General features: G+C 44.1%; 2 protein-coding genes and 1 long non-coding RNA gene across 12 annotated transcripts; 2 read left to right on the top strand and 1 right to left on the bottom strand.

Annotated features, from left to right (window-relative positions):
• Positions 1 to 9,782: 9,782 nt before the first annotated feature.
• LOC115551472 (receptor-type tyrosine-protein phosphatase eta) lies at positions 9,783 to 44,496 on the top strand. 8 transcript variants are annotated; one of them, XM_030367240.1, is made up of 33 exons: positions 9,783 to 10,038; positions 20,375 to 20,420; positions 20,899 to 21,159; positions 21,342 to 21,605; positions 23,355 to 23,630; positions 23,830 to 24,093; positions 25,849 to 26,124; positions 26,324 to 26,587; positions 27,488 to 27,751; positions 30,124 to 30,399; positions 31,177 to 31,440; positions 32,557 to 32,817; positions 33,210 to 33,464; positions 34,071 to 34,325; positions 34,522 to 34,782; positions 35,512 to 35,787; positions 35,904 to 36,167; positions 36,259 to 36,513; positions 36,956 to 37,246; positions 37,488 to 37,637; positions 38,256 to 38,475; positions 38,689 to 38,813; positions 38,923 to 39,010; positions 39,101 to 39,145; positions 39,238 to 39,249; positions 39,394 to 39,481; positions 40,128 to 40,218; positions 40,549 to 40,622; positions 40,850 to 40,984; positions 41,269 to 41,385; positions 41,692 to 41,852; positions 42,692 to 42,827; positions 42,920 to 44,496. In XM_030367240.1, the coding sequence occupies exons 1-33, from the start codon at positions 9,973 to 9,975 to the stop codon at positions 43,073 to 43,075; spliced, it is 6,237 nt and encodes a 2,078-aa protein (XP_030223100.1). In that variant the 5' UTR covers positions 9,783 to 9,972; the 3' UTR covers positions 43,076 to 44,496. The 8 variants fall into 8 exon arrangements, with proteins under 8 accessions (XP_030223100.1, XP_030223101.1, XP_030223102.1 ...); XM_030367241.1 differs by having other exon boundaries at positions 39,241 to 39,249; XM_030367242.1 differs by lacking the exon at positions 34,071 to 34,325.
• A 223-nt stretch (positions 44,497 to 44,719) lies between these two features.
• Positions 44,720 to 46,142, bottom strand: LOC115551475 (uncharacterized). Its single transcript, XR_003978040.1, has 2 exons — positions 45,901 to 46,142; positions 44,720 to 45,557 (listed from the first exon to the last, which is right to left on the bottom strand). It is a non-coding gene; the product is annotated as an uncharacterized LOC115551475 (long non-coding RNA).
• osbpl5 (oxysterol binding protein-like 5) lies at positions 45,478 to 94,525 on the top strand. Of its 3 annotated transcripts, none has more exons than XM_030367248.1 (23): positions 45,478 to 45,643; positions 56,383 to 56,444; positions 75,903 to 76,058; positions 76,483 to 76,556; positions 77,184 to 77,264; positions 77,519 to 77,620; positions 78,451 to 78,654; positions 79,084 to 79,168; positions 79,591 to 79,753; positions 82,815 to 83,028; positions 83,843 to 84,027; positions 84,302 to 84,383; positions 85,084 to 85,182; positions 85,391 to 85,487; positions 86,000 to 86,098; positions 86,256 to 86,353; positions 87,304 to 87,393; positions 88,342 to 88,478; positions 89,624 to 89,803; positions 90,257 to 90,389; positions 90,580 to 90,679; positions 91,115 to 91,223; positions 92,232 to 94,525. In XM_030367248.1, the coding sequence occupies exons 3-23, from the start codon at positions 75,923 to 75,925 to the stop codon at positions 92,365 to 92,367; spliced, it is 2,604 nt and encodes an 867-aa protein (XP_030223108.1). In that variant the 5' UTR covers positions 45,478 to 45,643; positions 56,383 to 56,444; positions 75,903 to 75,922; the 3' UTR covers positions 92,368 to 94,525. The 3 variants fall into 3 exon arrangements, with proteins under 3 accessions (XP_030223108.1, XP_030223109.1, XP_030223110.1); XM_030367249.1 differs by lacking the exon at positions 45,478 to 45,643 and adding an exon at positions 46,244 to 46,482 and having other exon boundaries at positions 92,232 to 92,367; XM_030367250.1 differs by lacking the exon at positions 45,478 to 45,643 and adding an exon at positions 56,158 to 56,176 and having other exon boundaries at positions 92,232 to 92,367.
• The last annotated feature ends 15,475 nt before the right edge of the window (positions 94,526 to 110,000 follow it).

A 110,000-nucleotide genomic window follows, 5' to 3' on the forward strand; every position in this document is an offset into this window, starting at 1 on the left:
AAGGAGAGAGAGAAAGAGAAGAGAGAGAGAGAGAGAGAGAGAGAGAGAGAGAGAGAGAGAGAGAGAGAGAGACAGAGAGAGAGAGAGAGAGAGAGAGAGAGAGAGAGAGAGAGAGAGAGAGAGAGAGAGACAGAGAGAGAGAGAGAGAGAGGGAGGGAGGATGAGGGAAGGTGCGAGAGAGGGAATCTGTCTGTGTGCTGTGTGTTTGAATTCGCGTGTGTGTGCGTTTGTGTACATGTGTGTGTGTGTGCGTCTGTGTGTGTGTGTGTCACAACATGGAGTACAGAGAAAAACAGAGCAGAGGGAAACAGATATGAGGCGAAAAAAGAGGAAAAAGGTAAGGATTGGATCATAACAGATGACCCCCCCCCCAGCACCAACACACACAGAGGGCCCCCTCTAAAGCTCTGCCTCACCCATCTATACCTTTCTCCCTCTCTCTCTCTCTCTCTCTCGCTCTCTCCCCTCCCTCTCACTCCCTCTCTCTCTCTCTCGCTCTCTCTACCTCTCTCTCTCTCTCTCTCTCTCTCTCTCTCCCTCCCTCTCTCTCTCTCTCTCTCTCTCTCTCTGTCTCTCTCCCTCTCTCTCTCTCTCTCTCTCTCTCTCTCTCTCTCTCTCTCTCTCTCTCTCTCTCTCTCTCTCTCTCTCTCTCTCTCTCTCTCTCTCTCCCTCTCCATCCCCTTGCTCCTTTTACATACGTCCATCTTTTATCCTACCCTAGTCGCCACCTCTACCCCCTGTCACTCCACCAAACCTCTTCGCTGCATTGTCCCCTCCCCCCCTTTCTCTCCGTCTCAATCTCTCTAGCTCACCCCCTCCCGCTCTATCAACCTAGCTCACCCCCTCCCACTTCACCATATGGCCTCCTCTTCCTGTCAGCTGTAGGAAGTGACCAGCGTCTCCTCAAACACTGAGCGACACAAACATCACAGGACATGGCGCCGAGAGAGAGAGCAACGTATATCTCTCTCTCTCTCTCTCTCTCTCTGTCTCTCTCTCTCTCTCTCTCTCTCTCTCTCTCTCTCTCTCTCTCTCTCTCTCTCTCTATATATATATATATATATATATATATATATATATATATATATCCCTCCCACACACCCTTCTCTGTCTGCCATTCAATCAGCCGAATTAACCCTCTTTCCCTTACATGCTATCCCGGCTGAATCCCAACCGTTCCAACGACACTCAGTGTAATGCTAACACGGCCGCGTTCCAACAGTTAGGGATGACACTCAGCCAATCAACCGCATCCCTGGGCTGACCTCATTTGTAAGGTTGTTTACAGTCGGCTTGAACAGAGAAGCACACAGTTGATAATACCAGAGAAAGGTTGTATCCAGTGGCCTTGGGTGATGGAGTGCGCCCGTGTTTGCCCCGTTACATCAACACCGGAGTAGGGTTTATGCTCCACTCGCAACGTTCACTTGAGGAAAGCTGCGAATTTAAGAACTGAATTCGCAGATTGCTCCAATGCGGAAGAATAGAGAACATATGTACTTAAATATATAGGCCTATGTGACTTTAAAAAGAAGCATAATTAATCAAATGATATCGTTCAAATATCGATGGAAAATTATGAAAAAATATCGATGTGAGTGAGAATGACTCACTTAAAGTGAATGAGTCATTACATTCAATTCACCAGTCAACAATTGTTTTATTACAAAAAAGCCGCGATGAGAGAATAACACAGTGCCCTCTATTGGTCATAAATATGCACTACATAGTTCATTCTTAAAAAACAAGGTCACATGTATCTATTGTATTAAAACTTTTCATTTAATTTTTATTTCTTTATTATAGAAATGTATATATATATATATATACACATGTGCGTGTGAGTGTGTGTGTGTTTGTGTGTGTGTATGTGTGTGTGTGTGTGTGTACGTGTGTGTGTGTGTGTGTGTGTGTGTGTGTGTGTGTGTGTGTGTGTGTGTGTGTGTGTGTGTGTGTGTGTGTGTGTGTCTACGTGTTCGTGTTTGGTTTGTGTGTCTGTGTGTTTCTGAATTATAGTGACCCATTTTTTTAAAAGATGTTAATAGCGACATAGCCTACGCTAATAGCAACCGAAAAAGCAACAGAAATTCAATGCAATTCCCAGCCCCCCTGCTGGAAGAGAAGGGTAGATGCAGGTGACGCGCGCAGCATCTGCAATGAAACGCGTTACAACCTCATGATGATGATAGACAGGGTTGGCATTGGTCAGGTGGTGTAGACGGACAATTTCAATCCGTCTGTTCTTCCAAGAACCAGCCGGTGTTCCCATGGGTAATCAGACAAAACTATCAGAAATAAATACACACATTTCTAAATATATATATATATACATATTAGTGGTGGGAATAGATTAATTTTTTTTATCTAGATTAATTCCAAAATTAATCTACATTAATCTAGATTAAAATGGCAAACGGCAAAAAATCTGTTCGTTTACCTTGAAAGCGGTCAATTATACTGGTCAATGGTGATTAATCAAATATAATTCACCGCCGGAAGTTGAGAGGTGCCCATGCAAGTGAACGGAGCATAAACAAAAATAATTGACAGCTGAACGTTGGGAAGGCCCATGCAAGTGAATGGAGCAGTCTACAGCATTGAGCAGAGCCGTGTAATAATCCATAATAACGTAAGGTTTAGAAGTTAAATATTTGAAAGTTGTAGAATAAATTAATATAATTTATATTGGAGTTAATTTGCTAGAAATGTACTTACAATTTTTAGTCAGTTAATCATTTACATATTTATGTTACACAATTATTACATATTTATATGTTTACATATTTAACACAGTCAGGATACTCTGTTGAATCTGCCTCTCTGATTCCCTCACGTGTACCTCAGTCTAAATTCTAGCTTCTGATTGGTTAGTTCAGTCACTTGATGGGTCCGAACAAGGAAGTGTTTGAAAATAGATTAACGGCGATATTTTTTTTATCGCGCGATAAAAGTTTCGCGTTAACGCAGCCGTTAACGCCGATAACGGGGGGGGGGGGCACAGTGAGGACAGGGCTCGTCTCATACCTCAGACGATGATTCAATCGATGATGATTCCATGTTGTGTGCCTATCCGTCACTGAGGGGGATAGGGTTCCACAGTCCGTGAACATACGTCTGGACGGTCATTAGGGCTTCGAGATCATATACTGTATCAATAGCGGAGAGACATTTTGAATAAACATAGAAGGACCCAGCAGAAACAGACCAGGTAACACTACTGGAAGCAGATGGCTATAGCCACACCCACTGCACATGATGAGGAGGAAACACCATTCCTTCTAGCTCTTCTCTTTCCTTGGCTTCCCTTTCATGCCATTGTTTCTCTTTCTTTTCCTCTAGTCTGGTCAATTTTTAAAATCATTTTCTTACCTTTTCTGGCTTTTTGGCTCTATTTCTCCCTCATCCACTCATCATTGAGACTTTCTTCTCCATATCTTCATTCCTTCCTCTCACTTTCTTCGGTTATTAACTTGGCCAGCTTCTCCTCTTCGCTCCTTTCTTTTCGCTCTGCTTTGCCTCTTCCATCTCACCCTTTTTCTACCTCCAATCTCCCTTGGCCCATCTTCACTTGACTATTTTGCCCCCTGTTCAATTCTCTTATTGTCTCTCTTTTCCTCCATCTTGGCCCAACGGTCCTGTTCTTCCCGTTCCTTCTCTTCCTTCAGCTTGTTTAGCTCAAGGTTCCTTCCTTTCTTGCCCCATTTCCTTCCCTTCTTTTGCTCCCATGTCCTCGTGCTGTTTCTCTTGATTCAGGAGCGGAGCCTGCTCTTTTTGTTCGCTCCTCTTCCTTCTGTCTTTCTTTTTACCTCTTCATTGCTCGCTCCACCATCTTCATCACGTCCAACTTCTCCATCCCAGCTGCTTCCTCTTTTGCTTTATTTTCCTCTTCTATCCTGGCCTTCTCTTTCACTCTTTTCTCCTCCATCTCTTCTTCCAGGTTCTTCAGTAGGACCATTGCCTTCTGCTCCTCTCTGCCTTAATCCACTTCCATATCTTCCATAGTTTCTATACCGTGTTATATCAGCTCTGCACTCTTTAGGATGGCAGGCTTTATTTCCTTCTCAATTCTTCTCCTTTAAATTGTAAATCTGTCACGCACCTCTTTCCCAAGAGCTTTCATTATATTATTCTCTACGTTAAGGTCCAGCTTAACAATGAGGGCTTCTTCACTTGGAGGAGAACAGGCGAAGAAGCCCTGGGCCTGAGATTCTTTTCTTCAGTCTCGGGTGGAATAAGGAAGTCATGGAGCTCCTCAAGCTTCTTCTAGCCCGACTCGCCCTGAAGCTGCTTGATGTTCTCCTTTCACTCCCTCTGAAGAGCTTCAACATCCTCTTCAAGGGAGGCCGTCTTCCATTCCTCACATCCCAGCTGTGTACCCAGGAGTCCTTCCAGCTGTTCCATCCTTCCTCTTACCACCGTCTCCTATCATCTCACTCCAGATTTATTTGGCAGGGTTTTTATGCCTGTCAAAATGGCGGATGGAAATGTTCTGTCTGAACAACAGAACAAATCGACTTATTTTATGCATTATGTTGCAAAAACACAATGTGTCGTGCAAAGAATCATGGATTTATGGATGCATTGCGTGTGAAAAGTTTGGTATGCAAAATCATCAAATGCAAAGCACCCCGTTGAGTACCGGAACATGACTGCCTCTAACTCGCCACCTGCCATCTAGACTGACCGCAGAGAGGGCGCCAGTCTATTGGATAGGTGTTCCACCTCATAATCAATGACAAATGCATTGTTTATATTATTATAATTAACCCATACAATTGATCTGCCTCTTCTTTTGGATTATAACTGTAGGATATAAGTCAGTTATTGCGTCAAGGGAGGACTGTGAATTCACAATACTGCCAGGCAACACATTCAGCAGAGTGAATAACACGATCCTGCAGGAACACAGTGTTCCACTATACACATTTTGAAGGGCCGTCCACATTTAATACAAAAAGAGCAGTGTGTGTGGATGGACGCGCCCCTGTAGCACATTATGTCATCAGAGTTCACAGGTTACCCCAGCCGTCTCCACACACAGTCAGGGAGAGGTCTTCTGGATGGCCACATCGAACACCAGGCCGTGTATCATTTTCAACAAACCTTTACAATAAACCGGTCTTTCAACATCATCAACCTGCCTCCTTTATCTGCAGAAGCCTGATAGAAGTCACCTAGGTGGAGTGTAGCAGCCACCTAGCTGGCGTGGAGCATAGACATTGTTACTAGGCTCCTCTGGACAAAAGGACACAGGGTGGTGATGTTGAAAGACCGGTTTATTGGAAAGGTTCAATGGAAATGATAACTTGTGCTTTCTCTCCATTGACATTTCAAACATTTCAGACATTGACGCCTGGCCATTTGGCTGATCACGAGAGGCAGACATTGACGCCTGGCCATTTGGCTGATCACGAGAGGCAGAAAGCAGGAAGAGAACCAGCTCATCAAGAGGTTAATAAAGCGATGTTAAAAGCAGAAGCATTAAAAGCAGTGGCCGGTTTCGACCCCTCAACAGGTATTTCATTAATCTCAACTTCTCTTGTTGGTTCGTCAATAGAATGTTTGTTCAGAGGAGGAAATACGTTTTTTAAATTGCTGATGCTGTTGACGTCCAACTTCCCCAAACATCACATGAGATATTCCATCACGCTGTATATTCCTAGCCGCAGATGCGCATTATGAAAATCATTCTGAAATAGCAAACAGGTAGACAGCGATAAGAAATGAAAAAGCATCTATCTTCCCACACAGGTCTGCTAGAGGCCTTACCGTTTTCCAATGAATCCATCACTTAAAAAGGGTTATTGCAGCTATCTGATCACAAAGATGAGTTTATGGTCTCTGATTCCCAATCGTTCTTGTTAAAAAGTCTTCAATCTGAACCTAAAATTCTTCTTCCGCCAATGCAAAAATATATCTTTTGCTTTGCTCAAGGCAAACATCCCGCACATAATAGCTGTTCAATTTCAATATTAAAAAACATAAATAAGCTGTAATTATGTAGTAGGAACAGATATATTCATATTTATGGGATCATTGTTATTGTTGTTGTAATTCTTCTTCTTTTTCTTCTTCTTCCTCTTCTTCTTCTTCTTCTTCTTCTTCTTCTTCTGAAACCATTTATTAAAGAGTTCACAAAAACTAACAATCACGTTTCTATTGTTCTTTAACCAGGTCGCCCCTGCCCCTTGGTAAGGTGATCTGGTTTTCTTGTTACACTGCTGAATAGATAGTGACAAAAGCACTTGCACACACGCATGGATGCATGCAGGCACGCAAGTGTTCAGCCCTTCCTGTCTCTGAATTGTTACATCTGATGAAAATCATTTGAAAGCAAGGCTAGGCTCTCAGGGCGTTTCTTCAGCTTTCACACACACACACACACACACACACACACACACACACACACACACACACACACACACACACACACACACACACATACACACGCGCGCGCTGACACATGCATTCACACACACACACACACACACACACACACACACACACACACACACACACACACACACACACACGCGCGCGCACGCACGCGCACGCACAAGGACAGATACATATTCAAATTTAGTGCATTAGGCAGACTCTTTTATCTAAAGCGATTAGAAGCAAATATATTTACCAGAAGAAACACACACACACACACACACACACACACACACACACACACACACACACACACACACACACACACACACACACACACACACTGACACACACGCACACACACATATTCAAATTGAGTGCATTAAGCAGATGCCATTATCTAAAGAGACTTAAAGCAAGTACATTTACCAGAAGAAAAACACCATTTGCTGAACATTTGTCATCGGCGGACTGCGGCCGACAATAAAGCTGATTTAAAAGATTTGAAAGCATCTCACTTCTTCCATCGTTTTCCTATCTTGGAACACAAACGGGAGGCCTGAAGGTATACGGCGAGAGCGGCCGTTTGAAGTGACTGTGAGAGGCCTCAGAGGAACCACAGGAACCCACAGCTAGCCTGCAGTCCAGCGGCCAACCCTGGGGGAATTACATAACATTTCCATGGAACGGGGGGGTCGTGGTGACCAGGGAGAGGCTCCTCACAGGCCTCCCTATCCACATCAGTGTCTGGCAGCGAGCCTGCAGGCCGACTCCTCCTTACATTTGTTGTCATGTGTTAGTCATGTGTCTGCTCGCTATAGGCTACGTTGCTTCTCGTCCTCCAAATGCAATGAGAAGCTGACCGCCGTGTATCGATTCACCTATTAGTTAGCTTACAGCCATTTGGCACTGAAATAAACAACTCCACAGGCCAGATAGACAAACGGCACCACGCGGAGCCTTGAGATACATGCGTAACCGGGTTTCAACGCAGGATTCAAGGTGAACAAAATACACCTGTGAGGTGACTACACGCGTGCACCTAGTCCCCTACTCATCCTAGACATCACTCATACACAGTAGCCGCGTTTACATGGACACATCTATGCCGCATAGATTTCTATGCGGCATAGAAAATGGTCATGTATACGCCTCATTCGGAATACAATTATCTGTTCGGCATAGATTCTATGCCGAATAGAATAGGTGGTGTAGTCCGTTTTAAATCGCCATGTATACACTTATTCCGCATAGATTTGGGTTTAACTTAGAGCAGCCGCAGTAGTTCACTGAGCTCCGTCGGTACTTTTAAGCACACCGAACTTCACCGCTGTCAAGGAAAGTGGATTTATTGCCTGATTCACGTCTTTGTTATCACTCCGTAAAAGTAGTCCGGTAAGCGTGCACGGTTGCTAAGCGACGGGACATGGGTGTTTATTAATGAGGTGTCCGCGCGCGTCCGAGATAACTGTAAATTAGTAGGCTACTACTAGTACTTTTGCAGGCTGAACGTTAAAATAATTCTTAACTTAGAGAGATGGCAGCTGCAGTAGTGCGCAATTGGACCTTCGAGAATTCCTGGTCACTAAATTCCCGTAAGACCACTCTCTCCCACCAGTCTTGGCTGCGGACTCGCATCCAAATTCCTCTTGTTTGCGGCGGAGCATAGGGTAAATATAAAGTTCTGACGAGAAATTGACGTTGCTGCGCTGTCCTCCTCCTTCTTAATTGAAGGAGCAGGCAGAAAAAAGCTCTCTCCTGCTGTGCTTTCATTAAAATCAAATTTAAAATCCCCGATAGTGATAAGACATCCATTATGTCGCCGCCGGTCCAGAGACGTGTCAGGTGTGCGCGAGAGACATAACGGACACTTTTGTTACTGCCATGTATACAGTACATTCGGAACACATTTTAGGAACAGATCTATGCCGCATAGAAATCTATGCGGCATAGATCTGCCATGTAAACGCGGCTAGTGAGTGAAGTCAGTATGACGTGAGGACACAGGTCAGGGGTATGCCAGTCGACCTGGGATGCCCAGGGTTTGGGATTGCATCGTCAAACTGGATCCGCACCACAATCGGTACCGAACACAGCATTGAACACAACAACATTAAGGTGCAATTTGAACCACTTTCTCTTAGAAGATAAATGAATGAAGCAAACATTCATAATTCGGAACAAGCTATCCGTTTTTGGAGACATCCAGGTTGTTATGGGCATTCCCAGAACCATGTTTTGTCAGTTAAGGGAGTTGGCGGGGGTCGGACTCTTAGCTTAAACAGAAAACCCTGGACCGTGTATATACAAACAGATTTTCAACTTTCTTATGGTCTCCGGAAAAGCTGTTGGCGGCTTTCTGGAGAACAGCTCTTCCAAACTACTTCACACTGGACACTGCGTTTCCTAGGGGCCTCAGCCATTCGCCCTCATGAGGTCAATCAGATCTACGGTTGACTCAAAAGGACTGGATAAACGGTTTACTCAATAGCGAACGCAAGATAATCAACTGGAACATACATCGGTGATGCTTTAATTGATTGAATACAGCAAACCAAAATGGAAGACTTAAAACAACTTTACCACAATGGGGCATCTCCCGTCTTCCTTCATCTGTTCTTGTGGTCGACAGAGAGCAAGCTGTGGCCAGCATGCCATTCGGTGGTGGTAACAGTAAACAGGTGCCCCCTCTCAATGCACAGTGTATACCTCTCAAACCCACGCTACTATCTCCAAGGCTCACACTCATCACTGCACCCCCTTCCAGCCCTAGCAACACACCAACCAAGTGAGGAAAAGGAAAAATATATATACATATCAAAGGACTGGGAGACATACACAGAGTCCCCTTCCAGATTGAATTGTTGTTCCAACTTATCCATGAGCCTAATTGACACCGATGATAGTAATAATTATATTAATAAAAGTCATCCTCATTATTGTTACATTAACAATGACAACAATGAGGATGCATTGTTATTGCTTATAATGATAATACAATTGTATTAGCAATAATAATGAATTATTATTTATCATAATGAATACTACTCTAACGCCATGCCTAGTAATGTTCCCTATAATGCTTATTATTATTTTTTACTCCATATTTCAAGTTAAGGATTGCATTCTGAAACACTAGACCAGGGCAGTCGCTTCAGAGAAGATTCCCTTGTCCTCTTGGTGAAAACCTGCATTCCTATACGGCCTATCTATCCAAGTTATGCGAGAATGCGGGAAGGCTTGTCCATTTCAATCATTCTAGAAAAAGAAGTGGCGCCACATAGCTGATAAGGATATTCAAATAGGGTCGAGATTATGATGAGAAAAGCCATATACTGACCTAACGCCATTCGGCGCACGAAGGCACGCAGAGAGGAAACCAAAGTGACGTGGTTGACTTACTGCTCCTCCTCCCTCGGTGTAGGGACAAGAACATGAAAGTTTCCCCGATGTACAAAGTTGGAGCGTTCCGACGGAGGTCGTCAAAGTTAGGCTGAAAACATCCCAGACACCCTTTTTTTTTTAGATAGTGAACAAAGTTTGGAAATCAGAGCACTGAAGAGGTTTGGAAAACCGGGGTTTGATTTCTGCGTTATGGAGCGATTCTGGCCGCACGCTGCTGTACTGCGGATCATTCTCCTCTTGTATGCGGTTCCACAGGTAAGACTTTTCTCCCGCTTTTATGAACTAAGGTTACATAGGCAGCCTATCCATTCAGCAACAGGGTGTTTGGGGTAGACCTAACACAAAGGAATGATTGTTTAGTTACCGTTCAGGGGGGTCAACAGGTCGGTGTGGGACTCGCAGGTGCGCACCTGTTGCACGTCTCCATGCGTCGTCACGCCGGGGTGTGATGATAACGGGAGTAGAGGGGACAGATTGAACCTGTTAAAATAATGAATTGTGTTATGTAGGCAGATGGACGACGTCATTATACACGTTTTGTGGCATGATAATGGCCCATTGAGGATTGTAATCGAATTCAGTTTCGTCCCAGTGCGTAATGGCTAAGCTGACCTTCTGTTGGTGTTAGACAGTGGAAGCCTTTTTTGTTGGATGAAACCGTTTGGTTCAAATGACGGGCCGGCAACATGTTCAACAAATTTGCATGGAAATCGAATAATTTGGTCTTCTGATGGCGTCATGAAAAATGTAGAATGTATAAGGACTGACTTCTTCGCTGAGACCGCCTCATTTGATAACGAGTCACTCATCACAGATGTAGTTTTTTTTTTTAAAGGTTAGTGGCTATTCGTACGGCGACCGTAAGAATAGCAATTGGCTATTCGTACGGCGCGCCGTAAAAATACTGCATTAGTCTATTTTCACGGCAGGTTATGGTTAGGGTTAGGGTAAGGGTTATGGTTAGGGTTAGGGTTAGGGTTATTACTATAATTAATTACTATAATTACGGTCGGCCCGGTTAGGGTTAGGGTTAAGGTTAGCGCCGAGCAGACTGATAGGTCAAGTGCGGTCACGTGACAGGCTCGGTCGCCGTACGAATAGCCACTGCCTTTTTTAAATGGCTTGTATAAATATTATTTAGAATTCTAGTCAAGTGTATACAAGTAACATTTATGGGATTCATAATGGGACTGTCTTACCAACCATTGTGAACCGAATGTACAGCAAATAAAAGTGACCTTTTTTACATGCCGTGAAACGGCCAAGATAACAAAGCAAACCGGCCATTGGAGGGTCACCTGCCCATTTATACCATGGTATAACTGGTCTTTAATGAATAAAGGACAGACAGAGAGACAGAGAGAGAGAGGGAGGGAGAGAGAGAGAGAGAGAGAGAGAGAGAGAGAGAGAGAGAGAGAGAGAGAGAGAGAGAGAGAGAGAGAGAGAGAGAGAGAGAGAGAGAGAGAGAGAGAGAGAGAGAGAGAGAGAGAGAGAGAGAGAGAGAGAGAGAGAGAGACAGAAAGAGAGGGCGAGACAGAGACAGAGAGACAGACACAGACACAGAGACAGAGAGAGACAGACAGACACAGAGACAGAGAGAGACAGACAGAGACAGAGACAGACAGAGACAGAGAGAGACAGACAGACAGACAGAGACAGAGACAGAGAATGGTATGTTAGGATAGACAAAGGGGTCACCATGAATGGAGTTGGGAGCAGCAGCCCTGTCCTACACTGGGCCGTCAACACAGGCAGGGGGCCCCTTCCGGGCAGTGCAGGGACACCATTGGACCATGTAGTGCAGGACGTTGACCATTGCATCCTACACGGCAAGAGACTCTGATTATCAATGATAAGATCAGGGCATCTGTGAGGTCATTTGCATAGTTTTAGATACATTTTCCGTTGGGTGACCACAGCCCTCTGCTCATACCCTAAAACAAATTGGTTTTTACTATGAGAGGGCATCAAGGGGACAGGAAAATACAGCAACTCAATACCTTCTCACCGATAACATGGAAGTGTAGAGGAAGAGGAACTGGAACTGGAACTTGTTAAACATTTGTGATCAAATTACACAATGAAAAAGAAAACTGGTTCCAGTTGACTAATTATGGTTGACTATGTGTTATTTATATACTAACAATGCTCACAATCATTCAAAAATCATTAGAAATTGTGTTGATATTGAATAAGTTATATTGGTATATTGGAAGAAACACAATTTCTCAATAAGTGTCTCTTTAGAAACAGAATAATGTAATGAAACAAGCCCTTGCGAGGGTATTTTGTGAGTCTGTGGTTGTTGTTTGAGTGCATGGGTTAAATGCAATGTCAACAAGGATCCATGCCGTCCCCATGAAGGGAACAGCTGATTTTGGTGATAGCCAAATCTAAATCTACCGATGATGCGTGGTGACTTCCTGGGGTGTGGCTGTTCTCCTCAATGCCCCCTTGGAGCTCAGGGGAAGAAGAGGAACAAGCCTGCATGTGTGTGTGTCGGAGTTTTTGTGCGTGACTTATCTGTGTGTGTGTGTGTGTGTGTGTGTGTGTGTGTGTGTGTGTGTGTGTGTGTGTCTGTGTGTGTGTGTGTGAGTGTGTGTGTGTGTGTGTGTGTGTGTGTGTGTGTGTGTGTGTGTCTGTGTGTGTGTGTGTGTGAGTGTGTGTGTGTGTGTGTGTGTGTGTGTGTGTGTGTGTGTGTGAGTGTGTGTGTGTGTGTGTGTGTGTGTGTGTGTGTGTGTGTGTGTGTGTGAGAGAGAGAGACTGAACCCTGCTGTCTAATGTTATTCTTTGATGGTTGACCTATGGAACAGTCCAGAGACAGGAAGCTTTGAACAACACGGTGGAGAGCAGGACTGGGTCTTTGATTGACAGCTGTGGGTGTGTTTTTATTTACTGAATTTTCCCTCCATGGGAAGGCAAAAATATAAGTGAATGTGATTGGATTGATGCATGTACACTAGTTTCTGTCTCACACTCATACATGTCATCACCTCCTGTTAAGCTCAGTGCTTGGGACCCAAGTACAGATACAGCTTGAATTACAGAAGTAGCACTTCTCCAAAAGGTTCTATTACCAAGCATCAACGACCACATTTAGTAATATAGTAAGCCCTTTTTCCCCTTCACTTATCATTTGAGATATGGAGCTCAACAACCATGAAAATGACAACAAACATTATCTGTTTAATTCTTTCTGTTAGAAGAGAAAGACAGTACAAGAACAAATAGAAAGCCCTCAACAAAAGGAGCGAAAATATTACACATAACTTTTAGGGGTGAACATAATAAACTGAAACGCACAGTATTGTTTCGATACCTTGCCAAAATAGTTGCTTGAAGAATGAATTTTTATGAGCATTTCGATTAGCCATTTATTATTCTAACTTTAAACGTACAGATAGCTGGAGCCTTCATATGGAAACATGAACAAAACACTAGTTCCTGCTTTGCTTTGAAGATTTGCAGTGCAGTCCAAATAACCTGAATGATTTCATCTGATGCTTCGCCCTAGCAGTGAGTACGGCATCCAACCACGTCTCCATGACGGTACGCAACTTTGTGTGGTGTTATGTGGGTATTTCGCCCAGGTTAATCCCGGTACGAATGCCATTGGTCTGTGTCCATACATCATTGAACGTTCGGGCCCGCAGTGTGTACTGCCCGGTGCACCGTAGACCCTGTGTCAAGTAGGGTTCACTGCCGATAAACATAGCGCATCACCTCCAAAAAAAAAAAAATAATAATAATATTAAAACATGAAAATAAACCTAAGATAAGAATATGATTATGAGTCAATGATATTTAAATTATACAATCCAGATAAAACGAAATGCAACTGAGGATTTCAAAAGCGGTTTAACAGAAAGACGTGCGTCGGTCTGAAGTTAAAATACTTAACTTCAGTGTCCTGGTCTTAGCAGTGGAACATGCACTGCGGAGACCAGGACACTGACTGGACTCATGTTCATGTTCCACAACAAAGAGAACCTCAGTTCCAGTAGCCATGTAAATCAGGGGCTGGATCCAACTTCCTCCTCAAAGCCCTTATTGTCGTCAGGGGCTGTCATTTCATTATCCAGTAAGCCGGCCAGTAGCGATGAACCTGGCTATAGCCGAAGTGATGAATGTGAAAAATAAAGCATGGATGCCCCCCCCCCCCCAGTTAAGCAATTGCTTAACTAAATCTCAACCCTGGGTACATAATGTTAGTTCATACAGGCCAAAAAAAAAACATTGATTGGAGCAGTTTTAAATCCATTAAACGTCAGTTGGCACAACTCAAATAAACCAGTAATAACCAGAATTCCACCAGAGACGGTGCTGTTGCTGATGTTTGGTTTTCATGTTGGATTCACTGTCCCTCGTTTATAACCCAAGAGCTCGTGGAGCGTGAATTGCTCTTTGTTTTTTGTACCGTGACCCAAAAAATGAATATAATCAGGTAGTTTTAACGGAGCAGATCTCACAGAATGCAAGTATTTTGCTTGGATGACACTCGTAAAGACTTGAAAGGGTAAATCCACCATCCCTGTAGAGTAGATTATGCTATCACAGAGCCATGTTAGGCGGATTTCTTATACAGCATTACTCCTGCACAACATTGGTGGTTCATTTACTGTGTCCGTTCTTGGCTACTGTAGAAACATGGCTTGGCAGACCTGTGTGTTTCGGGGCAGTGGCTTTGGAGGGAGGGAGGCCTGAAGCCATGAGGTCACAGAGGTCCGCACCTAGAAAGAAAAAGAAAACAAGAAGAAAGAAACAAAATACGACTCCATACAAAATCCATGAATTCAATTCAATTGTATTTGTGTAGCCCTTAATCACCATTACAGTCTCAAAGAGCTTAACAGGCCAAATATTTAACCGCTGTTTCGATTGGGAACTTCCCAGTGATGAGTTAAAGGGGTAGTTCAGAATTTTGGACAAAGGGCCTGATTCCCTTTAGCCTTGGTGTTCTTTATCATCGGAGATCGTTTTCAACACATTTCATTCAGTCCTTCTAGTTGCAGAGTTCGCTCGTGCTAGGCTAGCGCAAGGCAACGGGCAATACTAGCCTGCTAATAAAACAGTCTTACCCACAGTACACCCGAGGTAAATCAATTGTAACGCCTGACTATAGATGTAAATGTCTTTGTGGATAGAATAATGTTAAAAATAAAACCAACCCTGCTGTCAAACCAACCTTGCCAGCAGCTTCCCCAGACCCAGCTCAATCTATGATTGAGCTGGGTCTGGCAAAAGCCAGGCTGGAGTTGATGCTTGATTCAGTTGAGGCGTGTTACTTTGTGTCCGCCGTGTCGGGCGTAGCAGACTGCAGTGTTGTGAACAGCACATGGCCTGGCTGGTTCAAGTATTTTTGGATTCTCCGTGCTTTCCTCAGGCAGCATGTGTGTTGTGCAATGATTAACACCATATTTGTCAAAGCCAAAATCAACGGCTTCCCTGATCCATCCACACCAATTGAATTCACACACAGTTGCAGTTTGAAAATTGCAATATTGTAATGTTTTCAATATTACCACAATGCAATACTTTAAAAGCTCATAATTTCACTTAGTAAGAAAAGGTTGATGATTGAATAAGGGAACAGTGGGACATTCCAGGCAGTAGAACAATGTAGAAAGCCAGAGTATCCTGGCCAGGAAATACTCTCAAATAATATTACACTACCTTATAGCTGTCACAGGAAATGGGGAATGATTAATTAGTCAATGTCGTGTTAGTTTGACCTCGATGAAATCAACTTAGCCTGATGAGTTCGACATTGTTTTTTATGGTGGACCCACGTCTACCGACAAAGTACATACATTTATTGTAGAGTTCTATTCTGGTGTTTGGTGGAGGGGTTTCTGTCAGTATGTTGTGGAGTTTTGTTAATGAGAATCTTCCCTGGTTCATGCTGGCCCTAAGCCAGTTTGTGTTTGTTCACAAGTGAAAGGCCCTAATTGATGTGATGATAAATTAGGTCTCTCCTGTCAAATTAGGTTGTCAGGAGAAAAAGTGGTGATTCAGTCAGGACATGGGACATGCCTTTGAGTGTCTTTATCTCTTGTCCTATATTTGTTGATCATACTTGCCCTTTAACTTTTGAACGTGTTTTGTTCGGTTTGACACTAGTGGATAGTGGGGATCCCTGGCTGAGAGGCTGAGGGCAGGAACACACACGCACGCACGCACGCACACACACACACACACACACAAACACACACACACACACACACACACACACACACACACACACACACACACACACACACACACACACACACACACACACACACACACACACACACACACACACACACACACACACACACACCAACCCAGACCGACCTCAGTGTCAATCAATTCCCCTGGTGCTATTTGAAGAAAGAGTTTAGGTCAGATGGGCTGGCCCCTTGGAAAAACGACTTCTAAGGTGATGTCTTAATTGTTTTTGGATCCGACTGTTATTATGGAGGAAGGAACGGGTGTGTTATCAGTGGGTCTGCAGGGAGGGCTGACTGTTAGTACTGAGCTACTAAAGAACACCCCCTCACCCCCACCCTCTCTCTTAAGACTTCATGTTATGTTTACTTAGTGGGAACCACAGCTATTTCCTCTCTGGCTGATGCAGACTCCAACTGGGGCCATGGAGGTCCCTGGATGACCAGGCTAGGGTCTGTAGGGGTCCCTGGCTGAGACTGGGGTCTGTAGGGGTCCCTGGCTGAGACTGGGGTCTGTCGGGGTCCCTGGCTGACCAGGCTAGGAAAAAAAGTTACAACACCGATGTTTAGTCATGCTGTTCAAAGATGAGACTTAAATTGATGAGACAATTTTAAAAAGCATAAATAATCTGTCGCGTCCAGATAGCTAGGTCACTGGGCTATTTGCTTTCTGTTTGCCGCTTCCGTTCACTTGTAGAGTTACAGTAGCCTAGCTCCTGTCCATGGGAGGGGGGTGCATTTAATTACTTTCCAAAGATTTCCAACGTGTTCCAAATAATGACTAATTCAAAAGGAGTTCCAGTAAACCAAGCACATCATTTTCAGCACTATTTTCGGTGCTGTGTTTATTAGGCAACGTGTGTAATTATCCTATCAGCTGCTTTTGCCACTCCACAGATATCCCCCTTCCCTGAAACCAACCATATTTGATTATGTGCCGCAACATATACATCAGGTAAACACAGATGTATTTGTACAGCCCTTTGTAGCAATGATAAAGGGCTGTTTGTGATATCAGGGCTATCTGTAAAAAGTAAATATTCAGTGGTCTGTTAAAGAATGAACACCATCCTTCAGTCCAGTACTCTTTGTCAGAACATCATAAACCATTAATATTGCATACATATTTATAGTCTAATTTTAAACTATGTTTACCAACAACGTTCTGAACTTTTCTCATAAAGCCGGCCATGCGACAACACACAGAAACTCAACATAGTGTTGCTTTACCACACTGTGTTGTATTATGTTTAATGGTGGCGGCTATTTTAAGCGAGTATGTATTCCCAAGATGGGTTAGTTCGCTGGAACTCAGTGTAATGGTTGCCTCTTGTTTTGTTTACCTAATCTGCAGAAAATGATTCATAGTAAGGACTCAGGACAGGGGCTAAGTAAATGAACAGGGTATTTAGCAGTTGCACGACTTCCTTATTAGTTTGGAACGACAAACATTTTGAACCTGTGAATGTAAGATTGTTAGATAAGTTACCCTTATGAATACAAATGTCTGCACTGGTATATTAGGAATGATTGTAGTGTTTCTTGTATTGTCTGAAATTGTTATTCTATTTCATATGTGTGGGCTATTCAAATGGATCTTGTTTCTGCTGTTACTCAATTGTCAATTCAATCTGTCAATATCCTTTCCAGGAGCAATATATAGTTCATTTATGCTTGCTGAACAATGTCTCCCAGTCATTTTTATGATAACACAATAGCGTGAAAAAAACCCTATTGCTCCACCCAAGATAGCTGGCACCCAAAGCTATGTGGAAATAAAAACCAGTAGCAGAAGTACAGTAGCAGGCTCCATATTATGCATGCAAAGCATCGCTACCAAAATAGCCTCTCTGGTTGTGCTTCCTCTTTTTTTTTAATCTTGATTGACTCCATGGTATTCAGTTCATGTTGTTGCAATTATGTTTATAAGATACAAAAAACGATACAACTTACTAATATGACTATGTGGGTTCCTATTTCTAATTATCCAACTAGACTATATTTAATTGTCTACGTATCTACGTAGTACTTACACAAATGTTGTTACACAATGAGTCTTACTGATTACAACAACTTTTACTGGACTGTATTCTTTTATTTGAGCAGCAATATGTTTTTTTTATATAATGTGCGTTCTCTGATAAGTAATTGTTCACCATTCTACCTTTTTTTTTTTTCGTTTAAAACAAAACCCATTTACATTTTACAGGTGTTCCACATCTGCTCACGCTACAGTTTTCCGAATGTAGATTTGGGTTTACTTAAGCATTCCCCAGCCTTTCAAATGTCACTCTCATATGCTCGCCATTGGCTTGTTTCAAAATAATTGCAGGCCTGATTAGTTAATTCCTTCTTGGATTGTTAATTAGCAAACACTGGCAATGGCAACTAAAGACCAAACTGAGTAGAGCATAATTTGGCCATAGTTAGCTTCACTGCCCTATACAATCTTAAAACCGAGTTCATTTAAATATAGGCAAAAAATGCTGGTATTCCCCACAGCCTTTTTAGAATGTGAATATATATAAATGAGAGATCATACTTATGGATAACTTTAAACAATTCTGTGCAAAAAGACAGACTCTCGGCACCATAAGAAGTGGGTGGATGTCGAAGCAAATGAAAGAAGTGCAGGAGCTTGTTATGAATACAGAAGGAAAGGTGGAGTGTCACAGACTCACATTCTACTTTAAAGGGTCCTGACTGTTTGTTTTTATTGGGATTTGTAGTCGGAATTAAGTGAGAGGAAGGAACATCATTACCTAACCTAACCTTTGACATTTTACTGACTTTTAGCAACGCAAAGAAAGTTAATAAATGAACATTCCTTTTGGTCACTGCTGGAGATAAAAGGCAGGTCTATCCCTTGTTAATATTTAGCTGTCTAGTAAACAATTTGAAAGGCTGTGTGTCAGCCCAAGTCTACAGTGTGGGTAACGGATGAGTCACAGATAATCATTTCATTGAACTGGGACTTTTTGTGCATCAGTGAAACCAGGAAACGCATTACTTTATGGAAGTGTACATACACATTGGGTAGGCCATTTATTTTTTAGGAAATTTTGGGCCTATTTGTGGAAATTATCTTTCCATCCCGACATGAACAAGTAAATCGAATGCTCCGAAGATAAAACAATGTCGTAGGCCTGCAGTAAGGCTGTTCAATCATATCATTTGCTACCTGCCTGCACTCTGCCTGTACACTCATAGCTCATGACCTGAGGGATACCCAAGGCTAAGCAGACCTATTGTTAAAGTTAGCAAAGCTACCCAAAATATAGCCATGATGAAAAAGAGCTTTACTCAAAAAACTGCCACTACTAACTACTGCTACACAAATTTGCAGAAATAGCTTGCCGAAATGCTGCTGTGTTTCCTTTTGTGTTGTCGTTCTTGTGATGTGTTGGCCTGTGGTTGAAGCAACCTGCTGTGAGTCGTTGGCAGACAGACACCTCCACCATTGACACCTTCAGCGAGTGGTGTCACTCAGAAGATCAGAGGGTATCAATGATGCTAAAGAACTCATCATCCACCCATTTTTATTAAAAAACAAAACTAAGGAATTTCAGAGTTTTACAAGTGAGACAACAGAAATTAGGACAATTTGCAGTTGCACCTCACCATGTGTCTGAGGTTGGAAAGCGTGGGTCATGAAACAGGGGAAGTTACTACAAACACCCACTGTTCACTTCCTCGTTCCTGGTACTGTCAGGCTGTAGCGGAGGACAGCTTGTCACAATATGTAAAATGATCTCACTCTATCGCTCGATCATCAAGGGACACTGTTGAGTTGAAACACACCATTTTCTTCTTGTGTTGCCACTTGCTCACTGTTTAAGAGAGTGGGAGTAGCCGACTGAAAGAAAGAAAGAAATAAAGAGAAAGTGAAAGAGAGAGGGAGAGAGGGAGAGAGAGAGAGAGAGAGAGAGAGAGAGAGAGAGAGAGAGAGAGAGAGAGAGAGAGAGAGAGAGAGAGAGAGAGAGAGAGAGAGAGAGAGAGAGATGTTTATAGGACTATGGTATGGTGAGGAGAAGCAGGGAATATTCTGAGACAACAGTGTACAGTATTTAAGCCTGAATATATCATAAAGCCATAGTTGCTGAATTGGGGCACATATAATGACAACAGTGAGCTATTAGTTGTTTGCTCTATCTAGCTGAGTAGACTGCATCTGACTATGACAAAAACATTTGATTTAGTATTCTAAGGTGTTAATTATATCAATTCAACCATGTTTTTTGTTGCTGTTTGATTTTATCTCGGCTTCTATATTCTGTATGCATTTATCTCAAAACAGAAATTAGGATACATCTTAACCTAACGCTGCCCTCTACTGGTACAAGCCCGATCATCCACATTTTCCATTCTTTCTGTTTCCCTAGAACGCCCAAGCAGACGTTGCTAATGGCACATGTAACATCGCAAACGGTGAGGCATCCCACGAGACCGTCCCTGATCACAACTTCAAATTCTGTTGAGAATAATTGAACAAACTTGAAAATCAGGATGGATTCAAGAGGCTTAGATTGTACAACTAGTCCGCTTATTTCACTTGCATTATTTAGGCTATTATAAATATATACAAATAAAGTTGCCTTGCATTGCCTATTAATGTCATATAGGTCGATGGCGGAGTAATATCAAAGTGAAGAGGCATTAATCTTTTGTGCACTGTGCAGTCTTGCTCATTTGATATTACATGACATCCTCACATTACATGACGATGTTGCCATTGCAGTTGTACTACTTGTTAGCAGATATCCTAGAGCTGATCATATATCGATGACAGGATGCAAACATGCTTTTGCAAATAAATTGGATTGCATTCGTCTCATTATTATTGCTCAACGATGCCGGATAAACTTTAAAGCACACTCGTACCAATGTTCATTGTTTTCCTTTGCAGTGCCTGGAGTCCTAAACATTACCTTTGCTAATGTGAACACCACTGCTGTCCATTTGAGCTGGCTCCTTCCGGATTTCCTACCACCGTATTCTAAATACGAGATTCGAACTACAAACATGTCAGGAGCAACAATAGCTGAACAAACACTGGACAACAGTAATATGGCAGTTGTAACTGGTCTACAAACAGGAACTAGATATAATTTCAATGTCACATTGGAAGCAGATTGTGACTATAATGGGGAACAATTCGGTTACACAAGTGAGTGTATGAATGATATCTGCTGAGGAAACTCCTGCATGAACTTCCTAGCATAATCCCAGTAAATGAATCACAATACTTTTTTTTGCATTCATCTTAATATATTTAAGTAAACCATGTAAAACGACAACTCATTTTAAATCAAATGTAGCTCTGATCTAGTTTGATGGATTCCTTTGCAGTGCCTGAAGCAGTCACCAACCTTACTGCTGCTGATGTGACCACCACTGCTGTCAGTTTGACCTGGCTCAGGCCGGGTGACCATAAACCAGAATACTCCTATCAGGTCACTGTTCTTGAAAACGTCACCCAAAAACAACAACTGAACACCACCCCCGAGAACTACACCGTCACCAGTCTGACTTCTGGAGTAAACTACACCTTTCAGGTGTCAACGGTTGTACAAGGAGTCAAATCCACAGAGGAGACCACCAGTAGTTACACAGGTATGTCCCTGAAGCTTCTTTTAACTTCCTGATGTAGATTCTGTCCCAGATTCTGTCATTGTCACGGCATGTGAAAGAAGGTGAACCCAAATGCAGAGATCAGACTGAGGGGTGGGTGTGAAAGGAAGCTTTACCACATGAAATCACACTGACACAAAAACCCTACAACAAATAAGGAACCATAAAACGGGCAGGAACTGCTTGACCTAAATACATGGAACACAGGTGAACAGATATACCAATTAACGCAGGTGATGACCATCACACTAACGACAAGTAAAGCCAAAAAATATTCAGACTTATAAAACCATGCAAACGCACACCTCTAAGCAATCTTTGCCTAATAAATCACAGACTGCCTACAAGTGTGCGCAGCTGAATCAGCTTAACGTTCCGCCCTGTACACGCCCCTTTTAACCATTAATGGTCAATGTAAACGACCTAATGATTGCGATCTGCATATAAAAACAGACTCAGATGGAAGTATTATGTCTTGTCGGAAAGAATGGCAAAAGGACTGAGAAAAGCAAAAAAGCGAAATTTCACGGAGGTTGAAGTGGAGACACTTGTGGGTGAGGATGAGGCCCGAAAAGTAGTTTTGTTCGGCCGACACGGGAATGGGATCACTAACAACAAAAAGCAGAGTGAGTGGCAACATGTTGCTGCAGCAGTGAACTCTGTCAGTAGCACGGAGCGCACAGTCCCAGAATTAAAAAAGAAGTGATCTGACATAAAGGTACATATTTTTATGTACCATAAATCGCTATGGTCCCTGAAGACCATCTCCCTCCGAATCCTGCCATTTGCATGGTCCTCCAGCAGTGCCAGCATTGCCATGGTGCAGCATTACGCACGGGGCTCACCGCTGTATTTATAGGGTTACGGTAATAAGACTGACCGAGAACACCTTGGATAATCAGTTTGTAATCACCCACGTAAAATGTTCTTGAACATAACCCCTTTTTAATGCCTGATTTGTCATGAAAAGCATCAAGAGGAACGGACAAAAATATAACGATTGTGATGAGGTGTGTGGCTTGGTTTTCCACACTTGGGATTTAATTTACATTTGATTATGTGTTCACAGTGTCACAAAAAATATTATGTTATTGACACATGTTGGACAGATGCTTCATTCCATGCAGTCGCGCCGTCAGTTGACAGTATGGAGTGACGGGATTAAATATAGAGAATTTTGATTTTGAATTTTCATTTCGATTCTAAGGAGATGTTTCTGGAGTTATAACTGAGAAATAACGCAGTTGACTTAAATTATTTTGATTACATAGATTTAACGCATGATACGGGTTGAAATTAAATTTATGAAGGCCGATGATAAAACATAATCGTTCTTCTCACTCTACATTTCTTCTGTCTGACTTCAGTTCACCACCACACACACCGTCTGTTTCACCAATTCTCCTTTTCCCCCAAACCATGCGTACGCATGGGTCAGAGTTTGCTTAGGGCTGCGCACATTCTCCCGTCAAGTTAGTTTTTTATAGATCACAACCTTGGCGTGGAAGGTCACGTACGCCACTTTCAGCCCCGTTTTGGTGCGTACGCAACGGTTATAAATGAGACCCCAGATCCTTACAGTCATTGTGTCTGATACCTCTACGTAGCATATTCCCAGTCATATTTGCCTTGTCACTTATTTTTGCATTCATCTTATTGTATTTTAGTAAATAATATCCATTTTTTTAAATATAATGTAGCTCTAATCTGATTTCATGGTTTCTCTTCCAGTGCCTGGAGCAGTCACCAACCTCACCTTTGCTAATGTGAACACCACCTCTGTCCGTTTGAGCTGGTTCAATCCGGAGGACCAACAACCGTATTATGAATACAAGATTCAAACTACAAACTACACAATGTCAGGAGCAACCCTAGTTGAACCACCACAGTTAAACATAAATACGTCAATTGTAACTGGTCTACAACCAGGAACGGGGTATTGCTTCAATGTCACAGTGGTGGTGCCAGGGCGTGAATCTGCTGTGGAACACAAACTCGGTTACACAAGTGAGTACTTCTGAATGCTATCTGCTGAGGAAACCCTAAATCTGCATCCCCTCACCTTCCTAGCATACAGTATATCCAGTCATATTGACTATTTTACCTTTTTTGCATTCATCTTACTATATTTAAGTAAACCATGTAAAACGACAACTCATTTTAAATCAAATGTAGCTCTGATCTAGTTTGATGGATTCCTTTGCAGTGCCTAAAGCAGTCACCAACCTTACTGCTGCTGATGTGAACACCACTGCTGTCAGTTTGACCTGGCTCAGGCAGGGTGACAATAAACCCGAATACTTCTATCAAGTCACTGTTCTTGAAAACGTCACTCAAAAACAACAACTGAACACCAACACCGAGAACTACACCATCACCAGTCTGATTCCTGGAGTAAAATACACCTTTCAGGTGTCAACGGTTGTACAAGGAGTCCACTCCACAGAGGAGACCACCAGTAGTTACACAGGTATGTCCCTGAAGCTTCTTTTAACTTCCTGATGTAGATTCTGTCCCAGATTCTGTCATTGTCACGGCATGTGAAAGAAGGTGAACCCAAATGCAGAGATCAGACTGAGGGGTGGGTGTGAAAGGAAGCTTTACCACATGAAATCACACTGACACAAAAACCCTACAACAAATAAGGAACCATAAAACGGGCAGGAACTGCTTGACCTAAATACATGGAACACAGGTGAACAGATATACCAATTAACGCAGGTGATGACCATCACACTAACGACAAGTAAAGCCAAAAAATATTCAGACTTATAAAACCATGCAAACGCACGCCTCTAAGCAATCTTTGCCTAATAAATCACAGACTGCCTACAAGTGTGCGCAGCTGAATCAGCTTAACGTTCCGCCCTGTACACGCCCCTTTTAACCATTAATGGTCAATGTAAACGACCTAATGAATGCGATCTGCATATAAAAACAGACTCAGATGGAAGTATTATGTCTTGTCGGAAAGAATGGCAAAAGGACTGAGAAAAGCAAAAAAGCGAAATTTCACGGAGGTTGAAGTGGAGACACTTGTGGGTGAGGATGAGGCCCGAAAAGTAGTTTTGTTCGGCCGACACGGGAATGGGATCACTAACAACAAAAAGCAGAGTGAGTAGCAACATGTTGCTGCAGCAGTGAACTCTGTCAGTGGCACGGAGCGCACAGTCCCAGAATTAAAAAATAATTGGTCTGACATAAAGGTACATATTTTTATGTACCAATAAATCGCTATGGTCCCTGAAGACCATCTCCCTCCGAATCCTGCTATTTGCATGGTCTTCCAGCAGTGCCAGCATTGCCATGGTGCAGCATTACGCACGGGGCTCACCGCTGTATTTATAGGGTTACGGTAATAAGACTGACGAGAACACCTTGGATAATCAGTTTGTAATCACCCACGTAAAATGTTCTTGAACATAACCCCTTTTTAATGCCTGATTTTTCATGAAAAGCATCAAGAGGAACGGACAAAAATATAACGATTGTGATGAGGAGTAGCCTATGTGGCTTGGTTTTCTACACTTGGGATTTAATTGACATTTGATTATGTGTTTACAGTGTCACAAAAAATATTATGTTATTGACACATGTTGGACATATGCTTCATTCCATGCAGTCGCGCCGTCAGTTGACAGTATGGAGTGACGGGATTAAATATAGAGAATTTTGATTTTGAATTTTCATTTCAATTCTAAGGAGATGTTTCTGGAGTTATAACTGAGAAATAACGCAGTTGACTTAAATTATTTTGATTACATAGATTTAACGCATGATACGGGTTGAAATTAGATTTATGAAGGCTGATGATAAAACATAATCGTTCTTCTCACTCTACATTTCTTCTGTCTGACTTCAGTTCACCACACACACACCGTCTGTTTCGCCAATTCTCCTTTTCCCCCAAACCTTGCGTACGCATGGGTCAGAGTTTGCTTAGGGCTGCGCACATTCTCCCGTCAAGTTAGTTTTTTATAGATCACAACCTTGGCGTGGAAGGTCACGTACGCCACTTTCAGCCCCGTTTTGGTGCGTACGCAACGGTTATAAATGAGACCCAAGATCCTTACAGTCATTGTGTCTGATACCTCTACGTAGCATATTCCAAGTCATATTTGCCTTGTCACTTATTTTTGCATTCATCTTATTGTATTTTAGTAAATAATATCCATTTTTTTAAATATAATGTAGCTCTAATCTGATTTCATGGTTCCTCCTCCAGTGCCTGGAGCAGTCACCAACCTCACCTTTGCTAATGTGAACACCACTGCTGTCCGTTTGAGCTGGTTCAATCCGGAGGACCAACAACCGTATTATGAATACAAGATTCAAACTACAAACTACACAATGTCAGGAGCAACCCTAGTTGAACCACCACAGTTAAACATAAATACGTCAATTGTAACTGGTCTACTACCAGGAACGGGGTATTGCTTCAATGTCACAGTGGTGGTGCCAGGGCGTGAATCTGCTGTGGAACACAAACTCGGTTACACAAGTGAGTATTTCTGAATGCTATCTGCTGAGGAAACCCTAAATCTGCATCCCCTCACCTTCCTAGCATACAGTATATCCAGTCATATTGACTATTTTACCTTTTTTGCATTCATCTTAATATATTTAAGTAAACCATGTAAAACGACAACTCATTTTAAATCAAATGTAGCTCTGATCTAGTTTGATGGATTCCTTTGCAGTGCCTAAAGCAGTCACCAGCCTTACTGCTGCTGATGTGACCACCACTGCTGTCAGTTTGACCTGGCTCAGGCAGGGTGACTATAAGACAGGCTACTCCTATCAAGTCACTGTTCTTAAAAACGACACCCAAATACAACAATTGAACACCACCACCGAGAACTACACCGTAACCAGTCTGATTCCTGGAGTAGACTACACCTTTCAGGTGTCAACGGTTGTACAAGGAGTCCACTCCACAGAGGAGACCACCAGTAGTTACACAGGTATGTCCCTGAAGCTTCCTTTATCTTCATCATGTAGACTAGTGCAGTTTCCCCTAGCACTGTACTGTTAAGGTGACCGCCTTAACAACAATAGGGCCCCGCCTTGACTACCAATGTATAACAAAATATTTACATTAGGAAAAAAAAAAAATATATATATATATTGATGGATAATATTTACACAGGTATGTCGGGACTTGGGTAGAGGTGTTGCTGTGTTGTCTCTACAACAGATATAATGCAGCGATATCAACATGAGTCGTTCTTACTGGAGATACGGTGAAATCCGCGAGTTGCTGACAATCATGGGAGAGATGGTGATGCAGTTGCATTAAACGAAGACGTTGAGAGATGGTGTTATCTACGAGAAAGCCGCAGAGGAACTTTCCTTAGGAGGCTTTTGTCAGGACAAAAAACAAGTGGTCAGCAAAATAAAGAATATGTTGGCGTTTTTGCACTTGTAAATAGTTAATCGCGGATAGAGCCTACATTCTGATGTATGCGAGTGTCTTTAATCATGAAAAAATGGGGGAGTATGCAAACTATTCTAAAGAGGTCTACTCTCTGTGCATAGCCCCGCCTTCTCAAGTGAACCAAGAAAGCCGGCACCGTGAAGAAGGGGGATTTTACCCCCTCTGTTTTATACAGGCAAGACAGTGAAATTGCCGGGTGTGCCAAGCCGCAACCGAACCGGCTTGGCCATGTAAAAATGCCAGCGTGTCAGCATAATAATTGCTGAGGACCCCCAACATCATAGTTACCTCACCTTAGCATATTCCCAGTCATATTTACTGTGTCCTTTATTTTTGCATTCATCTCAATGTAATTTAGTAAACAATGTGAAACAACTAATTTCAAATCAAATTTAGCTTTACTCTTGTTTGATGGATTCCTTTGCAGTGCCTAAAGCAGTCACCGACCTTAAGGTAGCTGATGTGACCACCACTGCTGTCAGTTTGACCTGGCTCAGGCAGGGTGACTATAAGACAGGCTACTCCTATCAAGTCACTGTTCTTAAAAACGACACCCAAATACAACAATTGAACACCACCACCGAGAACTACACCGTAACCAGTCTGATTCCTGGAGTCAAATACACCTTTCAGGTGTCAACGGTTGTACAAGGAGTCAAGTCCACAGAGGAGACCACCAGTAGTTACACAGGTATGTCACTGAAGCTTCCTTTATCTTCATCATGTAGACTAGTGCAGTTTCCCCTGCACTAACTACACCTTTCAGGTGTCAAGGGTTGTACAAAGAGTCAAATCCACAGAGGAGACCACCAGTAGTTACACAGGTATGTCCCTAAAGGTTATTTTATCTATCTCATGTAGACCATGTCCCACATTCTGTCATTGTCACTGCATGTGCAGGGAGGTGATCCCAAAAGCAGTGGGAAACTCCTGGTTCAAGAAGAAGCACAGACACCTGGTAACATATCGATCTGGAGCCGCCGAGACACAGATCGACTATGTCCTGTACCGGCGCGCCTCAAGGAAGCAGGTGTCTAACGTGAAGGTCATCCTAGGAGAGGGATGTGCATCGCAGCATAGACTGGACAGAATTCTTCGAGGCCTTCATAGCTAGAACACGAGACGTTGAGGCACGGCCAAAGTCAGTGGCTGCGCTCTGGTCCTCACTGAAGGGCAATCTGATGCAGTCAACAGAGCGTGTGGTGTGTGGCGTCTCTTCGAAGCACCAGTGGAGGAAGCAGATGCGGTGGTGGATCGACCTCGTGGAGAGAGTAGTCTATGAAAAGTGCAGATGCTTCAAGACATGGAAAGCTGGAGGGATGCCGGGAATCCTGCATTGCAGCCAAGAGTATCTCTAACAATGCAGTCTACAGCGCCATAAGTGATGCCCAGAAGGGTGCCCTTGAGAACATTGACACCAAGTCAGCAGACATCTTCCGCCTAGCCAACCAAACACGGCGGGACAACTGAGAAGTCTCGGGGGAGAAGCCAGTGAAGAACGATGCCGGCAAATAGTCGATCGATGAGGAGACCAAGAAAGTGGCATGGAAGGAGCACGATGAGCACCTGCTCAACGCCGAATTCTCGTGGAGCCCAGAAGACCTAACAGAGGAGACACCAGACGAGGGCCCGAGTGAGCCGATCACTCCAGAGATGATCACTAAGTCAATCTCAATGAAGAGCCTCAGCAGAGCAGCTGGACCGTCCGGTGTCATCGCCGAAATGCTGAAGCCGGCAGGGGAAGCAGGCGCAGCACATGTTCGCGACCTGATCGAGGCTATCATCTCTGAAGGCAAGATCCCCTCTGACTGGCAAGAGAGTTACATCATGAGTCTATTCAAGGGCAAAGGCGATGCTTTCAACAGAGGCAACTACAGGGGGTTGAAGCTTATTGAGCAAGTATTCAAGGTGTTGTACTCAAGCGTGTAGTAGAGGGACTGATTAGGAAGCGAGTGGGGATCAACGAGATGCAATTTGGCTTCATGCCGGGTCGTGGGACCACTGACGCGATCTTCACTGTCCGCCAGCTACAGGAGAACCACCTGCGGTCCAACAAGCACCTCTACATCATCTGATGGGCATTGCGCAAGCTGGGGATCGACAAGTGGCTGTTGCGAGTGGTACAGTCAATGTACTCCGGCGTTAGGAGCAGAGTGCGAGTTGAGGAGGTTACAGTGATGGGTTTGGAGTGGGAGTAGGGGTGCACCAGGGTTCTGTCCTAAGCCCCCTGCTCTTCATCATTGGGCTGAGGTGCTATCTCTGGAGTTTCTCACTGGCTGTCCATGGGAGCTGCTGTACGCGGACGACATGGTGGCCATCGCTGACTCTCTGGAGGAGCTGCTGGTGAAGGGCCAGAAGTGGCAGTTGGGGATTGAGAAAAAGGGCCTGCGAGTCAACATGGGAAAAACTAAGATCATGGTTTCAGGAGCGAAAATGAACCTGCTGAAGCAGTCTTGGACGCACCCGTGTGCTGTCTGTTTTAAGGAACAGGCAGCAAAACAATCTTCTTTGGTGCCTGTTCGTCCTGGGTCCACAAAAAATGCAGTGGCAGCTAGGGACCCCTTGACCCCAACCCAGACTACGAGCGTGCTCGATGTCTGGGCACAGCGAGGCCGATTGAGGGAAGTCCAATGGAAGTGGTGAGGATTGGCAAGGACAGGCTGGAAGTCGTTTATCTCGGTGGGGGGGGGGGGGGGGGCTGTAGTGTGCGTGGGGCAGGTTCAGCCATCTCCTAGACTGGGTAGCTCCGCACATTCTACCGGCGATTTAAGTTCGCCCTGCAGAAGGGTGCTGCAGAAGAGCAATACATTTCAGTTGAACTAGGCTCGTTGATCACGCCTTTTGTGCTGAAGTAAATGAAGGCAGCTTCCCCAGACCAAACTCAATCTACGATTCAGCTTGGTCTGACTAGCAAACTCCTTCTGCTGCTCTCCAATTGACATCTACCGCTTGCATCCCGGTGCTGTCCCTTATTTTTGCATTCATCTTAATGTATTTGAATAAACAAAAAAAAAATGTTTTAGCAAATGTAGCTCTAATCTTATTTCATGGTTTCTCTTCCAGTGCCTGGGGCAGTCACCGACCTAACCGTTGCTATTGTGAACACCACTGCTGTCAATTTGATCTGGCAAAATCCGGATGACCAACAACCGTATTATGGATACAAGATTCAAACTACAAACTACACAATGTCAGGAGCAACCCTAGTTGAACCACCACAGTTAAACATAAATACGTCAATTGTAACTGGTCTACAACCAGGAACTGGGTATTGCTTCAATGTCACAGTGGTGGTGCCAGGGCGTGAATCTGCTGTGGAACACAAACTCGGTTACACAAGTGAGTATTTCTGAATGCTATCTGCTGAGGAAACCCTAAATCTGCATCCCCTCACCTTCCTAGCATAGCTTCAGTCATACAGCGGTAGGCAAAAGTTCAGGCACCCAGTCCTAAAGCTCACTGAAAAAAGGAATAAAAAATCATCTTTTGGAAATTGATCTTAATGCCTTAATTAAACAAATTAGGTAGAGTCCAACCTATAAGGACACCAATTTTCTTTGTGAATGAATAATGCATTGTTAATAAATAGATGTTCTCCATTAAAATACAGAGTGCATAAGTATAGACACCCTATGCTAAATTCCCATAAAGGCAGGCAGATTATTTATTTAAAAGCCAGTTATTTCATTGATCCAGGATACTATGCATCCTGATGAAGTCACCTAGGCCTTTAGAATTAAAATAGCCCCACATCACCACATACCCTTCACCATACCTAGAGATTGGCATTGCTATTTTCAGTTAGCCTATTCCTTGTTTTGATTTTCATTTGATTTTCAATCATTAGGCTAACTAACAGCTATTAGGCTGGAAAGAACCATAAAGAACTGAAAATTGGTTGGATTTTTCCTAATTTGTTTAAGTAAGGCATTAAGATCAATTTCCAAAAGAGGAATTCTTATTCCTCTTTTTAGTCAATTTTAGCATGGATTCCTACCACTGTATTCACCGTTTGACCTTTTTTGCATTCAACTAAATGTAATTTAGTAAACAATGTGAAACAAATCATTTTAAATCCAATGTAGCTCTGATCTAGTTTGATGGATTCCTTTGCAGTGCCTAAAGCAGTCACCAACCTTACTGCTGCTGATGTGAACACCACTGCTGTCCGTTTGACCTGGCGCAGGCAGGATGACCATAAACCCGACTATTCCTATCGGGTCACTGTTCTTGAAAAAGACAACAAAATACAACAATTGAACACCACCACCGAGAGCTACACCGTCACCGGTCTGACTCCTGGAGTAATCTACACCTCTCAGGTGGCGACGGATGTACAAGGAGTCAAATCCACGGAGGAGAGCATCACCTTTTACACAAGTATGCCTCTGAAGCTTCCTTTATCTTTATCATGTAAAGGATGTCCCAGATTCTGTCATTTTCGATTGCTCGCACATGGAGGTGAACCGAATGCAGAGATCAGACTCGGGATAGGTGCAAAACAAAGCTTTATCACATGGAATCATGCAGACAGAAAAATAAAAATAAATAGAAAGAGGGGCAGGAACTAAAAGAGTGTAATGCATTGAACACAGGAGGACATAATCACTGACACAGGTGAAAACCATTTACCTTAAGACAAAAAAATGTGAGGTTGGTTCAGGATCGTTATCCAAAGCGACTTGTGATCAAACTAGCAACTTCCCGGTTACACGTCAACCCGCTTTACCTCCTGATCTAAGTCGAACCCTGTTTCAATACCTAAAGCAGTAACCAACCTTACGTTTACTTATGTGAACACAACTGCTGTCCGTTTGACCTGGCTCAGGCAGGATGACCATAAGTCAGACTACTCCTATCAAGTCACTGTCCTCAGAGATGGGGATTTTGATCTCCAACGAACAATCTTCCCCGAGAACTACACAGTCACTAGTCTTACTCCTGGAGTAAACTACACCATTCAGGTGTTAATGGTTGTACAAAAAGTCGCATCCATACAGCAACCACCTTTAGTCACACAAGTATGTCCCTGAAGCTTGCTTTTTCTTTATTATGTGGATAATGCACCACATTAGGTCTCTTGCAAGATATTTAGCTAATGGCCAACCAACTATGGGCATCTGCATAGACCTTACCAAATGCCATTAGACAGATGAGCCTCTTCTCCAACCTCTTATTGAACAAGTTTCATGCCATCTGCATAGTGTGTGCATCAACTTGCTCTCCTGGAACAATTGTCATGGTGTTTGTTTTGGAGGTAGCAGGTGTGATTATTATTGTCTTGTTTACCATCATTCTAGAACGTTTTTACATGTTTTTGTATTTTCATTTTTTTGTTATCTGCGTTTTTATGATAATAATATGATGGTCTACACAGCCATGCTTTGTCTGCTCATGTAACTACATATATATTTATGTTGATACAGTTGTTTGTTATTTTGCTTACATTCACCCTCTTAATTTGCTATATTTATTGTTCTTACTTCATTATAACAGATCCGGGTACAGTGTCTTATATTGTAGCCGTGGGAACTACTACAAATATGTCCGTAACCTGGAAAGCTGCAAGTGGCCAGGTGGATTATTACTCTGTGCAGCTGACCGGAGATGGCCAAATGGACCAACTCCAGTCCCATCTAAGCAACACAACGCTTCAAGTCTTGTTTGAGAAGCTGAATCCAGGGACACTGTACCATATCCGTGTATGCGCAATAAGCGGACCGGGCTCTGAGTGCTCTGCCACTGACAATGCAACTTGTGAGTTCATTTTTTCCATATTTGATATTAGCTATTAAGTCTCAGTTCTGCTACCACAATTGAAGGACCTAAAGTTTGGGCAATATTTTCATATGCTTAAGGTTTCATGTCTGAACTGACTTTATACGTGTGTATCTATTATGTGTTCCCTTTTAGCTTCCTATTGTAATCCTGTGAACTCTTAAGTCAATAAACTGGGAGTCTAAATAGGTGTATTCGAGTAAACGTACAATCAACATGATTAATTTGTTTTCCCTTCGCATTTTGTCATACCTGGATTTATTTTCAATGAACCCCCTCGTGTGAGGTTCCGTTCGGAGGTTGTCCCGCAACGCATTTCTGAAAACATGGATTATATTTTTGTTTTCTTCTTTATATCTCGTTTTGTACAGTTCCAAACCCTCCTGGTCCTTTGACAGTAGAGTCCCAGACTACTGACTCCATCAACGTGAGTTGGTCTTCACCTACAGACGAGAAGCCTGGTCAATACAACTTCTCGGTGTCCTATCTGAACCGAACCAAGTCCACGGAAAACAGCTGGTTTCTTCTGGAGGACCTCAAGTCAGGGACACTGTATAACATCACTGTGGTTACAGTTGGCCCACTAGGCTTACAGAGCGAAATGGTGTCGACATCAAATTCTACCAGTAAGTGAACCTGCAAACAAGTCGTTGCAGAGTCAGAGAGTGAGATTTAAAGAGTAGGCCTACAATTGATCATTACTTTAACTTTTAATCAAATGATACAGATGAATGAAAGACAACTCCATCAATATGGAGCTCCAATCACGCGCAATATTGCATGCGTATGTATTATTCAGAGCAGATAAATAAATGTATCGTGCACACGTGTAACAATATTTCTTTAACTTATGTTGACTATTAAAGGGGACTTATTATACCACCAGGTGTGAGTGTGATTAGCCTTACAAGCCGTTTCGAAAATCTGCCTAATATGACATCACTAGTGGGTGTGTCCACCTAGATCTGTGCTGGATAGATGAGCAATGTTTACTTCAGTCCACTGGGTAGGCTGGTAGATAGATCTATCCAGCACAGATCTAGGTGGACACGCCCACTAGTGATGTCATATTTGGCAGATTTTCGAAACGGCTTGTAAGGCTAATCACCCTCACACCTGGTGGTATAATAAGTCCCCTTTAAGGAACACCATCCATTGTCATCCAAACAAATCATATGATATAATCAGGCTATATATACTTTACATTCTTTAACATTTTTAAATGTTTGCAGGACCGTATCCTGTAAGTAATTTAACACAGACTGGAATTGCTCCCAGTTCTTTGGTCTTGACGTGGTCTCAGCACGAAAACCAATCTGGCTACTTCTACTTGGTGCACGTCTCCAACTCTTCTGATGACAAAGCTTCCGAAAGCCCGCACAATATCTCCGGTCTTGTTTCCGGGGGCAACTATACTTGCACTGTTACCACGCAAACAGGGGACGGTACCCAGACTCTTTACCCCGGAACAACGCCCTGCTATACACGTATGTTCCTCCATGTCTAAATCGATACTGTATAGTTCGTAATGCAAAGCTTTTTTTTTTTTTCTGTGTCATATGTAATTTTCAGGACATTTGTGTACACTGATAATATGTCACGTTTATGTAAAAAAGGATAGATGGGGAATTCAAATGGGACGTCATTAGCGCACCTTCAAACATTGTGTCCTTGTGTCTGCAGAGCCCCATGCTGTGGGCGCCATAAATGCTAACACCCAGAACACAACCGCCATTGGCCTGAGCTGGGGGAAGCCACGGCAGTATCGGGACACCTACAAATACAGGATCGAAGCGAGTGGCTGCGCCTCCCGTAATGTTACGGTTGTAGACGAACAGGCAGAGAATGCAGAGCTTTCGCCAGGAACCCAATGCCGGTTTTGCGTTCTGACCATCTCTGAGGCAGGCATCGAAGGGGAAGCCAGGTGCACTCATCAATACACCAGTAGGTGCCGTCCCGCCCCTTTTTCCATCGCCAACTGTACCTATTCCCATTCGGTTCTTTTTTTTACGAAAATATATACATATTGCAGACACATTTTCAAGGAAACCAAATTTTATTTGGGTTTATTATATCGTTATGTTGTGATATTATATTGTTTATTATATATTCATATTGGTTTGTTTGACAGGGATGGAAACACATAACAACATTTCAGTAAATGTGTCAAAGTTAGCCAGGAGGGCTAGTTTATGTCCCATGATACGTCTCATGCCTAACGTGGCTGTTTACCAAATGAGATGGGACCCTATTTTGTTAGCCTTTACTCCTCATTAACAAAACGGCAATATGGATTTGTAGATGATCAATAAGTACTATTGGATACATTCGCCTACCAGCCTGTCCACTGGACAAGTGGTTATGCTGATCCCTCCAACATTTGGGCAGACACTCCCACTAGGGATATCCCAGAGGTTCGGTTTTGACATGGCTTGCATTTGCTAATCAACATCACACCTGATCCCCTTAAAGGTGCACCTAATAATCACCTCCAAATGTGTATTATTCTTTGTTAATGATAAGTTCATCATTAATTAAGGCTTATAAAGGAATGTGTTGTTAGTGATTAGTTAACTACCTTGAGGCTTATAAATGGCATATGACTGAACGTTTTTATCCAGTTTTACCCAATCTGGGTGTGATCTCTCTCTGTGCTGCCTCCGCCTCACACAGAACCAGAGCAGGTCCTCCCCACCGTGTCCAACCGTGTCCTCAACCAGGGCCTCAACGACACCATCCTGGTGTCGTGGGCAGCTCCTGCAGGGAATGTGGAGAACTATTATGTCTACCTGAACAGCAGTGACCAAACCGAAAGTAGGAGGCTGTCCCCCTCAGATCCCCTATCCTACCTGTTTGACAACCTCTGTCCCGGGAGAGAGTATTCGGCCATGGTGATTACCAGCAGTGGCCCGTTCAACACCACCTCCAGGGTGTTCACCAATGCCACTTGTAAGTGAGAATACTTGATGGCTTTGCAGATGCATGCATGTGTTGTTTGTGTCTTCATTTATTCAATGTCATGATTACTTTAAATCAGCTTCGATGCAACTTATTTTTTTATCCAGTTCCGAACCCACCAGAAAAGATTGAATCCTTGACAAAAAGCACCAGCTCCATTGTGATCCGATGGCAGCACGCCCAGTTCAAAGCAGACTCTTGGCTCTATGTGGTGACTTATGTCCAATCCAACCAAGCCAAATCGAATTTCACCAATAGCCCCAATTATACATTTTCACACTTGAACTCCGGAACACCCTACAACTTTTCCGTAGCTACAGAGGGGCCATTGCGCCTTCAAAGCTGCAGTATTTCGATCTCCAGTACCACAAGTAAGGATTTCAATCCATGCACGCAATGACATGATATCAAGCACACTCAAAATTGGCAAGTGATATGGCTGTTTTTTTCTGAATTGATTAGAACCAGAGAAAGTCCAATCCCTCAACGCCAGCACAGAAGAAGAGGCAACCCAGCTTACATGGGCCAGGCCTGTCGGTTACAAAGCAAGCTATAGCTACTTGGTAGCATGGTCTGGTGAACCAATGGAAAAAGAAACACAGCAGGAGAAACTAGACGTGTATCAGCTGGATCCTGGCAGCCCCTACAATTACAGTGTGACCACAGTGACTTCGGATGGCACTCGATCTGATGCCGTGGATCTTTCCAAATGCACAAGTATGTCGATTAAAGTCTGTATTTTGTGTTTGTTTCAAGCATAAGTGATACTTATCATTTCATTATTCTGAAACCTAAACTTATTTATACAATATGCAGTTAATGTCAGTCACAGTCAGAACACTCAAACCAAGCAATATTTCACCCATTCAGCCTCTTTTGCCCTTTTCAAAAAGATAATGATTGTTTCATACTCAAAAAACAGGGTAATTGAATACTGTCTGTCAGTTTATGCATATATTAAATAGTGGGTAAGTAAATGATAATACACCAAATAAACTAAGTGGGTGAGTCATGGTTTTACGGTAAATTTAGCATAATATTCAGTGTTAATGATGCCGTCCTTAGAGTTGCTTGTGTCGCGCTGAGCTTTCCTCTTTAGGATCCACAGGAAACGACACACAAGTACTCATTCATCTCCATCTCTGTTCTGGTGTTGTAGAGGCCAGCTCCGTGCAAAACCTCAAATGTTCAAGTCCGAATGAAAAAATTGCAAAAATCGTCTTGGTTTGGAGCCGACCAAACGGCAGTAGCTCTGACTTTAGAATAGGCCATCGGCAAAACGACAATAAGCCAATTACCATCACAACGAACCCTGAAAGTTGCAGCCCTGACTGTGAATACACGATCAGCAACTTGACGCACTACACAGAATACCAGGTGACCATGCAGACGCAGAGCTGTGGAAGCCCCAGCGAACTCGAATCTCGAAGCTGCACCACTGGCATCACAGGTAGGATCTGCACCTTTAGTTATATGTTTTATTGGCATTACTATTTGGAGCGGGAGAGAGCTTATTTTTTACAGAGCATTTCACTCACTAATATCTCCAGATGCCACAACATCTGATACAAATTGCAGCTACTTACCAAGAGCCTCTTTTAAACTATTTATTGAGTTGAATGATAGGTGCACAAATATTTAATCTTGGCTTGTTAATCAATGGTATGTAATATTTTCTCTTTTTTTTCAAGACCCTTTCATCCCCTCGAACTATGCATCATTAGTGCAAGCGACTGTGAATGCCCATGACAGGTTTACCGTAAACATTGAGCCCCAGATGCTAGACTCCACCAACGGCCCAATAAGATATTACGGGGTGCTCCTGACCGACAGCCTCAACGGTGGGTTTTGACTTATCATCTTATATTGTCTATGGTATGCACAGGCTAGTGCACTGAACTTTAATGTCAGACGTTACACCGATAGATGATGTAATTGTTGGTCTTAGTAGATCAGATGTGTAGTTCAATGTTAACTACAAAGTCGTAAATGCCATTACGTCTTCCGGGTAAACTGGTTGTGCGGCGCATTCAGATTGCTATGGTTAGGGGGTGGACACATAGGAACCACATAGGGGCAGAAACAAGGGGCACGGCCAAAAGAAGCTAGTGGAAACTAGCTAAATAAAGTGGAAAGGCCCACTTTATTTCTCCAGACCGGAAAATAAAACGTTTGAGATCCAATGGCATAACATTCACATTGAGGGCATTTAGCAGACACTATATATATATATATATATATATATATAATAAATATATATATATATATATATATATATATATATATATATATATATATATATATTTATACAATAAGTATATTTGGCAGAAAAAAATAGACAAACAATGATATATCGCTATCGACACAGTAAATATGTTCATAGAAACAAGTGCCAAGCACAATTGCTATATTAAAGTGTATATTCATAAGGTGTATTTTATTTGACTACTCCTCTTTAGACATGGATTCATCTGAACTCAAACAGTTCTTGAACCAAACCTATGAAAACTGGAGTGCAGGCAAAGCAACCACATACCTGGCGACAGTGAAAAAAGTTGAGAGTGGAGATCGCTCAAGATTTAAAAGAGAAATCAGCCGAAATCTGCCTGTGGAAATTGGGACCGGTGAAGCTTGGAGAGGATATACCAATGGTGCACTGAGAGCCAATCACAAATATCGGTATGGATATATTAACTAGGAGTTTAGGTATCCTAGTTATAATTAGTTTTTTGTTTTGTTATCCTTTATTCATCCCTTCTTAGGGGGAAATTCTTGGTATAATAGCTTGTACAACATATATCTCTATCTCAAGAATAAATATAAACCTTTTTTACATTTCACCTTACCGAGCTGAGCCTGATGAATAAGTTAATGATTCTGGTTTTACCGCAGGTACGCTATCGTGTTATTTACCCAGCTGAATGAGTCGACCGACGGTAATTTTGTGGATTCCAAGTACTCTCTTGTCACAATAACTACCTTCTATCCTGGATCTATTCAAACACCTCTGGACCCAGGTTTGTCTTATCCCAGCCAGCGCAGCCTTTATCCATCCCATGTACTGAGCCAGAAACGCAGTGAAACCGTGTGAAACCCTTTGTCCTTTGGTCTCCTTCATCTCTAAAGTCGTCATCGGCACGGCGATTGGGGCCTCCCTGGGAGTCTTTTGTGTCCTCTTCATCATCATCATTGGCTTCATCATCTATTGGAAGAAGTATGCTCACTATTCCCTTAGAGAATCGATTATATGAACGAGACCCCGAGACCAAACAATTCTAATCTTTGACTGCTCTGCTTTTAATAGAATGAATAGGAAAGAATGTTCGGACATCCAGATCAATTCAATTAGGTGAGGTTTTCCTCTTTTATCTTCCTTTATCCAACTATAATCGTATGTATTTCAATATCAATCATTCATGGCCCTTTCTTCTTCCCCAACAGTAGGCAGAAAGTGTGAGTACCAACCATTCCTCCTACATATGCCAAAAACACAATCAGGAGAGCCATTTGTATTTGAATGAGTGAAGTCCTCTACATGGGCTATGAGCGCAGGAGCAGTGAAATTAAGGGTGTTGTCTGATCTCTGGTCCTGAACAGAAACATCTCTGTGCACGTGGTGGACTACGAGGCCTATTACAGAAAGCAGAAGGCAGACTCTAACTGTGGCTTCGCCGAGGAGTTTGATGTAAGTCACCAGGCTTTAAATAACTGAATGTTATTTATGTAAAAAAAACTAGAGCTGTCAAGCGATTAAAATATTTAATCGTGATTAATCGCATTAATTTCATAGTTAACTCACGATTTTTTTGTCCCATAATTCTTCTCATTTTAATTCTCTTATCAACATGGTGAAGTGCATTGGCTTGCCTTGTGCAAATGATTTTTTATTGATAACAACATTGGCATATACTGATCAAAACAGGATGATGCAAAAAAAGAGCCTATAGTGCAATTAAACGACTGCTTTGAACAAATGTCATTTGAACATAGCATTCAGGCTACTGCTTCTTTGTTTTGAGCCAAAATAATTGCGTTATTTGCGTGAGATAAAAATTTTAACGCCGTTCAATTTGGTTTGTGTTAACGCCGTTAATAACGCGTTTAACTGACAGCTCTAAAAAAAATACAATCTTATTGTGGCTGCGAACTACTGCCGTCATGGCAACGCATTTAGCATTTTACCTACAAGCATGAACCAAGCACACTTAAGGCCTAGGCTTCGTTTACCCTGCTAAACAAGCATAAATAGAACATATGTGCATATCATATATGAAACCACAGCGTTGGCACTTGTGAGTATACATGTGTGTATGTTTCTGTCTGACTCCAAGGACCTGAAGCCTGTAGGCACCGCCCAGTCGAGGAATAGTGCTTTGGCACTGGAAAACAAGACCAAGAACCGCTACAACAACGTACTGCCCTGTAGGTTGAACCCGATGCTCTGCTGCCAAAACTAACTTGAAGTCTGGACCCGACTTCTGGGCCAGAAGTAATATTTCGTCAAGTCAAACTGTGCTCGCCACCTCACGTCTTCTAATACCTCATCATACTTTGTTAATTTACCCTCGGACATAAACGAGACTCCAAATAATGATCATCTCGATATAACAATCATCATAACTGTTTTGGAAACAATGAACATTTTGCAGAATGACAGAGTAATATACCTAATATAAACACTTGAAAGAACGACCTTTATACGACAGATCTATTTCTGATTCTCATTTCTATCAATTCATTCATTCCTCTTAGATGACTCGTCTAGGGTGAAACTCTCTATTCAGGGGACTCAGTTTGACGACTACATCAATGCTAGCTACATGCCGGTGCGTACTCACTCTCTTCTAAACCATCTCCATGCCTACTTCTTTTCTTTTAACTCTCTACATCATCACACGGCCACTCGTAATGTTAAGACTGCTGCTGAAAACATAAGGCATGTTAAAGAGTAGCTGTACACTTGTAGTTCGTCTTCTGGTCACCTTGTAACAAACAGAGGGTGAAATATGATGATGCGTTTTTAAGCCATGTTTATTTGGAAAACCACAAACAGGGTTACAACTCCAAGAAGGAGTACATCGGAGCGCAGGGTCCACTGCCCGGCACCGTCAACGAGTTCTGGAGGATGGTCTGGGAGAAGAACATCCAGACGCTGGTCATGCTGACGCGCTGTAACGAGCAGGGACGGGTCAGTGCACGGACGCGCGCACGCACGCACATACACACACACGCACAATGTAACTAGCAGGGACGGGTCAGTACACACACACACACACATATACATACAAACATACATACATACACAGATACACTCACACACACAACACACACACACACACACACACACACACACACACACACACACACACACACACACACACACACACACACACACACACACACACACACACACACACACACACACACACACACACGTGTAATAATGGTCCTTTCTGCTGATTCTCCTCATAGGTGAAATGTGAGAAATACTGGCCTGAGGACTCCAAGCACTTTGGGAACAACACTGTGACAATGACATCGGAAATTACGCTTGAAGACTGGACTATCAGGGAATTTGACATAAAAAATGTAAGATGAAACCTATCTCAACGGGTGGGGAATACTAATTCCTCATCATAATTCGCTCTAACAACGTACTTGCTAATCTGATCCGTGTTGTGACTAAATTCATGAAAACAATAACTGTATACGTTTGTATGTATCTAGGCTGTCTCTGTATATATGTGTTTCTGACTCTGCATGTGTCTCTGCATGCATCTGTATTTGTCTTTGTGTGTGTGTGTGTGTGTGTGTGTGTGTGTGTGTGTGTGTGTGTGTGTGTGTGTGTGTGTGTGTGTGTGTGTGTGTGTGTGTGTGGTTGTGTTACCCTGGCAGGTTAAAACGGCTGAGACTCGCTCTGTGCGGCACTTCCACTTCACGGCCTGGCCGGATCACGGCGTTCCAGAGAGCACTGAACTGCTCATCAACTTCAGACACCTGGTCAGAGAGCACATGGACCAGTACTCTGCAAACTCCCCCACTGTCGTGCACTGCAGGTAATGTCACACAAACACATACAGCCTTGCCACCATGGTCACGTCCGATCTCATCTGAGCTGGGTCGGGCCTGGTTAGTACTTGGATGGGAGACCGCCTGGGAATACCAGGTGCTGTAAGTGGTGTCGGGTGGTGGCCAATATGTGGCACTCTTCCCTCTGGCCCCTTCACTCATCAATCCCGACGCCCCAGTGCAGTGACGGGGACACTGTGCTGCGGAATGTGACAATGCCCCTGTGTCGTGACGGGGACACTGTGCTGTGGAAGGCGCCGTCCTTCGGAGGAGACGTAAAACCGAGGTCCTGACTCACTGAGGTCATAAAAGATCCCAGGGCACTTAACGCAAAGAGTAGGGGTTTCCCCGGTGTCCTGGCCCAACCAGGCTCATTCAATCTGGCCCCCTAATCTTCCTCCTGTATAATTGGCTGACTCATTAATTCCCTCACTCTCCACCTCAAGCTGGTGAGTGTGGTGTGGTGAGCGTTCTGGCGCAGATTGGCTGCCGTGCGTCACCCCAGTGGGTGCTACACACTGGTGGTGGTTAGTGAGGTAAAGCGTCTTTGAGTGTCTAGAAAAGCGCTATATAAATTCAATCAATTATTATTATTATTATTATACACAAAAGTGCGGTAATCCTAATTAATAGCAGGGTTCCCGCGGCGATTTGTCGTGTGTCGCACCACTCTGACATTGGGAAGCTCCGTGAGCAGAGCGTATGGAACAACGCTCTGCTCAATCAACCGCATCGCTATGGCAAAATGACAACTATAAATGCCAGGAATGCGTTACCCAAAAGTATCCTCAAGACTGTCACTTTGACTTTCTGTCTCTTCTCCCAGTGCCGGTGTTGGTCGCACGGGCACCTTCATCGCCATCGACAGGCTGATCTTCCAGATTGAGAGGGAGAGTATCGTTGATGTGTACGGCACCATCCATGACTTGCGAATGCACAGAACGCTAATGGTTCAAACAGAGGTAGGTCGCTGCAAACCAAGACACATTTTACTCAATGTCTCCTTTAATAGAAACGTTATTGTTGACTGATTCAGTGTTCATTGATGCCACAGGATCAGTATGTATTCTTGAACCAGTGTGCGTTGGACATCATCAGATCCAGAACTGGAACAAACGTGGATCTGATCTACCAGAACACTGATGCTATGTGCCTTTATGAAAATATAGAACCAAGGAAATTTTTACCAAATAAATACCACAATGCATAGATCTTGGAAGCGGTTCTCACTCTTCTGCACTCTTCTAAGATAGACATTTTAATTTATTTTTATATGCAGCTTTTTTTTATAATTTTTTTAATGTAATTTGTCTGTTGTCGATGAAAACACTGTACATGTTGATTTTATTATGATGATATAATATGGTTATCTTTTTATTTCGGATAGGTCTTTTATGCTTTTTATATATTTTTTATCTTTATGTTTCGTCTAGTAATAGTTTGTGGAAGATGTATCGGTTTGTTTGTTTTATTTTCATTTTTTATAGCTTAGATTTAGACCTTGAATGTGAATATTACTGATATTACCACAATGATAATAACCAGGAACGTTGGCTTGCTATAGAAAGTCACATTCACTCTTTTTTGCACTTTCTACCCTCCTACAACCAATAGGTGGCACACTTTTATCATTTTTAGTAGGAAACGTAATCTCCCTTGAAAATGATAACGTATTTGTGTATTTTAATGTTATTTGCTGAGCTTGCACTGGATGCATTTCTGCTACTGTACAACCTTTTTTATATATGACGTGTCAATATTTTGTAATGAAAGTGTTGAAAGAGATCATTTATGAAAATATTAACTACTCTACTATACCTTGAAGGATTATAGCTGGGCTAAATTTGTGTGCACTCAAAAATATGTGACTTTTTCTCCCCCTCACAAGGATAGCGAACCCATAGAAATAGACTAATGTGTATATAATAGGTGCCTTATTTTCCACGCCGATTAAGATATTGTGAGGAAGAGGGAGGACGCTGACTAAATGAAACAACATGGCATCAAAGGTTAAGCGTCTAAATGTTAAAATGCTTGTGAGTGGAAGAGAAAGCCCAGGTCACTTTTGGTTGATTTATTGGAAATGTAGTTACAATATTTTGACACCGCCCTTGTCTTTATGGTTGGTCTTAAAACACAACTCAGGTACTGAAGCAATGCAGCCATACAGAGTCTACGTATGTCAAGCCTACTGTATTTGGGACCAAGGGGTCCTTTCCGCATTATGTTAGTCCCCTTTGCTCTGTACTGTACATACATACGTAAGAGAATAATGACGTAATGTCACTTCCTGCTGCATATCTTATCTACTGTATCCATTCGTGCGAATGCTGCAGGAATGAAACCCCCAGGAGGATCCCAAACTTCTATTTTCAGCTCCTAAAGAACAGGGTTTTCCATGAGGCGGTCCGGCTGTAAGCGTCAGCCATTGCTTATCTTCTAAACTGTCCTGTTTTAAGGCCTATTTGTGTGTTGTTGTACAATGTTGGATAATGTGCTAGTTATGTTTTGGAAGATCCGTTGAGCAATGGAAAACCAAAGTTGAGTTATTTACTATTTCAATCTACTGAATTATGTTTAGGGACAATTTAACCCGTAATAAAGCAATCATTCTTTTGTGATGCATCACCATTTGTCTAAGAAAAATGTATGCTATTGTACGCACTACACACTTTCTATATAATTTTTACCAACGCTTATTATATCTTTTATTTTATGTGAAATTGATTATGGATGGTTTAAGATGTATCAGTAATTGCAAAAAACATGCAAATCATTGTGATGGAAAAACTAATTTATAACTCACACCAAATGGCTGCGTGTGTCTTAAACCCCATGACCCGGGTAACAAAACCATGATGTAAAAAGTGTTTAATTTCCATCAAGAAAATGGGGGATCGAAGACAGGAATACAACTGTGTCAGGAATAGATGGCTTTCTGCAGGAGCCATGTGGAACACCTCTGCATTATTCAACCAGTCTGACTGTTATGGACAGATAAGTGCACCCTCAAAGAATCAATAAATAATAGAAGTCATTTCTGAATCTTAGACCTAGCAGTTGAGAAGACATGCTGCAGTTTTAAAAAGGCCTAATTTGCCAGGAACAGACAGACAGATACTGCTTCAAATATTTTTGCAGTAATAATGAATTCTGCTGGCCTGCCAGTCACAATGATGCATTCATATAATAGCTTTGAACGTATATTCCACATTGCACATAAGAAAAATATTATATAGCTTCAAACACTGATAAAACAGAGGGTGGTTAATCAAATGACCAGGCAACAATATTCACATAATTGATTACTTTGTTGTGTGGATTGGCATACAGGTCAATAATGTTTGTTTATATATTATTATTTGTTGACAGCGTCAGAGGATTGATGTCAGTTGAAACTGAAGATCATTGAATGAATGGGAAGGGCGGGCCCTATGATTTACAGGGCTTTAAGAAGAATTGCGAGCCCCATTAAGTAGGAATTAAAAGAGTAGATGGTGATTTTGTAGTAAACCTCAAACAGTTGTGACAAACTGTTGACACTGGAGGCGCCAAAACCTCTAGGAACCCATTCCAACTTGACTGCTCCTCCGTCCAGACGTCTGCATCACACCGTACGTTGACTGGTCGACTCCTCTGCCGACTGGCTGCCAGTCGAGCTATCCAGTATCCAGAGAGCCACGGCAACGAAGCTGTCGTAGAGAGTAGCGGATTCTGGATTGCTACGTGGAAAATAGGTCTTAAACAGCTTCATGTGCACGACCGATCACGACAAAAAGTAAGTCTGTGTTATGTTATTGATATGATTGTTAATCGGCGGCATCGGGAAAACAGAATAGCTATTTTGAGAGAATATTACCGTTAGTTGCTTTTGTGCTAAAACTACGTGCTAGCTTACGTCGGTTAGCAACGTCTAAATAGCATTATGTAATTTCTTCTTTTGTGAGGTCTAGCCCATTGCTGAATTTGACAAATAAACAACATACAGACATCTCTATTTTCAGCCCAGTGTTTATGAAAAGATAATTGATCTACCTTACTCGTTATGCGGTCACTGGGGTCGCTAGTACCTGACAAGCTAAAGTCTTCCACGATAGCAAGTTAGTAGGCTGAGAGAGGATGCTGAATTGTAGCGTTATCCCGGTCCACTGCAACGCAATTTCCCGTCTCATACTTCGATGAGCTAAGTACGCCAGTGAACAGTATTTGGAGAAAGAATAATTATAACATGAAAATGAATAACAAAAAAAGAAAGGAAAATATTTTTGGGGTTTTAACGATATATTTGACGGGGCAATATCCTAAACTTGCAACTAAAACGGATATCCTCTATTGAAAGTCCCTCCCGCTCAGTCGCCGATTTAGATGAAGGTCCCGCCCTCTTTCTCGCCAGTAACGCTAGTTTGGAGCATCCCCTTCCAGGCGTTCCTTCGTGAGATGAGAACGCCTTGGAACGACGTTAGCAAGTTAGCGGAACGGATGCCCCATGCGGTGTTTCATTGCCTGTCACTTGTTAGCATATTAACGAATTTCAACATAAAGGTTCCATGGCACAGGAAAGTACGGATCGTGTCTGGTAAAGCTTGGTATACGGCTTTAGCAATCTTGGAATGCTAGGTAGGATGGATGAGACTTGCCACAAACGTATTACAGTATGGGTTTACAAACAGTTACCACGTAATAATCCGTACTAAGCTCTGAAAAAACATTGGTTATGCGATTTGAATGCAGTTTATTGTATTGTCATAGTAGTTATGTGTTGATGACACTTGAACTCTAATGTGGTGGGTGGTTGTAATAAATATTCAACCACTATAACCTGCATAATCACGCAGTATAGGCCAAGTTATATGTGCAACAGCTGTATCCTAATTCTGGGTGTAACCTCTTATGAACAACCAGCAGTGGTTGATGATAAGCACGCTTACTTGTACTTCTTTTAACGTACATTACTTAGCTACTGTTGAAAACCTATTTGTTGAATGAACAATCCAAATCCCTTGTAGGTATCTTCATGAGGCGATTCATCAGTCGAAATGTACTAGTCAGGTTGGACCAACTTCATTATGAAATGGTGTACTTATATATAACCCCGAATGATGATACAATCTTGTTTGTTTTTGGAAATGATTGCATTCAAAGTTATGTTTATAGACCTATTTACCATCTTTCATATGGACTATTGTAATGTCTGATAAATGCATTCATGTCTTAAGGTCATTGTTATAAGACGGTATAGTATTGACCCAGTGCCTGATGTGGCACTCTAATCCAATACAAAGCTTTGGCCTTTAAGTTGCACATATCTGACCATGCCATTTAATAGCATTGGCCCTTAAGCCTATCAAGTAGACTTGTGGCTTTTCATGGAAGGAATAAGTGTCTTAGTGAATGTGGAAAGTCCAAGATTATAGAGGACTATAATTTACTTTACCAGCAAGTGACCAACAGGTGTCTTCTGTTTAGCAGTCTGAATGCAGAATCTGATACCAAAAGCATGTCTGATGATTTCTAATGCAGAATACGTGATTATTATATGACAAGCATTGTGATCAAGGTCACGTTGAACATGAATGTCAAGATCTGGAATTATGGAGTTTGTATTGGTGAATCTCTTCTGCGAGGCCACAGGTATTTCTAATAAACGCATGCATATCAGAAAGTGATGCCCTGCAAAAAACCTTTCATATAAACTCGTCTATAAGACGTAGTGTTTAAGGGCTCGTCCTCCTGACATAGTGGTACAAATGTGTAAAATCGAGTTCCCTTATCTTCCTTGAACCAGCTTTATGACTGGTTATGTGTTTCCTGAAATGACAGTATAGTAGCAGCACGGCAGTAGGACGGACTGTGATCTTCACTAAGGGAGTGTCTCCCTCCAGGGCTTTGATATATGGCCCAGTGCTGCCTGCCGCGGCTATGCTCCTGTGCTCCTCAGGCTACTGGGTAGGATGCTGTCTTTGTCTCTTTCTCTTTCTGACCTCAGACAACACACTCCTACTGGCACAGAGTGCAGTGCTCAGGGATGAGAGACAAAATATAGGTTTTGGAGATACCAATGGTATCAATATAATTGTATTATTTTTTCCTTCTCCGAGTTAATGCGACTGGTATGGTTAATAAGTCAAAGGAATACAGAGTACCTGAATCAGATTGGTCCTTATATACACACGTCATTTATGTTTTAGGCTTTTTTGATATTTGTATTGTCATTTTTAAAATGCTATATTATGTAGGACTGTCGTCAACCAAAGAAAACGTGGTCTGCTGTAATTCTACCAGTGTTTCCCATACATAGACCATTGTGTGGCGCGGCGCCACAGAATCAACATCGAGCGCCACGAATTGATTCTGGCTTTTTTTTTTTTTTTTTTTTTTTAATTGTAAGAAAAAAAAAAAAAAATTTTTTTTTCAATAACGCGATTTGGAAACCCCAAACTAATCGGAGTAAGTATTTGTAGCGGACTACACCACCTATTCTATTCCGCATAGAATTGTATTCCGAACCGATTGAGGCGTATATATATGATACTTTTCTATTCCAATTGAGCTGTTCTTCCACATCTATGCGAATCAGATGTGTCCGCGTGTAAACGCGGAGTTACATGCACACTCACTGACGGCCGCGTCGCCGTGCTGTGCCTGCGCTGCCACCCCCCCCCCCCCCTCGCGCACTACACATTGGTCCTTGGTCTGTGGGAAACACCCTACGACCAATCTATTGGTCGATAGGAGAAAAAAAAGCAAATTAAAAACCTGCATGTTTTGTCTGGATTTACTGAATCGACCCACTCATGGTCCGAGTCAGGTTCGGTACCGTTGAAGCTGGTGTGACCCGCTTCAGCGTGAAGCGGGTCACACCAGATGAGCCATGGAGCGCCGAGCAGAGGCTGGGAGGTGCTGCGTTGTAGAAAGTAGAGCCCGACCGATATAGAATTTTTAAGGCCGATACCAATACGAATATTTTGTGATTTAAAAATCCGATATGCCGATATATCGGCCGATATATATATATATATATATTAAAAAAAAATCCAGAAACATCAACAAAACAAACACATTTCCCTAACATTGTTTATTTGTAGTTATCCTTTAAATCCTTTTCACTCTCAGCTAACACGTAACAACAACAAAACTGGACATGGTAGTCATGAATTAAGTCATGCTTATCGACTTTAGAGAATTGATGGGGATGTTCTTTTAATTGTTATTCAAGCAATGTATGTCTCGTGACAGTTGTCAACTTACCATGAACACGCATGAATAACACAGATGATCTCCGTCGATCTCCGACATTCACTCTGCCTAACTCTGCCTGATTCAGCGGGTTTGGGCGTTACAAACTTTTTTTTTATTTTCTTTTTTTTATCGGCCATTATAAATGCCGATACCGAATAGTTTGAAAAATGCCTACTATCGGCCGATAATATCGGCCTGCCGATATATCGGTCGGGCTTTAGTAGAAAGACGGCACGTTGGAAGGGTTGATCCCAGGTTTGGCTCTGTGGTTATTATAATGGGTCCCAATAGATGAGGCTGTGCTACGTGCCAAGGTGCCATGTCGGACATGGTCATACTCCAAACCTATGAGGCGTTAAACATGAAAGAATGGAAACACACTTTTTTCTTATCGTATTTAAACCAATTCGGACACACGTGTAGAAAATGTAAAGTTTGTAGGCGAGTTAATGTTCAGTCGGTAGACTAGCAGGCATCCTTTACTTTGGCGAGTTCAAAGTGTGAAAACTCAGGGTTTTTGACCACCTGTCTTATAAGGGTTATAGTCTTTTAAACCATGTCAGCATTTTTTATGAAGTTGTTTGAGAATTTGGTCGAACTAGTGCAAATTGACCAACAGACCAGAACCTTCTGTTATTGTACCCAGGCTTCCCCCAGATGAAATGCAGCCTGTTTGTTTCTACTTTACACGAAGGGTGATGTACGTCGGTATGTAGGCCTGTTAGTAAGTCAGCTTGTCTTTCTCTCTGACCTCTCACCTCTGACCCCTGTCACGTTTCTCTGAGCCAGGTGTCCATAGCCATTGTGTATTTATAGAACCCCTCTGGGGTGGTAGACCCACAGTTTTATGCTGCAACAGTTCGAAGAAAACCTTTTACACTTTTGCCTATGCAATAGATATCCCACTCTCACTCTCACTTCAAACCTAACAAAGGGACTGCCACTTGTGTAGGTGGGACCAATTTCACCCATGGCCTTTTTGTTTTGAGTGTTTAGTAATAAACACAGTACTGGTACATATCATCGAATATATCATATTTGAGTTTTATCTCGGAAACCTGAATGTGCTGCTAATGCTATTTAGACAAAGAGGCTTTGAGATTGCCTTGTAAAAATCTGTTAATTCGGTCGAGGCAAAATGGTGAAGAACATTAATGTATTTCATTGTATACTGTATTAAACAGGCTTTATGAAAAATTCTTGAGCTCTGGTAGACTGAATCTCTATTGCTTCACCATTCGATTTTATCCCCACAAGGCCATCATAGAAACCAGTGTATTGTAGGGTTTCAAATTGTTGGATGTAACAGTGTATCATTAGACTATTATTAGGCCCTGCCTGATAATTATGGTGCCGCGACAAACATCGATTTAATCAAGGCTAAGTAGTTACTAAGCACTTCCCTTGTCATGTTTTCTTCATTTCTTAAAAAGGCTGTTTAGCGGTGTTGGTGGAGGTTGTGTTAAAGTCTGAGCCCGAATATTCAAATATCTTGATTTTTTTTCGGTAGGAAGGAATCCGAATTTCAATTTCAACACTGTCTTTACGAATAAATGTAAATACAAAAATATTGTTTTTTTTAACTTCATGTTCAGTGACTGTGGGAAGAAGGCTAGGTGACATTTCGTCAGAACATCCCAGTGATTAAATCTTATATTTAAGGACACTTAACGTCAGAGAACACGTCAATGCTTTAGTTGAGGTAATGGCAGCCATCATCAGAATGGAAGAATATGGGATGACTGCATTAATAATTGTTCATTTTTGGATATTAAAACATTCAAATATTCCGGTAGTGCTTTGACCACTGCCGTCTAGTGTGTGGTGTCAATGTTTGTGGAAGGTTGTGGTCCCCTTTGACAGCTAGCTCACATCAAAACCTCAGGTTGCAGTGTGGTGACAGTTTCTACATCACACATTCACAGGGACATGGCACCTGACTACTGTCTGTGCAAACAGAAATATAACGTATAGAACTTTGTCGTTATTTGTTGATGTATTCTGATAACACTATTCATTAGTATTAGTATCACTGTTTGCAGTTTATATTCTCTCCTGTGGTTGCTTATTTTCTGTCTCTCGTGTGTGTGTGTGTGTGATGTGTTTAAGCGGCCTTGTGAACGGTGCTCTGGTCATGTGGTAACGCACTCTTATGACAGCAATGTTGTCGGTCAGGACTTCTTTGGTGGTACAAGAGGTACTTTCTCACAATGAGCAGCAGGTTTAAAGGATTCAAGCTGGCACCTTCAGTTTGGAGTTTGCATTTTCCCCCTTGGGTTGCTAGAAGAAATTAAATGTTGAGGAAATTGCTGAAGAAGAGAATTTGATGCTTTGCTTGACTTCCAATTTTACATTTTAAATTAATTATAATGCATGTGTCACCTGCTAAATTTCTCAAACTTATTTAATGATACATTTTGAGAGGTTAGTGATATGTATATTTACAGTATCGGTCACTGATTCAGCAAAATAATTTCAAGGACAATGAAACGGGCTATGTTAGTGACTGACCTGCAGGCTAGGGAAGCAAGTAGTTACAACAATTAATACATGGTCCAAATCTCAATGTGTACTCTTTATTTTGTACACTTGTTTATTTTTTACCTGCTTTTTACTGTTTCAGAGCTAGTTGGAGCCATTCCTATCCTGTTTGGTTGCCTTATAGTTAGACAATATTTGGGCTCAATGCTTTGTTATTTGACCATTGTGTAAAAATATGGACCAAATGGTGGCTCTGTAGAGAGAAGTGCTGCTGCCTCGCTTTGAGACCTGTCTCTTATACACCGTTAGACAGAATAGAACAAACCTGTTCGTCCTTCTCACCGAGTATTACCCTGTGCAACATACTGAGAGTCAGAATCTGCATGTTTCAACGTCTGTTACAATCAAATTTGCATTCTTGGCAGTTGAAGGATAGTTAGTTATATGGCCTTTATATTGTTAACAGATTATTGGACTGCAATCGTAATAATTATTGTGTGTAGACCCAAAAAAGTTTGAGGTCCGATAGATTTTGGCCATATCCATCAGCCATAGCCATAACACAGCCATAACGGGTTGGTTTGCTGATTGGGAAGTTTATCTCCAGAATCCTTTTTGTGGGCGTATTTCCAAACCCTGATGACTCTCAGATATACTTTGACCGGCAGACGATAATTCAAGCAAACCAGTTTTCCAGTTTATGTTTATTTCATAAATTCCAAACAGTCAACAGGTTAGTGTTACGAAAATTCTGCATTTTACAAATTCCGGTAATTTCCCAAATTCTCCTGAATTTAAAGGGCACAATGGCATAGGTCTGCTAGCTTTTTCTTAGCACGGTAGCTAGCATGCATTATTATGCTGGCACATGGCCCATTAGTAGGCTAGCCTATTGACACAGGTGTACAGGTACATCAAAGGTATGCTTTATATTATGCAATACCATGCCTGCTCCCAATGTGTTCTTCTTGGTTTGTAAGCTGGATAATGGGCTCAGATTGCATCCACGTGTCATTGGAAAATACACTCTCTAGGCATTGTAGATGTTAGCCAAAACAAAAATAACTGTTTTTTTAAATTAACATCTTATGTTATTTGTTGTTTGCTCACATTTAGTCACAGGCTTTAGTGCAGCTTCTCTGTTGGTTGATGGCCTTGGAACGAAACCAGATGTTCCGTTTTTCCTCAGCATTGACCTGTCAAATATTTTCTTTCTTATCCAATTCTACCTTTGTCAAATAAATGTGACGTGAAGGAGAATGTTACCTTAGAGTAAATACCTACAGCATAGGTACACTTCTCATCAGTGATTCTGAGTGTAGTCCGCTCAAAGTCAAAAATGCAGCGACATCTGCTTTATGATGTGAAGATGATGAAACAAACTTAACATGTGGCGACTTTATAACTAGTATTTCATAAATTGCTGCTAGTAGTACCTGACCAAGCTGAACAAGCCTATTTTTTTTTTTTACAAATCATGTTCAAGGGTTGGGGTTCGAAAAATAGCACTAGCCCCACTGCCTTGCATAAACCTCCTTTCAAATGTCTATTGCTGGCAACCAACTTGAACGATGCTACGTGCTACCCCCCCCCTGGGAGCTGCTAAAGTGATTCCATCAAGCCAAGGGTTTTTAAAGATCGTCGATGGGGATGTGGAACATGGAGGTGGAGGAGATGGCTGATGAGATACTTGACTTTAAAGGCCTGTGTTCCTTCAGAAGTCAAAGGAGTACCGTAATCAGGGCAATGTCTGCGTTGAGCTGTTTTAGTATCTGGTTATTTGTGGCTTGGATAAGTTCTCGCATTTTGCCTAGGTTGATTCAGCTGTGGACCTCAATCTACCTCATTAATTAGTAGGGATGCATCGAAATGAAAATTCTAGGCCGAAACCGAATATACTGAAACAGTTGGCTGAAAGCCGAAACCGAATACTGAATGTGGCTTTTGCTGTTTTTCATTCATTTTGCTTAATTTCCCTTATAAACTTTTTTGTCTTGCTTTTCAATAAAAAAAATGAATTACAAATCCGCAATTTAAAAAGATTTATTTAATACTGAACATTTTCTAACATTCCTGCAGACCTTATAGCAAGAATATAAGAAAAATATAACTTGAAATAAATTAGTAAAACAAAATATTTATATTTGGCCTTCTTTGAGCCTTTGAGCCTTAAACTGACTGCTGAAAGAAATTCACGTGCATATATTCTGTATGCTCACAACAAAAAAGTGCATTAACAACTGCTTGAAAAAAAAAAAAAAAAAAGGGGGGGGGGAGGGCTGAACACACAGCAAATGAATAATCCTCCTGTAACTTTAGCGGTACAACGGCTTTTAACTTGGGCAGTGCCCTATTTCTGAGAGTGTATTTAGTCCAGTGTTTCCGCTAGATAGAATTGGTGCCGGTCATGTGACCTGGAAGGTTTCATTTTAAAGTGTTTTTTTTTACTTCTTTCGATATTTGGCAGCTGTGAAGCGTGCCGAAACCGAAAATTATGTTTTGGGCCAATATCGGCCAAACATTTTCGGTGGCAGAATTTTCGGTGCATCCCTATTAATTAGTAATGGCTTAAACATGTCTGGTAAACTGTGGGGTATTTTTGGGGTTTTGTTTTAGTTTTAAAGTCAAAGACTCAAGCATGGTGATATATGGTCATTAACTGCAACAAAGTAAACATGCGAATGTTGACAATACTGTTGCTATTCACTTCATCATAAACAGAAAAATCTGGTTTAGCCCTAAAATTTGAATAACCCAATCATAATATGGACAGCCAAGAGACAACTCAAATGATCTAAGACGGTTTTTTTATATGCATCATAGCTGATCGAAAAAGGAAATGGAGACTTAAGAAACAGGAATTTCATTTCTTTCATGAGAAAGGGAAAATATTCATGATATGACTACTAATGGTTATTGAGAAGACATTTCAACAAAACGTCAGTGCATTCTTCCCTTATTGGGTCGGGAAATCCATTTTGCCGTGTCAATCTGGGGCGAGGGATGGCACCACTCCTCAACGGCAGAGCAATGTAGGGATCAGAGAATGAGCAGACTTTCTTGTGCTGTTTAGTTTCAAAATCCTGAATTATTTTTTATTTATTTTTTCTTATTTATTTTTTCTGCTCATTCTTTATAACTCTCGAATCTCAAATCAAATCTACAGCAGCTTCAATGTATGTTAATTTTGAAGCTAATATCTAGGCTAATAATATGGTAAAACATGTTGACCCAGAATATGACGTAGTTTGTTCCTAGTCCCATGACTACAATGATCTGCCTTGACCAGCCCTTCATTTCCTAATGGGCTCTCAAATTGCTGGACCTGCAGTCAGCCAGGATCGTAGCCTCATTTGAGGGAAACACTGCTTTATTACATTTTGGTCAATCATTACGTTTTAGACCTTTACTCTTATTTCTCCTGCTGTTTGCATGCTGGCCCATTCTCCCACTCCAAAAAAATGTCTCCTGATCAGACCTGCTTAAAGACTTTGCTGATGCTTAATTGACTGTATTGTATTTCTTCTTTCACTTTAACGTTTTAATAATCTCTTTTGCTTCTGTTTCATGCCTGATCCCTCACTCTATCTGATTCTCTGCCCGCTTCTAAGGACTGTCAGATCAGGGATTCTCTTTCAGTTCACTTCTTATTTAGGTTAGATGTACTCTAGGCCTTTCTCCTCGGGACTGCAGTGGGATTTAAAGGAAGAGACTTATTCCCTGCTTCAAGCCTTGTCACTGCTCTTGCCTGAACACTTCCTCCTTGTCTGGTGTTTGGACAAGCTTCTCAGGCTACTTTATGTTGACACATAGCATTTCTCCGTCATGGAAACGCTAGTAAAGGTTCAGAAGACACGTCATGCCGCTTGTTTCTACTCAACAACATCAAATCTACATAGTTAACTTAATTCTGTGATTGACAACACAAAACATGAACGATAATGATCCCAAGCGCTAAGCGTTTATGCAATTAGGCATACTTAGCTACACAGGTTTAGCAAATCCTAAATATCAATAGCGTCTGATCCCTCCTATGTTTAACCACACCCTAGTTCTGTTTAACTCTTCCTTAGTGTGTAATATGAAGGAAATTTGACACTGGTCTTTAGCGCACAAGAAAAAGTGACTTAACACAACTGTGTGTCTGTGTGTGTGCAGCCGCGAGTTGCCCAAGGTGACATTCTAAACCATAAAGGTATTGACTGAAAACACTGCTCTCTCGGCGTAGACTACTATACTCTCTGGTGTCGGAACAAAGTGCCGCTGAGGAGCCGCTGTGGGTCTGTGGCAGCGGTACTCTTTTGGATCAGCGGCCTGGTGCTGGGGTGGAGAGTGCGCGCGTGTGAGGCCACGTAAACAGCCTCTCGGTGTGGCTCCAGGGGGAGGGCGCCGAGCCCCTAGGTGGGGTTCCCTGACGACAGTAGCCAGACGGAGGCCCTCCCTCCTCGTCGCGGCCCCTGGTGGTGTGACTAGAGAGGGGAGGGGCAGACACCCAGGAGTCTGTGTCTATCTATATAGCCGAGGGGCTCGCTGCCAAGAACGGTTGTTTGGAGCGTCGGTTATTGTGATGGGTTTTTGATTGTTCGGCAAGGTAATTAATTTATCGTCAGACTTCCAAATTATTTATTTTTTCTCATGGCTTATTGACATTGGACATGGAGGGAATTTGCAGGGATGGAATTATCTTACACACACATTGCCAATATATCAGAGATACCATTATCCTGTGGTATGTGGATTAATTTGGACCATCGTATTGTATTCTGTACGAGTAAACGTGAATCTCTCTCTCTCCAGGTGAGACGGGCGGCTTCGACAGAGGCTTTTGGATGCTGTGCCTACCGTGGCTCAGGTGAAAGGTAAGTTGAGCTCTCACCTGTCCCCCTCTGTTCTAGCTGCATGACTAAAAACACAGAGCGACCATTTATCCCGGACTGCTATGTTGACACTCGCATGGAGAGTCATTCACCTGGTAGGCATCGCACTGATCGCAGCATACATTTAATTAGATACTAGGACCGCTACCTAATGCAAAGAATTTTATGCCTTGATGTAAATTGGCGGTGCTGTCCCACAGGAACGACTTTTATTGATGGCTTTCAAGCGGTACTATTGGGGAATTAGCTGAATATATGGCACTTTGCATGGGCTCGATTATCTTTTCGACACGCAAATAAAATGGTTAACGCTATGACATTTCCAATGGCTGCTTCAGAATCTCTGAGGTCTACTTTGACTAGCTTCCCCCTGAAATGTTAGTTCCTTGGAAGATGCCTATTGGAAAAGGCCATTTTATATCTGGTATTGAAGTGGGCCTTCTTGTATTTGGCCTTGGCAGAAGTGCTCTACTTTGCACATTTGGTAATCTCTGATGATATCAGGAAGGTTCATTCATTGTGTCAAAACAAACTGCAGGACTTCAGCACCCTGGCATACCACCATATTGAGTGTTATTTAGCAAACGCTCCTTCAGATCCTTGGGCCTCGTAACCGACACCCCAAGATAGAAAAGGGATGGCCTCATTTAGTAAAGAAAGCAGGCGGAAGATAAATAGGGCATGTCTCCACTGGTAGTTCATTGACTAAACATGTACCTCCAGTTGGTTTATTTTTAAATGCGTATCCTCCGCTCTTCCTGGGGACCACAGACGTTGGTTAGGTGAGGACTACCCACGCCTGTACTCCTCTCTCCTAGCGGGTGATTCAGTGTGTTTGGATAGCAGGAGGCAGAATGGGCCTACGTGGGAGCACTGAATGGCTTTGACAGAGCGGAGATGTGCAGCTTACAGGGTGTGTCAAAATGTATTTGAGTTTAAACAGAGCCAGCGCCTTGGGTTTTCTAGGGACAGCTGGCTGCAGAATAATGGGAGATGGGCAAAGTCCCAGAACAGGTCTTTTGCCAAAAGGGACATTCTCTTTCTGCGAGAAAAGTAATGTTCTAATGAGTAGGCTCCACGTTTTTTTTTCACTCTTGCTCTCTTGCTCTCGCTTCCTGTCCATTTTCCGCGTATTTCTGTACACGAACCACATTAGTGCTGTTTTTGTTGTTGTAGAAACCGCCTTGGAGACGGCCAGATGTTAAGCACAGCTGCTTGTTGGGATTAAGTGGATGAACCTGGGGTTCCGCTTTGAAACGGATTAACGGTTCTTTCAGCGAGCATCTTTTGCGTTGCCTAGAGGAATTACAACCGTTTAGCTGGGATCTCGGGATGCTCCGATCATGCCTTCAAGGGGCTAATACCAATTTAACGTCATTATAATCGGAAAATGCAAAGATAACTGATTCTTGTACCAGCCATGACTTCTTTTGCATTTTGCCTCTTCCTTTATTTTCTTTATTTAGAATGCCCAAATGGAACTACCTAAACCAACAATTTATTCATTTGTGCATTTTGGTTGTCAGATGGTTGGATTTCGATACTTCACAGACTGAAAGCTCGGTTGATTCCTCTGATGATAAATATTTCGCACTGAAAGGATTGGATTAGGCATCAGGTTGTCTTTGCTCAGTTGAATGCACAATCATTTTCAAAGTGTTCTTGTGACTTTCTGTTGAACACGATGCCAAATGTCTAAACAGAAAACTACACAGAACCCCGACTCCACTGCTCAATCCCCTATATCCAAACTAATGACTCAACCAAGTGCTATTCTTGTAGTTGTTTTATCTCTAAAACAGGCACACACACACACACACACACACACACACATCTCTGACTTTAATTTGTTAAGTGACCTTAACGTAGATGTGAGTTTAGCTTCACGGCCATGTACCTGCGAGATTATCATGGAGTCTGTGTGAATGGTCGTTCTTCAGAGTCTCAATAAATATGTTCAATAGAGTAAACAAAGTGTCCATTTACTGTGACACGTTCTGCTATTCCACTTTACACACTCTGAGCCAGCAGAAGGGAGCTGGCTTAGTGCTTTCCACATCAAGGCCAACTCTTAATTCAGCCTGTATTTGTCTTTCTTGGTCCCATTGTTGCCACTAGGGGCGTATTGATTGTTTATATTAAGCATAGCTTGAATGTTGAAAATATTGGCTTTTTTATTTGTTGCAATTATGTATTTAATGTACATTCCAGCCATCCAGGCCTGAGATTTTTTCAGCGTGCAACATCAGTGGCACATCAGTGGCATATGAAAAACTAATTTTCATGTCATAGTTTCCCGGAAAATTGTTTGGACATTCTTGCAAGTACACAATCGTAATCTTAACCTCACACACAACAACATGTTCTTAACAATTCTCTAAAAGTTTGTTCCATTGGTGTGGAGACTGCAATCTTTTGGAAAGCTCTGGCCATAACGGCAACCACACACTACCCAACTCCTTCATGAACAGCCTGGAGTCCAGACTTTGAAACTCAACTCTAGCCATCAAAAGGGACATTAGGGTAAACCATGGATGAAAAACACGACCTCTAACCATATGACCTGTTGTGTTGCCTAAGTTCATCGGATTGACAGAAGCTTAGTCACCCTGAAAAGGGAAACATCAGATTGTATACGATTTTAAGAGTTATCACACCATCATCGATGTATAGGAAACCTATTTTTTGATATTGCAATACTTTCAGTCTATAAATACAGGAATCTAACCAAGTAATTAAAAAAAATAATTAAAAGCCCCTTAATAATATAGTATATATTATTATTAATTGGAGGCAAGGCTATACAAAGGTTTTAAAACAAGTAATATATTCATATAATCAATTCTGTAACTCACGAGAAGCCAGCGCATTATTTGGTTTATTTTTAGCAAACAAATGCTAATTGAATACAATAAGGAAATCAGTCATTCAAGATGTTTCCTTTTTCAGGACATTGTAAAGCGCCATCCAGAGGAATAAATCAAGAATAATTAACAAATTAACAACCTATTTGTTGCCAGTGGGGTTCAGCGGCTCCTCCTATGCAAACTATTATGCAGCTCCATTGAGGGAGATATTAGGACGCACGGTGGCCCTCTTTGATGAGCCCTGGAAAGTGTTATTTAATGAGCTGGATCCTGAGGGAGCAAAGCCCTGATTCATGTTTATTCATTGTGTATCTAGTAGTTGTTGAGCAATCACATGCTTCTACCTGTTTGATCTGGGATCTCTTTTTCCATTTAGCTCCCTCAACCAATCAGATGGGTTCTTCTAGGAAAGCAGCAGAAGAGTGACTAAAAACATGACGAGGTTTCACATTCATGGACCTAAGCGTGTTATTTAGGCATACTCAGTTGGGTCATCATGTCCATTCAAAATGTGATTATTTTGGTGTTGGTTTTTCTGCAGTGTGAATGGGAAACAAAAACCAACATATATTATGCTATACACACATGTTAGATTTGATCATGATGCAAAAACATCCCCACATTTCATTAACCAAATTACGCCTTCATTTATTTAAGGGAAGGCATAAGCGAGCCCTGAGTGCCACCCCTACTCCGTTCAACAGGGAACTTAATGGGCTTCTGGGTAACCAGACGACCACATGGCTTGTTTGACTATACATTTGTAATGGTCTCTAAACGTGGGGCAAGATAACAAGCATTTGATAACATCAGTGAAAGCAAGTGAAGAGGAGCAGAGGTGGCTGGGTCAGCCCGATTGCATTACATGCATTCGATCCTTCGAGTTGGCCTGTGATGCATCTATCAAATTACCTCTTTAAGACAATGGACTGAGGTTCCACTCCTAGTCAGATGATCCAGCTCTGATCCATGTCGATTAGAGACAATCCAAACGACCTAATCACAATCACGAAGCCATCCCCGCGGTGATAGACATGCTCGGCTTCTATTTCTGATGGTTAAAAGATCTGTGGATGGTAGTTTGCTTTGCTAACACTGTTTTCGATCTGTGCTGGTTGATTAAAAAATGTATCCATAATCACACATGCCGGTATTATTCTTACAATTTGACTATGAAGGAGACTGTGAAAAGTAAAAAAAAGAATGTAACTGACACAACCTTCTGTAACTAAGAATCATACTGAAGTTTGTGTCCTGGCACAGAAGGCAATTAAAATAATTCAGTGCCAACACTTCGTAGTGTTCGTGATTTGTTCCTGTTTATTTATATTTGTTTTATCCCCTAGTGAAGATGAAAGTATCATAGAGTACAAGAAAGAAAAAAACGTCTAAGTCCGAAATATGTTATGGCCCCCATGAATAACAAAGAACTTTGCAGGGATTCAATGAACGGTTGATGCATCCGTCCACTCGGCTGAAATAGTTGAATTGCATCGGAAAATGTTATCACGGTAAATGCATTTTCCAGGTCTTGCGTCTATTTTAGTCAGTGGTTGGCTTGATTGACAGTGGTGAGCTGGCGATGTCTGCTGGAGTACTACCAAGCGGTGTGCAGGTCATTGGGAGGTCTGGTCCACTCTCAGTTCTTATTTTTAAAGGCAGAGTGAAATGGCCTGCTTGCAGCATGAATATGACACATTTCAAAGTTAAACAGGATGTTGGGGCCGGACAAGGCCTGGGCGCAGTCAAAGCTGTTGTTTGATAGAAAAAACGATGATAGAGAAAGCTAGTTTCAATTCCATGTTGACTTTAAGGGCGGGGCCCAGGAATGAGTGCCATGCATTAATTAAACTTGTTTGACTAGGGTGAGGTCATATGTTTACTTTGAACGGTAGCTATACTAATATTGTTGGATATGGTAAACACAAAATTCTCTTGTTATTGTTAACCAACCTGAGAGTTAAACTCAGCAGAGTAAACAAAATAAGTCTATTGGATTTTCTTGCGATTATTCAATGAAGCATGGTTCATTATTGTATAATTGTCACAATTTAAACGCCAATTCCGTAACTGGGTTTCAGAAGGAAGTTGAGTGGACGATTTATACGCTTTATTACCGCGGGCCAATATTGTAATAATTGTTGTAATTATTTTTCATCATAGGTTATTTTGATGCACATTTGAAGGATGAAGGATTTGCCTGGTGGAATTGTGGACTACAGCCTAAAGCCGCGATTATTCTACGAAATGCTGTTTTACTATATTGTTTGACAAGAAAACCACAGCTGGTTGTTGAGCAGAGACTGTAGGTCTGTAGGGAAAGCTGTTGAGAGATTTTGAGAGATGAGCAATACACCTGTTGCACAGAGACTAACTAAAATGGAAAAAAAAACACTGGGGACAAAATTAATCAAATTGCTGACGTTCACAGCCTGTACAGTTTGTAACCTTTCAGACCACCATAATAACCTTCATCAGTTCATCCCCATTCACTCAGTCACAGCCAGAGAGTCCCATTAGTGTCTCTCACAGTCATTCTCTCGTTTGGTCACTCTCAATCTGTCTGTGTTATTATTAACCTCATTCCTGCTCTACAATAGGTGCCCTGCCATTACGTAACTTGGTTTTTGCAGAGACATCAAAAAGACCTACATTTGCATTGTCCTTGTCTATAATTCAGCGTGCTTTGAACCATATTGGCATATATATTTTATTTTGACATACCCTCAATGCGAAGTTTAAGATATGATGGCCGAGCAACGGCATTCAAGCCATTGCTGTTCTGTATTAAGGCCCTGATCAATCTTTTTCTTTTTCTCTCTGGAAAGAATTCCATTCAAGAACAACATTTTCAGCTTTATTCAAAGGTGCCCTTAAACAACGCGGTCAATGTGTTGAAAGAGCAGCTGAGGATAGTTTGGAGAATACAGCCCTTAAAAGGGTATTTTCCTCACCTTTATTTGCGTGCTTCTTTTTATTCACTCACGCACTTTTACCCGTATTAAGTCCATTGTGTTACAGCCAACACAGATATTTTGGCTCCATTTTATTATTCTAATGCCCAGTAAGAGGTGAAAAGGCCTGCTCATCTTAGGTTTTATCAGGTCCTGGGCATTGTTTGTGCTGCTGAATGTGATTATGTGTTTGCGTTCTTTTACTTACTCTTCCTATTGGCTCCACGGATGTCCTTGTACAAATACAATGCAGTGCTGTAAAATAAATGTCTGTGTTCACCTACCTCTTGTTACCTTAGGTTTAATGATAACTTGGGTGTTTATCGCTGACCCGACCTTTGTGATCATTGGGTGAAGGTTAGATTGCCATCTAAACCTCATCATGACCCCGTAGTCAACGTGTTGTCGGAACCCATGAACTAAACATACAGACCAGTGGCCAATGTTTATAGATATAATCATTATGAGGTGCTTATTATTGTAGGGGGGGTTCAAGCGAAGAGGGAGGGAGACGGGTCCCCGGGTGTCAGGAGTCACTTCTGACATCACTGCTTGTGGCCCGCCAATGCCATCACTCATCACGGCTGTCATCACCGCTCATCATAGTATCATAGAGATACTAATGGGAAGCATTTCATGGTCAATGTTAGGAGAGGGCTTGGACGCGTGTGCACGTGAAGTGTGCACGTGAAGGCCCTGTATACTTGGAACATGTTGTACCGTGTGCGGGTTGTTTGTTTGTGTACCGGTCGATCTTGAACAGGAGCAGTATGCAATCGTCAATAGTTTACAAATAACAAGTATTTACCGATAGCAGCTATGTTTTGGTATGATAAACTGAGGACAGAATGTATGATTTCATACATGAAAGTGCTTTTTGAGATATTCAATGAAACTTACCTCAGGGCGTGACGGGGTCAGATGAGTACAGTGTATTGGAACCAGTTTAGGACGTCATCTTGGGGTAGTCTCTTTGGCTGAGGGATATTTTTTTGTAGAGTGGTGGTGCACGGAGAGTGCTGGGGTCAATGTTCATGGTGGCTGAACAGGAACAGCGAGGGAGAGGGATGCACTTAATGTGGAAAAAGGAGTGTGCCACAAAACGAGGGCCATCATAACCACGGTAGGGTTTCCATTTTGACCCAGCCCTGGTTTCAGGGTGTTTCCTTATTCCTCCTCAAAGTACAACCAGACATAAGATCAAACAAGCGGTCCCTCCATCTCCCCTGCCGTACTGTAGCCAGAATTAGCCCTCTTAATTAGTGGCTACAGTAGACCTGCTTTCATCTCACGCTTCAGGGACGGCGAGAGATACCTGCCTGGCTGTCTCCCCTGAAATGACTCCACTACATGTTTCTAGACGTGGGGTGCTTTAGAGCGTACTTTGAAATGGGCGGTTCGGTCGTGGTAATTACAGTGCCGAACATGAAGGGCATTTCGGACATGGGCAGGCTATTTACAGTCCAGGGTATGAGCCAGACCTATACGGGGGAAACCGCTGGGGATAGCCTCCAAGAACAGAACGTCAGAGCATCAGAACCCTGCATCCACACGCCCACACACACAGGTCCTCGTGGCGCTTCCGATGAGTGTGTAAGACAGCCACACACTAGCATGGTAAAGGAGATGCAGTGTTTTAATTGGCCAGTGGCTTTACAGCACACTGTGTGTGTGTGTGTGTGTGTGTGTGTGTGTGTGTGTGTGTGTGTGTGTGTGTGTGTGTGTGTGTGTGTGTGTGTGTGTGTGTGTGTGTGGGTGGGTGGGTGGGTGGGTGGGTGGGTGGGTGGGTGGGTGGGTGGGTGGGTGGGTGGGTGGGTGGGTGGGTGGTAGACAGTCTGCCTTGGTCCTGATGTGAATTAATAACAGGCCATTACAGCAGTCACGTACACGCTGCATGCACACAAACCACCGTGCACTCTGTGGGGGGATGGGTTGTGACGGTTTCCGCTCTGTTAATTTTCCTGACATGCTATCAACCAGCATCCACTCTCATATTGGCCGGGTGCGTGTCTGCTTTTGCCACAGTAACAGCCCACCTGTCTACGTGGTGGGCTGGGTTTAAGCCTAACTCGGTCCTGTCCTGAGATGCAAAGTAAATACAGGTAGCCAAACAACCACACGTGAATGAAGAAGAATGAAATATTTATTTTTCTTGCCCCCCCCATACCATTTTGTTAACGATAGATGTGTGATGCTGGTCATTCAAAATAAGCCAAGCTAAAAACTCCAGGTCATAAAGATAACTTAATTTCCGGTACTTTGGGTACGCTATCTGGAATTCAACTGGCACTCACCCAGTGGTTCAGATAATGAAATAAAATAAATTGCCGTGCTCCGCCCTGTAACGGAGAACGACGACTGGGACTTTGCGAACCTGCAATGCTCCCCCACGGCCAGCAGGGTAAAGCACCACTCCCTTCTGAAAGCACCCCAGGCTTCTTCAAAGCTGTACTTGTGTCATGGTTCATGTGTCTTATCTGTGGACATATTTATCATATACTTGTGTCTTTACATATTTTGCTTTGAACTTTTCTTTGGGCATTGGACGTCGCAGGCCATTAACCGGTTATTCCTTTGTTTTTAAAGTGGTGCAATCGGTGAAAGAAATGTGTTTTTTCCAAAATATCCAAAACAACAAGATTACGTAAGGGGCTTTTGGCTCCACTCATCAGTTCGAGTTGGACCTGGTCACGGCTAGGGCTGCAGGATATATCGGCTATGTACGATATATCGATATAATTTCCACGGGGATACAAGATTTGACAATATCGTTTATATCGATATGCGTTAAAATGGTCAGTTTCCCCCTCAAGCGTCTACAGCGCTTGCCTTGGAGACTGTGAGCACGACCCCTCCCCCTCCCACTCTGTCTTTCCGAACGTGCGTGTGCAAAGACGCCTCATTCCCGCCCCCGCCGCCCCCTCACAACAAGCATGGATGATACCCGTAAAGAAAACGAGACGGCGGCGGTAGACGAAATTGTTTCAAAGAGGAGAAACAACGGCTCCATAATGTGGAAATAGTTTGGGTTTAAAAAAAAACAGATGAGCAGCAGCTGCAGGTCATCTGTAGAGAGTGTAGCAAAACCGTTGCGACTAAAAGTGGAAGCACGACAAATCTGTTCCACCATTTACAGCAGCGGTACAAAGTGCAGTATAAGGAATGCGTAATACTCCGTGGCTGTGCTGCTGCATCACCGGCCGCGACAGTTTCTTCTGCCCCGAAACCAGGGCCGGCGCTCGGCATATGTGTTGGGGGCGCCCTCTGGTGACGCTCTTAATTAATTAATTAAAATATACGAAACAAGCGAAATGAAACCAAACATGTTCCCAAATGGAACGGAGAAGGGAGGGGGCGGGGGATTAAAGTTACGGCGCACTGAAACCCTCACCGTAGTACACAGGACAATGCGACGAAGCCAATGCTCTTATTGGTAGCTAATGTGTGTAACCTACAGCTTTATAATGTTTTGCATAGGTGATTATTTTGTGAAGAAGGTGAAAAACGTCCCTTTTTTTAACATGTTCATTCAATTCTGTTGAAAATAACGATACAAAATCACATGTTGCAGTCATACTGACCTATGTTTTAATAAAAGTGCTTGCAACATCTCACATGTGGCTTTTGACTTAGAAAAAAAACATCTAACCCACTCTATAGAAAATATGGAGATATATATATCGTATATCGCCATTCAGCCAAAAAATATCGGGATATCATTTTTTGCTCATATCGTGCAGCCCTAGTCACGGCATAGCTTCAATACAGCCTTAAAGTTTCAGAACAAACGGTTTCTAATGTATGAGAGTAGGCCTACTTCCAATTATCAAAAGCCAAGGTGGTTTGAACATTGTGCGACGTTTTGAATAAATTTCACGCGTGGACTAGTGCTATTTACCCGGTGATAAATAGAACACGCTATTGTGGGCAACGGATCGCCATCAAAAGAAAAACATTGCTACCTGCTTTATTCATGTTAACACAATGTTTAACACCTTGTTGTTGGAAGGTAGAGCTTGGTGTGTTTTGGTCTTGTTTGAACATTGAAATAGCTGCTAAATACAAGATGGGTGGTGAATGGCTTGTGTCTCCTCAAACTGGACCACAGCAATCGTGGTGCTACTTGAATATTCAAATAATATTTGAATATCCTTCTGAAAAACTCATCATCTAGCCAAGTCATCCAATATTTGGCCACTCTGATGATTACTACCGTTTGCTCAACTCCAGTGTTGACGTGAAGCGTCTAGTGCCATGAATTTTTTTTCACCGGGATATTCGGACGAAATGTATCCTAGCTTTCTACCTGCATTTGCAAAAGACTTTCTAAAGACATTTATATTTTTGCGTTTACATTTTGTACTTAAAAAAACTAAAACAAATCATTTCAATACTGAATTGAGATTAGAATACCTACCTAATGAATGTTACAAATATATGAATAATCAAATTTGAGGCTCAGCCCTAGACACAATTGGATTAATGAAGTGACATGGACCTAATTTAGCTTCAGAACTTCAGACAGTGAATTGGGTCTTTGTTTATTCAATTATGACAACATAAATTCAATATACACCTTCTCCAATTTCTTTTTTGAAAACAAAAAACAAAGCCCACTTTCCTCTGCTAATATTTGCTAACCAGGCGTTGTTGTGAGGCCGCCTCCTAGGATGCTTGGGGACTGCGTGCACCAGCCCGACCAGTTGAGCGTACCAACAGTGTACAGGTTTCAGCATGTCCTCATGTTGCTGTGCCGGAGCCTCTTCCCACTGTGGGCCTCTGCTCTCATGTGGTCTAATGATTAATAAGAAAACAAGTCCTCACACACGGTAACCGTATCCAACTCTGGGCTTGTTTCTGTCCACCGCCGGTAGTTCAAGGTTACTATAGGGCAGTAGTGGTTTTGCGCTATTGAGCGGCCCTATCTGCTGTTATCTCCAAGGCAGTTAGTACTTGGTGAGTCTGTATCATTGGCTAAATATTAGCTTAGCGTCGATGTGGCAAAGCATTGGTGAATGGAGTTAATGATATCCTAGCTGGACAGGAGTGGGGACAGTGTACACATTTTAGAGAGGGAAGGAGTGGCGAGAGTTCACCTCCGCCACCAGAACATTGTTTGTTTCGATGTAAAGAACGTTGAGGATGTTTTAGCTTCATGCACACCTGAGATAAATTATAATTCAGCGATGCAAATAAACGCTAACCGGGAAGTGGCATGTGGGGGGTGGATTCCCTCCTTGTTAGTTGGCAGGAGACTTTCTGAATTCAAATCTCGGTATCAGTGTTCTGGCCACTGTTAACTTGCTGTGCAACTGTCAGCCCAACTAGCGTAATCTGATTGGCTGGCTGGCAGCAGTGGGCGGGGCTTTGGGCGTGTCGAGAGCAGGATTCTTGTAAACAAAGAGCGAGGTAAATTACTGGCCAGCATTTTTTTCTAAAATATCGGTAGAATAGGATTTTATTTAATATTATTTAAATCACTATGATCAGGATTTACTCCCATCTATGTCCTGGTCATTTTGAGGTAAGAGCTAGTTGAAATGTTACATGTAGTGACTTTAATGCCTAATATCATTGATGTTTTATACAAAGTGAACCAACTGCTTTAGCCATTTTCGTTTTTTGCATCCAGCAATGGTGCAGTGCCTCCGCTGGATTATCAGCGCCACTGCATTCATATTATAAAAAACAGTTCTCAGTTGTAACATTTTCGCTATTGTCATTGCAGAAATATTGTAAAACAATACTGATCGCAAAATCATGCTCTGCTACAGAAGAGTGAAACGAGCCGGGCAACAATACTGTAGGTGGCCCTGGCTCACGAGTGGCTTGAGAGGGAAGAAAAAATGGGATAAAGTAACAAACGTGACTTAATAATAGAACGTCTCTTGCTTATTTGTTTGTGTAGAGCAGAAGCAACAGTATTATGAAACCATGACGATGGGATGGATACAAAATACTTTAGTGTGAGAGCAGTTCTGTTGGAGTGCAACAGAGCCCTACAGGAATCAGTGATCACACTGAAACCTCTCTGCACACGCGCACATCAGCACCGTGCACGTGCATATCAGCAACGTGCACATTATCGCCATGCACACGCACATGAGCATCGTGCACGTGCACATCAGCAACGTGCACATTATTGCCATGCACATCAGCACGGTGCACCTTCACATTATCACCATGCACATCAGCACCGTGCACGTTAACACTGTTTACGTGCACATCATCACCATACAAACGCTCATCAGTAGCGTACGCATCAGCACAGTGCACATTATCACAAGAGCCCACCTCGGTCCTAGGCCTGCACGATTCGGGGAAAAACATGAATCACGATATTTTAGCTTAGAATTTATACCACGATTCTCTGCCACGATTTTTTTTCTCACGAAATGTCATTTTTATAGCACACATGAACCATGACCAAAAAAAAAATGGCAGTGCCAAACAGTTTTTTGGCTCCTCTAGCACGTTGTGTTTCATATGGCCCTTTATAACTGATTAAAGTGCAGTATCAAAAACAGAATGGTTTATTTTGTACGTATAGCAGCAGATTGTCTTTAATTTTACTGGCCTTTTATAACTAATGAACCAACTCCACACAACTGTAAATGAAGGGTTTAAAAAAAAAAAAAAAAGATTTTTTGAAAATATATTAATTTAAATTTAATAATTAAAACCTCAGAGGTGTGAATTAGGGCTGTCAAAATTGCTAAAAAATTACATTCGAATGTTCGTTTGGAAAAAAATCACGAATTCGAACTATTCGAATATCTGGTTGCCTATTTTACGCAGTTGCCGTCAATATGTCAATAATGCGACAAAACCATGGTTCAAATTAGTGGGATATATATATATATATATCCTATAAACAGCCCAGTAACGTGGAGGCCTAATCATGAAAAGCCACAACTTTGTATCGCTTGCATTTCACCACCACACCTGCAAGCGCGCAAACTATAGTAATCTGAAGAAGACGCCCGCTTCTGAATGTTACAAAGTATGCTAGTGGTAACGTTCCTTGCTTTGCTTACCATTTATCGAGAAGGCCTATTAAAATCGAAAAAGAAAAAAATGCATGTCGCCTACGTCTTCCACCATGCCAGCGAAAGGGCCAGCACTACGCACCGTTCGGATTCATGAAAAAAAAAGCTGTCTCGGACTTTGCCGAGAACATTGCGTTATAGCAGCTTTCACCAGCCAGACTACTAGCTCCCTGAGCTCTACTTCGGATGCTTATTGAATGGCATAGCCGAGCTGGAATACCTATATCCAAGTACGGAAACCCCGAGGGGATAAAATACATTCGCTTTTCACAATACTAGTCTCTTACACTTGTACCGCGGGAGTGTTTTTTCACATTCGAATATTATGAGGGACATCGCGAACAGACAGAGGCTCATTCACAAAGCAGATAGAGGCGCTTGTACCGCGGGAGTGTTTTTTCACATTCAAATATTAATTTTCACGTTCAAATTCGCGTTTTTGGATACATTTCGAACGAATATTCGAACTTCGAATATTCGTTGACAGCCCTAGTGTGAATCGAGACCGCGATTTTATGACGATTTATGGTGCAGGCCCCACTGCTGGAGGAACACGAAGGGGCCTGAACACTGCAGCCTTTGAACTTCTAGGGCTATTCTCTATCGGAAGGTCCCACTGGGCCTTGTGTTCCCCCCATCGAGTTCCACCTCCTCTGTTACGTACGTGGCCCTTCTACTGTTACTCCGGCAAATGTCAGGGCCCAAAGCCCAGCCAGCAATCAGAACCTGTTCCAAAAAAAGCACCTCTGTATTTTTTGATTGAGGACAGATAAAACCTGCCTTTTAGGGTGTCAACAGGAGATTGTTGGGCCCAAAACGGACACCGTATTATTTTTAGCATACAAGGGTGTGTGACCATAACCTTTCATATGTATTCGTTTTGTGTGTGCATCATATTTATAACTACAGAGGGAATTAATGAAGATTAACTCTGTACCAAGGTTCCTGTTTCCCCGTACACAGTTCTTGTTGTCCGGTAACACAATGAACACATGGCTAAATACATCAGCCATGAAGCTACTTCTGGTTCCTATCTATCCAAATTTTAATTCAACATTCACCCATTTTTATTGACTATCTTGGGAGCAGCAATGCAAACAACGACACATGCTCAGAACCTTCCCTACACTCATAACTGCTGATCTGCTGTCCGTATGAATCACATTGTTTTCAGCAGATGATAGTAAATGTGCAGCACAACAAATACACACTTGTATACATACTTGCCATGCTTGAATATGGTGGCCTTACCACTTCTAGGGCCCTATTTTAACGGTCTGAAACGCAAGTGGGAAAGCGCAAAGCGCAAGTAGCTTTGTGGGCGGTTCTACGGCGCTATCGCTATTTTACAGGCGGATAAATGACGCTTGCGCCGCGGCGCAAGCGTCAAAAGGGTTGGTCTGAAGCAGCCTAATTACCCGTAGGTGTGGTTTGGGCGTAACGTGCAACAAACCAATGAGAGTGCCAGCTCCCATCCCCTTTAAGAGCCATGAGCGCATTTGAATCGGACGAGTTGATATTTTGACAGCGCGTCTGCAGTCTCCGATGAGACAGATGCACATGAATTTGCAAATGGCTTAGTTTATTGCCAAATAATGTGGCCTAATTCACACATGGAATAAGGGGTTTTCTTCCACAACTTCAGAAATACTGAGTCCTCAAATAAATTTCGGCAAAGAAAACGTATGATAGGCTATAACATATGATATGCGGTAACTGTGGTTCTATTTAATGATATACGCAATACATTATAAACATTGTTTCTTATCAGTATTGTATGCTATCCTAATATGCATGTGTCCCCGCGGTAATAGACATTGCCATTGATTGTATTATGCGTTACGTGTTTAGTTTGCCCAAGTGAAGGAGTTCAAGTAGGGGTCTTGTTCGCAAGTGAGGGAACTATGGAGCGTGAGATTGGCCGGAGAATCGGAGAAGCGGGAGCGGTATTGCGTTCGCTTTACCGCACCGTTGTTACGAAAAGAGAGCTGAGCCGCAAGGCAAAGCTCTCGATCTACCGGTCTATCTTCGTTCCTATCCTCACCTATGGTCATGAGGGTTGGGTGATGACCGAAAGGACGAGATCGCGGGTACAAGCGGCCGAGATGAGTTTTCTCAGAAGGGTGGCTGGCGTCTCCCTTAGGGATAGGGTGAGAAGCTCAGCCATCCGTGAGGAACTCGGATTAGAGCCGCTGCTCCTTTACTTAGAAAGGAGTCAGCTGAGGTGGTTCGGGCTTCTGGTAAGGATGCCCACTGGGCGCCTTCCTTGGGAGGTGTTTCAGGCACGTCCAGTGGGGAGGAGACCTCTGGGAAGACCCATGACTAGGTGGAGAGATTATATCTCAACACTGGCCTGGGAACGCCTCGGGATTCCCCCGTCAGAGCTGGTCAATGTGGCCCGGGAAAGGGAAGTCTGGGGCCCCCTGCTTGAGCTGCTCCCCCCGCGACCCGACCCCCGATAAGAGGACGAAGATGAGATGATGATGAGAGTGTTTAGTTTGCGTGTGTTTAAACAGAGCACACACGCGCGCCCGCATTCATTCATTCTTTTTAACACTCACTCGCGGTAAAACAATGTTTTTCACGATCAAATAGGCCTACTCATCAATCCTAAAAGTTATGGGCATGTAGGCCTACACGATGTCTGTGTCAAGAAAATATGTGTTTGCTGTACGGTGTTTGCAGATGCATTGATTAAAAAATAATTTACCAAGAATGTGCGGCTAGGTAGATGAGAGAAGCAAAGTGTATGCGCGAGGTGCACAAGCAATCCGTATGCATCGAATGCGCATGTATGCTTGCGCCCTTAAAATAGCATTTGAACAACGCGCCACTGACTTTAAACCAGGTATTTCCTGGTCAGTAGCGCAATGGTATTCAGAGACGGCAAAATACCGTTTGCGCCAGAACACGCCTCCTCCTTCCGCCGAACCGCCCCTTGGGGCGCAAGATCATTCCCTAATTTACCGGCGAGTGGCGCAGGTGGCAAAAGAGCGCTCTGCGCCAGTTGTAAACTAGCAACGACACATGCGCCAGTGACTAAGTCACTTGCGCCGGATGCAAGATAGGGCCCCTAATGTGTATTTTATGTAACGATGATCAGGGACCGGAAAATACATGAAGCTATATGATTTAAATATGGTTATGTGGATATTATACAAGTATACGTGTGTGCATCGAATGTGCATTACTTCCAACTTTTCTGGCCAGCTTTTGCACGTGAATTCTAACCACAGCCACATGGAGATGAAGTTTGGGAGGAGCAGTTCTGACCAGCCCTCTGATGCAGAGCACAGTTTCCATAGCCCAGGGCCGGTGCTCATCAGTGGCAGACCCCGATTGAACAGCAGTCGATGAGGGTCATGGTTTACCGATACTATGGCCCAGGGCTTTTCAAAAGAATGGCAGACGGCAGCAACAATTTTATGCCTTATCAGGCACTCCCCGCTTTCATTATAGCCCCACCTTTAGCAGGAGCGTTTCCTCTAACTGACCAAGGCTCACCACAAAATGCCAGGCGTGTTTCTAGCATGTGTGCAGCAGGTTGTGTGTGTGTGTGCAGAGAGAGAGAGAGAGAGCTGGTCACAACAAGGTACAAGGTCTTGGCATTAAAAACCCTTCTCTCCATTGTTTGAAAGCTTGGCTGCTGCTTAAACTGCGATGGGGCTATTCCTATGTTTGTGTGTGCGCCTGCCTTTGCGTGTGTGTGTGTGTGTGTGTGTGAGAGAGAGAGAGAGAGAGGTGTAACTCCATCCGAGCCTCGCAGTCCTGCACATCCCATAGCACCCGCTGCACCGTGACGCACACACAGACACGCACACACACACAGATGTGCATACAGACTCTGAAACACTGCACCGTTTGGGCCTAAACAGAGCCGTACGCTCAGAGCACGGGGCCGGTTTCACATGCGCTTGCGCCACGCCCCGGACAATGACGCATGACCTCATAACTGCCGGCTGGTAGCTGTCGTGCGTTGTGGGGCTATTTAAAGACCCTTCGGGATCTCTTCTTTACGGAGGTGGGGGGTCCACCTTTTCTCTCTCCCATCGCGGGCAACCTTTCAGAAAGGACAAAGGAGGAGAGGGAGCGACGAAGAAAGGAGATGAAATGATTGGGTTAGGAAGGAGAAAGCAGTGGGTAGATGGAAAGGATGTGAGTCATGCAGGCAGGCTAGGGACCGGAGGAAAGCGGAGCTCGGCTATGGTGAGACTGCAGGGATGGAAACATATCTGTTAATGCCCGTTGCCTCAGTGGTTATTTATAGTAAAGTCCTCCATTCTGCCCCTGTCAGACCGACAGAGCCTAACCTAAACATGTATCGCACTTTTATGACGATGGTATCTGACCCTATGCCGACGCCGCGTAGGCCTGGCGGTGCCTGCGATGAGCCACGATCAGCTGATGATGCCGGCGCATTGATATCCTATCTTCTTATCCCTCCTGTGGGCGAGCACTGTAAACCCTGTACACCGCCTTCTCAGCGCTGGCCAGGGCTGAATCTCTCGCATGCTGCAGTAGACCCCCCCCCCATACTGAGACCCCAGAAGGTGCCGTCGGTGGGTGGGTACAGCCCTGGCGGTTGGCGGTGGCGGGCGGGGGCTGCGTAGGGCGGGCGTGGAGAGGTCTAGCCCACACTCTGCGTGGTGCTGCCTTTCTGCCCGCCGACCGGAGCTGAAGGACCGGCTGGCGTTGGGCTAGGCAGCGGCGCGATGGCCACAGCCCCGCGCCCCGGAGCCAAGGTCTTCACACTCCTGGCCTTATCGAGCTGGCCGGGGGCTGTGAATGAACCTATTGATCCGTCTGGACTCGTTTCCCCCCCCGCCACCCCCCCCATGCTGCCCACTCAGTTAGTCATCAATGCGCTGGAGTGGGAGAGCCGAGCCGGGGGGGGGCGGGGTGTGTGTGTGTGTGTGTGTGTGTACGTGTGTGTGTGTGTGTGTACGTGTGTGTGTGTGTGTGTGTACGTGTGCACGTGTGCGTTTTATACGTGAATGAAAGCTCCCGATACTTTACAATGTGAGCGTTGGCTGTACTTGTTCCGTGCAGCGTGTTTAGTGTTTGTTGACCATGCCAGATTTACGAGCACGGTGACCTTAAAATTAACGTTTTACGTTTCCCGGCTCTCATCTGTACTGTAGATTGTCACTTACAGTTGGGGTTTTATGGGGAACACTAGTTAACTAGGCCAGTGGATGTAACTTAAGATTTGCTCTTGTTTCCTTCTTGTGATCCTCCATTAGTGAAGTCTCCTGTTGGCTGTGAATACTCTCTTAAAAAATAAACTTCTTGACTGAGACATTTCTCACCAGTGCCGCATTAAAACCATGCCATGTTACTGCTTGAATAGGAATGTGTGAGCAATTATCTGTTGAATGCATTTCCCAGCACCTAATAATGACTCAAATGTTGCTGTTTCTTGTGAAAACGGCCTCGATGTTCGTCATAGACGCACCTCCGTTTCATGACTTCTGTTTGACCTCCATTTCATCTGCTCTTTTGCATTTGTCGTGGATGTACGTGCTTATAATGCTGCATGCCTCCTCTTGGACATGAACTTTGTGACTGACGTGTGTGTGTGTGTGTGTGTGTGTGTGTGTGTGTGTGTGTGTGTGTGTGTGTGTGTGTGTGTGTGTGTGTGTGTGTGTGTGTGTGTGTGTGTGTGTGTGTGTGTGTGTGTGTGTGTGTGTGTGTGTGTGTGTGTGTGTGTCTACATGTGCTGGATGGCATGTTGGTGCCCCATACAGAGTTGTGTTGTGTGGCTGACGCGTCCCTGGCACAACAGGGTTTTGATAGTCTGGGGACGCAGAGCCAACCAGGGATCGGCTTGCTTGGGGAGGCTGAAGAAGGCCATTGTTTTCTGGTCTGGTAGAGACGATCACAATTGTGTTCACACTTCAGTCACGAACATGGTGCGGTGAAAAATACTTTCGATAACTTGGCTTGATTTTGGCTAATTGTTTTCTTCCCCCCCTTTCTGTCTGGATCCTTCTCCTTTATCTCTCCCTCCTACTGTCCCCCCTCCCTCCCTCCCTCCTTCTCCCCCACTGTCCCCCCTCCCTCCCTCCCTCCTCCCCTCCTACTGTCCCCCCTCCCTCTCTCCCTCCTCTCCTACTGTCCCCCCTCCCTCTCTCCCTCCTCTCCTCCTACTGCCCCCCTCCCTCCCTCCCTCTCTCCCTCCTCTCCTCCTACTGTCCCCCCTCCGTCTCTCCCTCCTCTCCTCCTACTGTCCCCCATCCCTCCCTCCCTCTCTCCCTCCTCTCCTCCTACTCCCCCCCCCCCCTCCCTCCCTCTCTCCCTCCTCTCCTCCTACTGCCCCCCCTCCCTCCCTCTCTCCCTCCTCTCCTCCTACTGCCCCCCCTCCCTCCCTCCCTCTCTCCCTCCTCTCCTCCTACTGTCCCCCCTCCCTCTCTCCCTCCTCTCCTCCTACTGCCCCCCTCCCTCCCTCCCTCCCTCCCTCCCTCCCTCCCTCCTCTCCTCCTACTGTCCCCCCTCGCTCTCTCCCTCCTCTCCTCCTACTGCCCCCCCCCCCCTCCCTCCCTCTCTCCCTCCTGCCCCCCCTCCCTGCAGAGGACCGGGTGGGTGTCAGGATGAAGGAGGAGACTGTGTTCCAGCGCAGGCTTTCTCTGTGTCCCAATGCTACCTCGCCACCCAAGATTGACCCCCGCACCCTCACCCGCAACCTGTCTTACGGCGGCGACGACGATCTGTATCAGCTCAGCACAGGTAACACAGCGATGCGCTAATCCAAGACTTCAAAACAAGGGGAAGGGGTAAGGGTAAGGGGTAGAAATGGGATTGGGCCTAAGCCTGAGTCAAATAAAGACTCTTTGTTGTAACTAAGATGACGTTCGCTAAGATGCTTCCTCTGTTTTAGTTGTATGTCGGTCAGACTGGGCAATACATTGCATGTAGCCGGTCATATGGTGTCTGTCTTGTGGTCTATTGATTCATTGTTTACTCTGGATTCATATGCAATGACAGTGTAAAGGAAGGAGGAGAGAGTCGATTGGAGTGCATGCCGCATGCTGAGGCATCATGATGTATTCTATATATGTTTTGGCCGTAGTAAAGCTCAAATGGTTCTGTCTTTGCCTTTTATGTGCCTCAGCTGGTTTCTCTTCTAATCAATGTTATTCCTTGATCTCAGGCAGCGAGATGGACGCCAACGGAGACTCTGTACTGAGCAGCGAGCTCAGCCCTGCCCAGTCACCGAGCAGCCAGGTTGGGACACACCTGGCTTGGCCACCCCCTCTCTCTCTCACTCTCTCTCACCATTTATCATCAGTCATCCTATTTTCATCTTTTCACCCCATTATTGCACAATGCCTGGAATCCCAGATGTGTTCTAGCGAAATTGTTTTCCTTTCTCTTTCTTTTTCTCTCAGGCCTAAAAAAAAAATGTTGTTTGGTTCCGGTTTCCGACCGACCCTGTCAATTTATGTGCGACCCAAATTATTTTATGAGTTTTATTATAAAAAAATATATATATATATATATATTTTTTTATGTAATTACGTTTTGGTACAGCACCTCTATAATTACGTTTTGGTACAGCAGCTCTTCATTCTGTACAAGGATGAGCGAATTTTCTCGTTTTTAAATGAAAACAACCTACCTATCATTCGCTGCCGCTGGAAAAAATAAAATAAAAAAATAAAATAAATTCCCTACCTACCCATGACCTCAACTGACAACCAACAGGAACCAAACTTTTTTTTTTTTTAGGCCTCATCAGTCCTAACTGCGTGCCTATCTGCATGTCCGTCCCTATAGGCTAGACATGTTGCATGTTGCACTCTGTGCTTCTCGTCGTCTCTGACATGTTCTTCCTCGTCTCCCTCCCCCCAGTCGGAGTCCCGGATGTTCAATGGTGTGGAGAAGGAGTGCCCCTCCCCCACAGAGAGACTGGCCCGGAAGGAGTCCCTCAAGGTGGGGTGCCCTCTGTCCTCGGGGTGTCAACGGTTCACCTAGCCAGCCTTCATTCTGCTTCGTTCCGTTTTATCGTATCTGCATTTGAAACGATGTCAATGAATGATGGGAATCGACTGCGTGAGCGAAGGCCTGGGTTTGACAATGTGTGACTCTGATGCCCCCTAGTGGCAGAACTTGCACCATGGCGTTTTACCGGTTTTCCTATTGAACCCAAGGGCGACCGCTCAAGCTTGTATTTTTCCATGCCTCAGGTCCAGAAGCGAAATTACAGACAGGAGAAGAAACGGGCAGCCAAAGAACTGTTTAGTGCGCTGAAGGACCCGAGGGTTGTCATCATGTCCGACTGGCTCAAGGTACGGTCATGCCCTTCAACACTCGTCACGAATAAAACTGCTAGCAGCAACAGTTGTAATGTTTGGAAACTTTTGCTGTTGACGTTTTAAGCTAAATTCAGCAGTCTTCTTGGAGATGTTGAATTAATTCATAATAATATTAATTAGAATATGTTTTATTTGACATGCTTATCCACCATACGCAAATACAGGTTATTGATCATTATCATTATATCCTATACATCATATCATTATCATTTGTAATCATCTGCTTTAACCTAATGGCCAACTCGAGCTGAAGATCACTCTCCCAATGTAATGCTCTTTAAGCACCCCGATTGGCTAACTAAATGGTGTTGGTTGCCATGCCACCAGAACCAAAACTAAACCTGCAGCTCATCTGTCAATTCAAAGGTTAAAAAAGGGGTTGTTGGGACCAAATCATCTTTGCCAACTTTTTATATAAATTATTCATACCCCCAGTGATTTTCTGTTAGCTCCTCTAACCTAGTCCTAGATTACCCCCAAAGACTTTCTGTTTTATAATATAATTTAAAATGTTATTTTTGGTTTGTTACTAAAAAATCTATTTTACTGAGGCTGGTTTCTTTAAACCGCCTACCCTACCATTAACATTGCTGTCATTGCTAACCATATATTTGTGGCCCTTTGGTAAGTTTAGCGGATGCTTTTCAGCCAAAGTGTCATTATAATACGCCTAGGTTCTTAACATGGCCAACAACTATAATTTTTAAGTTATTTAATGAAACCATATTTTCAACGGTTCTGGGCACAGGTGATCCTGAAAGTTCTTTAACAATGACCTCTGTACCCTCCATGTCCTGCTCCAGATCCGAGGCTCGTTGAAGAGCTGGACCAAGCTGTGGTGCATTCTGAAGCCTGGGGTTCTACTGATCTACAAGACGCCCAAGAACGACCACTGGGTGGGCACCATCCTCCTCAACGCCTGCAAGCTCATCGAGAGGCCCTCCAAGAAGGACGGCTTCTGCTTCAAGCTGTACCACCCTCTGGACAAGTCCGTCTGGGCCGTCAAGGTGAGCAGGCTAACCGAAAATATGTAAAAAAAATAAAATAAATGACTGACTAGTAATGGTATCGCGGTAAGTCATTTACTAGTGAGTGAAATGCTATGTGAGAATATCCGTTCTGGTTGACTCTGCACTTGTCTCTGTATGAGACGACTTAGATGGTCGACTCTCTCCTTTGACGACCCTTGATTCTTACCTACAGCAGCTTTAAAGGAAGGACTGTAGTGTGATTAATATTTGCTGACCTGTGATCCTATTTGAAACCGTAATTGTAAATGCTTGCAATGGGAATACTCTTCCGTCACGGTGATCAGTCAGAAGCAGAAGCTTGATTATACTCCAGGTGTTTGTCATGTACAAAGAAATCAGTGTCCATGCCTGAAATCATGTTTTACTGAGCGTCAATGTAACGATGCGTTGTTGCCTTCACGCCAGGGTCCAACCGGAGAGAACGTTGGTTCCATAACCCAGCCACTGCCAAGCAGCTACCTGATCTTCAGAGCTGCCTCTGAGTCCGACGGTGAGCTGGGATTTGATGTAGCCAAATATTAGTGGGGCTATGAATATCAATTGTCTTTGTTTCAGAGAGTTGGATCGCTGTCACTTACTTCTCCGTTTGTCTATTTTATGCGTGAGCCCTCTTGTCTGAACACAATTGGCTTTGATTAAAGGCCATTTAACATATCATGACAAATGTGATGTGAGCACATTGTGATGATTAAAAATAAAGAAAGTGTTAGCATGAAACAGCACTTTACTTAGTAAAACAACCTTGCAGGAATTGCGTCTTCCAAAACCAGCTAAATCGGCTGGGTGGTTCCCCAACAGAGAGTGGGGCTAACGCTACATGCTAATCAGTAAAGTAAAAGCGATGCAGATATCTATGGACGGGGCATCAGGAGGAGGGTTCTGATGCGCGTCTCTCCCTGCTCTCGGGCCCAGGTCGGTGTTGGATGGACGCCCTGGAGCTGGCGCTGAGCTGCTCCAGTATTTACAAGCTGACTGCCAAAGGCGGGAGAGAGGCCGACTTCAACGCGTCCTCTGACTCCTCCCACATCCTCCACCTGCTGCAGTCCACGGCTCTCAGTGACGCCGAGCTACTACAGTGAGTCCCCGTGGCAACCCCACGCACACACGGCCGCACGACGACCACTACAGCAAAGATCACGTAGCACTGACTAGATCGTCGTTTGGAAAATGCTGTTGCGTTAAAAATTACGCTTTAGTGCTTAAGAAGTGCCACGCATGTTGCGTGACGAGAGTCGTCGGCTGTTTCTGAAATTGCTACCTCAGAGTCTTATCTTCGGCTGTGCAAAGGCAACATAAAATGCTTGTGAGTTTGTCCTTGTTCGAGGGTACAGTCGTGTTCCTTCAACCTTAAAGGAGGCCGTGTTTGTACACCGGTGACGTCATCATTCACAGATTACCGCCCCTTCACCAAACACGCACACACACACTGCTCCTCCCCCTCCTCTCAGAGTGGGAGCCCTCCCCACATAACCCAGCACTCCCTTCTCTCCTGCTCCGCAGCCAGCCAATCTGGTCCTCCGGGTCGGGTCACATGACATACGGAAGAGCAGGAAGAGTAGAATGGAAACCTTACACAACCCGGAGGGAGAGAGGCACCGCGCACTCGGACATTAGAGCAGCGACGGCGTATTCCTCGCCTCATTTCACACCGATGTTCCTCCAAAGTGTTTGCTTGCACTCAGCCACCCACACACATATACCCACAAACACACACACACGCACACAAACTTAAAAGGAAATCAGAGGAGCTAAGTATAGACTGTTGTGGTGGGATTTAGTGTCAACTGTGCTAGCTTGTGGAAGGAGGAACGGCAGTTATTTGTCTTCAAGGTAAGCAAATGTTGATACTTCTAGGGGGGGAAGGGGGTCGATTTGTCGCAGATGAACAGGAATGCTGTATTGCAGGTCTATTCTGGTGTAGGGCAGGACCGTTGCAAGTGAACTGACATCTAGTGGGCGTTTTTCTGCTGATTATGTGCTATGCGTTTCCCTGTTCATAAAACTCCTGACGTTCACATCTCCTGTTTTTTGCTGAGGCAAGGAGACAGTGTGTTACTTCGTGCTTCAATATGTTAAGCACACTTCATGCCTTTTTAGTAAGAGATATAGATGTGTTGTGTTCTTTTCTTGCTTGGGTCCTAGAGAATACAAACGTCAAATGTCCCACCTTGAAATAAAGGGTGTAACTGGAGCCACCACGCTTCTACTTAGTAGTTACTTTTCTGCCCTTGTTTTACACCCTACCTCACTTTCTCACTAACTCTCTCTTGTGCTCTATCCCTCTTCATCCTTAATAAATATTTTTTTAAACCCTTGCTGTATCCCATCCCATACCTAGAACATTCCACACTCTGGGACTTTCAATCAATGGCTGATAAGCTATTTGTCCTTCTGTCCATCCATCTATTGATTCTGTTTTGACCGCAGATAGGCAACTAACCCTTTGAGTTATTGACTAGACGTGAGAAGCGTTTCTGAATAGGTTGTATGTGTTTAGACTGTAGCACAAATACCACATTTGCATACGTGTTTCCTGAATACATTTGCATGCATCATTTTGTCTTAAAGGACCGGTGTGCCTCTTAGTGAAATCCAGTGCATCACTGTGCTGGCTAATAACGTCTCACATCGAGGCCGACGGTAGGTCGGTGGGCTCACAGTGCGCCACCGGTGGGTGTCAGTCGCACCCCAGGGGTACAACCTGAGGGTGGCACTTGGAGACATTCGAGAAAATGTACTTTTTCATCTTGCTTGCTCATTTCCCAATGAAAAAGTAACTGAATTCTTTGTTGAATCCAAGTAAATAAGAAAATCATTTTAGGACAAATTCAAATTTCTTGGCAAAGAACATAGAGTGTAAGCCACCTTCAGTTGACACTGCATTTGCCAAGTGATGCAAAGCCTGGCAAGTTGCAACCGTTATAAACAAAATGTATTAACAGCGATATTTCTTAAGGTTAAACTACATTAAAAACTCTTTCCAGCTTCCCCAACGGTATGCTCAATGTGATTAAAGGGCGATACCATTTAGCTTACCATTGGAGGTAGTGGTCTATCCTACTGGTTCTCTCATACTGTACTTTGACTTGCGTACGGGTCACTGACAACACTGATGACTCATAATTATTTAACAGCTCGTTGTTCATATCTTTACTGCTCTTATATCTTTACCCTCTACGTGTTGGGGTCCACATCTAATTCTATCATCCCGGTTGCTTGGTCTTATCATTATGTGTTAGGGCTTTGACTTTTGCCCAAAAATCATATTCGAAGTTCGGTTGTTTATTAATAATAATATTCAAATATATTCGAAAATTGATTAATAATATCTTGACCATTAAATGCCTTCAGTAAGACCTGGATTGGACTTCGCGAGATTTGTTTACCGCGTTGCTATGGTTACCATTCTTGCGTGTTCCAACGGCCTCTTGGCCTGCCTATAACAGGTTTGAATATTAAGGGCTGCCTAATATTCGTTTGAATTTTGATTTATTTTTTTGATATTCGAATTATATTCGAATAACGAAGTTCGGAGTCAAAGCCCTATTATGTGTAAAACCTGAATGGATCTGAGAAAACCTGTGATCAGCACTGATGATGAGAGACACACTTGCGTCTGAGTTGGAGTAGCTCAGGAGGTAGAGCGGGTGGGCTGGTAACCGCCAGGTTGCTGGTTCGATCCCCGGCTCCTCCTAGCTGTGTCGAGGTGTCCCTGAGCAAGACACCTCACCCTGACTGCTCCCAACGAGCTGGCTGTCGCCTTGCGTGGTTGACTCCGCCGTCGGTGTGTGAACGTGTGCATGAAGGGGTGAATGCGAGGCAGTATTGTAAAGCGCTTTCGATAAAGAGCTATATGAATGCAGCCAATTAACAATCCATTTGGAAACACTGTGTGACTTGCCTGATGATCAGGCTGTCTATTAGGATCAGATTACCAGAGCGGGAAATAAGGGGATAGAATCACAAGAGTGCGAAATAAGGGGGGAAAACGCTGAGGACAGGAGACGGTAAAGATGGATGTTCCAGTGTATGATTCGCAGCATATCTCCCGGGTCCGTTGGGGTCCGGTTCCGTTTGTTTGGCGCCGTGAAGACCTCTACATCACGCTGCTGTGCGCCCTCTCCTTACCTCCCCAGGTTGAATGACTCTGACTTCATGGTGAATCACCAAATGGAGACCGACGGCTTCTCTGACAAATCGGAGCGCGAGGCTCACGAGGACTGGGACACGCCAGCCAATGAGAACGGAGGCAGGCTGACGGAGGAGAGCGACATGGACCAAGCGGACGACCTGTCGCCCGGTCTGCAGGCCACGCCTTACGTGGAGCAGGGCCTGGAGGAGATGGCAGAGGTGAGGGGGTGGTTTGGCGCTCATTACGCTATGCCACCGGTGGCAGCTTCTTCTTTTGGCATAACGTATTAATGGAGCTCAATTTAAAGTCTTCCTCCGTGTGTTTTTGACAGTTCATGTTTCGAGCTCCCCTTAAGTAGAGACGGGGGTGTCGTTTTGTGATTGGCATGTTTCCCAAAGGACTCGTGCTGTCGTAGCTGACACAGCATTCTGATGCTTCTATTTACATCTCCACATGTAGGCCCGTTGTCAGCGCCTATCTGTGAGCTCCTCTAGCCCAGTCCACCCCCCCAGTGTCTTCTGTTAGCTCCTCTAGCCTAGTTATAGTTTACTCCCCTTCTGTTAGCTCCTCTAGCCTAGTTATAGTTTACTCCCCTTCTGTTAGCTCCTCTAGCCTAGTTATAGTTTACTCCCCTTCTGTTAGCTCCTCTAGCCTAGTTATAGTTTACTCCCCTTCTGTTATCTCCTCTAGCCTAGTTATAGTTTACTCCCCTTCTATTATCTCCTCTAGCCTAGTCCTAGATTCCCCCAGTGATTTTCTGATAGCTCCTCTAGCCTAGTCCTAGATTCCCCCAGTGATTTTCTGTTAGCTCCTCTAGTCTAGCCGTCGGGCCCTTAACCCAAGTTGCCATACTGTTCCTTAACCTAGCAGACGCACATTGCCTTCCCTCTTACCTTCCCAGCCTTGGCTACACCCAGTGGCTCTCCATCTACCCCACACATCACTACTTCTTCTTAGTCCTGTAGGCTAGCTGCCTCTGTTGTAGCCTCTTTAGCCTAGCTGATCCCCAGTACCCCCCCCCCCCCCTCCCAGGCTGGCGAGGCCTCCCAGGTGGAGACGGTGTCTGAGGAGAACAAGGGTCTGATCTGGACGCTGCTGAAGCAACTGCGGCCTGGCATGGACCTGTCCAAGGTGGTGCTGCCCACTTTCATCCTGGAGCCGCGCTCCTTCCTGGATAAGCTGTCGGACTACTACTTCCACGCCGACCTGCTGTCACAGTGCGTACCACACACACACGCACACACACACACGCACTGGCTCACCACACATCCCAGCCGGCATTTCTTATTCAAATCTAACTTCTTGTCCAAGCGTGACACTTTGTCTGTTCGCTGTGTCATTCTGAGATGTAGAGAATTCAGGGGCTGCCGACTTCGAGAGGGTTGCCCAACTCATGCTCACATGTTTAGTCAACAAACACCCCCCAGATTTTGCTGACGCGTTGCATTTATGTACTGAGCGTGCCTTCCTCTCCTCCCCGGTTCTCCTCAGGGCGGTGCTGGAGGAGAGTGCGTACGGCCGGATCAAGCAGGTGGTGCGCTGGTACCTTTCTGGCTTCTACAAGAAGCCCAAGGTGGGTGGTGATGTGGGGTCTTTAACACGTCATGAGCGACACTGGTAACTGCTCGATGAGCTGAAATACACCGAGGGAATGTGTTTTCACACCCATCACGGCTCACGTGTGTGACACGTATACAAGATTGTCCCATGCCTTTTTTTATTTTTTAGAAAGGGTGGCTAATGTAATAAATCAAATTGGAGCGCTTTACAATGGCTCTGAGGAGGTTCTTAGAACAGGGACGTTGCTGCCGTCAGTCAAGGCGTGATCCGTTCGACTGCAGTGGAGCAGTCTGGAAAGATGCAGAGGTTGTGTTGACGGGATGGGGTGACCCAGCAGCATTCACATAAGAGCCAGAATATCAGGTTTCAAAACATGAGGACTGTTGAAAGGGAGAACGCAATTAGGTTGGTTAAGCCTTCAAGGATGTTTCCGCAATGACGTTGATTCCGCATTCAAGCTCAGAGATATTTTTGGGGTTATTTTTAACATACAGTACCAGTCCAATATTTCGTCACACTTAGTCATTCAAGGTTTTTCTTTACTTGAACATGATGAAATAAGGTACAATGAGATGGGGACATGTTGCAAATTTGCAATCTGAGCAAACTTTCAGCCCTTCTCTTGGTGCAAACATAGCCTCCAGAAACAGGCCCTACCTTTGGCGTCGTGTGAGAGTGCGGGTGGTCATGTTCTCCACGTGTGTGCTCCACAGGGTCTCAAGAAGCCCTACAACCCCATCCTCGGCGAGACGTTTCGCTGCTGCTGGCTCCACCCAGAGTCCGACAGCTGCACCTATTACGTTGCTGAACAGGTCAGTCCGTTTCCATGGTGATCATCAGACACCTCTGCGCAAGTCGACCTCCCAACGTTTTAAGTTAACAACCCGGTATTAATTTCAAAACTAAAAAGAAGTCCAACTTCTAAACAGGTAGACCAGTGGATAGAAAACGTCCCGGATGAAAGTCCTGATGAAAGATACCCAAGCCCTTTCTCTCTCCCTTGCAATGTCTCTGGAACAGGTCTCCCACCATCCCCCCATCTCTGCCTTCTACATCAGCAATAAGAAGGACGGCTTCTGCATCAGCGGCAGCATCTTGGCCAAGTCCAAGTTTTATGGTATGGAATGTCACTTTGAGGTGGATAATGGTGAAGAATACATATAAAGGAATACGGCCTTACCGTAACGTGTGTCAATTGAAGTAGATATGTCGATCTAAATGTGTCTTGATTATCTGTGAACATCAAATCGTTTTCTTAATTAGTCATTGTCTTAGTCTCCCTATTGTCAATTTTGTCAAATATTTAAGAAATAAATATTATATTTAAAAGGGCGGTAAAAATGTGGAGGAGTGTTGTTGTGACTGGGTAACCGGTCAGCTGGCTGCCACAGTTGTGCTAGCGGCTGGCTATGAACATCAAAGACTAGAGCCCGAGCATGCTAATGTCCTTCCACATTGCTTCATTTCCTAATACATCCATAATGCTGGACATATTGGCCCCATAATTCAATGGATTATGCGGTTAATATCTCCGGCTTTTAACACGTGGATGTATTATCCACCCATATGCTCAATGAGCAATGGAGAAGCACACTGAGATGTCTCTTCTTGCCTCGTTTCCACTTGCAGGTAACTCTCTGTCCGCCATCTTGGACGGTAAAGCCAGACTACATTTTCTCAGCAGGGATGAGGAGTATGTCATCACCATGCCTTATGCCCACTGCAAAGGTAATGTATACCAGTAGCTGTGGGCTACAGGCAAAGGGATATTGCATGTTGATATACCATGAAGACATTTCCTTGCCAATGATCCACTTTGATTTGCGATGGAATTCAATTACGGAGGCAATCTCAACATTTGGTGTTTTTTCCTTCTGTGCGGTAGGAATCCTGTATGGCACCATGACACTAGAACTGGGAGGGAAGATCACAATTGAGTGTGAGAAAACCAAATGTGCCGCAGAGTTGGAGTTCAAGCTGAAGGTACAACTGCTGATTTGAAAGTGGGGATGTATTCACTGGGATCATAGTGGGGACACATGAACTGGGATCATAGTGGGGACACCTGGACTGGGAGCATATTGGGGACACACACACTGGGATCATAGTGGGGACACATGAACTGGGATCATAGTGGGGACACCTGAACTGGGATCATAGTGGGGACACCTGGACTGGGATCATAGTGGGGACACACACACTGGGATCATAGTGGGGACACATGAACTGGGATCATAGTGGGGACACATGAACTGGGATCATAGTGGGGACACATGAACTGGGATCATAGTGGGGACACCTGAAATGGGATCATAGTGGGGACACATGAACTGGGATCATAGTGGGGACACACACACTGGGATCATAGTGGGGACACATGAACTGGGATCATAGTGGGGACACACTGGGATCATAGTGGGGACACATGAACTGGGATCATAGTGGGGACACCTGAACTGGGATCATAGTGGGGACACACACACTGGGATCATAGTGGGGACACATGAACTGGGATCATAGTGGGGACACATGAACTGGGATCATAGTGGGGACACATGAACTGGGATCATAGTGGGGACACACACACTGGGATCATAGTGGGGACACACACACTGGGATCATAGTGGGGACACACACACTGGGATCATAGTGGGGACACACACACTGGGATCATAGTGGGGAAACACACACTGGGATCATAGTGGGGACACCTGAACTTGGATGATAGTGGGGACACATGAACTGGGATCATAGTGGGGACACATGAACTGGGATCATAGTGGGGACACACAAACTTGGATCATAGTGGGGACACACACACTGGGATCATAGTGGGGACACACACACTGGGATCATAGTGGGAACGTTTGCATCAGCCATTCCAAACTAAACCAATTGACCATTGATGAGTTATTGTCATTATTTATCAACAGCCTTTCCTGGGCGGCGCCAGCTCGGTCAACCAGATCTGTGGGAAGATCCAGATCGCAGATGAGCTGGTCTCTACTGTGGAAGGCCACTGGGTAAGGGCAGCTCCCATTTTCTATATCTTTCACAGCCACCGTCATCTCTACCGGTCAGCCGCCTCTCCCTATAATTCATTCATCCTCATGAAAACACGGGTCATAATTACTGCTCACAAAACGGTAGTCAGTAGGGCCACCTAGTAATTACAGATATGCGCTCAAACATCAGCTATGTTAAAGTAGCCGATCATGAATACTCTGTGATTTTGCCTTAAAGAAAACCAGACCTTACTGTTTTAGTCAGTCCCTGCCCACTTTCCATGTTCTTAATGCCTTCAGTGTTCCGTCCCACTGGTGGTAAACACACCCTATAGGACCGGGCTACGGTTCCCTGGTAACCAAAAAGACCAGGGAACCGTAACAAGTAGGGCTGCTCGATTACGGGAAAAATCATAATCACGATTTTTTTGGTCAATCTTTAAATCACGATTATTCAGCGATTATTTTTTTGATTATTTTTTTTGGATTTTTGAGTTTGAAAACATGTGTTTATTCAGCATGTCTCTCCCAAAAAATACTTTGTAACTGAGAACTTTGAAATTTCGCCCTAAAAATTACACAAAATGGTCAAAAAGAAAATCTTCCAATCTAAAATAATATACAGATATGTATCCAGCTGTTCTGCCCTTTCTATAAAACAGTGAAAAAAATAAAAAAAAAGATCATTGACGCTAAAATCGAAATTCGCCCAGCCCTACTAACAAGTACATTAGCATAAATATTATAACCAGTAGACGTCACCTCTAGATATAAATACGTTTCATCGTCAGTTCTTGAAACTTTGTTATTTCAGATCGAGAATCTTTTCATCTTTAATATATGTTTTAGGATGTTGTTGTTACTTTAATAGTTCCAATGTTCTGAGGTTTGACCTAGTGGCGCCTGGGGTCCCCGTGTGTGAACCTTGACCTCGGCGAGGGGGTGTTGACGGTGTTGTGTTGTCAGGACGGCGAGGTGTATATCCAGGAGAAGCGCAGCGGAACGCAGGAGCTGCTCTGGAACCCGAGTCCGGAGGTCCGAAGCAGCAGGCTCAAGAGGAAGGTGGTCCATGCGGACCACCAGGGGGAGTTTGAGTCTGAGAGGTGAGGCCAACGATGACCCCAATGCCCCAAATCCACCGGCAGATACCGCTCAACTCGCCACGACTTAGCGTGCCACCACTTGGTTCGGTTCCAGGCACATCGTGTTTCCATCTGGAAAGCACCTCTTCAACGTGGGCGGGTCGTCACAGCAGCACGCGTGCGCGAAACTGCGTCACGTATGCGACCACGCGACACATAAACAGGCAGGGTTTCGGACAGGAGCGTCTCCACCTCTGTCTTGTTTCATGGCGCGTTCTTGCACGCTGACGCTACTATTTAAAGATGTCTGGTGTCAGGTTCGGACGTGGCGCTCATCATTATTCGCCCAGTGGCGTCACTCTCTGGCCAATCAGTGGCCAGCAGCCTGTTTGCGTCACACAAAAGTATCAGTTCAGCTCTCTTGGAACCTCGACAGAGGTGAGACTAAAAAGGTGCATTTTGGCGCTCGAAATGTAAAAAGACAAGTTCAGCTGGTACTGTCGGTGGAAAAAGGGTGGGAACGTCAGCCTTCGTTGTTCATTGTAGTTCCACGGTTAATTGTTAGTTACAAAAGTGTCACTTGAAGCACAAAATGCATAGAGATGCATTCACCACCTACACAGCTACATCGCTAGGTACCATATAATTTGTACAGAATGCTGCAGATTCCTTATCGCCGCGTGTGAGTCATTAGCCGTGTCGACATCGTTCCCTATCACGGATATAGTGCACTATATAGGGTGCTCGCCATTTGTAGTGGTGTTTGAATTCTCAGTGGTTAATTTCATGCACTATATAGTGGACCTAAAATACCAAAAAATTACCGAAAACGAATACATTTAATGATGGAGTCTCCGGCTTTCGTTTAGAAAATGTCAAAAATTTATTTGGGATTTAACATTGAAAATGTTACATTCAGAATTAATTAAAAAAAACATGATCAAGGAAATGTAACATTCAACATCAATACAACCTCCAGCCTGCGTCACACAGATACCCGGCGCATTTACTGACGCAAATAACGTTTAGAAATGTTCAGCGTAGTGTCCGAATTCTCGTTTGTGCGCTCCCTATAGTGCACTATATCATGAACACTATATAGGGAACAGTGAGTGAGTGAATAGGGAACGATTCCGAACACGTCTCTTGTGTGCGTCCCCCGCCAGGCTGTGGCAGCACGTGACCAGCGCCATCCAGGACCGGGACCAGAACCGGGCCACCCAGGAGAAGTTTGTCCTGGAGGAGGCGCAGCGGAAGGAGGCCCGGGAGCGGGGGGACAAGCCCTGGAGCTCCCCGCTGTTCCACACGGACCCCGTCAGCGGAGAGTGGTCCTACCGACACATAGAGTACGTCCCCTCCCACTCCCACGCACGCTTACCCACCCGGCCACCAGCGGGGCTGCTCCATTATGGAACAAATCGTCTGCACCGTTGTTTTGGTCTATATTGAAATCACGATTATTCAAACGATTATTTTGAGTTTGAAAACACAATGTATTTTATTCAGCGTGTCTGTGCCCAAAAAACGTTTTGTAACTGAGAACTTCGAAATTTCGCCGTAAAAAGATGCACAGAATGATCAAAAAGAAAAGGTTCAAATCAACAATAATGTGCAGATATGTATCCAGCTGTTCTGCAATATCTATAAAACATTTAATGAAAAAAGAAAAAAGATTTTATTAGTATTCTGATTGTTTGTCGGTAAAATCCAAATCGCGATCACAGTTGGATGAAGGGCCCGGCCCTTCCCCCGAGCGCCCAGGACCTCGGTTAACCCCGACTCTGCTGTGACCCCACTAGGACCCAGCCCTGGGACCCCGAGACCTGCCTGTCTCAGTTCGAGAAGGACGGCGTGATCCAGACCCACATGAAGACCAGCCAGCGCCGGCACAACGGCCTCCTGTTCAGCCACGGCTGGGACGGAGCGCAGCAGGTGGGCCTCCCGCCGCCGCCGCCGCCGCCGCCGCCCCCCACCTGAGACGGACCTCCGGGCGCCTTTACTGTACTTTAACTGACTCTGTGTGTGTGTGTGTGTGTGTGTGTGTGTGTGTGTGTGTGTGTGTGTGTGTGTGTGTGTGTGTGTGTGTGTGTGTGTGTGTGTGTGTGTGTGTGTGTGTGTGAAGGCGAAACACCGGAAAAGCAGCAGCCAGCCCTCCAGCTGCAGCCAGAACACTGAGAGTAGTGGCAGCACTCCAGAGCCAACACACTCCTCTGACAATGAAGGTAACAACCACACACCCACACACACCTCTGACAATGAAGGTAACGCGCACACACCCACACACACACACACACACACACTCCTCTGGCAATGAAGGTAACGCACACACTTCTCTGACAATGAAGGTAAAACACACACACACACACACACTCCTCTGCCAATGAAGGTAAAACCCACACACACACACACACACTCCTCTGACCAGGAAGGTCACACTCGCACACACATGTGTACACACACTCCCCTGACAATGAAGATAAGACGCACACCCATTCACTGAATGATGGTAGCACACACACACACACACAAGTGTACCCACAATCCTCCGACAACGAAGGTACTACACACATTAAACGACGGTGTGTGCGTGCACCAAGGCTGTGTGCACGGTGCTCAGTGGAGGCGCTGGGCTAACTCTGCCTTCTGCTCTGCGCTAGACGCTGCGTATCCGAGCCAATGCGCTCGGTGTAGCAAGGAGATGAAGGAGCTGGCCGTTGTGGGGAGCTCCATCGCCTCCATACAGAAGGGCCAGCAGGACATCCAGAGGTACGCGCACCCACACACACGCGCACACGCACGCGCACACGCACACACAAACAAACACACACACACACACACACACACATTGCACCCGGAACCCTTCTCTGGAGACCACTGAATAGAACAGAAGTCTTTATCGTCGCAGCACAGGATGCGATGAATTGGACGGCGGTCCTCTTGGTGCTTTATAAAAACAGTTATATATAGAATATAATACAATACGCTGTCCAGCTGTACACAGACCACCCCCCTCTACCCTCCCACATCCTCACACACACATTCACACACATTCTCCAGTGCATGCTTTAAGGGGACTTATTATGCTTTTTCGACTTTTATGACCTATAAACGTTGTTATAATGATTGATAGTCATGTTTAACCATACTAAAGTGTCAAATAAAGACATACATGCATTTCGACGTATTCCCTGCTGACAGTCTGGGGTGGCTGTGCAGAGCGCTAAACACTCGGGACAACGTTTGCGATTCACTTGTTCACATTTCCGGGAAATCATCTACGTAGAGGCACTCCTGCCGCGCCCCCATATGCCGGGTCAAATCTGTCCGCGCGCGTGCGCTCCAAGGAAGGTAGCCAATCACAACGGAGTTGGGTTGGCAGGAGGGGGGCGAGGGGGCGGAGAAGGACGAAACTGAGCGTTGACAGAGAAGGCTGAAAGCGCCCAGATGAGGAAGAGAGAGAAAATCGACATCGTTTTTTGTGTACGGTTAAACATGACTATCAATCATTATAACAACGTTTATAGGTCATAAAAGTCGAAAAGCATAATAGGTCCCCTTTAAAGTGTCAGTGAGGTTAGTCCGACACTTGGGGGGGGGGGGGGGGGGGGGGGGGGGGGGTAGTCTCTGGTCAGGGACGTGTGTGAGGGTGACAGGAAAGGGTCTATGTCCGTGTGGCGGGGGCGTGCCTGTACACTGGGCACCGCCCGAGGGCTGCTGTTAGTGAAGCCCAGGGCGGCGGGGGGCGACGTTGTGTTGATGGTCTTGTCTCCGTAGGAACCTGGCGTCGCTGGGCCGCCAGCTGGCCCGCCAGCAGGGGGTGGAGGAGGGCGTTTCGCTGACGGGGCGCCACTGCCTGGTGCTCTGCGTGCTGCTGCTGTCCCAGCTCCTGCTCAACTACGTCCTGACCTGAGCCCCCCCCCTAGACCCCCCCCCGCCCGGCCCCCTCCCCCGACAGAAGCAGAAGGACTGACTCTACGTGTGTATGTCACTGGGGGGGGAGGGTCGGGTCGGGTGGGGGTGGGGGGGAGGGGGAGCACTCATGGGCACCACAGCAATAATCCCAGACACAGACCCCGTCTCTCTGCCCCCCGGGACCAGGGGTGGCGCCCCCTAGTGTAGCCGGCTGGGACAGCACGGGCGCCGCGCGCACTTTGGTCGGAGGAATCGCCACGGAGACGCAGAAGGACGTTGCTTCGAGGAGACGGGCAAAACAGAACGTCCCACCATCCTTTGGACGGGTCTCTTCTAGAACACCCTGCAATACTGTCGGTCTGTGAGCGTCCGTGTGTCCGCGTGTCCGTGTTCATTCTTCGGAGGGCCCGTTCCCCGGGACTCCTCGTTCTCCTCGTTCCCATTCCAGTCCCCTGGGCCTTATTGCTGAAGCCAAAAAAAATAAAGAAGCGGACGTTCGACGCGAGGCATCGGGAGCGCCGCCCGAGAGGAGAGCAGCAACTTCCAAACGCGCGGCCCGGTCTGCTTTCTAACGGCGTGTGCTCAGAGACGCGCTGTCCTCTGTCTGTCCTCTGTCCGTCCTCCACGTCTTTCTAACGAGGATGATTTTACCAAAACAGTATTTGTAATCAGAGGACAAACGTGTTCTTGTTTACAGCAGCGGGCGGGAAAAAAGAGCTCCGGCTTCGCCAAAGCAAAAGTCCCCGCCGTGTTTTCCGGCTCCGCCCCCCGTCGCCGTGCCAGGCGATGTTCCTCTAGGGGGCGCTGTTCCCGTGTCAGAAGCACGAGGCCAACGGGGGGCTTTTACTTTGGGAAGCGCAGACGTTTTCCGCCGCTGGTTTACAGGAAGCCCCCGTCCTTCCCCCCGGAGCGTCTAGAACCGGACGTTCTGCGGGGAACGGGGCGGCGCGGCGAGCCGATCCGTGTGTCTTTGTAGTATCTGTGCCTGTAGCACCGTCAGAGGTAGGTTTATAGCATAGCACTGCTCTGTACCAGACCATGACACTAGTGGTATCAATCATTTCCATAGCAACGACGGGGGGGGGGAGGGGGGGGGACAATGAAGTAAAGTACGAATGGGAGATCTTTATAAAGAATGAGGCAGGGTTGGGGCGGGGGGGGGGGGGGGGGTTGTTGTCGCAGTAGGCCTATTGCGAAGATTCTGAGTGTCTTTTGAGCACACTATTTCAGCGTGCTGTTTTAAGGTGTACACACTTAATTAAGGGGTTGGTTTTTTTATGTAAATGTATCAATTTGTAAATATATTATTTGTCTGGAGCACATTTGGACACGCGCGTGTTCAAAAAAGAATTGAGAATGTATTTATTGGGTGACTAATCGTGATTCCTCGATCGGAACGCAGTCTGAAGGACAGGAAGGAGTGACAATCACTCTTGTAGGTGTGTGTGTGTGTGTGTGTGTGTGTGTGTGTGTGTGTGTGTGTGTGTGTGTGTGTGTGTGTGTGTGTGTGTGTGTGTGTGTGTGTGTGTGTGTGTGTGTGTGTGTGTGTGTGTGTGTCAGGGGGAGAGAGATTGTGTGAGGGACACAGAGTCTGAGAGAGATTGTGTGTGCGTTTATGAGAGAGACAGTCTGTGTGTGTGTGTGTGAGAGACATCAATTTCAAGAGATTGTGTTTGTGTGTTTGTTGAGAGACAAACTCTTGAGAGTGTTTGTGAGAGAGATTGTGTTTGTTAGACAGACTCTGTGTGTGTGTGTGCGTGCACATCAGAGGATGTGAGTAGGACAGTGAGCCCTAGTGGGCCATACTACAGCAGGCTTGGTGAAGGAAGGCCTGGTTCTGACCTAAGCTTGGTCGCAGCATATGAGGGAAGGGCGTGTCTCGACACATGGTTCATAGCCAATAGGGACGCAGCTCTGAAGGGAGAGGCAGAGCACAGAGCACAGATGAGGAAGTCGACTTTGAATGCTTTTAAATCACATATGTTTTAATGTTTCACATATCCATGTTTTCTACTCTTTACTGCCATGATGTGGTTATTCTACACAGTTTTATGTCACATGATACAACAGATCATGATATTGCCTCGTGTTTTCATTCATACCTGTTACATACTGTAGCACTACAGTAATAAAAAATATATTTTAACCCAAAACCATGTTGAAATTCTGTCTCTGGTTATCTTGATCTGATCCTGTGCCGGTTAAAGTGTGTGTTATTCGGGTTAATGGATTGTTCTCTGAGAGTTGTTACATAATTCCACCTTTCAAATGAAATATCATGGCTGGCACAGGGAATAAATCACGGGTTACAAGACCCTACTTCTAGAAAATAGAGTACTCATCTCGCCACCAGAGGGAGATGTTGCGTTAGAACTCAAAGATACAAGTTGTTCTGGCGGGTTTTACCTCATCCCTTGTCAATATGTATTCAGTAGTTCATTAGTGTTCCTTTCTTATATTAAACAGGCAACTGTTGTTGCTTGTTTAATTAAAAAAAAAAAATTAATAACAATTTTAATTAAAGTCCATCCACAAAATACAATTGTAACTTTTATTGTAGGGCCTCCGTTTGTTGCGTTCATATTAACATGAAAACGATTAATTAAGCATATTATGTTTAAAATCTGGGGGCACAATCTCGTTAATTAGAGCTGTGTAATGCTGTAATATTACTCAACGTATCAAAGCATACTGAGAACAGTGTTATGATTCTAAGGCCTCTACTCTACAATATTGTGGAGATCTCTGCTGGACCACACACACAACTGCCAGTCTCGTTAGAATCCGTGGACAAAACACGGCTTAAAAAGAAACCACACACGAGCCGTAGGAGGCAAGAGCTGGACGTTTCTGCTCAGGCGAAAATCCCCCGCTAGACTCCACTCGGATCAGGAGCTCAGCCGCGCGCGGAGATGTTCAGCGAGGAGCCTTGGTGTGATTCAGGGGAACAGCTGAGGCTCTGCCAGCGCGCTAGTCTTCCGCAGAGTACGGACAAATCGCGCTTGGTGGTCCTTTTCCCGCTGACATGTACTATCCTGAAAGTGTTAGTCACCCTTTAAACACAGTGCGTTATGGTTAGACTACACCCGGCCTTAGGGCATTTTGAAATCTATCTCCATCCGTCAGAATTTGAGCTCTATTCTAGCAGACATTAGAAACGATGGGTTGCACCACAAATACAGCAGAAAGCGTAGGCGTGTGTGGGAGCGGAGCGATGACGGGCGTTCTGGGGTCTTGTTGTGATTGCATTGGTCGCATTCTCACATTGCTTTGTTTGCCCGAGTAGCGCCACAAACTACAGTTCCGCTATTAACATTGACATGACATTTCAGTTCCCCTTTGGTAGAGAATTGTTTAGCTTCAGACTTCCTCCCTGTGGCAAAAAAAACTAAATGTGTGTTTTCTTGGTGGCAGATTTCTAAATGGGTGAAATTAGATATTTAAGGGGCAGCCATGATAAGATCTGTTTGATTCCTCTAAATGCTTGGGAAAGGTGCTACAATGGTTCCTTTCTTATTTCCTTGAGCATAGGGAAGACTTGACCATCCTTGAGGAAAGGATAGGAGATAATGCCGTTAATGGAAACAAATGTTCAGCATGAAATGACAATTATTTTCATACAAACCAACTTAATGAGCTCCATTTCGATCAATATGAGTGGACAGCGTGTGGAGTTTGAGCGACTTTTCTATGTGACAGCCATTTAGTTTCACTTTCGTGACTGGGAGACCTTGAATTCCAACCTTGGTCATGAATTTATATTTTTACCGGGTTGTCTACGTTTATGCATTCTGTATAAATCAACCCGGGAAGAACCAACAGGGAAAAGGGTCTCAGATGCGCTTTTAGTAGTCCATCTTTGGAAAAATGCCTTTTCAACAAAGCAGACCCTCAAAGGCCCATAACTTCAAAGCCTAGTTTAAAAGAAGTCAGAATCTCAGAGCACAACGGTTGTTCTTAAGGTCCAAGCCCTTAAGAATCCTCCTTTTCATCTTTCTTCCACCTTAGCGTGTTTACCATCAAGGTCAAGTAAAGAAGGTTAGGAAAGGATGTAGAAAGTACAATTCTGGACTATTCAACCGCTTCAACGTTTACAACCTAAACACCCCAGTTTAGTTACCGACTCAGATCATTAGTGCCACTAAAATACAGCTCTGGTCAAATATATGCAGCGCTTTACCTCGATACGAATAGATGTTATGTAGGTAGTAATTTAGTTGGGATTAGTGGAGCTTCAACAGCTTTAGTCTGAACCGTTCCAATACAGATATATTTAGCTTGGGTGGCATATCTTCCTCCAGCGCCAAGTTAAATCCGGCCAGAAGTGTATTCTACTGAGAACCAGGCACAGCCAGACAGGCCTTTCCCCAAACCCTCCCAACCATGTCTAAACGAGCGAGACAAGTGAGGCGAAGACAGGCCGCGTGCCTGGACGTGTCTGGGAGGGGGGGCCCCGAGGCCGGCCCTGCCATGATGTCATCCTGTGTCTTCCTATCTCATCTGAGTTCTTGTCTCTGTACTTTGTTAGCTTGATCCTAATCCTTACAACAAGTGTCCGCGGCAGCAGGTGATCTCCACTTTGGTTCATTCAACTCACTGAACCAGTTAATTAAAAATTAACGCTTGAGATCAAGGATCAATTAAATTATATTTGAGCTCTCAAATGACCGGTTCTCAAACTTGTCGTACGTGTCCTGAAAAGGCAGCTCATTGTGAGGGCCATTACTGTTGATGTTGCATAAGTACATCATTAGCTCTCTTCAAAGAGTTGCCTCATACAATGAGGGCACCGCCTGATTCAAACAGTCCCAAACTGGCAGTAGGAAGCTCATCGTGTGAGAACAGGTCGCTTTGTAGGGCTGCTTCTTACTCAACCATTGGCGTTTGATGTTGCCACGCAGAGTTAATGAGAAAGGGTTGATAATGACTCACAGGATCCATAATGATTCATCTTTCTATCGCTGTTTCCACGACAACCGCACGGCAATAAGGCTGCCCACCCATGGCCCAGTGGGAGTCGTCTATAAACCCGTGACTCCATCCAGCTGTAAACGCTTTATGAGCCTGACTCTGACCCCCCCACCGTGACCTTGGACGCACTCTGTCACTGTACATTGTTGACTAAATAGGCAGGAAACAGAACGCCTTCGGGCTCAAACCATTTGTTATTATACCGGGATGCTATAAACATAATCCTCTTCCCGGGACCTGCACTGGTGTATTTATACCGGGCAGTGTGCTCCATTCTAGCGGCATGAGAGACATTTAAGTGGACTGATGTAAATAAATATTGATGGATGGTTCATATACAGAAAACACGCGTATGGCCGCTTACTCTACATGGCCATTGTGTTCGCAATGAGTCCAAAAATAGAATATCCAGAAGTTTTTTGGGTTTGCAAAAAAGGTCTTGTGGTTTATTTTGTACAAAAATCAAAGAAAACTGACTTAGAATACAAAAGAGCAGGATGTGGGCTAAGCCATTGTAGAAAAACGTTTTGCTGTGTAATCAGCCACACCTGGCACTCTGTCCATCACCTATTATACGCACACAGGCACTCAAGACCTGTAGAGGTAGAAAAAAACAAGCATTGCACACAAATAATACTAAACAGAATATGGCTCCTACAACAATCAACACAGCATATTTCCATCTATTTTCAGATGTATTTATTTTCAATTTCCAAATATCTTACTTTTAACAATGAAAAACAAGTAAGACAAAGTAAAGCATATTAACATTTCAAATAAACAAAACAGGAACATTAGGCCTGCATTTCAAGTAAACATAAAACGTGCATTAGGCCTACACTTCAAGTAAGCAAAACAGGTACACTAGGCCTACACTTGCACAAAGGGCCCTACCTTGCATCCGGCGCAATTGACTTAATCACTGGCGCATGTGTCGTTGCTAGTTTGCAACTGGCGCAGAGCGTTCTTTTCCCTCCTGCGCCACGCGTCGGTAAATTAGGGAATGATCTTGCGCCCCAAGGGGCGGTTCGGCGAAAGGAGGAGCCGTGTTCTGGCGCAAACGTTCCCTGGTGCTATTTTGCAGTTTCAGAAACCACTTGCGCCACAAACCAGGAAATACCTGGTTTAAAGTCAGTGGCGCGTTGTTCAGATGCTATTTTAAGGGCGCATGCATAATGTTGCTTGTGCACCTCGCGCATACATTTTGCTTCTCTCATCTACCAAGCCACACATTCTTGGTAAATTATTTGGGAAAGAACAGCTGATACAGCGGTAATAAGTTGTACTTTTAAATCAATGCATCTGCAAACACCGTACAGCAAACACATATTTTCTTGACACAGACATCGTGCACATGCCCATAACATAATACAGTCCATGGCAATGTATATTAACGGGGGGACGCATGCATATGAAGAACACAAGTCGATAACGATAATGCATACAATACTGGTAAGAAACAATGATTATAATGTATTGCGTATATCATTAAATTGAACCACAGTTACCGCATATCATATGTTATATCATATAAGTTTTCTTTGCAGAAATTTATTTCTGAAGTTGTGGAAGAAAACCTTATTCCATGTGTGAATTAGGCCACATTATTTGGCCATAAACTGAGCCATTTGAAGTTTGAAATTCATGTGCATCTGTCTCATCGGAGACTGCAGACGCGCTGTCAAAATTTCAACTTGTCAGATTCTAATGCGCTCATGGCTCTTAAAGGGGATGGGAGCTGGCACTCTCATTGGTTTATCGCACGTTACGCCCAAACCACACCGGGTAATTAGGCTACTTCAGACCAACCCTTTTTAGATTTGCGCCGGGCGTAAGAGTCATTTTTTGCGCCGGTAAACTAGCGACATCGCCATTAAACCGCCCACAAAGCTACTTGCGCTTGGCGCTTCTGACTTGCTTTTCAGACCGTTAAAATAGAGCCCTTAAAGTCTAAGACTAAATAAATAAGTTGATATTTTCTGTAATAGTATATTCTGTTCAAGCATTATCTTGTGTGTGGCCTGAACTATATGCATATTTTTTGTGTTTTTCCTGTCTGTGTTGTTTAATGTAGGTAAACAAAGAATAGATAAAGTCGGTGACTTATAAAAACAACACTGCTGCGGATCACGAGCATAAATGATTGTACAGCAGATCTGTGACCAAGTCTACCACCTGGAGCAACACGGTTAAGATTGAGACCACCGTCAGCGTGTCTGTTACAGCAGGGATCCCGGACCTGGTGGAGGTGTCTGCTGGGTTTAGCGTGACCGTGGGAGAGGAGCAGACCTCCTCAACGACCAAAGAAGAGACCATAACCGAATCAGATGAGGTCAAAGTAACGGTCCCGGCAGGAAAGAACGTGAAAGTTGAGGTGTCAGTGGGACACCTCAACTGTTGACGTCATCAACCTCCCCTACTCGACCACAGTGGAGATCACATGCCTGAATGGCAGCGAGCTGCGCTTCAAATCCACCGGCAACTACAATGGTGTGGCTTACACTGCAGTGGATGTTAATGTCACTGAGTCTGATTATGTGAAGAATGTCAAATAAGATGCATCAACATCTTACTTTGCACAGTTTTAATATTGATTGCACAACATTGATTTGATTGCTAATGCAGAGTTATGTGAACTTGCTAAGTGAATGACTGTCACAGATAAATAAATCATCATAAACCTGCTTGTGTTTCCATGTCCATCCTTAGAGCTTGTAAAACTAAATATGAAAATGAGTCTGTCTAGCTGATCCCATTATTTAACGTTTCAGTTTGGTAAATGATCATTTCAGTTCAAATATTCTATATGCTGTTAATAATTTAGTTTTCCAGTCCAACAGCCTTGAAAGATGATACGTTTCTGCAGTCAGTTGCTAATTGCTTCAAAAGTGGAGGTTTATGCTAAATGGCTTCAGAACACAAAGATAATTCATAATTCACACAATTGTTCCAAAGATACCGTATGTTGCTAACAGAAAAACAACAATACAGCCGAAGGCACACCTTCATTGGACAAAATATGTTGGTTCTATAACCTATAGTGACCTCTGGCCCCAAAACACGGAACGAGTTCACAGCAAGTGTTCAACAAGGTAGGGGAGATTTTAATATTTAATATTTGAAATACGTTCTACTTGAATCTTTGTCCACTTGGGGGTACGTTTTGTTGAACCTGTAAGTCGAGTGATATCTTCAATATGGACGTGATGTAAGACTCCCACATCAGGACGCTCTTTGTGGATTACAGCTCCGCCTTTAATACAGTCATCCCCCACAAACTCACAGACAAACTGTCTACACTAGGTCTGCACCCCACCATCTGTGACTGGCTCCAGGGCTTTCTGACTGGCAGGCCTCAGTCTGTCAGGATTGGAAAAAGGACTTCAGCCAGCATCGTCACAAACATTGGCACGCCACAGGGCTTCGAGGAAAAGTTTTCCCAGAAGTCAAAAGTAAGAGCGCGGAAAATATCCAAGCTGAGAGCTCAGTATGAGAGGTCTACGCGAGTCTTCACACACTCATTTACAGGACAGCAACGTGCAATTGAATGCTCACTTAAGATTGCATGGATTTTGGGGCAACATAAAAAAACTTTCAGTAACACGACGGTTGAGAAGGAGTGCAAGAACGCCGCTTACGAGACGTTACTTGAAGGTAAACAAAGGGATGAATTGCGTGAAAAAATAAAGCAAATCCCAATGTCAGCTGCAACGATAAACAGAAAATCCGAAATTTTATCAAATGACGCACTGTCACAGCTTGATGCGGCCGTTCAGAGTGCCCCATCCTTAGCCATTGATGAGTCTTCAGATGTAACGGATAATGCCCAGCTTTTGGTTTATGTGCTATTATTTCATCAAGACAAGAAAGAGATCTGTGAGGACATGTTGGGTCTAACACCACTTGAGACGCACACAAGAAAACACAGGGCTCTCCCTCCCAATCTCAGGGAGAGCTCTGTGTTTCCGGGTGTCCGTTTACCGTGAAACCTGCTCTGAGGTGTTCATTGGGATGAACACTTTAACGGGCATGAAATGGATTATTGTGCGGAAGTGCATAATGGAAATTGCCATTGCTGTGAAAGAAATCCTTCCACCTTTTTTAATCCCTTTCTAATTCTCCCCTTTGTTATTCTGTCTGTGTGTGTGTGTGTGTACTCGCCTAACTATCCAACAGTGGACTTCGGCGTCGTAACACCTTCACCAACAGGGGACCTCCGAGCCAAGAGGGGACATTTTTCAGGTCCCCTTTTGGTCATGCCTTAAATCAACCTAAAAACATGCCTAAAATATTTTGACGCATTTTCACAACTTTTGCCAAGAGGGGACCTGAAAGTGTGTGGTGTTTAGTCCATACTCTATAGCGCCTCTGCTGGCCAGAGCTTGATTTTCAACGACCAATCCACACACGTCGCTTCAAACACTCCTCTATTGTGTGAACGACCTGCAGTCGTTCACACGTCTGTCAGAGTGTAGAGGGCTGTTAAACAGACTACTTAGTAAAGTCTCTTGAAACATGCAAACAAAAAAGGCTCAGCTTTAAAAGTTCCACACTTTTTTTGTATGTAGTGACAGGGGTCCACTAATAATAATAATAATAATAATAATAATAATACATTTAATTTGGATGACACTGTTGGCTATTACAAAATGACACAAGTCCCTTCTTAGATAGCATGGAGCGACATTCACACTCCTTCTTTTATGAAAAGAGGTAATAACTATATATACTGTAAGGGAAAGATAGTAATCTCAACTAATGTAATAATAATTTGTCAAACTTGATTGGTTAGTGTGTTTTTAGGAATAGAATTGTCTAACAAAAAACCTATCTATTCATTTGTATCAATAAAAATGATAAACAAATACAATATAAGGGTCTAGTGTCATGGTCTGTCGTGTTTTGGTGTGTTTCCCTCCTGTGTTGATTACTGTTCCCTCCCCTAATGTGTCTCAGCTGTTCCTCGTTGTGTTTGTTACTTAAGCCCTTGTCTTTCCTTTGTTCCTTGTGCTATCATTGTGGTTGTTCGTCCTGCGTGTTCCCTGTTCCCACCTGAGTTCCCTGGTTCCTTGCCTTAGCCTTTAGGCATAAATAAAGTGCTGTTCTCCCTAAACCGTCTGCGTCTGGGTCCTACCTGCCTGCCTGCACCCTCAACCCTAACAGAATGATAGCACCAACATTGGACCCAGCGGACGATCAATTTTGCCGTGAGTTGCAGGATTTATTATGGTTCATTATGAAAGAAATGGATTTTTGGGAGAACATTCCCAGCAGGAAGGAGCAGGAGTCTATCGTGGGGCGTACACGCAGGGCTGTCTCTTCAAGGCCCGAGTTGGAGGACGCCTTGCCCGAGTGGGCAGTTGAGCTGCTCAGCCCCACAGTCTTTTGGCCTGAGAGCTACATGCCGGTGCCACCGGACTTTTGTGACCGGCCTAAGCCTCCACGCTCCTACTACCAGCCTCTGCCCCCAGCTCCCAGCCTCTGCCCCCGGCCCCCCTCTGCCCCCGGCCCCCCGCTCTCAGCCTCTGCCCCCGGCCCCCCGCTCCCAGCCTCTGCCCCCGGCCCCCCGCTCCCAGCCTCTACCCCCGGCCCCCAGCTCCCAGCCTCTGTCCCCGGCCCCCAGCTACCAGCCTCCTCCCTTGCGGACAATCAGAGTGGGGGTGGTGAGTTTGGGGTACCACCCGGTTCCTCCTGGCACTCCAGCACCCGCACTGACTCCGGTCCCCGAGCCCTGTCCGGTTCCTTAGCCCACTCCGCTCCTTCCAGAGGGGGACCGGCCTCTGCTCCTGCCGGAGGGGGCCCGCCCTCCAGACCGTCCAGGGAAGGCACGCCCTCCGCTCCTGCCTGTGGGGGCCCTCCTCCACTCCTTCCCGAGGGGGGTTCCTCTTCAAGGCCTTCCACGCCCTCTTCCTCCAGAGGGGACCAGCCCTCTACCTTGCCTTCCTGAGGGGTCCCGCCTTCCAGAGGGGGTCCGCCCTCTACCTCGCCTACCTCCAGAGGGGACCAGCCCTCTACCTGGCCTTCCTCCTGAGGGGACCTGGCCTTCCTCCTGAGGGGACCTGGCCTTCCTCCTGAGGGGACCCGCCCTCTACCTGGCCTTCCTCCTGAGGGGACCCGCCCTCTACCTCTCCTTCCTCCAGAGGGGACCCGCCCTCCACCTCGCCTTCCTCCTGAGGGGACCCGCCCTCTACCTCGCCTTCGCCGGCCTCCTGAAGGTTTCCGCCTTCGCCGCTGCCGGCCTTCAGAGGGGTCTCCTTGCCGCTGCAGGCCTCCTGAGGGACTGAGCCCTCGTCGTCCTTGCCGCCGGCCTCCTGAAGGGTTCCGCCTTCCCTCTGCCTCTGCTTGCCCCCCAGTGACAACATTTCCGTCCGCCTGAGGCTCCCTGCCATGCCCTGGGGCAGTTTTCTGGACGCCCGCCTGACGTCCCTCTTCTCTGTCCCAGTCCATTTATTTTCTTTTGATTCCCCCCTCCTGGCGCCCCTCCACCCACCCGTTTTGGGTTTGACTTTCTTCGTTTTTTTGCTTGTCGTGGGTCGCCTGGGAGTCGACCCTTAAGGGGGGGGTACTGTCATGGTGTGTGTTTCCCTGTGTTTCCCTCCTGTGTTGATTACTGTTCCCTCCCCTAATGTGTCTCAGCTGTTCCTCGTTGTGTTTGTTACTTAAGCCCTTGTCTTTCCTTTGTTCCTTGTGCTATCATTGTGGTTGTTCGTCCTGCGTGTTCCCTGTTCCCTGTTGTCACCTGAGTTCCCTGGTTCCTTGCCTTAGCCTTTAGGCATAAATAAAGTGCTGTTCTTCCCTAAACCGTCTGCGTCTGGGTCCTACCTGCCTGCACTCGCAAACCCTAACAGGTCCACACTTGTACTGTATGGAATGACAGGGGTCCACTGTTGGCTGATACATAATGACAGAAGTTCTCTCTTAGATAGCATGGAGTGACATTCACACTCCATCATGGATGAGTAAAAAAATAAATAAGCAAAATGGATAGTTCTTAGGAGGTAATAAAAATCTAAATAAAATATGATATATATGTATATACAGTTATTTTGCAATTAAAGTTGCCCCAACAATGTTTTCATGAACACATATCTAAACTTAATAAGGTTTTTATTTTTTTACAACTACAAACTTGTGTGCTTAGTCTACGGTTAAAGGAATGCATTTTATCTGTTGATTTGCATAACAAGTGTTTCTAATGACTGGGGTCCGCTGTTGGCTATGACAAAATGACACAAGTCCCTTCTTAGATAGCATGGAGAGACATTCACACTCCTGCTTTTATGAAAAGAGGAAATAACTATATATATATATATATATAATGTAAGGGAAAGATAGTAATCTCAACTAATGTAATAATAATTTGTCAAACTTGATTTGTTAGTGTTTTTAGGAACAGAATAGTCTAACAAAAACCTATCTATTCATTTGTATCAATACAAATAACAAATACAATTAAAATACAATATGGGTCTAGATCTTTGAAATTGTTCAATCCCCAAATTAGCCTTAATTTACCATTTTACAATGTACTCTATTTTTAAAGAAATGCATTTGAATTGTTGATTTGCATCACAGGAAATGGTCCACACTTGTACTGTATGGAATGACAGGGGTCCACTGTTGGTTGATACATAATGACAGAAGTTCCCTCTTAGATAGCATAGAGTGACATTCACACTCCAACATGGATGAGTAAGAAATTTGAATTTGAATGGTAACAATTCCGTTAAATCCTCGTCCTCGTTTTGATAGTCTCACTCATGGCCGATCAGTGTGTTCTTTCTGATTAGCTCTTAATTGAGATCACCTGTCACGCACCCCTTTATTAAAGGTGAACACAATGGATTTGGTTTACTTTTCGCATCGGCCTGTGTCAATCGAGGTTGAGTTTAGTGAGGGTTGAAAGTTTTCGATCTAGATTGCAGATCACTATTGTCACTTTATACAAACTGAAAGTATGCGTTGTTGCCTGTTTGTTTTTGTGGGCATTTGACTGAACAGCCCAGACAAATATTGCTACCAACATGGCACTTCGAAACAGACCACCGCAGTGAGTAAAAGTTATTTTCCTTTATTAAATGTTGACGTTTTTGGGCTGTCTCCTCAGACACAAGCCATCAGTATCCCTGCTCTTTGCACCTTGACATGCATGTCACCGCTGTTTGTTAACCTAGCTTTGCTGATTTGTATCTTGTGATGTGTGTGTGTTTTTCTTAACAGGTGTTAGATGACTGACAAGATCTATGGGGGGGCCCCCTTTGGGCCCCCCCATACCAACTTAGTCTTCAAAGGAATCTAGAGCCATGGGACTCCAGTGTCTTCAAAACATCCTCGGAATACATGTGTATGAATGGTCCACCGAAGGGTTGATCTGGAAGCCACCACGGTCCACGCAGTAATCTGCTGCGTGGGCCGTAGCGGCTTCCAGAGCCATCTTTCGGTCTTGGTCAGGATTTGTTGCCCTTCAATGTAGTAGGCTACGGGTTTCTGAAGAAGCCTGCTTTACGTAGCATTGGAGTACAAATATTGTGCAAAATGCTCATGTAATTGCACTAGCACTGGTAACCTGTAGATTAGCTTAGTTTAACGTCATTCGGTGCTGTCTGTCAAATGTGTGGCTTACTTTAAGTCCACAAGGCCCTCTGGTAAACCACGTTGGAACACCCCTGGACAAGGTGATTAGTTACTGGGTGTGTGCTAAAGTTTTGTTCCATTTTTCACTAGTTGGTTAAGGTTTGGTAGAATTGTTTGGATGCTAGCGATGTGATGGCGTATGTACAAGAGCCTACCAAGGCCAGGCCACAGTTGCGACGGCCACGGCCAGATGGCCTAGTGAGTGCAACCTTGATTGCATTTGTATACTGTTTACCATTGGATGTTTATGCAATTTGGCTTAATTCATCCGCTGTAAAGCTGCATTTGACTATTCCAGGGTTGTTTTGTACAGGCTTTCAATTGACCATGTTGACTAGTTTGTGGGAAGTTTTTTTTTTTTTTTTTTTTTTTTTACCCTTGCTTACAATCCAACGGTTGCGACCACTTATGCAACTGGGCTGTGAACCTTGCAATTCTAGTTGCATATTTGTACACGCAAGCTTGTCCATTTCTATCGCCATCACTAACACTAGCTTCAGCATTTCCTTGTAGGCCATTAGCTGACTTGTGTATTGGAGTGATGATTTGGGTATTTTAAGATGCTTGAAAACCTAAAATAAAGCAAAATGCGTGTCTGGTGTGCAAGAGCCAATTTGTTGGCTTGCAGTAGTCGAGGAGTTGCCGTAGGTCGTAAGCCATCTGGAGGTTGTGGCAATGGAGGCTTGTGGTAGATCTGCCATCCAAGAAAGGTTAATTCTTCTGAAGCATGATTAATAGTTTAGTAAATTGAATCTATTCATATAGAACTATATAAAATCCAAGACTGCAGCCAGTAACTTGGATCGCAATATGTGGAAAGTATTAGTCTTCATTTGTAACAACAGAATAATTAACATGACTAACTGGGTTTCTTCCATTTTCTAACTAGGGGGACTTGACTGGTGAGTCTACTGGATTAATCAGTAGCGGTACTTTGCCCAACAGATTTGATGGCATGACTACAGGGTGACAAAGACGATTATTCCCTGCCTATCAAAAGAGACTTCTAAAACATATCTGCTAGAACAGTTCCTATACTTTTTGTATAATTTGGTCATGCTGCAAATTTCCTTTTTGTAGTTAGTTCTTTGACAGCCTCACCTGCTAGAAAAGTCTATTCAAATCGGCTAAATATAATGAACTAAATTAACAGCCATGAAATGTTGTCACTCATACTAATGGCAAATACCCCCTTTCAGTTGGTGGTTCAACACTGATGTCTCTCTAGGCTTGAGGGAGAGCTCACAAGTAAATTGCACGAATGTCCTGGAGCAATTGGGAATACACTTTTATTTAGTCTACCTGACCAGGGACATCTTTGAACTATAGGTCACCTAACCCAAACTTTTCACTCTTGTTGGGTTGTCCTTTTCTCTTGTTTTAACCCGAAAGGGCTGAAAATATCAACATTTCAGGTATTCTGTTTGGATAATGTGCAAAACTTGTGGCTTCACTAATAAAAAAAATTAACGAAAGTATTTTTCTTAATGTGGTTAAACTATTTAAAGATTTGTATGCATAATATTTCTGCTCAATTTGTGGTCAATGAAACTCAAATTTTTTAATTTGATAAAACACAACTATGGGTTAAAGGTATTTGCTTTGGGCATCTTTTGATATTTTTAGAATCTAGCTCCATTGCCGTTAGAAATGGTGTCTCCCAGTACTGCAAAGTGCTTCCACAAGTTTAAAAAAGAATGGGCAGAAAAGGAACTGCCAACTAAATCTATTTAACATGGGTAGAAAGTTTCCATGGAAGCTCTTGGCTGCTGGTTCCCAACACAGCTCCACTGTTAGCCTGTGACCTTGCGTTTAACTTTTTTGGACTTTTGGTGACTTTCACAAAAGAGAAATGAACTGGTTAATACAATAAACAAGACATTTGAAACTTCAGCTACATTTTTATCTATTTGTACTGCCTTTGACACTGGACTTGTGATCGAGGCATCGACGCGGACGTTCATTCACATAGCCAAAAACAAGAGAATAGATGGCTAGATAAAATAAACATCAAGACATACAATTCTAAAAAGAACAGATGAAGCAGCTACCCTTTTTGCCTTCGCGGTTTGCCTGAGCAGCGCACCTGCATTTAATACATCCGTGAATTGTCACAATTTCTCAGAATCAAAGGTGAAAGTAGAAACGGGTGGCCAAAAGCTGTCATATTGTTCACAGACAAGTTTAAGTAGAAACGGGTGGCCAAAAGCTGTCATATTGTTAGTTATCACAGACAATTTTTAACAAATGTTCTGTTCCTGGACAGAACCTTAGTTTGGAAGTCGTGCTTAGTGACACGACAAATACTCCCAATTGAAATACATGGGTTTGAAATTTGTGCTTTTTGACACGAAAATTTTGAAAATACGTGTCCCTGATCACGTTTCAATAGATTAAATAACGTGACAGTGTCACGTATTTTCGTGAGACCGGGTTGAAATATCGCTTAAGTATTCAAGTCCCCTCTTGGCAAGTTCTTTAAAAGAAATCAAAAAAACACATTTGAAGTTATATTATGACAAAATAACTTAAAACTAAACTCGGTATTATGTTTTTGTATTTTTTAAATGACCAGAAATAGAGGTCCACACTTGGTCGATGAAAACCGATAGTCCCCTGTTGGTAGGGTAAACGTGTGTGTGTGTGTGTGTGTGTGTGTGTGTGTGTGTGTGTGTGTAGGAGTCCATGAGTGTGCCTGTTAGTATGCGCACGTTTGTGTGTGTGTGTGTGTTTGTGTGTGTTGGTGTGCACGTGTCTCTGTGTGTGTGTGTTTGTGTGTGTGTGACATGCTACTTGTGTGAGAGTGTGTGTGGGTTTGTGTGCACGTGTCTGTGTGTGTAGATGTCCATGAGTGTGCCAGTGAGTGTGTAGGTGTGTGTGTGTGTGTGTGTGTGTGTTGGTGTGTAGGTGTCCATGAGTGTGCCAGTCTGTGTGCGCACATGTGTGCCTCTGCGTGTGCCTACATAGGTGTAAATGCGTTTCTATGAAACCCGATCCGGAGATGCTACTTGAGGCCTGGCTCTGAGCTCGTAAACACAGAGTCCTGCCAGCGTCTCTCCGCCAAGCCAGCGCTCGCTGGTCGCCTTGCGGGAGGCCGGTCTGCTCTCTGTTTGTTAAATGGACGTATTCTGTTTGATCGTGTATGCCAGTCTGCATATGAGTCATTTGGTCGGGGCTTCTGGTGTAGGCTCTCATAACAAGAAGTCGTACGGACTTAAACTCTGTAAACCCAAATACTTGTAATACTTTTCTATAATGACAGACACCCTACAGTAAGTCACAAGTGACTAGAATACAATGACACTAATACAATTAACATATTGTATGCATGCATTTAGTGTGTGCATTCTTAAAGCATAATATAGTGCTCTGTACAAGTCGTGCTGCACAGATCCAGAATGGTCCGAACAGCCGGCCTTTATATGTGCTACAGTAGGAGCCATTGTCTCAGTGGTGGTGTGTGTCCGGAACCCTGGACGGAGACATGGACGGGATGGAGTGTGTGTGCAGGCATGTTTTTGTTGTGAATACGACAATGGCACATAAAATCTGTGCAAGCGTGCGTGTGTGTGCGCGCGTGTGCGCGCGTGTGCGTGTGTGTGTGTGTGTGTGTGTGTGTGCGTGCGCATTCGTACGATAATGGTACAGCAATCTGTGTGTGTCTGTGTGGAGAGATGGCGTGGGCTTATATTTGTTCACACACACACACACACACACACACACACACACACACACACACACACACACACACACACACACACACACACACACACACACACATGCCTGCCGAGGCCTGCCCACTCAGGTCCAGCGCAGACCCTGCATTCCATCAGAGCACCCTGGGGTCGACGTTCGCTCTTTGAAGGGGGCTCCGGTGACTCATAACCCGGGGTATCAAGCCGTCCAGCCCCTGTCCAGTATCCCCCACTCATGCTCCCCCAGCACACACACAGCGCCCCCGCTGCGGAGATCCAGCTCCCACTTCCACAGAACACACTCACCCAGGGATCGGGTGTGAATACGTCT

The sequence above is a fragment of the Gadus morhua genome, chromosome 9, assembly GCF_902167405.1.
Source record: "Gadus morhua chromosome 9, gadMor3.0, whole genome shotgun sequence".
In the NCBI taxonomy this organism is placed as follows: domain Eukaryota; kingdom Metazoa; phylum Chordata; class Actinopteri; order Gadiformes; family Gadidae; genus Gadus; species Gadus morhua.

What these genes read in the sequence shown, in the direction of transcription:
- LOC115551472 (XM_030367240.1), top strand. Translation starts at nt 9,973, where the DNA reads ATGGAGCGATTCTGGCCGCACGCTGCTGTACTGCGGATCATTCTCCTC. An exon ending in GGAACAATTCGGTTACACAA is followed by an intron (nt 21,160 to 21,341) that starts GTGAGTGTATGA and finishes ATTCCTTTGCAG; the next exon opens with TGCCTGAAGCAGTCACCAAC. An exon ending in GACCACCAGTAGTTACACAG is followed by an intron (nt 26,588 to 27,487) that starts GTATGTCCCTGA and finishes ATTCCTTTGCAG; the next exon opens with TGCCTAAAGCAGTCACCGAC.
- osbpl5 (XM_030367248.1), top strand. Translation starts at nt 75,923, where the DNA reads ATGAAGGAGGAGACTGTGTTCCAGCGCAGGCTTTCTCTGTGTCCCAAT. An exon ending in CCCGGAAGGAGTCCCTCAAG is followed by an intron (nt 77,265 to 77,518) that starts GTGGGGTGCCCT and finishes TCCATGCCTCAG; the next exon opens with GTCCAGAAGCGAAATTACAG. An exon ending in AGTGACGCCGAGCTACTACA is followed by an intron (nt 79,754 to 82,814) that starts GTGAGTCCCCGT and finishes TTACCTCCCCAG; the next exon opens with GTTGAATGACTCTGACTTCA.